General features: G+C 41.8%; 1 protein-coding gene across 1 annotated transcript; it reads left to right on the forward strand.

The window, feature by feature from the left end:
• Positions 1 to 13,920: 13,920 nt before the first annotated feature.
• On the forward strand, positions 13,921 to 113,707 carry TSPAN7 (tetraspanin 7). The gene is made up of 8 exons (XM_063126520.1): positions 13,921 to 14,067; positions 89,940 to 90,128; positions 93,490 to 93,564; positions 96,208 to 96,303; positions 97,781 to 97,936; positions 104,632 to 104,715; positions 110,351 to 110,423; positions 112,666 to 113,707. Exons 1-7 carry the CDS (start codon positions 13,987 to 13,989, stop codon positions 110,417 to 110,419), a joined length of 750 nt encoding a protein of 249 aa, XP_062982590.1. The 5' UTR covers positions 13,921 to 13,986; the 3' UTR covers positions 110,420 to 110,423; positions 112,666 to 113,707.
• The last annotated feature ends 30,472 nt before the right edge of the window (positions 113,708 to 144,179 follow it).

A 144,179-nucleotide genomic window follows, 5' to 3' on the forward strand; every position in this document is an offset into this window, starting at 1 on the left:
GAAGATGATAAATGGGAAGCAAAGATTTGGGAAGGAGGTGGTGGGAATAAGTGTTTGAACAAGGACTCAGTGTACCAGATCACAGTAAGTGCTGTTTGGAAACTATTGTTATAATCAAAGCTCTCCAGAAAGGCATCCCATATGCCAGGAGTAGGCAAATGTTTCTGGCTCATGGGCACATTTGTTGTTCTTTCTTAGGCCTGAGAGTGCAATTGCCTTTTTTAGGGGGAATCTCTCTTTTCTGCCCGTCCACCATAGGTTCTCCTTTTTTTTTTATCCCCGCCCTCTTCCTCCTCTTCCCCTTCCTCCCACCTTGGGAGTCACTCCACACCCCCTGATTGAGTAAAAGCCACTTCTCCCATTTATAAAATCTGAGAAAAAAAATTTTCTACACTGCAGAGGAGAATTGTGAGACTAATTCTAAGTTTACAAAGGAGTTGGCGAGCACTGAATGGAAGTTGTGAAAGGTATTATTGTGCCTTGCAGGCTTGTCATGAATTCATTACGTGGAATAAGCAAGAGACGAATACAGATGAGCAATAGAGAAACAATAAAATGAAAATAAGTTTTTTTAATCGAAAGAAGAGCTCCCAGAGGTTAGTGCTCAGAGATATCAAAATAAAAGTATGGTAGATGGGAATCTTGAATAGCTTGATAGTATCCCTCATTATTTTGATGTTCCTCTCAGTAAAAGTGTGATTATCATTGTTGAGTGTGTTTTAATTATAATAGTAATAACACTTTTCCTAAGTGCTTGAAGCACTTCACATTCATTATCTGAGTAATTCTCACAACAGGACAATATTCATATCCCCATGTGTAGAGTACTAATACTCACACACATTTATTTACTCTAATAAGAAGGCACCACACAAATATGTCTGTAAACATACGGAGATACATGGTGAATATGCGCAGGGCAGAATAATGGTCATGACTCCCCAGCATGTCTACCAGCGATTTATATACAGAGGTCTTTTCAAACATTATGGGTTTTCATTGGGAGACAGATGGGGCTGAATTTATTCCTAACAAATATCTGTGGATTGGTACCAGACAGCTAAATGCTTTTCATTGCTATTGTGGAAACATAATCTGTTTTTATCTACCATGTTGCCTATTGACATAATTCTGAATTGGATTCAGCAATCAAGCTCTAAGTCAGATAGACGTTTGGTGACTAGCTACCGAGCCATGTACAAAGTTATGTTATCATCATATAAAGCCCTAAATAACTTTGGACCAGGATACCTAGCAGACAGCTTTCCCTTATATATACCCAGGCAGCATTTAAGATAATCAGAAAAGACCTTGGTGGTCATTCCAAAATGAAAGGAATGTTGCCATGAAGAACCCTAATGACGGGCCTTCCCTGTAGTGGCACCCATTCTCTGGAAAACCCTCCCCTGTGTAGTTTGGGAGGCACAAAATGCGGCGTCTTTCAAATACCTCCTAAAAGTGCACGTTTTCACCCGGGCTTTCCCAATCATGCCACTCCATTTTGCTGCTCCTAAAACAATTTTTACTGCAGTTGTTTTAATATCATGTTTTTAATGTCGTGTTTTTAATATTGTATCTAAATGTATTTTAATATTGTGAACTGCTGAGGGATTTTAATATATTCCGTGATATATAAATACCACAAATAAATAAAATAAAATAAATTAACTTGCATTTCCTAAGACAGGGGATTGGGAACCTTTGATCTGCGGGCCGAATTTGTCCTGCTAGGCATCCCCATCTGGCCTGCCAAGATTTCCACTGAGGCTCCTCCCCCTCTTCAAAGTCCCCTCGCCCCATAAGACCCTAAGGGAATGAAGCTACACAGCAAGGATGGGGAACTTCTGGCCCATGGGCCAAATGTGGCCTGCAGAGGTTTCCCTACTGCCTTGTGGAGCTATCCTTCCCCCTCCCACCCCAGAAGAGTACAACCAACAAAAAGGAATGTCTAAATTGATCACAGCTGCAGTGCAGTTCCAGTTCTCTTTCTACCAAGGCTCTAGAGAAAAGCTCTTTAAATGACTTTTGGATGTTTTAAAGACTATCAGGTGTAAACCAGTATTATACCAATATGATAACTATAAGCCATTTAAGTACTAAGTTGCAATAAGGACCTGCATTTGCTCGTTTGGCAGTATATAGTTTTTAAAAGAAATAGAATACTTCATCTGGTATGAATAGCTCAGGGACACTCTCTACTTGTACGTTCATGCAATCCACACATTCCCAAAGTGCCTGTAGCCAATACCACAATACATAAAGCTTCAAGAGAATTCAAAGCCATTGTTACAATGGAAATATTGACTTTATCATGGCCCAGGATTTTATTTTACAGTGTGGCCTGTGAGGCAGATTCCCTTGACAGGTTTAATTTTCTGGCAGCCTCTAGCAATTTGTATATGAAATTTAACTTGTTTTTTTTGCCATATGCTGATAAATGCATCACAGAAGGTTCATTTGCGCTTTTGAAAATAAAGGAGAAACAGTCTTTACCAATAATTTAAAATGCAATTTTGTGTCAGGATTTTAATGACTCTTTTACAGTCTTTTCCTACCTCTCTAGACTGCTAACTGGAACTTGATAATGTATGACCACCACCTTGTATTACAGGAATCAGCAAACTATATTTGAAAAATATTTAAAAAATAAAAGAAGGTATTGGCTATTTTTGAAGCAAAGTGAAAACAAGGAAGTGCAAGGTCTGCTGTGTGGTGCAGATGCAGAAATATTAGGAGATGATAGAGAAAATGCAGAACTGCTAACTTCTACTTTCCCTCAGTCTTCTCCCACTAGGACAGGAGTGGGCAACTTGTGGACCTCCAACTTGGGCCTACAACTCCCATCAGCCCTCACCATTGGCTGTGATGGCTAAAGCTGAATGAGATTTAGTAATCCGATTCTCACATAACCCAACAACAAATTGTTGGTTACCTCTGAATTGTTTAACACCTAAACAACCCAGAATGTCTGAGTTCAGGTGTGACGCTAACAAGCTATGAATGGGTGATTGCAGATTGTTAATTGAAAGTGGAAGAGGGTAGCGCAGCAGAGGCAGCGCACTTGCTCATGCCCAGGAATTTGCAGGTTAACCACATAGCAATTATGTGAACTGGATCGCTAAGAATTGCCAGGCTATCTGAAGGAACACCTCCTCCCATATGTACCTGCCCGGACCCTAAGGTCATCCTCAGGGGTCCTTCTCCGTGAGCCCCTGCCAAAGGAAGTGAGGCAGGTGGCTACTAGGAGGAGGGCCTTCTCTGCTGTGGCACCCCGGCTGTGGAATGAGCTCCCTAAGGAGGTTCGCTTGGCACCTACATTATATGCTTTTAGACGCCAGGTGAAGACCTTTTTATTCTCCCAGCATTTTAACAGTCTATAAATAAATTTTGACTTGGTGTTTTAAATTTGTAATTTTGCATTGCTGCTGTTTTTATCTGGTTGAGCTTTTATATTGTATTTTATATTATGGTTTTATATTGTTGTTTTATACTTTGAATGTTTTTAATTTTTGTGAACTGCTCAGAGAGCTCCAGCTATTGGGCGGTATAGAAATGTAATAAATAAATAAATAAGAAAGACCAAGAGAGATTCTCAGCTATTAAGGCATATTATCCTTTAACTCCCTCATCATTGGACCAGCCTTGATCCAGCGGTAACCCTTCTGCCTGATTAAGGCTCCAATTCTATGCACACTCACCTGGGAGTTTGTTGGGCAAGGAGCTCGTGCCGAACAGCAATAGCTTTGCGAAAGGGGAAACACCAGCCACGGACTTCAGGATTGTAGCGAGAGAGCCAGAAAAAACGTGACAAAAGCAGTCAGCGATATTCCTGAATAATTGAGTGGTGGACTCGAGATCACAGCGTGATCAGCTGTGCATCATGTGACCCGGTAGGGACAACATTGATATTATTCTAGAATAAATGGCTGGTGTAGACATGGCCTCTGTCCTGTTTTGCAGAAGAACTTGGTTTGCTCTTCTCTAAGGATGTTGCTTTTGACTGGCGCCTGCAAATCTTAAGAGACCTGGACACCCCATAACTACAAAGATAATATTTACATAGTGGAATATGTTGGCATAAACATTCTTAAGCATAACTTACTGCAGTTTAGCTTCAGATTTCTCTTCATTATCATAGACTTGCAATAGCCCTGTCCAGGCTTCCCTGGGCCCTGATCAAACGCATCTACTTCTCTTCCGCTTGGCCCCTACTAAAGACCCTCCAGCTTCTCTGGCACTCAAGATTCCATCCTTCCTTCCCTCCCTCCCTCCTGAAGCAGGAACTGAGAGGAAAATGAACAATGCACCTGTCTATTTATGTTTTCCCCACTTTAGAGGCTAAACCCAAGCATGTGGGGACGAATGTAGGAACATAAGAAGCTGCCTTATAGTGAGCCAGGCCTTTGGCCCATCTAGCCCAGTATTGCTGGCACTGACCGGCAGCAGCTTCCCAGGGTTTCAGGCAGGAGTTTTTCCAGCTTTAACTGGAGAAGCTGAGGACTGAACCTGAAAAATCTTGCATGCGAAGCAGGTGTTCTGCTACTGAGCTACAGCCGCTCCCTACCACTGAGCCACAGTTCAGCATTTTATGATGGTTAAAGAGCTGGTGGTTGGTTTCACTCTCATATATTTTGTAGCTCTGCTTTCAAATTTGTTTGTAAATTGTTTTAAAATTTTGTATTGTATATCACCTGGCGGGCCTATTGGCCAAAAAGCACTCTAGAAATATTTCAACTGAAAAGTAAAATAAAAGTAAAGTAAAACTAAGGTAGTGGTTTCTGTATACTCAGTAGACTCAGCTTTCTCATGTTTTGAACTACAACTCACAACATTCTTGTCCGCTGGCAATGCTGGCTAGGGCTGATGGGAATTGCAATCCAAAATATTGTATTTATGTATTACATTTCTATACCACCCAGTTGCTGAAGCTCTCTGGGTCATTAACAAAGGAGAACTTAAAACAACAAAGTACAGTAACATACTAAAGCAATCACATCTGGAGGGCACCAAATTGAGGAAGGCTGCTCTAGGTACACAGAAGCATATGTTTGTCAATTAAATTAAAAATTAGATTGAAGTCAAGCACTCCAAAAGGCCTAACAAGGATCTGTAAGCTTCCATAATGTTCGGAATGTTGCGGTGTCCATTGGCGAGGAGGGTGTGTGGAGACTAAGGGGGCTTTGGCATGATCAAGCCCTTAACAGCTTATAGTAGGTATCCTTGAAGGGGAGGGGGATTTAGGATGAGGTGTGTGCGTGCCAATAGATTTAAAAACACCCCTACTTGCACGATACAAAAAACTTTCAGGAGGAAGGAAAGGGAACACCTTTTCCTATTCATTACCACCACCACCGCTGCCACCACGTGGCTAATAGCTATAAAATGATCGGGTTCCATGCTGGAAGCCAGCCTCTAACTTGAGTCCTCTAGCTCTATATAGCAGAGCAGGGGGAAGCTTCCAGGAGGTAGAAAGAAAAAATATATCCCTTCCCCTTTCCCCACTCCTGAAGCACCTGCACCTGAGCCCTGGATAGGACTACAAGGCTCCTGAACCAGGCTGTCAGGAGCACTCCACTTAGTAAGGGGATGAGGATACATCATACCATTCCTTTTAACTGGAAGGCTGCCTTGCTGCAAAGTGAAGCACAGGTCTCTAGCACCATCTTTATTTTACAATAAATAAAGATGGTTACATGTCTCTGAGCTTCATCAGTTGGCACAGAAAACTGTGGGTTCTAAAGATCCCACCTTTGTGTTGTACTTGTTCTTGGGCAAGTTATTTTTCCATTTAGTCTCACCAGTTTGCCTTCTAGGAAATGGGTGTTTTGTGACTAGCTACACTTCCCATGGCAGCCATTTTGTGAATGGCCCACTCCAAAGCATTCATTCTGTAAGAGTGCCCCACTACACTCTCTAAAAAGTCCAAATGTGTTCACCAACCTAAAAGGTTGGGGACCCCTGCATGGTCACCGATGCACAAGAAACAAAAGCCCTAATCACCAACTGAGGATTGCTAAAATAAACGTGTTTGCATCTCTTTTACCTGTTGTACTTCTCCGAGACATAGTCTTGTCTGGTTCTGTATATCCCCCAAATCACACATGTCTTGAATGAGAGAACTATGGAAGCAAGAGCAAACACGAGCATATGCATATTCTGATGCTGCCACTGTATGTTGCACATACCCTTCCTGAAGTAAATGGGACCCAGGCTACAGGATATGGGTCACAATATCCATCTGCAGGATCTTCCCCTGGGATAGAAGCTGTGCAAGTGTTGAGGTTTCCTCTAAGTCCACTTGGCAGTGTCCTGGAAACGATTATATCTATGTAGTGGAAAGCTCATGGTCACCTTGGAGTAAGCCCCATTGAACACAGTGGAACTTATTTCTGAATGCACGTACAAAGGATTGTGCTGCAAAACCCTAGATGGGAGATATTCCTTTGGACATACAGAATGAGATAAATTATGTGCAGAGAAACCACAAGAGGGAGGCAACGTGGTCAAGCAAACAGATTATCGGCAGAGGCCACATGGGTTCACTCCCACTAAATGTCCTTGGGCAAAGTAAATATCACACAACTGTAGTTTCCCATTCAGCAAAATAGGAAGAATGCTTTCTCTGTACCCGCTTCCAATGTGTTTCAGAGGCTTTATCTTTTGTGCTTGCAGTAAACCTGGACAAGATAAGAGTTAAAGTCAATTTTGATATTGACAGGAGTTATGCAAACAATTGATAATGACACACAGCAGGGCTTTTAGATTTGTCATTATCGAAAAGCCTCACTGCAGCACTGGGCACATTTTCTGGAGAAAAGTTGTTGCTGGGGAGGGAAGGGCTAACTCTCCCCTCCCCAACACCCCTTGTAAAATTATCCCCCAACCACTATTGCAATCAGGCTTTTAAAAAAACTCCACTGGCCCCAATGAATACTTTTTAAAAGCCTGGTTGCAATTTGGGAAGGGTGGTCTCTCAGGTGGAGAAATTCCTGATGTGGCTTGTCTTCATTTACAGTAGAAAGTTCTACAGCAGAGAAACTGTCACTTCATTATGCTATGAAATGACAAGTTAAGTGGTGATTCCCCTATTTAACTAGAAAGCCTGGTAAATGGCACAATGAGTATCATTTGAGAGCCCCATTGAAATACCATTGCTAAGAATGTCACAAATGGTAATACTAACTTTAGGAATGGCACGTTTTACTGTACCCTCGTTACTGGGTGCTCACAGATTGCTTACATAATGTCGTCTGCTTCTCTCGTGTCTTCCGCCCCTTCTGGCCTTCGTTGCGCCACAACCCACAACTCCCCCCCCCAAGTCTGGTTGCTGCTCTCTCTCTTACTGGACTGAATGGGCCTAATTACTTCCTGTTTTTAGGAAGCGACGTTGGAGTGATGACAGAGAAGAGACGGGAGCCGCGCGTTTCGACCTAGGTGTGATGGGGCTTTCAGTCTCCCCAGTTTGCCTTCCCGGAAATGAGTGCTTTGTGACTGGGTTGTTTAGGTGTTAAACAATTCAGAGGTAACCTACAATTTGTTGTTGGGTTAGGTGAGAATCAGATTACTAAATCTCATTCAGCTTTAGCCAGCACAGCCAATGGTGAGGGCTGATGGGAGTTGTAGGCCCAAGTTGGAGGTCCACAAGCTGCCCACTCCTGTCCTAGTGGGAGAAGACTGAGGGAAAGTAGAAGTTAGCAGTTCTGCATTTTCTCTATCATCTAATATTTCTGCATCTGCACCACACAGCAGACCTTGCACTTTCTTGGTTTTCCTCTTGCTTCAAAAATAGCCAATACCCTTTTATTTATTTTTAATACTTCATGCAAACCTAAACTCATTCTGATCTTTAGCCCTCCTGACACTCACCCTACAAACTTAGGAACTAGTTTGTAGTCATCTTTCGTGGTTTGCCCCTCCTTCTATTTTCTTCCTACTAAGCCCACCAGAAAGCCCCTTCTTCAGTCATCATGGTTTTGTTAGATGCCTTTCATTTTTCTTGATCACTGGAATGGTTGTCAGAAACTCCCACCCATCTTGAACTTCCTTCTCCTTGTGTATTTTTATACATAGTATCATGCCTAATATTTCCTTATACGTACTGAAATCAGCTTCTCCTAAAATCCAGGGTGCATATTTGACTATGTTCCTCTTTCACTACACTCAGCTTTCCCTAATTATGGAAACAATCATTTGAGAAACCTCCTTGGACAGGCCTGTACACTGAAGACTCCCATCCTACTAGCGATCACCTGAGAAATCTCCAAATATCACTGTTTACAGCCTTTCCCCACTCATCTAAGGGGTCCTTTTTACCTTACACTAGTGGTGTAGAAGACACTGTAGTGAAACACCTTCCCACACTGCCAGATTAATGTAAGAGGCTCCAGGCCAGGTGAGAGAAGCCAAAGCTGTGGCTCCTAACCACACTTGTGTTGGTCCATTTCCCAGGAAGGGCAATGCTGGAGAAATTAGGAGCAGCAGGAGGAGGAGAATGCCTAGGGTTTCTCAAATTATCTTTTAGGACCCACATTATAGTACCAACAATATAAGAGGGCCGAAGGCCTTGCCTACTGCCTTTCAAGAAGGAGTAGCATCACAATGCGCATCATCGGACCAGGGGGGATCGTGTTTCCTTACTGTCACTTTCCCCCCACTTCTGTCCCATGTTTCTTCCTCCTTCTTCACACAGGAGAAGAAAGAAGAAATAAACAATGACCATGTGTGGACATTTTTATTGCGCTGTTTTTTCTACACAAAGCATTTCAGAACATTTCGTTTAAAAAACATAATTGGATTTACCGGGGTCTATTTTGTGATGGAATGAAGGCCAGAAGGAGCAAGAGACACATGGGAGGTGAACGTTGTCGTCAAAAGGACCTGCGAACATATGTAAGTGGGCAGTAATGAGCGTGTGAGAAAACGCTCGTCTGATGACAATGTCTAAGTGAATTGAAAAAAGGACAAGTGTTTAACAGAGAAAGGGTTTCAGAGAGATTGGATGGTATAGAGAAAGAAGAGAGTACACCATGGAGCACTGGTTGAAAAAAATATAGAGTTAGAATTATAGCAAAAATACTGGTTTGTGGTTAACATAGCAAGACAGCTTTCTTGAGTTAATAAAAACGTAAAAGTAGCCTTCTGAAAGGTTTGAATGGTGCACCCCTGCTTCCCTTTGGCAAAGTGGAGATGAAGAGAATTCTGAGCTCAAGGGAAGGTGACTGAAATATAAACTGAATTACTAGTCAAGAACAATAGAGGTTGCACTTTCTTACCTTAAATAATGCAAGAGGAAATGTGATGGGTCTAATGAGTGAAAAAGGATAGCTTAATAGCCTGAGAGGAGCAAAGCTTTACTATACCTTCCAGGGGGTGGAAGCAGGGGGAAAGAGTGGCAGCTGTAAGTGCAGGAAAAAACACATTAAAATTTTTAACCTTCATTTTAGTAGCATAATTCCAATTTTGAACTTCTTTTAAAAATATCTTTGCTTATGAGATGAGTTTTCTCTGAATCAAAACATGCACCAGGTCTCTTTGTGAGTAGTGAACATAAAAGCTAAGGAAAAAAAAAATTTCGTAAGCGTGAGGAACCAAAAGAATGTACAAATAACAAACATGGCAGATTAATTATATTCTTTCAAGGTTCCTTAAATAAAGACTTTAAAAATGCTATTGTTTTAGACTGCACTATGTATTTACTATGGTCAGATATGGATACCACAGAAACCTGGTAAACATTTGCCATTGGTGACTATTATTCCAACAATAATGTACTAGGGTAGTATCCAATGGAGCCCTTGTGTGTCCCCGTGGCTGCCCCCACTTGCAGCGGCACACGCACAGTCTCTAATGCTGGCAGCTGTGATTTAGCGCTTCTGGGGGGAAGTGCTGCAACAAACAGAAATGTTTGTATGTGGAAGGGGTGCAACCTGCTCCTTCCAGAAATGAGTGTTTCCGCTCGTTGTTGCACTTCTCCTTGGAAGTGCTACATCGTGGCCACCAGTGGTAGGGGCTTTATGTGTGCTGTCGGCAAGACCAGCTGTGCATGTACCAGGCCAGTGGGCTTGGGTTGCCCATGCAATGGCTCTGTTGGATACTACCCCTGGAATCCACTTTGTACATTGGACAAACTAATTTTGTATCAATGTTGCTGATATCAAAGGATTACACATCCCACAGGAAGCATCCCAGGGGTCATACGATAGATTGGATCTCCCCTTCTGAAGTTGGAGACAGAGCTCTGACCTCAGAGGGGGAGATCTGATCTTGGATCCCATCTTTGGATCCTCTGACTTTGGATCTTCCTCACTTCTGTGGAAAAAATTGCTAGTCTTACCACAATATTAGAGCTCTGATGATGAGAGAGGTTAAAAGTGGGCAGATCGGGGAGATGCCATGGGTGGAGTGAGGGAGACCGTGGATAGAGTTAGCTTTTCTACATTGTGCACTCATGATTCCTCACTCAGGATAGTTTACAGATGCTTTACATGATGTAATCATTTTCCAGGACCTCTCTCATTCTTTGGAACCATGTTAATGAGTTGTTTTTAACTAATGAAGGAAGTCTGGTCTGAATGGCAGCATGAAAACCTGGTATATTTGTGCAATCCCCCTATACTACACCACCACCTAGTGGTTGTATAATGGAACAGATGGGCAGAGAAAGAAACTCATGGGAAAAAAGTATGAGTAAAGGAACCACTTTCCCTAGCATCAGCATCTTCTTCCCTGGAGAAGATGCTGATGCTAGGGAAAGTGGAAGGCAAAAGGAAGAGGGGCCGACCAAGGGCAAGATGGATGGATGATATTCTGGAGGTGACAGACTTGACCTTGGGGGAGCTAGAGGTGGCGACAGCAGACAGAAAGCTCTGGCGAAGAGTCGGAAGCGACTGAACGAATAAACAACAACAACAAAAGAACCAATCTTAATTCCACAAAGACTCGGGAAGTCTTGTAACCTTGTATGTTCTACAATCCTAGGGCATTTCCTGGTAAAGACTTTTATGAAGGAAGTAACAGGTGGTACTTGACTGCCACAATCAACACAAAGACTGTGCTGATCACTGCTCAGCCATAGAAAATAGCAAGAACAGGTAGAGAAATATATGGTAGGAACCAAGCAGTCTACCACACTATTGCATTCATCTTCCATGAGGCACTTCATACCAGTTCCAGTTTAATGATCCTGTTGACTGAAAAAGCAACTATCAGTAAAGAGCCATTGTATTCTTTAGAAATATTGTAAACATGTCTTCAGTCAATATCAGATTCAAGGTATTTGGGTAGTTCAGCACATGAAGAAAGCCAAAAGGTATTTATATCAATATGTAAACTGTATGTATTACTTATATTTTAAATTGGATTCTGCATTCTGACGTAATCCTCTGGATTATGTCATTTGAGTTTTTTTCATGCTTATTTGTCCACTATTTCATTATGAGAGAAAATTGTTGTGCTGCATTCAGATGAAAAAAATATATCTAGAAGGCTTTCCCCAGAAAGTTTCTGAAATATGTATGGATTAATGCAGAAATGTAGTATCATTTGGCATAATGTCCTTTACTCTCAGCTGAAGTAAAAAAGTTTAGGCTTCCGCTCAAGTTTAGTTGACAAGAAGGCTTGGAATCATTTAATTGATCCATATGATTAACTAGTTCATTAACCACTGATCAATAATGTTGAATTTAGCCAGGTTTTCCCTGAACCTGTACAATTTCTGGTGATTCTCATGCTATTCTAGAACACTATCACGCAGATCAGTTGAAGCAAGCAGTTTTAGGACCACAGCTCAAAAGCTTTAACAGGATCATACACATCCTAAACTTGTTATTATTATTATTATTATTATTATTATTATTATTATTATTTATTTATATAGCACCATCAATGTACATGGTGCTGTACAGAGTAAAACAGTAAATAGCAAGACCCTGCCGCATAGGCTTACAATCTAATAAAATCATAGTAAAACAATAAGGAGGGGAAGAGAATGCCAACAGGTACAGGGAAGGGTAAGCAGGCACAGGGTAGGGAAAAACTAACAGTAGAAAGTAACAGTAGAAGTCTGCACAACATCAAGTTTTAAAAGCTTTAGGAAAAAGAAAAGTTTTTAGTTGAGCTTTAAAAGCTGTGGTTGAACTTGTAGTTCTCAAATGTTCTGGAAGAGCGTTCCAGGCGTAAGGGGCAGCAGACGAAAATGGACGAAGCCGAGCAAGGGAAGTAGAGGCCCTTGGGCAGGCGAGAAACATGGCATCAGAGGAGCGAAGAGCACGAGCGGGGCAATAGTGTGAGATGAGAGAGGAGAGATAGGAAGGAGCTAGACCGTGAAAAGCTTTGAAGGTTAACAGGAGAAGTTTATATTGGATTCTGAAGTGAATTGGAAGCCAATGAAGAGATTTCAGAAGCGGAGTAACATGGTCGGAGCGGCGTGCTAAGAAGATGATCTTTGCGGCAGAGTGGTGAACAGAAACCAACGGGCTGATGTGAGAAGAAGGAAGGCCAGAGAGAAGAAGGTTGCAGTAGTCCAACCGTGAAATAACCAGTGCATGAACAAGCGTCTTGGCAGAAGAGACAGACAAAAATGATCGAATCCTGGCAATATTATACAGGAAAAATCGACAAGATTTAGCTACTGCCTCAATATGAGGAATAAAGGAGAGCGAGGAGTCGAAGATAAAGCCAAGGCTACGAGCTTCCTTGACCGGAGTAAGCGTAACATCATTGACAGTAAGAGAGAATGAGAGATGAGGAGAAGGTTTAGGAGGAAAAACAAGCAATTCAGTCTTTGCCATGTTAAGCTTCAAGCAACGATGAAGCAGCCAAGCTGAGATATCTGAAAGACATGCCGAGATACGATCGTGAACGTACGATTGTTTTCTGTATGAAGAACCATTTCCCTCACCCCATCACGTCACTCCCCAGGGGGACAGAAGGGGAGGGGCAGTTTTTAATTCAGAATGGTTTTCAAGCAGGTCCGACCCCTCACCAGGCCTCTTTTATTTTAGAAATCAAACCCCATGTGACAGCTTTACCTCACCCTGTAAAGCCCAGTCACTTCAGCGTGCGGTAGCGGCGAGGGAGAAACTTGTGCAAGCTGAGCTCCCACTCCAGAAGCCAAATGGCCATGCTGTGGTGCAGACAATATTCAAGTGGTTGCGAGGGCAAACGGAAGCCTCCGTACAATAGACGGAGATGGCTTTTTCCACAGGCTTCCCCCTCCACCCTCTCCAGCAACCACATGCCCATGTCGTGAGAATACCCACCCCCACCCCATCTCTCTCATTCACGGACAACACATGCCCGTCTCCCCGTGCCATATTAATCTGGTTTCCACTACCCCCGCTCCACTTCTCTCCCTCACATCAACGCCCTCTCCCCATGCCGTATCCTTCTGTTTTAACCTCCCTTCAGTCAGAGCTGCCTTTCTTCTCATACTGCGCCACCATGTATTTTTCACCAACACACAACACCCTCCCTGCGTGTTCCCTTGACTCCTGTCTCAGGCAGCAGCAGCAGCAGCAGCCCTCCCATGAACAGATGGAGGATGTGTGCGCGCGTGTGTGTTGGTGGGGAGAACAACCCCACTCCCTCCTCTTTATCCCGTCCTGGCCCTTCCGCGGCTGGGCAGGTGGCAGCCGCGGGGAAGGGAGGGGAGAGAAGGAAACGGCCGCTGCCGCCACCTCCGCCGCTGTGACTGCACAATGGTGCCGGGCTTCTGGTGTGGCGGCAGGAGGCGGGGCAGGCAGCGGCCCAGTCCTGTGCACGACCTCTCAGGAGCAGCCGCCACTAAAGCCCTCACAACCGCAGCAGCAATAGCGGCAGCCCAGGGGCAGGCGGCGCGGATAAGCCGCTCGGTGGAGGCGCGAACCGAGCTCTGAGCCCCCCTCCCCATATTCCTCCGTTCCCGCCTCCGCCTCCCTCGCGCGCGCGCTCCCCCCTCCCCCCGTCCCTCCTCCCCTGCCCAAAGCCAGCAGCCGGGATTTCAGTATTATGGCATCGAGGAGAATGGAGACCAAACCCGTGATAACGTGTCTGAAAACCCTGCTCATCATCTACTCCTTCGTTTTCTGGGTAAGCCCCCGCAAAGCGGCCCTGGGGAAAGAGCCCAGCGCAGGGACAAAGGGTGGAGGGGGCATGGGGGGCAATTAATCCCCCGACTCACCTCGGGAGGGCGAGGGTTGGCGTGGGCACCGGGGATGATAACGGCGCGTTGCAATGGGAGTTGCAGCGGAGAATGTTTGCTGCGCAAACGCCGGCTTGCCTGGGGATATTGCAGCTGCGAACCTCGCTTTCCTCCCTTCTCGCCTCCGGCTCCTGGTTTATCATTGACTGGCTAGTTAATGGGGGAGGGGATTTGAGGTTGGTGCCTGAGTTTGCCCCCAGCTCGTCGCCCACCCTTTTAAAAATAGCCCTCCGTCGGCGTAGCCCGGGGAAGAAAGTTGCTGGGGGCTTGGGTAGGTTTCGTTGCAGTCCCCCTCCCCTTATTTTTCCCTTTCTTTCTGCGTTAGGACATATGTCCTTTTTCTTTCTTCCATGGTCTTGCAATAGCTACGCCACTTGCAGCGTTGCAATGGCAATTCGGAATCAATTTGCCCCTCTCATTGGGGGGATTGGTTGGCACTGCCGTGCCTTTGCGGCGAGGAATCATTGTATGAATGTACCTCTGTGTGGATTTTCCAGAGCCGTTTTTGCACATTCCGCCTCACAGTGTTCCCTTTTTCTATTTTCGAGGCGTATGCACAGACGTCTTAAGAAAGCGAGATGCCTCTTAGGATTTTTTCCGGACCTTCTGAAATGACTGTTAAATCGCAACCTTCATCCCAAATAGACGAAACCGGCTGCAAAGACTTGCCCAATAAAGAGATCCGTGGTGTTTATGAATGAGGCGATTGGTGCATCATGTATCAACACAGATAATTCAGTAGTTTAAACCACAGCCCTGTTTTGAATTATCACTGCATTCTCTGCCAGTCAGTACCTTTGGGAAATGTGTTGGACAGTTCACTGATGAAGGATACTGCAAGAGTATTTTTTTTTTTAAAAAAAAAACACATTTTATTTTAATTGTATGTTAAAACAAATAGCAAAGAAGCTTGCTCTTCATGGCTCTTGCTTTGTACATGCTGCAGGCTGCTCTTCTGACCACCAAGCACTGCCCATTCCCAAAATTATATTTGAATAAACTGCATGTGCATTTAGTAAGATCAACTTTTATTGCTGGGGTGCTCATTCACAGTACCTATTGTCAATGTAGTTGTTGGCACAGGAAGGTTATGCAAATAGAAAATTAATCTCATATGTTTTAGAAAGTGGTCCTTGCTTAGTAGAACATTTTGCTTGAAACTGTCACATTGCTCTTCTGGTACTTTAGTCTCCCTCGGTTGAGACAGTATTGCTATACATAGAGATAAAACATTGAAATACATCTTTTTCATTGTACTTAATAAATACTGTTCTCGCAGTAATAAAAATAGACACTCTGATTCACAGTACAATTAAGCTGAAATAGTAGCACATTTCGAGGTAAGCGAGCTTAAGGATGTAGCCAGCTGTGCTTCTAAGTACACATGTGGAAGCAAGTGCTGCTGAAGTCAGTAGTGTTTACTTGCACAGAAATTAGTTTACAATCAAGATTTTAGATAAATGTAACACATAAAGCTTGCTTTGGTTCAGTTGGTTTAAGTATTCGGTTGCACATCTTTTGTGTTACTGAATCCTGGTTTCAAGAGACTGTGGTAGCTGACTTTCGATTGTGTATACTGCATTTGCTGGGCATAATGTCTGTTTTATTATTTTGAGCGTTGATGATCCTGGTTCTATTTTTTTCCTTCAAGCTGACGTCATACTATGCTTGCAACTGCTTCGGAAGGAAAAAAGCATCTTCCACTGCTTACTGCTAGTGTAATAATACTAATATATTATTATGGTTTGTGACCCAGATACATTAAGGAGTCATTGGATAATAGGGGCCGTGGATTTTTAAACAGCCTCCGGGGGATGATATTTTATTGCAACCTGGTTTTTTGTTCAACAGATTACAGATACAAACAGCGTATCATAGTGTGACAATGATCTGCCGATTAAAGACTCTTTGGTTATGCATAAAGACAATACAGAATAATGCCCCCACTGTGTTTATTTAGATGCCTTAATCTGCATGTCAGCCAATATACTGAAACAAGCTAGTCACTTTATACTGAGAGAAACTGATTGCGCATTATTATTTTAATAGTTCTGTGATATAAAACATGACAAGATGTAAAACATCATTCGGCCAAAGCTCTATTCAACTAATATTTCCCCCCCAGTTACAGCACTATTGTTTAACCTGGAGGAAAGCTCCTGAGGCACACACTCTGCTTTTATAACTTACTTTTGTTCATCTCATTTTTAAAGCTCTTAATTTTCTAGAGATGTTTTCTTGTGCAGTCTTTCTTGGGAGTAAGCCTCACTGAACACAGCAGGACTTACGTCCAAGTAAACATGAATAGGATTGGGTGTTATGTCTTTCTCAAGGCAATGTCCATGTCAATTCTTTCCATAGATTCCTCCGTACCCCTCCATCATTGGTACTGGTTAATCAATATTTGTGTTGCTTCCAAAAGAAAGGCCAGACAGTTTATTGGGAAGGAAATCACGCGTTTTCCTCTTTTTATGCCTTCTATTAGTTCCTCTTTAGCAAAGCTGAAGCATAGAAGTCAGGGACTTTGCATTATTTGTTACCATTTGGAAACCAACAAAAAACAAATATACGACATCATTCCTTCTTCAGTATCATTAGAAATAACTTAGCATTATCTTTGCAAGTGTTGACTTCCTGTGGATGATAAGACAACCTTGAGACTTTGTGCCCGGATGTCTTATCTAACCAGATTGTTTCATGAGATGTAATCCGAGTTTAATAAATGATGTGCACAAAATGTGGCTGAGTTATAGAATCAAGGTGGATGAGCATTTTTATAGGGGAGATACCAGCATACTTGAAGTACAATAAATTATTGTGTTGCATTGCATATGTGATGTTTTACATGCTCTTTCTCTCTCTTTTTAAAGATGTACCTTATAAAGCAATTTTAAACTATTGGATTGTAGAAGGGCCAAGGTAGATCAGAAAACTGGTCCTACGGAATTAATAATGCTCCATGTTGGTATCTGGGCTGAGGACATACTTATGAATCATAACTGTTGTTGTATGGCCTAATATATTACCGGTGTAGAGTAGTTGCCACTTCTCCATAGCTGGATCTCCTGTCTCACTGATAATGTTTGACTGATAAAAGCACATGAAATGGACCATTTCATGTAAATGCCCATGTAAACTATGGGATTCTGTCATTTAAAGTTTAAAAGTTAAACATTACTAATCTGACATAGGATCCATGGTGGAAGCAGCAAGCATACGACACACTGATAATCAGTCAATAGATATCTGAACATTTGCTTGAAGTGTTAACAAAAAAAGCCCAATAAAATAGGGTAAGTATACACCTTTTTTTTTTAAAAAAAAAAGTATGAATTTTTAAATTGTTATGATTGTCCTATTCATTAGAAACGACTTAACTCATGAAAAAGAATATATAAAGAAGACACACTTTATTGTTCTCACACAGTCCATGTGGCATTTGATCGGTCCAGTAGCTGTAAAGCTAGTTTTTGCACTGAGTAACATGTAGGTTGAGGACAGTGAGGGTGAAGGGAACTTAACTGAAGATATAATATCTTTGGAAAGGCTGAGGGAACTAGGGCCAAAGGCAATTGTTCACATTTGCTTAAATTAAATAGTTTCCTTGGTTGGATCCCGTTAATATCAATGGGACAACTTAGATATGAATTAAGTCACATTGATTGCAATGGCAACTAAGTTCAAGGAACTAAAGGCACAATATTATGCTTGTTTAGACAGAAATGCTGGTTGGGGAACGCTGGGTATTGAAAGACTTTTCCATCTAAACATGCATAGAATTGCACCCTAAGTTCTGATCCAACCCCTTACCATTCTTGATGTTTATCACTTCGTTCATAAAAATGTGTGAACTAGGCTGAAAACAGAACTGAGATACTTGTCTTTTAAAAGTTCAATTAGTATATGGTTTGAATGTCTTGAATAAACGCTCTTAGTCTTTGAGAAAAGTTATAATAAACATTGAGCAATTCTTTAAAAAAAATTATAATTAAATCTCTGGAACCAATATGTCTGTTACAATGATAAAAAGCCTAGCAAAATCCCTATTGCCCACTTTCACCTTCCCCACCACAAAAATAGTTGCACACCCATCTGACAACCTGTCTGGCTTTATCTTCAAGATAAGCATTGTGGTTAAAGTTCAAAGTGAGATTTACATAGACTGTATGCCAAGTCTCGAAACATCTGGAGATCTACCTGTCCACTTGTGCCATAGAGGATTGAAGCATAGATGCTCATGCTCTTGTATATTTGAATGTTATATGAGTTTCTTTTAAAACCATCCTTAAGAATTCTGTCAATAACAATTGGTAAATAATATTTTTAGATTATAAGCCTGTCTTGTTTTCCTGATTATGTTTAAGATGCTCAAGGACCCTTTTTAGCTCAGGAGAGGGATAGAATAGTTTAAATTAATAAATAAACATAGTTCAATTTTCCACAATCTGGTGTTATACAAATGTATTTGACTATAGCTCCCACCATCCCCAACCAGTGGTGCATGTAGGTAATTTTAGACCCTGGACTTAATGGCCTTATGGGGACACCCTTTAGATGGCCATGTGTATTGCTTCAGTTGTGAAGCACACAACTAACTTTTCCTTTCCCCCACTGTCATTATATATTTTAAATTTGTCTCTACATTTCTGATACGTTAGAACAGCAACAGCAAAAGTGCCATCTTATGCAAAAAATATTCTGAGTTTTTTGTTTTAAGCTCAATTAAATCATAGCACTATCATGACTACAGGAATAAAATGGAGTTTGCTTCTGCTGCCTTCATCACCTGCTGCTTTCTGGGTGGTCATTTGGGGGGTCCTGGGGTACAGGCCCTGACGTTTGGACTCCAAGGTCCATCCCTAGTTGCATCACTGTCCCCGATCAGCATGGCCATTGGTCATGCTGACTGGGGATGATAGAAGTTGTAGTCTAACACATCTGGAGGGAACAGTTTCTTGTCCACATAATAGCCTGACATTCCCCTCTTTAGGACTACTTTTTAAGAAGATGGAAGTTTTGCTTCAGTTGTTCAAGATATAGATAGATAGATAGATATATTGATACAGATATAAGGCCATATAAAGTCTGCTGTGTTTAAACATCCTGAATACAGGTCATAAATGGAGGGTCACTCAGAACAAACTGAGTTATCTGAATCTTCTTGAGGCAAAATGCAATCCTCTTGTCTTGTTCGCAAGTGGATCTCAAGCTTTGCAATGGGGCCTAAATCTATACGAAAATCAGCACTTGAATGTACATAAGCAGAAGACAAAGCACTCTCTATATATGCCATATGGTTATGTTGTCTGGGGAAATTGGGAATTCTAGTTGAATAGATCTGGGGGGCACCATACATAGTATCCTATAGGAGCCCCACTGGTCCCCAATCCTGGTGTGCACATTCCCACCAGCCCAATCTTAGTTACAGTCATGCTATGTCAGGGTAAGCTATATGTTACTCCAGCTGATCTGTGATTGATAATTGGTTTTGGTCCTTATATCCCCTTACTAAATTCAAGTGTGTAGAGAGAGGATGCTATTTTAATCCAGTAAACTGCAGGGGTGAACATGCGCCATTTTTCCTATGTCATTTCCCCTCCCACGACTGCTATTTGCTCTGTGGAGAAAAGATACAGGTGCCTGTATCATTACTATATTTTTCCTACAGAGGAAATAGCAAGTTGAGAGGGCAGTTTAAATTGGGAAGTTGATGTGGGGAGAATGCCCTTTCCCCATTGACAGTCAAATTAGCAGCTACTCCATGGTTTCATTTAGTTAAAAAATAGTTGAGAGGTCAGTCACATTTCCTGGTATAATATGTAACATTTTCACAAATATCCAGCGAAAATCACCTTGTGATGGCTTCATTAGCCCAGCCATTTACCTGAAGTAATTCACAATATGAAACTTAGAGGTTACAGTGACTGGAGATCAATTTTATCATGGGTTGTGGCAATCGAGTACAGAGATGCTTGGCAAGCCTTCCTCCCCAATGACTCCCCTCCAATAATTCCCAAATAGCACTTTGGAGGGCCTGTCACACATTTGTCAACTTTTCTAAAAAAAAAAAAATTCAGCCCCAGAAATTTGTGCAAATGGGACTGTAATTATTATTTTATTTTTTGACAGTCTTTTTGGGTGGGTGGGTGAAAGTGTGCACTTATGGCTGTCCAGTATGTATAGCCTTGCCTTGTCAATGCCCTTGTACATTTCAGCTATCAAAGGAAGCCAAGTGTATTAGGAAACATACAAGGAAATTGACAAGAGGAGACTGCATATAGCCTAATTTGCTCACCATTGACAGTGACAGGTCAGGAAAATGGCAAAAAATCTGGAGAAGTAACTGCACCAAAAAGAGTGCAGAGACAATATTGCCCACTTAGCAAGGTTATTCTCTGGATTTTAAGTGTTGAACTGACACTTGTCAGTGTTCTGCTTCTATACAACACTTCCCTGAGGTCAGATCTACACCAATCAGGATATAGCACTATGAAAGCAGTATGAAAGCGGTATATAAGAGGCAGGAGCCACAGCAGGCAGGATATAGCTCTATGAAAGCAGTATATGGTATGTGTCAATGGGCCCCAACAGTTGTCAGTGCACTTCAATACCACTATAAAGCAGTAGTGTGGCTCCTGCCTTTTACATACTGCTTTCATACCGCTTTCATAGTGCAATATCCTGCTTGGTGTATATCTCCAGCTACTCGAAAAAGGGAAGATATAGGCTCCTCCACCTTTTCTTGGAGTGAAAGAGAGTGGTGAAAAGGTGGAGGAACTTTCATGGACTATAGTCCCCTTCTTTAAATATAATACCTCCGGGCTGTGCAGAAAAAGTGGGTTCTCTTCTGTTTAAAAGATGCTTGAGATTTTAATATTTTTCAAAGGATCGGGATTTGAATAAGAAGAGTGAGGTGTGGCAGAACAGATAGCACATTTGGAAGGAGGAAATTCTCTGCCCTTTGGTGTGGGTGGGAGTATGGACTCTTTTATTATGTATATGTTTTGCTATTGCAATTTAAATAATGTGTTTTGTTTTTGCAAATTGCTCTTACTTACAAGCTTACTTACAAGCAAATTGCTCTTACTTACACTGGGCCCTACTCTTATGAATCTCAGAACAGTAGCAAATACTTTTGTTTAGGACTGAAGTATAAGAATCCTGCACAACAACATTTAGACATAAAATAGCTGTGATCATTTTATTTCACTACTTGCTATGGAACTGCTGACCCAGCCTCATTCAAAGAGGCACAGACTGTGTATTAGGATGGAATTTACTCTGCTCTTGTAATATTGCATGCCTTTGAATTATTGGTACCATTAATCATTTCTGTAGTTAATGTCTAATTGGGTTATTGGAATCAAAACTCCCCCCCAACCATATTTTCCTTAGACTGCTTCTGTTCACCAAGTCAGCTTTGCTTTTATACCTGTCAGCATATTGTTTTGAGAGGATTAGCTAACAGTACTACTCTGCTTTCTTTCTTAATTTAGTTTCTTTTAGGACCTCTTGACCTTGTAGAGTGAGCAGAACAATTGTTTGCTACTATTTCAAACAGGAGTCATGATGCAGAAAGTACTCTGTTGGTTTTCTGGGTTCTATGAAAACAATTGTTAAACTTAAATTTGTGAGCAATTATTTTAAAACTTTTTCTATGCTACTGTTAGTTATTTCTTACTTGATGCTCTTAATGTAGCATTCAAGAAAGATTAAAGGCAATGAACTTTTTTATAGCTCTAAGAAATAAATTGTATAGAAGTGTATACTATTTAAAATGTTAAATGCAAACTGGAAGATCTTTTGTTCATTCCTAAGAAATATTGACTATTGTATGGCAATTATAGATGTATCTGTGCATGTGCATGTGTGAAAGAGTGAGAGAAAGAGAGAGTGTCATTTCTGTAAGAATGCAACAGCTGCAGTGGTGTATTATATGATGGGGTGGAGAAGTAAAATTGGGTGTACAGCTGCATGACACGCCCCCACAGATCTTTGTAGCCTGAATGACATCAGGGAGTGGGGCCATGCCCCCCGGACATCATCTAGTCCCCAGCTGAAGTGCCAGTTAACACTGGGCTGGTAGCTCTTACTGTACCATTTGCCCTCCCAACTGAGAAGGCAAGCAGCATGGTGTTATTTCTGATCACTGATAGGAGATAACAGCAGGGACTCCTCTCTCTGCTAGCCCTGAAGGGGTGAGGCTTGGGAGAAGTGAGGAGGGCCTCAGTGGAGGCCCTGTGGGCCCGATGGGCTGGGCTGGTAGGCAAAATTGGCCCATGGGCTAGAGTTTCCCCATCTTTCTATATGAAGCAATCACATGCCTCTCAATGCCCCTTGTACCATACCTTTTTACCATGGTTGGCACTAGATTGGTGGGGCCCTTAGAATGAGAGTTTTGATTCAGCACTTTTGACAGTGGTCAAATTATATTGATTATTTCAAGGGAAGGCAACATGGGAGTGCAAGAAATGTGGGTCAATGGCCATGTTTTTGATAATGCAGAGAAAATTACTCTTGAAAGCATGGGAAGCATGCTAGGTGGTGAGAACCAAGTCAGCTCTTAGTAGTGTGGCACTAAATAGTCTTGATGTTCATATTTTGGCCTTTGCTAGACCAGGCTATATCCCGAGGTGATACCCGGGATCGTCCCTGTGCGTCCAGATGACGCACAGGGGATCCCAGTATCAGGCAGGGATCAACCTTCCCTGGCCCCGGGATATAGCCTACCCCTTCAAGCCCGCTTTTCCCCGCTGTCTCGGGCTGAGCCCTAGAATGCGAGCATGTGGCCCGTTTTCCCAGCTCCGCGTGATTACTTGCCGGGAGCCGTGCACGGGGCGCAGCAGTCCTCAGAAGCGCTGCACCCATCGGGGCTAGGGTGGGGTGGGGAGCGGGGAAATCATTTTTTAAAAAACAAAAACCCCTACCTTTAGTCGCTTGTGCGCTCGAGCACAGCCGCCCCTTTAAAACTACAAAAAAAATGGCAGGCGCAACAGCTCTCTTCTTGAGCTCACGCCTTGCATGTAAATGAGGGCAACATCCCGTGATACTCGCATTGCGGGATCTCCCCTCCTCCGTTGTGCATTTACTGGTAGGTCTAGCAAAGGCCTTTGTTTCAAGGGTGTGAAATGGCAAGTGTTGTTTGAAGGGTATGAAATGGTAGATGAAAAACCATACACTTTCCATTGTTTTGCAGTTTTTTCTCTTCATGCCTGTTTGCAGTGGTTGTTTTCTCCAGTTTGCTGCTGCCTCAGTACCATAGCTTTTTAAATGTAAAGACACTGTCCAAGTTTCCCATCTACCTCACCCAAGTAGATTGATGCTAATGTACTTTAAAAATCTTTTTTTAAAACCACCTTGTTGTATACTGATGCATATCGATACCCGACTTGAAGAACAATTGCAAAATTAAAAGACTCTTTTAAAAAGACTGTTGCTGTGTGATAATATGCATTGAATGACTTTTAAACCCTTGTTCACAGACATTCTCTCCACAAACATTTTAATAACTTTTGAGTGAAAGGTGCAAAAATACCAAAACCAGCAGAAATGGTGAAGCTTTTAAAGCAGTTATGGGGAGACTCTTTCAGCCTGATGGCTGAATTCAATTTTGGATGTGGTATGCATTCCAGTGGTGTTTGGGGCTGAAGGCAAAAGGTGCAGGGCAAAAAAATACGAGCATATTGTAATTTAAGGCTCTTAGTCGCCAGAATTAATTCTTAGGAGAGGCATTTAGATCTTCTAGAATGGGGGAAATACACAAAAGCTGTCAAACCACCAAATGATGGATGGCTTAGGGAAGGGGTGTGGAGTCAGGGTAAGGGGTATGACGTTATGGGGAATCTCCAAAAGGCCAGATTGGGATTCCAGGAGGGCCGGATTTGGCCCTGGTGTCTAAGGCTCCTAAACCCTATTTTAAAGGGATATGGAAATGTTCATGGAACTCAGTCCTGTCCTCTGGTTCAAGTCATCATGCATTCCTAGACACCAGGAATGTACCTAGAAGGTGTAGAATTTCACTGAAAGGCAAAGCTACCAGCAGAGGCTGATAATTTTTCTTGGTATGACTTGGGGCCAGTTCATATGTGTGGTGGTGCTACTGAACCTCCCTACATGATAATATTAGCTTTGTTTGTGTCCATAGCTTCATAGTGAGATCAATTGGAAGGACAAACATACACCAGTACATGTCATTGTAGTAATTCCAATGATCACAGAACCCATCTTGTCTGCCGTCGAGCTCCCCTCCATGCTCTGCTATGCCTTTTGAACTCACCAAAGCCCACAACCCACAATGGGTTGGCAGTGCTGGGTTTGGATGACACGCCAACCCATTGTATGTACAACAACCCCTTGTCATCCACGAAGGGTTGCAGTGTCATGTGAACCCAGTGAAGTTCAGTTCACATGAGACTTTTCCTCGCACCACAGTCAGCTGCCTGCAATCCCTCTTTGGCCATGTGCTTGCCTGTGTTTGCACAGGAAGATGTCTGCATGATATGGGTGGTACAGACTGCAACAATTCCCGTTATCACAGTAGCTGAGGAAAACTGTCACCTTGTTCATAGAAATCACCATTGTTGATTGTATCTGTATGCAGTCCGGTCTAATCCACACTAACAATTCCCCATTGAGATATGCATGGCCAAATATTGGCCATGGCTGCTCAGTTACATTCGGGAATGTTTGTGAATGAATGTATTGCTAAAAGGATAGAGAGCACTTTTGGACTGCAGGTGGATTTTCATATATAGTCACTTGTTAATCTTGATTCTTCCTTTTCCTTTGATCCTTTAGATGCAATGATTTTACATGGCCTAATCTTGGTCATAGCAAGCCTGATTTCAATAATTTGCATGGTTTTAGGCTACCCAACTACTAAATGCAAAGCATTTAGTTATCCATCTGTTCAAAAGTAAGTCCCATTCAGCTTAATAAAACTTATTCCTGAACTACTATGTGTATGATCACAGCCTAAGTGGTAATTTCTTTGTTCACCAACATTATTATCCTCTGATTTGGGGAGAAGTATATTGAGACAGTTCATGGATGGTTTTTCCCCACATAATTGGCAATATAGGGTACCAATTACATAGCAGGTTATGGAAGAGGATGGCTGGGCTGGAAATAAGGGACTGGAAGGGGGAGGGGCCACATGTAGCCCTCTAGATGTTTTTTGACTCCAACTCCCATCTTCCCTAATGGCTGGAGCTGGTGGGACATGGCATCCAATAACATCCGGAGTGCCATGAGTTCCCACTCTAGAGGTTAAAAGTGCAGCAATGCACCGTTCATTGTGAGTAGCTTTATAAAGAACACATCATGTGTAGGCAAGCGTGAATGAATATGCAAATATATATTTTTGTGCATCATATCTCGTGAACCACTTCCATGTGCGGTGGCCATGGGCATCTTTTGGTAAGGTCCAAGGAGTCCTGTAAAGCTATGTCCGTCAAAGAACATGAGACTATATGAGGGGCTGGATTGGGTGGATTAGTACTGTCGACCAAAATGCTCTTGCTGAATGGATGCCTCTGATGAAAACCTACCTATTAAAAATATTTATCTGAGATTCTAATGTGACCAAAGTATACTCTAGTACTTAATAACTCAAAGGGGCATGATGTTGGGATAGTAACAAAAAGAGCATGATGAGAAATAGGATTTTTATTTATTTATTTATTTATTTATAAATAAATACATTTATTTAGACAGCTACTTTATGAATTTAATGTTTAAATTCAATAAATATGTCAGAAACTATAAATTTCTGAGTTTTGTTGTTACTGAACTGTCTAAGTTGAAAGAGTTTGAAATATATAGAGCATTTATGAGGTGCCTCGCTAATCTAGATTTGCTTTAATGCAGCAGTTGGGGTTGTATACACTTGAAACCCATTAACAATATTAAAAGGCTAGTGGAAACGGAAATTAGACTTGGGTGCTCAGTTTTCTTATTACAATATTGATCATCTTTTCAGCTCAAGATCAATATGCTCTCAATCTTGAGTAGCAGACTTCGCATTTTGAAAATACAATTGCTTTGCACTATGACATATGTTTAGAAAATACTGATTAACAAATTGAACAAATATGAAAGATAACCCTTGAAAGCTAAGCATTCACAGGCTTGAGAAATGAATTCACATATGTAGACAAGAAGCCTTCTCTTGCTGAAACAGATAGCTAAATGATGCCGTTCTCTTTTGACAACATGACAGGAAATGTGCCATTTCTGTTCTGTACAGTAATTGACACACCATTTTAGCTAAATAAATGTTTAGTATCAATAATAGTTGTTTCCACTTGACTCCTGCTAACAAAGTATTTATTTTAATCTTTCTAAATGTATGTTTGCGCTGACATTCTTCTACATGAATTGTCCCTCACTGTGGGCATGTCTAGACCTATGGAGGGGAGGGGGAGGATCTCCCAATATGGTGATCACGAGCTCCTCCCCCTCAGTCCACATGTGGCACACGATGTCCCAGGAGGAGGAAGGACGTCGCACCTGATATTTTGGTTTATTTAATTATTATTGAAGATGGGCGCACGAGTGCTCCATCGAAAAGGTAAATGGTTGTGTGTGTTTTTTTAAAAAAAGATCCCGCTCTCCCCTTCCACCCCTGATGCTCCGTGCCCAGTTCCCAGCTCCTTGCATTTACTCGTGAGGCGCCGGGATGAAATCGGGACGGCTGCCCACACATACCACGGTCTCAGGATGATCCCGAGATAGCAGGAAAAGTCGGGATTAAAGCCGTCCCAGTTATCCCGGGGAAAGGGAGGGATCATCCCTCACTGCCCCTGGGATCCCCTGTGCATCATGTGGTCACACAAGGATGATCCTGGGGCAACCCCTGGATAAGCCCTCGTGTAGACATGCCCTCTGTCTCACCATCATTCGGTGTACTTTTGCCTGAACTGCCCACATCCCAAAAGACCATCCTAAACACAGTAGTATTGCAGTGCAAACAGAAACATTACAGACAAGTTCCATTGTACATCCATATCCCAGTAATTCTTTCATTCATACCACATACATATTCTAGTGTTAGGTTCACAGTCTCATACATATAGTGCCATTGTCACTTCAAAACAGTTTGGAGGGAGGTGAGGAGGGTCTTACTATGGCAGTAGAGGCAGTGAGCTTCTTAATTTTTGTCTTCTAAACAAACTTAGAAACAGCAACAGTAAGAACTTCCCACCACCATTTGAGGCCCACTCTCCTGCGAGGGCTCAAATTGTGCCACTCCCTTCTCCCTGTTTTAGGGTTTGCCAGAATGCCCCCTTTCAAATCTGGCAAATGCCAAATACAGAGGAAGGAAACTAACTTTCCTCACAAGTAACACCCTCTGTCAATCCCCACCAGATAAATATACTAGTAACAGTGGAATAACAGTAATCCTAAACCCATATAACAAAGGCATTAAATCTCTTCGTCTTAATGAGTCTGTGTTCTGCAGTTCCTGCTGGATTGCTAGTAGACTACCTAATTGTGACCATTCACTTGACTTGGGCTCTCCTTTGTGCTAATTACTGTTATTCCACTAGTAGGTAAAGATATTTTTAATCCTACAGGTGTTTGGCTTTCAAGTTGGCTTGTTTGCTGAAGTAAGTTTTAATCTGGTGGGTGCTGCTTATTTCTCATTGATGTGTTTTTAAATGATGTATTTTTATTTGTCTTTTTATTTATGTGCTTTAATGTTTTAATTATAATTTTGTATTTCACCTGTATTTGTATTATTAGCCACCTTGAGCACTATTTTAGTGGAAGGTGGGATATAAAGTAAGTAACTAACTAACTAAATAATGAATTGTCATCCTGACATGGCCCTTGTTGACTATGTTCTTGTTTGTTTCCTGCTCGACGCCTTTCTACATGTTGCTGGAGCCCTCAAGCTTACAGGGCATGTCTTTGTACTGGAACTGTAATCCTGAAAAAAGAATAGGGCTGACAAAAATGGAAATAAAAAATTGTGCATTCGCTTTATTTTCTGTTGAGTATCATATTATTGTGAATACGAACATAATTTTCCATTTTTTCTAATTTGCACAGTTTATTTGCTTCATGAAGTAGAATTTTATCTTTTATTACTTTATTGACTTTGTTCAAAATCAACTAGGCCCAACTTGGTTCAACAAGCAAACTAAGCAAATTACGCAAAATCAAAGTTGTTCAGTTGTTCCATATCGTTTAGAAAGAGACAACAGTAATTTAATTAGTCACACATACCTGAGTTTCCCATAACTTCTAAAACTACAAAGTAAAATCTTTTGAATTTGTGTTGGATCGACTCTCTGCCTGGTATGTTTACCAAACAAATTTCTAGCTTTGCTAGTATGTTTTTTTGTTTTGCAACAGCCATTATTTGCCTTAGAAAGTGATATCTGAGACCTGAATGGAATTGGAGATGGTCAAAATGCCTTAGTCTTTTACTTGCTGCTGCACATGATTCACTTGAAGTGTTGTCTGTGAAAGCCCTGAGAAATATTAGTCTCTCCCTCCCTCCTGCATCTGTTTCTTTACATAAAATCTATCTGTAACATATTCAAAGTATTTTTCAAACTGGTGCCTGATTCAACCATTTTCTCAGCAGTCTGGCTGTGGCCAAATATCACTTTTGTGCACTCCAAGGGCAATATCTAGTGCTACTGCAGCACCCCTGCTGTTTGTGTTGCAACAGCGGGATCTATTGCTAGTGCAACAGGAAGCTAAGCACTTCCTAGAGCAGCCCTGGAAATAAGCCAAAATGCTTGTTTCTGGAATGGGACAGGTCAGCGGAGCTTCATGCTGCTAGCTCCGCTGACCAGTTCCATCCTGGAAATGAGCATTTCAGCTCATTTTGAGTTGCTTTAGAAAGCACTAGCTTCCCATTGCATTACCATTGCATCCACTGGGGAATGGCAGCACTGGATACTGCCCAAGGTTCCATGTGGTTGTGAGAAAGTTTGGATCACCTCCCTCCGTAGGCCTCTAGATTACAGAGCAGTGACTGAAGAGCTGTGTCCACACATTCTGCAAAGCCCATGGGGAAGGGGGTTCAAACATTCTCATCCTCCTGGAGCACTAACTGCAAAAAGATTCTCAGCAGCAAATTCACTGCTGCCTGAACTAGGCTGATCATATGAAAAGGAGGACAGGGCTCCTGTATCTTTAACAATTGTATTGAAAAGGGAATTTCCACAGGTGTCATTTGTATATATGAAGAACCTGCTAAAATTTCCTCTTCATCACACCAGTTAAAGCTGCAGGTGCCCTGCTCTCTTTTAACTCTGGTCACTCTACTATAGCTCCTGTACGTTAACTTTTGTGATGAAGAGGGAATTTCACCAGGTTCTCCATATATACAAACAACACCTGCTGAAATTCCCTTTTGTATGCAACTGTTAACGTTACAGGAGCCCTGTCCTCCTTTTCATATGGTCACCCTACCTGAACGCTCTATCTGCTTTGTGCCTTTATTTATTCTTTCCTTTCTCTACCTGATTTTCTTCCTCTTTTCCTGAACTTGTTATTGGTTTATTGTTTCCCTGTTTCTGCTCTTGTCTGGTCTGAGGTTTGTAGTCTTGATCCTGCTCCCAGTTCCTTCTGAGACACCCTCAGAAGAAGTTTTATTGTGGTTTTAATTTTTGTGAACCGCCCAGAGAGCTTCGGCTATTGGGCGGTATAAAAATGAAATAAATAAATAAATAAATAATAAATAAATAAATAATAAATTCTGCTATATCTTGGCAAGAACCTATGTCATACTCTAGTCTGAGCTGGCTGCAATTTCTAGACAGTCGTGACTGAGCATGTAAAATCAATTCCCTTGCACACTTTGTTTAGGTCACAAGAGTAATAACCTTTGTAAAATTTCAGATATTCGGTTTGGTTTGAGTATTTTTTTAAAATTTAAATTTAAATTACTTAGTGCTGTGATATAATTTAGAGAGATACTTTGTGGCTCGGAATGGTTGTGGTGAGTGTAATGGAACCTAGTTTTGGAGAGTGGACCTGAAATATGATTTAGTTGTATAAGTATTAGAAACTCTGAAAACTTGAATGTTTCACTATTTTAACTTCCTTGCTGATTCAACATAGTGGTCTGGTTTGGTAACACTAAACTATGGTTTAACTTTATAGAATCATAGAGTTGGAGGGACCCGGAGGTCAACTAATCCAAGTTCATAATCAATGCAGGATGTACAGTGCAGGACACAACTATGGTTTCCTTCTTATAGAGCCACTCCCCCATGCCACAAGATGAAGATGGAGTCAGGGAAAAGAATGGTTGCCAAACCAGTTCTGCAGACTAAAGCCACTCCAAATGATTTGTGTGATGAAAGCACACTGCTTCTTCATGCTGAAATCACTACTGCAGTTACAATGCAATTAAGAAAAAGCTATTCTAAATCAGGTCTTCAAAATACAGAGGCAGAGATCGTGGGAATACCACATATTGGCAAGTGCTTCATGAACCCCATGAGTGAGTCAGATGTTGCAGTACTGAGAGAAGAGCCAAGTGCAGATTGTACCCAAGGTAGTTTATTATTCCTTGTCATGGCCTTGCTTATATTTTGGTGCCTTTGTATTGTTGTCTAGAAACGATCATTTAAAGATCAACAAAAATTGTGGGTAGGAACACATTTTATTTGGACAGCATTTTAGGCCTTAATGATATCAAGAACAAAATGTATGTTTCCTTTACAATAAAATATGGCTAGCATTAGATTTCTGAGTTGTCAGTGATAAATGCGTAGATACATCTTATTATTCTGATTTTCAGCATGTAACATTATCCAGTAAAATGATACTGATTGTCTGTGTGGTTTATATTGGGCTGAATAACATTAAAATGATAGTTTTGGTTAAAATTGCTGAATCTGCTGCTTTTTATCCCACTTGCTTTATCCTATAATCATAGTAATATTTGTGACACTCACTGCATGGAATAGATTAGCCAATTTATTCTTCCAATACCACAAAATAACCTTAACAACAAATGGAAAGACTGAAAGGGGAAATGTGAATCTATTTTAAAAATATGGATTAGATTTTTCCATATAAATTAACTAGTAGTTGGAGACCTAGGGCTAAGCTAGATGTCATATTAAATCTGTCTTTGCCATCAATGTGCACATTTTTAAAAGATTGGGCAACTGGGTACTTCCTCCCAGTGCAAATACCAGCTTCAGAGGAGGGATTCTCCTCAGAACTGTAGCAGGGAAGGGTTAAATTCCCTCTCCCTAGCTGGTGACCTAATAATTATTTGTTTCTTTCTCATGCATACGTACGCATACACACTGATTCATTTTCGTATTAAAAAACGCAAATTGTGATGTTTGGTCCTTAGATGAGGTGCTTTCTGGGTAGAGGTAATGGAGAGCTAATGGAAATGCATAAGCTGTTACAAAAGCAGGGCTTGAGGGAAATGAGTATGTTCTAGGCAAGTTTAAGCACTTTTATGCACCATTGATTTTAGTGGGTTAAGCACATGCTTAACTCTCCCACTGAAACCAATAAGATTATTTGGGTGGAACATTCCTAGTATTTCAGATTTCTCAGTTGCCAATAACAGCATCCATGTTTTAGGAGGTATCAGTATTAAGCAATCACTCCAAGGAAGTTTGGATTCTTAGGCTCTGGCGAACCAGGCATCTGGGATTATCTTTAACTTGGGCCCTTTCTACACCTAAGGGTTATCCTAGGAGAATGGAGGGATCATCCCTGCCTGCTCCTGGGATCCCCTGTGTGGCATTTGGATGCACAGGGACAATCCTGGGATATAGGGCTGGTGAAGACATGCCCCTGGTTGCTTAGCAGGGGCCACTGTTGTAGTTCCGTATTGCATGCTTTCTAGGCAATATCTAAGTAATGTTGATAAGTTATGCTTTAACGTGCTTTCTTATTGACATAAATTCATGATGGTTAATATATGGTTAAAGAGTTGGATTGGTCCCTACTCTTTCATTTCTTGTTTTCTTTTGGAGTGATGATTATGATCTCTGTTAACGCTTATGATCATAAGATCATGGGGATTTTAAAGATGTAATCTTATGCAGTTACCTGGGAGCAAGTCCTATTGAACACAGTGGGACTTACTATTGAATAAATACATAGGACAGTGATAAATGAGGTAATCAGCCTTCTTTTTTTGGTCTACAGAGGTCACCATTCTGGATTTTCATTCAGTAGGAGTGCTTCATATAGTGGTATAGTGTTGACAAGGCTCACAGGGACAAAGCACTAGAACTTTTTTTTATTAGCAGGGATGCTAATATTATTCTCTCTCCCCCCTGCCCCCTTTCAGAATTCCCTCTTCCCTCTGAGTTTAGCTGCAATCCTCACAGTAGTTTAGCGGAAATGAATTTTCTTAGCAACTGTATATTATTCCTTGCTGTAATGCAAAGTGTTTTGGAGTCAAGCCACCCAAAATACTTTGCATTACAACAAATGGGCAATTAAGACCCATTTACCAGCTTTGGCACAAAAATACTGGCTTGAATTAAACCAGAGTTCCTCTTTACATTTGGACTGGGAAGCTCTGGCTTATTTATTTATTTATTTATTTATTTATTACATTTCTATACCGCCCAATAGCCGGAGCTCTCTGGGCGGTTCACAAAAATTAAAACCATTCAAAGTATAAAACAACAGTATAAAACCATAATATAAAATACAATATAAAAGCTCAACCAGATAAAAACAGCAGCAATGCAAAATTACAAATTTAAAACCATGTTATTTAAAATTTATAGATTGTTAAAATGTTGGGAGAATAAAAAGGTCTTCACCTGGCGTCTAAAAGCATATAATGTAGGTGCCAAGCGAACCTCCTTAGGGAGCTCATTCCACAGCTGGGGTGCCACAGCAGAGAAGGCCCTCCTCCTGGTAGCCACTTGCCTCACTTCCTTTGGCAGGGGCTCACGGAGAAGGACCTCTGAAGATGACCTTAGGGTCCGGGCAGGTACATATGTTAATGTTGTTTAACAAAGCAAGAAAATAAACCAGGATATGATCCGGAAACATTGCTGCCTTACTCTATCTCAAAATGCCTTTCTGTTTCCCTTCCATATTGAGAGAAACACATCAGAATACTTTCAGCAATCTGTATGCATATGTAGGCTTAGTTCAGATAAGTACCGGAGAAAAGCCCTAACTTGCATGACAGAATTGGCACTGTCTATTTAAAGAAATCATTGTTTGTTGTCTTGTGCTCTGTGGGGACTCCAGTTTAGGGGGCAGGCAGATGAATAGTAGATTCATTTTAAATTCATCCAGTACCAGCTGTATCTTAGAGCTTCTTAATGCTCTTATAATGAAGACCTAGCTCTTAATTTTGTATATAAAATATGACAGGTGAAGTTATTTTAGAGCTGTCATTGGATGGCCCTGTGTGGCATACATAGGGTAGAGCTGAGAAGCATATGAGGTTGCTGTAGACCTCATGCTACTGAACCACTTTTTTTTAACTCATTAGCTTTCTATTTCCCTTGAAATACATTTCCACCCATTACATGAACCACTGAGCTTGTGAGGAAAAAAAGTTACACATAATATATTGGGCAGGAGACGTGGATGAGAATTATTTGTAATTTCACAAAACTTTGACTGTCTTTAGATAGGTTTTACAAAGCAGAATCAAAGGATTAGGCAGAGATGTGTGGTCTTGCTCACATGACTTACACAAGTCCCCAGCTGATGCTTTGATCTCCAGCGTGTCTAGACTTCAGGGGAATCACTTGCAACACTTCAGGCAGGAGCTCTCTCTATTGACTCTGTAGGGTGGACAAATTTTCAAGCTGTCCCTCATCATGTATATTATTTCTTCAAGATTTGTCCTCCTTTTAAAATGACTAATGTGATAGGGCAGTTTTTCAAGGTAAAGGCAGTTTTATGTTTTATTTTCCTTGACAACACAGTGAGAGAGAAGGACCTAGGGCTCATCTACACCAAGCAGGATATTCCATTATGAAAGCGGTTTCATCTCTCATTAGTCTGTCAGTCAGATGTATTTGCTAAAAACACTGATTGCTCCTGAGCGCCCTCTCCTGTGTAGAGTTCATATGGCTTCATGGTATACCCCAGAGCTGAGAGCGATGAAACAAAATAGGAGATGGCTTGAGGGCAGATGGGGACAAACTCCTAGTGAATGCAATCAAGCACTGGTAAGTGCCTATAGTAAGGTATATTCAGGGGCGGTGAGGGCAGCAAAAACACAATACCTTGCTGCCACTATCAATTATCAATCTGCCACCCAGCAGAGCTTTTCAGAGTTGTTTGGGGGCTATTACACGCCGGCCCCAATGCCTTGGTAGAACCATCTGAGGCCTGCTGTAATGAATTTGCTAGGCACTTCCAGAATAAAATCTTTGGCATCAGCTAGGACTTAGACTCCAGTGTTATAGCAGGTGAATGAAGCGAAGTATCCGGAGCACAGCTTTGTCGTGTTTTCTTCGATGAGTTTCAATTGGTACAGCTTGAGGATGTTGACAAGGTGCTTGGACAGGTTCATGCAACCACCTCTGTATTTGAATCTTGCCCCTCTTGGCTAATAAAAGGTAGCAGGGATAGAACCGCTGGCTGTGCCAGGAAAGTGATTAATGCCTCTCTGTGAGAGGGAGTGGTCCTGGGCTATCTGAAAGAGGTGGTAGTGAGACCACTCCTGAAGAAATCTTCCCTAGACCTGGAAAATCTTAATAACTATAGGCCGGTGGCAAATGTTCCATTCCTGGGCAAGGTCCTTGAGCGAGTAGTTGCGGACCAGTTCCAGATGCTCTTGGATGAGACTGATTATCTGGATCCATTTCAGTTGGGTTTCAGGCCTGGTTTTGGCACGGAAGCAGCCTTGGTCGCCCTGTATGATTACCTATGTCAGGAGAAAGACAGGGAGTGTGACTCTGTTGATTCTCCTTGATCTCTCAGCGGCTTTCGATATCATCGTCCATGGTATCCTTCTGGGATGACTGGCTGAATTGGGAGTGGGAGATACTGCATTGCAGCGGTTCTGCTCTTACTTGACAGGTCGGCTCCAGAAGGTGGTATTGGTGAACATTGCTTGGCCATGTGGATTCTCCAGTAGGGGGTTCCGCAGGGGTCAGTCTTGTCCCCCATGCTGTTCAGCATCTACATGAAACAGTTGGGTGCGGTCATCTGGAGTTTTGGAGTGCGTTGTCATCAGTATGCTGATGTCATGCAGCTCTATTTCTCCTTCTCATCTTCAATAGGTGAGGCTGTGGATGTGCTGAACCAGTGCCTGGTTGCGACAATGGACTAGATGAGGGCTAATAAACTGAAATTCAATCCAGACAAGACTGAGATGCTGTTAGTGGGTGGTTCTTCTGACCGGATAGTGGGTGTTCAACCTGTTCTGGATGGGATTGCAGTCCCCCTGAAAGAGCAGGTTTGTAGCTTCGGGGTTCTCCTTGAACCATCTTTGTCACTTGACGCTCAGGTGGCCTTGGTAGCATGGAGTGCCTTCTACCAGCTCCGGTTGGTGGTCTAGCTACGCCCCTATCTGGACAGGGATAACCTCGCTTCAGTTGTCTATGCTATCGTAACCTCCAAGTTAATTACTGTAATGCACTCTATATAGGGCTGCCTTTGAAGACGTTTCAGAAGCTGCAGCTTGTGCAAAATGCAACGGCCAAGTTGATAACCACAACCAGAAGGTTCGAACGTATAAGACTGACTCTGGCCCACTTGAATTGGCTGCCTGTATGTTTCCGAGCCTGATTCAAGGTGCTGGTTTTAAACTATAAAGCCTTACATGGCTTGGGACCACAATACCTACCTGTACACTATGCTCAACATCTAACTTTTTAAAATTGTTATTTTAAATGTTGTAATATTGTAATATGTTTAATATACTTTAAACTTTTGTATATCACTATTTATAGGTTTTTATATATATGTTTTAAATTTTGTGATGCCACCTTGAGGCCCAGCATTGGGCAAAAGGCAGGATAATAATAATAATAATAATAATAATAATAATAATAATAATAATAATAGGCCCTCCTCTGGGTGCCTACTCTGAAGGAAGCTCAGAGGATGGCAAGAAGGGAGAGGGCGTTTTCGTGGTGGCCCCCCAACTATGGAATGATCTCCCTGATGAGGCTTGCCTGGCACCAACATTGTTATATTTTTGGCACCAGGTCAAGAGTTTGCTCTTCTCCCAGACATTTAACAGCATATGTTGAGTTTTTTAACTGACCCCAGAATAGTTGTTTTAAATAGATATTGTCTGTCCTGGTATGTAATCAGTTTTTATGCTTTTTATGCTTTTAAAATTTGTAAATCGGTTTTTAATGTTCAATGTTTTGATCTTTGTAAACTGCCCAGAGAGCTTGGGCTATGGGGCAGTATATAAATGTAACAACAACATAATAACATTGGTTATCACAAACATGCAACGTAATAAGATTAAAATATACATTTTACGGTAATGATCTCCCCAGTACAGTGAAGCCAATTTTGTACAGTAAATATGTATCTAGTCTATTGGCCTGCAAGGGTAAATGCAGCAACACCATCTGTAATATATTTATCCCTATCACACAATAGCTGTCAGGTTCAATCCTTAGCATCTCCAGGTGACGATGAAACACGCACACACCTTCCTGTAACCCTGTAGAGCCCCTGCCAGTCAGTGTGGAGAATGCTGGGCTAGGTGGACCAGTGGTCTGGCTTAGTTTAAGGCAGCTTCCTATGTTTCTGCCAAGCAAAGCTGAGGAATCTCCTGTGCTTCAAAATGCCACTGCAGGAAAACCAACATTGGTATCTTTAACTGATGTCATTGTTGCACTTCCGTTTTACGGTGTGTGTGTGTGTAGCTGCTTGCATTTGTGTGTGTGTTTTGGTTGGGCAGCGATTGGGTTGTCATTTTTGAAACATTTAACATGATAGAGAATCAAAGTCCAGCCGTTGTCTTTAGGCACTAGCACTAGCTTAATATGTAACAGTTTATTGCATTTGAAAATTATTGTGTGTCAGGGAGATGCAGAAAAACAGCTCTGATTGGGAGGACTTACACTGCCTTCTGGATGACTTGTTCCAAAGCCAATTATAGCAACATCTTCCCTTGTCAGTCATGGGGAAAGCAGGTCACACTGCTGTTTATATAAACATTTAAAGCCCAACACATACCAGGCTATTTACTAGTATGTAGTGGGGGCTGTTTCTTAATACTGCGCTTCTAAAGGCTGTTCAGCAAGTGCTGAGGGGGTGGAGATTTTGATGTAATACCAAATTTTGTGAGCCCAAACCCTCCAATTTAATAAGACTGATCTCTACGCCACATAGTTTTGGGTTTTAGTCTTGATTTTGCCTCTGTGCTAGCCTCATATTTTTTTAGCTTCCCCCTTTGGATGATACAGTGAAAGATATGTTTTATTTTTCAGTAATGTTCCTAAGAATGTCATGAACCTAAACTTTTTATGTTTGGAGGTGAAATAAATTATAAAAGGAAAATTAGAAGTTATTGGGTATTTTTTGGATCTTGAATATGGTAAAATTCTAACTTCACCTAGTGATTTTGCTGACATCTACCCCTATCAGAACATGGTATTCCTATGGTCATGCCTGTTTTTGTGTTCCATACATTTATTCCCAAATAGTTGCAGATTTTCTCTCTCTTCGGTCCTCCAAATAACAAGGGACTGCTGGATAGTTTCCCATCAGCTTGAGCTCTCGTCTTCCCCTTTAAACCTAGATAATATTTCTATTTTTAAAATGTGTTAGCGGTCTTTGTGAAGAGAAGAAAAATCAACTGCTGAACAGCCATTGCTTTCCATGTATTATTCATAATCATTTTAAAACTCTGGCATATAAACGGCTTCTTAATATTTAAGCCGATGCTGTGATTCTCATCAAAAGGAACTCCTTCCCTTTCTTCATTTGATACTCCTGTATTTGTGTGTGAAGCAAAGGACTCTGTTAATGTTAACTTCTGAAAGAGCAAGCTCATCACTTTCCAAATGAAATGGTTGTTAAACTATATCCTGACCTTGAGATTGATTTTAGATAGAGGTAGAAAGCCTGACATCTAACAGTGGCGATTAGATAGCTTTTTTAAAGGGTCCAGTTTTGTGATTTGAACTTCATGAAGTAGTCTGTCTCAGTACAGATGGTCTTTCATTTGCAAGGGCTTTGTTTTGTTATTTCAAGGCCAGTGTGTGAATTGATTGACAAGACCAGTATGGCTTCATTTACTTGCTTATTTTAAAATGTTAGCTGCACACTCATTCTAAATTCAAATCAAGATCATGATTCTTTTTAAAAGCTTGTTATTAAATGTAATGCTGTTTAAAGAAACATTAGAATATGGTCTTCTCAAACTATGATAGTCAAACTACTGCTTTCCAAAGAATCTGAGATTATAATTTCAATCCCAAATAGAGCTAGTCCAAACTACAGAACTAAAAATACACTGCAGGTTTGTAGGGGTTAAGTTTCGTTGTGACAGATAAAGTGGTGCAACAAATGTTAAGGGAAAGAATAACTAAAGGCAGATTTCCTTTGTGATCAGTTGATTTCCAACTCCCCAAATAGCCTTGTTAGTGACCAGGTAAGGCAATTAGAAAGTACTAAGAAAAATTGTGAATGACATCAAACTAAGAGAGATTATTTATATCAAGAAGGATCATGACAATATACAAGAAGAACTAGATGATCTCTTGAACTGGAATAAAAGAAACAGAAATAGAATTTTGTCCAGAAGCATAAAACAGAATTCCATAAATGTAGAGGAAAGCATTTTTATTTTTGTATCAGCTGGGAACTTAACAGTTGGAAAGAAACAGAGAATTAAGGGAATGGCCCAATTCAGATACAATGGACAACAATGGTTTTCTGCAATGTGAATGAACTGACCCTTTCCCCTCTGTTGCTCCTTTGCAGGCCACAGGAGGAGATTGGAAGCTTTCATTCCCTATTTCAAACTAATCACATGATGTCTGAACCCAGGAAACTGTGGTTTGTTTAAACTATCATTTCAGGAAAAGCCACAATCTGAAACAATAGTTTTATCCTGGTGTGTTCTCTCTAACCATAGCTTAAGCAAACAACAGTTCCCCAAGTCCAGACATCACAGGGACCAGTGGTGTGTTTAAAATCCAAACAAAAGCTTCTGATCTCCTCCTCCTGATATGGGAGAGTGCATGAACCCGAGGCTTGCTGATGTTTGTTCATGGAGTGGAAAGTCATTAATCATGTAATGGGAAACCATGTGGACTGGGCCAATGTTAGTTTAAATATTTTTTCTTCCTTTGCTTTGGAGCATCAAGGAGTGGGGAGATGCGAGGACGATGAATGCATTTCAGTGTATGTTTCTTTTGGGGCCTCTCAGGCTAGTGGATAGTCACTTACCTAGCTGGCTGTTTTGAATAAGCATCTCTGCCAAGGCACAGTGGCCTGCTGATTTCTTCCATCTTATACTTTTCACAAATTTTAAAAATGCAGAAATTCGTTATGACAAATGATCTGCTTTACATTTTTTCTAAAGGATCTTCTTAAAGTTATTTAAAAAAATCTTCACTGGGTTATGTTGGATAGCATTTCATTGACCAAATCTGAGCTAAGATTAATAAAGAAATGTTATAATTTTAGCATGTATCCCAAGCTCTGCAGAGGAGAGACATGGGTTCTGATATGCGAAGCTTGCTCTGTACATGGCCATGGAAAGTTTCTGCAGGTGCTTTTGCACACAGTCGTAGGGTGGACAATCTGGCTCCACTGATGATGATTCAAGGCAACACTTACTTTGTCCTGCTTTTGCCTTGCAGACTCACCACCTTTTCTGATTATTCTTCCTCAAGTATGTGTATCATCGGTCATAACCTCTGAATTCTACCTGGCCTTTTGTCATACAGTAAGGATGATGGGCTTAAGTTAGTATGTGTACCTGGCTCTTAGCCTGAATATCACCTGTGTTCTGGACCCTCTAGCTAGCTGGTCTGTATGATTTATCATGTAGCCCTGCCTGCTATATACAACTTTTCCTACCTCTCTTTTTCCATACTAGGCATAGGGGCACAAGGTCCCAGGCTGCCCTGGTGGAAGCCTTTCTTTCATTGCAGGTTGTCTGGCAATTCCTAAGGGTGTCTTTGGCTTTTGTTTGCCTGGAAAATAAGAACGATATGTTAATGTTAGGTAAAAGGCACAGTGCCATGGCTTCTAGAGTCAGTGACTGCTGCAGTGCACTTTCCATTGAGCAAATGGAAAATGTGGTAAAACAGACACCAAGGAGAAAGGGATCTAAGGGGAATTAAATAATAAGCCAGCTGAGTATAAACAGGGCCACTGCACTAGGAATGGAAACTGCACAGCCTTCTTCTCCAAACGGGAGTGTCAATATTGAAAAAGTCAAATGCATTGCAGACTTCTGTATTATGGATAATTCCAATGTGTTGTTTATACAAGCTTAATAATGCACACAAAACCAAGATTTTATTTTGAAATATGAGTAGTTTTGTGTACAGTTGTGACTTGAATTACCAAAAAAAAAAAAAAAGGGAAAAAGAAGGGGATCCTAATAGTTTTTTGACTGAATATTTAATTCTTGCCATGCTTTTTACAACTTAAGCACTCATGAGATGACATTCCAGTCAATGAATTCTATTTTCTTTTCATTGTTCTGGTGGTTTTCCTATTTGTTTTAAATATTACCTAGTGAGAGATTTAGCTTCAAACGTATTTATCAGGTCTTAGTTCTTTTCGTTTCTACCATTTCATGTATATTCTGATTATGATGTATTTATTTATAGTAATTATATATATATTAAAAATAACCTTTTGGCTCCCAAGGGGGCTAATAGTATTAATAAAAACAAATTAAAATAACAAGCAATAAAAAAAACAGACAAAAGTGAAAACAAAGCAACAAACAGCACCAATAACATTAAAATCAGGAGCCTGCCAGCTTAACTACTAATAAAAACACATCACTGGAAAGTGTGCCTGAACAGGAAAGATTTACATGCTCCGAAAAGCAGAGAGTGGGCTAAATTTCTCAAAGTAAGATGTTCCACAGTGTGGGTGTCACTACAGAGAAGGGCCTGTTCCTTGTTCCTACCTACTGTACCTCAAATGGAGGTGGGACATATAGCAGGGCCTCATCTGAAGACTGAAGTGTGTAGGTCAGTTCAGGTATCCCTATCACATATTGTTTAAGGCATTAAATAGGGTTTAACCCCATGGCACGTAAGCCAATATCCACAGGGAAGAAAAGCTTTTCTCCAGCCCTACCATCTGGGACTTGCTTTCCAAGAATGACTGGAGCCACTATAAAGATGTCCCTCTAAGACACATTCCTGCTAGGCACATAAAAAAGGATACCATGGTTGATGATACTGAAAGCTCCCCAATGCCCATTAGTGTGGGACTTGCTACATTCCACTCACCACAGCACCTCAGTTTAAATAATGGTTTGGGATCTTTGGGACCAGACTAGAAGGTTTGTAACTGGTTCTCTCATCTTCCTTCCAAGGGCCCAGAGTCAGATCAGAATTCAGATAATCAATGTCCATCTAGTAATAATTCTGGAGCTGAGATGCCACAGCATGCTCCAGAAATTGCTCCTAAAATGGAAATGTAGTTGCTAGGCCAAAAGTTATTCAAGTTGGTCGGATCAAGAGAGAGTTTTATTTCAGTGGTGGGGGTACTACTGTTTCTTTCAACTTAGGCTAGACTTCCCCAACCTGATGCCCTCCAGATGTTGTAGTTAGTCTTTATTTCCATCAGCTCCAGCCAGCACTGCCAATGGACAGGAATCCTGGGAGTTGTAGTCCACAATATCTAGAAGGCACCAGGTTGGGGAAAGATGATTTAGCCTCTTCTTGCAAGAAGGTAGTAATTACTCCTTTACTATGAGAGCCAAGTATGCAAGTAGTAGGCTTTTCCTCTCCAAGAATCATGACTAATCTTTGGGCTGCAAAAGCTAAAGAGCATCCATAGAAATTTGACCAGATAGAACCTGGCCACCAAAGTTGTATAGTATGTTTTCCTCATACAGTATGATTGTATGATTTTATTATAATTATATTGTGTGTATGACCTTGAGAGGGCTGTATAGCGTTTAAAGGTGGTATCTAGAAATTTTAAATAAATATGTCACTGTCATAATCTAAAGAGCTATTTCCCCTTCAATGAAATTATCCATAGCTTCATTGACTTGTTTAGTATTAAAAGGACGCTTTGAAACATAAGATTTTAATGGAGTCAAAAGCAGTGGGACAGGGAGAGGATCCTTAATTCCAATTTATCTTACAACAGGAGAGTGGCTGTTTACAAGGCTGACAATGTTATATGTGTTGTTTTAACTTTTCCTTATAATGTGATGGATTGCTAATCAGGATGTTCAAAAGTACTGTTATAGTTAATGAAATGCCTAGTGCCTAATTTAGATCTAGTGATAAGGAAAAACTTGTGAAAGCAAGGAATTGTGTCAGATAGATATTAGGAAGCAATATCTAGCTGCTTGAAAAATAGAATATATATATTATAGAATCATAAAATGATAGGTTTGGAAGGATTCTAACAGTCAGGCCCCCTTTCCCAAAGCAGGATTCTGTACGTACTGCAGAATAAAGACAAAAGCATTTTGTAAATTAAATCTCTTTTATAAATGACAATGTATACAACAAAATGCAGCTAATTTCTCTACAGCTCTCTGTGGTTTCATTCCTCCAAGAGGTGGCCTAAACAGAGTATCTGTCGCCATTGTTCATATTTATGGATAGCTGCTTGCAGGTCAGGTCCGCTGATAAAATCCACAGCACTGGGGTTAAGTCAGCAGGTTTTGGCATTAACTTTGGCTCCCAGGATGTTCCTTATCTATGGAGCTTGACAACTGAGGTCACATGCACCCATTGCACTTCTGGTGAGGAAAAAGTGTGCTTAAAACTAGAGAAACAACTACTAGCGAGAAGAAAGGGTGCTGTTCCTTGGTAATAGAACCAGAAGGGTGCATATGAGGTCTTTGTAAGTGTGTTTGTTTCTTTACTTAATAACTCTGTTGACTATAACTGTTTTGGAATACCAGACTGGATAGGACTATTACAGTTTTCACTGTGGGCGTTGCTAGACGAGGCCTTAGCGCGCCTTGAGAGCCGGTTTCCCTGCTGTGCTTCCACATGACTCACAGGGGAATCCGGCTCCAGGCCGCACTGAAGCCTCCTCTAACGTGTGTGTGGCATTTGGAATGCTGAAACTGGAAATGTTAAACATCCCACCCCCCCACCCCCGCTACTGGTCAGCTCCTCATTGCCTCTTCCAAAAGGGCCTTGGGCTACAGTTACATGTGACATGTTTGCATATAAGGTGTAGTTTGACTCTTAGTTTGGCCCAAGTTGTGGTTTCTGCTGGGTGGCCAATTTTCTACTGTTATGATGTGGTAAACACATAGCAAGATGGGAATCAGGTGCTGAGGCTCTCCACTAAAATTCTAGTGTTGAATTTCTTCATAATATAGTCAGAGCATAGCTGTCTTTCATTGGGCCTTCTACTTGTTGAATTTCTAGGCTGAAGGTTCCTTTCTCTCTAACAATGAACGTGCTGTCTGTATGCTGCCAACAGGCTGGGTAATAATGAACAGACTGAGACACTGAGCTGGATTGAAAATGGTAATCCACATTTGTATGCGAATCAGGTAGCAAAGTTTCTGTGGAAAACCTGGTGTCAGACTATGATTTATTTATTTATTTTAAAAAAGTTTTCCTCCTACTTTATCTTCAGCGTGACTAGTCTGCTTCAGAGGACAACAAATTGTCCTATTTGTGACATAACTGCTTAATATGACATATGTATTCAGATTTGGACAGAAGAAGAGCAATGGTATACAAGCTAATAATTTAATTATTTCCATGGATATAAAACAAAAACAGGAAATTAGAATCCAGAGAGAAACACCCACACCCACCCTTAATAAATTTCTCAGGCTCTGTTGCATACTATAACCCTTTCCATAAGGATGCTTCATATATTTGCGGAAGCAGAAACTTTTAGTCCATTTGAGTATGATGGCTTTAAATTTTATTGGACTTAAAGTAAGAAGACAATTTTCCATTCAAGGTCTAATGTATATAGAATTTTTGAACTTTTAACCTTTGCTTATAATGAGTCTTTTCTCCCTGAAATATCCAGCTTTTTCTTTTATGATTTTCTGTCCAGCAGCAGCAGAATTAACGAGAAAACCAAAGTTGGCACTACTATTACTATCATCAAATGACCAGTAGAAGGGCTTTCAGAAATGGGCAGAGGTTACAGAGAATAAGAGAGAGAATTATAAGAGAATCATGATTATATCAGTTGGTCCTGCCTATTTTGATGTGCCTGGTGTCCACACATTGGATAATATAAATAATTAGTGACCTACATGCATAGATCTCAGTGCATGTCTTCTCTAATTGTGCGTTCTTCTGTATACTGCAAAAATTGGATGTCCAGATCATACAATCAGAGCCTTGTCCATCTTGGGATTTAATGCACGGGCATTGGGTGAATAGAGGAGGTGGGTCAGCCAGCACAATCACAGTCTCCTGCCATTATACATAGAAAAGGATGAATGCATAAGAGAGAGGGAGAGAGATATGTCTGGAATATTGACCGCTTTGCCTGTAAACTGTTGATAACCATCTTGTTAAAAAGCTTTTGATGAATTTTTGTTTTGCACATGGAGTGGGAATGCCTATCATGTTCTTTAAACACGTCATGCTAATGCATAGTTTGTGTTGCATGACAGATGGATCTGCATTAAGGAGCACTTATTGAGCACTGCTGATGTGGTAATATCTCTCCCTTTGAAGTTGATAAAGGGCTTCTTGAACTGATGCTAATGTGATGGGTAAGATGTTCAGGAAATACTTTAGCAGTTTGTTTTATAAGAGGAAGAATGTGAAGTCTGGCTTCTTGAAGCTTTGAGCAGGTATTTTATGTCAGCGGATTGGGTAGAGGTGGACGTCTATTCTGCTGTTGTGTGCCCAGGAGTGGAAAGTAGGGAAGTGATGGTGAACTTTCTGCTAATTAGATGTTGTGAAAATGATACAATTAGTCACACATTCTAAATGGGTGTTGGTGGCAATGGAAGCTTAGCTTCCTTTTCTTGAACCCTCAGAAAGCTGCAGTGTTCAGTCTTGGACAGATTGCAGGGTTATTCAGCTGTTATCTGTTAAAGAACTGCTCTTCATGGTGTCTGAGATCTGTGCCTGCGCAGAGCAACATCTTAGAAACTTCAAGCTTAGGGGGAAAAAGGGAACTGGCAGGCCTTGCATCCCTCAAAGGGAAGCCCCTGTACTGCACACATATTTTGAGGTCAAGCACTTTCCTGCTCAATTTTCTCTTCTGGCTGCATCATCACTGATAACACCTCTCTTAGCTACTTGAGCTTTTGTGAGCTTCAACAGTATTCTTTAGTTTGCTTAGTAATATCTATATCTATATATCTATATATATCTTCTAGTCTTCACATCTTTTATTTTCATTGGAGCTCTGTGGATTCGCTGGACTATTGGCTTTGTAAAGTGGCTCCTTCAAAAACTTCTGGGGTGGGCGGGTGGAGGAAGGCCTTTTGTGACTAAGGCAGAGCGTAAAAGTAGGATCCTATTCCTGTTCCTTGAAGTTCACCAAGCAGATTCAAAGAAAGTGTGTGTGTGTGGGGGGGGTGTCTTAGGGCATTGTTGTGCAAGTGGGCAAGCCTTAAATGTGGCATTGCTGGAGTCTATCAGTAAAATACTGCTTGGGTTGTTTTTATCCTGTGTGTCCCTCTCCCTTACAACCCAGGTACTGGGAATTCATGTATCCTGGAATTTGCTGTTGCTCTCCATTGACCATTCCTGCTTTGCTGTGTTTAATGGATTCAGCTTTTCTATCACAGTTTGCACTGGTCCTCAGTAATAATCTGAGCCTCTCATCAGATCTTCTTGTGGCACCTTTGATATTGAAGGACTTGTTACAGACCCGTCTCTGTGTTGCCTTATCCTTGTGGGACACTGGCACTATTCTCTTTGAACAATGGAATAGTGTCAATCACCTATGATGCTCTTAAGTATCACAAATTATAAAAGAACCTATTAGTACTAGAAATACCACATTGTCTTTAATTTCCTTTCTTTTGGTGCATATATATGGCATTTGATTATTATTAATCTTCTGAAAATGGTACTACTCCCTCCCTTCCCCCTAAAGAGAGGGGGGGGGGCTAAATACTGTCATGAGACTGGTAGTCAACAAGTACCACAATGGGTTTTGTTGTTGTCATATATGATGGATTATGGTTACAACAGACCTCAAGTCAGTGTGGTGTAGTGGCTAAAGTGTTGGACTGGGAGTTGAGAGATCCGGGTTCTAGTCTCCACTAAGCCATGGAAACCCACTGGGTGACTTTGGGCCAGTCACTGTAATCTTAGCCCAACCTACCTCACAGGATTGTTGTTGTGAGGATAAAATGGAGAGGAGGAAGAGGATTATGTATGCCGCCTTGGGTTCCTTGGAGAAAAAAAGGCAGAATATAAATGTAATAAATAAATAAATAAGTCAGGCATCATGACTGGCGTTGCAATCCTAAGTACACTTACTAGGGAGTGTAAGTGGAATTTACATGCATTGAACGCAATGGGACTTAGCTCTAAGTAAAAATGCTTAGGATAGTCCTGTAAGTCAAGTTAAAATCAATGGAACAACTTAGTCATGACTACTTCAAATCCCATTGTTTCAGTGGGACTTAGTCATGACTGAAGTTAGCTGGGCTAAGGCCCATATATTTTGTGTTATTACTGGAAAGACTTTTGGGTTTTCTTTAAGTGTGTGTGTGTGTGTGTTATTCTTTGGGTTTCCATCAACCCCTGCTTTTTTCCTTTAGAGCACCCCCATTTTTAAATTAAAGGATTTTACTTTAACAATAGTCTTTCCTGAATTACTTCACAGTACACAGAAACAAATGGGTTTCTTATGTGGGGGTATGGTCTGAGAGCACATGATGCCTGGCCATTGCCTGAATGGGAGACTACCTGGGAATCTTACGTACTTTGCCTTGAATTCCATGATGGAAGAAAGATGGGATATATACATGTAATAAATGCATCATAGAACTTCAATGAAGAAATGGCAGAATTCTGAAGTGCCTTTTCTTTTATAAATTCCAATCAGACACTTCTCTTTGCTTCCTGTTCTATGTTTGGAGTCAGTATTGTAATGCTTACCTTTGTCCCTCTGTAGCAAAAGCCAAGTCATTGCAATAATCTTACATAAGATCAGTTTTGTCAGGAACTCTGGTGCTATTATTAGTATGCCCTCTACTCTCTATGTGGGAGAGAAAGGAACAAAAAGATTAAAAGTGCCCTTTTTTTTTTACATGTTAGCATTTCTCACTGTGTACACGTATAGAAAACTCTAAATTTTGTATTGTGACCTTGTCCCACATTTCATCTGTTAAAATAAGGTCTATTGCAAAATGATTCAACAGAAATTCCAGATGCAGGTTACAACTCATGAACATCTGTGCGGGGCATGGGTTGAGGTGTGCATGAGTCTCTGCTTTGAAGGTTAAAATGACAGGTGACTCATAAGCACGGACCCATCTCCCTGTGTGTTTTGAGGTCTGAAGCTGCTTCTAGTGCACTATTCTAGGAGCATTCGCACAGGATATCTAGTGCCAATTTGCAAAGTCTTCCCTCCGTGCAAGGTTCATTCATTTGGAAAAGTACTTGGGGTTAGTTCACATACACATATTCATTGCTTCTTAGTTAAGCGATGATTTGTCTGATAGAGGCATTGTGGCCCCTGATGTGTGTACACTAATCTATCTGTTCAATAACATCATTATTTTATTTCCTTAAATTATTTATAGGCTACCATTCAATATAAATATTTATCAGGGCAGCTAATAAATTAAAATTTTAAAATACATACAGAGAACAATAATATCATATGGACAGCACATAAAAATGGCATAAAACCAAGACTGAGGGCCTTGCTAGAATTACCAGAAAATCCGTCTGGGAGGCGGGGTGATGGCGTGCTACAGCTAGCGTGTGCCTTTGCCCTTTTCCACATGTCACCACGCGATGGGGCAAGGGAAAGCCCCGTCGTGTGCTCCGCTGTTTCCACCCTTAAAGGGCCATGTGAGCAGGAGCGCACCACCGGAAAGGTAAGTGCTTTTTAAAAAAAATTAAGGGTTCCCCGCTCCCCCTGATTTCCCTCCCGCAATGTGTGATGCCCCCCCTGCCCACTTGCTTGCCCGTCCTCCCCCGTCCACCATGCCCTGTCCCCCGTCCTTCTTTCCCCCCATCCCCAATGCCCACTCACTCGCCCGTCCTTTCCCCCCGTCCCCGATGCCCACTCGCTCGCCTGTCCTTCTTTAACCCCATCACCGATGCCCTGTCCCCCGTCCTTCTTCCCCCATTCGCCATGCCTGTACCCGTGCCCGTCCTTCTTCCCCGACCCCGTCTGCCGTGCCCGTGCCCGTCCTTCTTCCCCCTCCCCCCGCCCGCCATGCCTGTGCACATGCCCGTCCTTCTTTCCCCCCTCTCCTGCCGGGTCCGGCCTTTCCCCTGGCCCCTATCTCCCCCACCCCGTGATTCCCCTCCGGCCCGATGGGCACAGCGCTCCTATGAGCGCTGTGCCCAGTCCGTGGCTTCTTCCGGCTACTCGCGAGTAAGCGAGCAGCCGGGAAAAGCCACGGACCCTGCTAGACCTGCCTCAGGCCGGGGCTGCGGAAAAGCCGGGCCATAAGCGAATCCACTTATCCCGGGTTAAGGGAGGTCTTAGCCCGGCCTGACCCCGGAATCCCCTGTGCGTCATCTGGATGCACAGGAGGGAGACCGGGCCTCACACCGCACTAAGACCTCGTCTAGCAACGGCCTGAGTTAAATATCACAAACCCATGAAAGGTGGGAACATTGACAGCTTTCAGGGAGCAGGTAAATTTGAAGAATTTTCAGGTGGGGTGTGGGTGTACCTTAAATATATGGTGAGATTTTTTAAAAAACAAAAATAAAAAAAGTTTGATGCCACTTCAAGGCGGCATGGAAACAACACTATGACTGGGTTAGGATAGCAAGATAACCAGTGGTGGGTTAAATAGTCAATGGTGGGTTGTTGTCAATGGTAGGTTATTGTGTCATCTGTCGGGACTTTTTCACACTACTGTTTGTTATTCAGCCAAAATAACCAACGCAAATAACCAATGCTGTGCAGAGTTGATTATTTGAACAACCATTGGTTCTCATGTGTTGGACACCGTTGACTATTTTGTCACACACAGTTGGTTATTTTCAGTGACTACATAGTCCCCTTGCAAGAATGACCAAAGAGGCAGCTGCCACTCCAGTCCAGCTGGCAGAACTTGCAATGGCTTATGGGATACCAGTGGGAGGACTGAGGGGGCGAGAGAGGACAGGGAATGTGTCAATCAAACACAGCAATACTCAACTGGATGCTGGCCTTAATCCATACCACGGTTAATTATAATCATGTTGTGTGGGGAGTAACCCCTTGATAATCAACTGTGGAGTTGATTATTATCCCACTATTGACTATTGTGTTGTCTGAACTAGAGATGTGAAAGCCCGGAACCCTCCCCCCCCCCCCAAAAAAATCGGGGGAAATGGGCTTTTCTTGGGTTTTTCCGAAGCCTTTTGTGGGAGGTTTTTTTTCTGAAAAATTGAAAAAAATGAAGGAAAATGGATTATGGGATGTTTTATTTTAGCATGATGAATAAAGCTAGACGGACCAGTGGTTTGACTTGGTATAAGACAGCTTCCTATATTCATTCCCTGCATTCAGGATGCTTGGGACAATAAAAAGAACTTCCCCTGATGTTGAAATGATATTGGGGTGGATACCAGCTAGCCTTCCTGGGGAAAGCATTCAAGAAGGTCTTCTACCTAGTTGCTACCCACCTCACATTAGATGGCAGGGGCACCCAGAGGAGGACTTCTGAAGATAACCATGGTATACACTTTGCATTGTACTGGGAAATGGACCAGGAATCAGTGGAATTGTTTATTATAGTACTTCAAAACTTGCACATTTCTCTAGAACGAAAGAAATCGGTGTGTGTGCAGCACAGGAAATGATGCCTTTATTATACCACCTTCAGTTCCCTTAACAACTTTTGTTTGCCTCAAGACTCATGTATGAGGGTGGGAACGTGGTATAATGCATGTAACCAGCACCTCATACAAAGCAAGCTATTCTTGCTTTAATGGGCTTAAAATATGTCATTTAAATCACAGTTCTGGAATTCTGTTCTTTTAATGTAATGTGCTCCCATGGGGAAGTATTTTTTTTTTTAAAAAAGAAGGATATTTAAAACCACTTTAATGAAAATAGAAATGGGAAAAAATTGACATTAAAAGAGGAAAAGTGTAAAGTACAGAAAAATAATAAACTAAAATGTGTTGGTTCCCTCAGTATAGAAACCTGCAAGCTTTAGAACACACTGAACTATTAGTATTCTACAGTGTAGTGAGGGACAAATCTATCTTTCCTTATAATAGCAATTCAGTTGGTGTATCCTGCCAGGATTTTAGGCTCCACTAAGAATCAGGAGGGAGCCAACAGCATGCTCTAGGAAACCCCAGAAAGCACTGGAAGTGACTCAAGCATGAACAACTGAAGCTAGGTTGTATTTGTGTATTTCACAAACATGCATGTTTGCTATGTACATATAGAATCTAGTATTTGGCATCTTGAGAATCATAGGTGTCAAGTCCTTATGCGCAACTTCTTTACTTCCTCCCACTCTTTGCTCAGAATGGCTTGCATCTGGTTAATTTTCATAATTATTTCTAGTCTTAAACATTGGATTTTACCCTGAAATGCAGATTCATATTGATTGGTACTGTCACATACTCATGACATAAGCTGTCACACTACAGTCAGTCATAAAGTGAAGTCACAAAAAAGTAGTAATTATTTCTGCACTGAACACAAATCAAAATGTTTTGTTATAATGGCAATGCGATTTTTCATAAACTGGAAGTGTATTGTGTATAACTGAATGGGATCAATCCTGCAAGTTGCTAAGAAGTATCATAACATATGATGCACTAAATTAGTTTGCAGATACACAGTGCCTGAAATGAGAGAGAAATGAAATGGAATGATTTCATTTCCAGTTACGTCAGATTCAAATATGGACGTTGAATAGAAGTGGAATGATTTTAGGTCCACCTGGAAAGAAGTGGGATGATATCCCACTACATATATGCAAAAATACGAGATGTATGCTTACTTTTTTTAATAAGAGCTGGATTTCTTCAAAGCTGGAAAAATTATTGTTGCTCTACTTAAGCACTTAAATATGGTGCAGTCTTGGATTCCCGTTCCCTCCAGCATTCACACGTGCTGGCAAACTGACATGGGACACTCAATCAGTAAGACTTCTTTTATTCAGGGAAATCTCATGGTGAAAAGCTTAATGGTTACACGCTTCAAAAGCTGATAGATGTTCAGAAAGGTTTAGGCTTCAAGATAATATACTGTCAAAATGCTACTCACTACAATAACAACCTGGTTTCCCAGTTGCCATCTCAACGGTTCTAAAAATGGGTTCTGAATCTGACCAAGGGATGGGGAAAGATTCCTGATACGATCCTTCAGGCAATCACAGTGGGGAATTCTTGAAAGGCTTAACAAACTATCTTAAGGGAGCTAGTCCAAACACGGCCACACGTTGGTAACTCAGGGAACATGGCTAAAACCTAAACAATAACACGGGGTGGGTAAAAATTTTAGCAACAAGAACTTCTGTGGTTGTACTTTAGCACCGGGAACGCCCTGACACCTGAGTCTGCAGAGAAAAAGTCAAATGCTCAATCCCAGCCTGCTGCTTTGCTGAGCTGACTACAAACACACAATCTACAGCAAATGCAAGTTCAAGTCTATGAAAAGCCTCACAGTACTTTTCATGGCACAGTCATAGAAATCCAAAATCCAAATAGAAGAGAACATGTGCAGAGTGCTTTAACGGAGATGGATCCAAACGGGGAGGGGTTCAGGTCACGAGTCGAAAGATGATCCTAGTAGAGGCTTCTTGCCTTTGCTCCAGCTTATAAAGGGAGGTGTAGGCCTGTTCAAAACCACTTGACAGACAGGACTCTGGCCCCTAAAGATAATCTGTGTTTATTTCAGTTGTGCATAGTTAGGCTTATTTATTATAGTAAGGGACTATGGAGCTGTGTTAAAGGCTTCAAGGAAAAAGTGCATTTTGAATAAATTGAAAATATGTTGTTTCACATATGTGTTCTGGAAAGTAGTTCCAGATGTAAGGGGCAGTGAGAGAAAAACAGTTTATTCATTTCAGGGGGCATGAGACATTTGGATGACTGGGTGTGGTAGAGCTGGAGGAGTAAAAGTCAAGGGGTCCTTTCATTTCTTCTTAATGCATGAGCATCAGTGCAGATTTAGAAGTGAGAGGATTTTGGGGCAGGGTGTGTGTGTGGACACTTGGAAATGCCCTGGCTTTGTGCTCTATTGTCCTTCGATATTGTCTTTGTTCCAGTTCTGCAGTGAACTACAGCAACCTCTGGCAAGGACATCTGAAACAAACCTATTTCAGGGGAAAACAAGTACTACATTACGCTGTAACAACTTGGCTCGGTTCTTCTTGGAAAAATGTGGAGAAGTAGTGTTCAATATCCACAGACAGAGAAGCATTCGTTGCCTCTTTGGATTTGTGCGTTGTGTATGTGAAAGGAGACAGGTTGTCTCTTTGATTTATTTGCTCTGCAGCACTTAGTAATTAAGTGGCAATTGTGAAATTGAAGCACATAAAAGTCATTTGGTTTTGGTCGCCTATTGGCGAATGTGTAGTTTAGCTGTCTGTCTTCGCACAGTACCTTCAGCAACCTCTTTGCAGGAGCTTGGTAATGAAACCCTTTCTGGAATTAACTGGATAGCACTTGATATAATTGTTTATGTGTGCTTGTGAGATGGAATACCTGAAGGAGCCACCTGCATGAGGGTAGGTCTGATTATCCCATAACAGTAAGATTAGTTTCTTTGTACCAGCCATGCTAGTAGAACTTGGACATGTAACTATTTGTGCCCTAAGGCGCAGGTTAGTGGAAAACAATGGTTTTACTTCTTCCTCCTGGCCCAACCCTTGCCTTCCCCATATCTCTTAATTAGGGATGTCCATTGTGGGGAAATCTGGCCCTTTTGGTATCCCCATGATGCCCCTGACTCAGCTCACACATGTTGGTCAGTTCTCAAATCCAGGGATTTTTGAAGGGGGGTATTTATGCAGACAGAGATTCATGCAAAAGCGTGGCCATAAATAGCACAATTTCTGCAAAAATGCATCTGTAAATGGTACGATCTGCGCAAATTATACAATTTATAGCTGCAAATTTGCACAAATTGTGCTATTTATGGCCACATCTTTGCGCAAATGGCTATTTGTGCTAATTTTAAAACATACAAAAAATCTGCCAGCTGGTCTGACTCACTACACACCAGAACAGATTTCGGGAGGGGGGGCAAGTTGATGAAAGTTCATTGAGCTCCAGCGCCCCCCCCCCCCAATGGATTCCTTCAACATTTCTAATTTTTCCACCCTGTGGCCTGCTGATTGGGAGACAAGGGTCAGATGATGTTGGGAAGTTAACCAGCTAGCTAGAGAAGGAGGCAAGAGTGGGAAGAACTTGTAGCCAGAAGCTCCCATATTTTACCTGCCTCTCAGCTGTTTCCATGGTTAGCTTAGCAAGCAGTTTGGGAGCCTGCCAATGCTAAATCTCAGCTGTTGGAAGGAAAGTGTTTCTGATTTTGCCAGTGCTGCAGAATCTTCTCACTCCCTTAAACTTAAAAAAAGTTTTGTTTTTATAGCACATTTACAAAAGGTAATTAAACCAACAACAAAAACAAAATTACAAGATTTGCAAGGTTGTCAAATTCTTGTTCACATTTGGTAGCAAAAATAGCATATCGCTGAGTATTTCTTGTTAAGTAAATGAACTATTAATATAATTCAACAGTACGCAATTAAGTTTTAGAGGTAATTTTAGAAAAGTTTTCAAAGAGTCCATTTTAATTTATTTTATTTATTATTGCATTTATATCCCACCTTTTTTCCTCTAAGGAACCCAAGGCATTGTACATAATCCTCCTCCTCTCCATTTTTATCCTTGCAACAACCCTGTGAGGTAGGTTGGGCTGAGTGTGACTGGCCCAAAGTCACCCAGTGGGTTTCTATGACCGAGTGGAGACTAGAACCCAGATCTCCCGATTCCCAGCCCAACACTCTAGCCACTACACCATACTTAACATGCATGTTAAGAATGCCAACCATTTCTTTGTGAAATTGTCAGGATGTTTAAGGGTTGACATTTTCAATTGAATGGAGATCTTATCCATAGTTAAGACGTTCCAAATTTTATTATGCCATTCCCTGGTGGAGGGGGAGTGTTTTTCCACTAAAGCTATTTGAAATTTGGCTGATGTTTGAAGGGTACAGTCCTACACATATTTAGACCAAAAAAGTCAACTCCCAGCATCCCCCAGCCAGCCATGGATTGTGTGCTGGGTTAAATACTCCCTGGAAGGTTATGCTCTTTTCCCAGGTTTCTTGCATTCCCCCAAGGCTCCCCTGCCTCTCTGTTTGAGAACCAATCTTAGGGTTCAAACAGTATGTACAAATGGGTTATCCTGCTGAGAAAATGAGTTCTATCCAATAAGGAAGTCATCCCCAAGATGATGCCCCGCACAGGTGTGTTGCACTACATCTCCCATCATTCCTAGTGAGTACAGCACTACATCTCCCATCACCCCCAGTGAGTATGGCCAATGGGAGCTGCCATGATGTCCCAAGATGCCCAACACAGTCACTTTTGAACACATTGGCCAGTTAGGTCATTGGTTCTATATATAGGAATTTATATTTGTTTGTCCATCAAAATATTTGTATCCCAAAGTGTCAAACAACCAATAATATAATAAAACAAGCAATGAAAACAAACACATAACTAGCACTGCAATACTAAACAGAAGCAGAATATAGACTAAAACTGATCAGATCAGAGAGCATTTCCATAAACTGTCATCCTAATGCTTGAATACATCCAAACAAGTCATTAACCAGACATCACGGAACAAGAAATTCCATGGTTTAAAGACTGTTAATAAGAACACCATCTTCTGGATCTTTCCCTCCACATGTCGGAGCCACCTAGAGTAGGACTTCCTCCAATGACCACAGTGTGTCGGTAAGTTTCTTCTAGGAGGAGACAATCCTTCAGATATCCAGATCCCAAAATGTTAGGCCCAGAAAGAAATTGGAAGCCATTGCCGTTGATGTAGTATTTGTGTTTTGTGTTATACAATCAAATATATCTTAGCAGTTTCCACACATTTTTCAAGGGCAGTTCTGAAAGTAACCAGAGCATGAATATCTGTGGACAGTTCAGTCTTCTCCAGGAAAGGTCATACATGGAACACATGGCTATCCAGGAACTATCAGCCTGCACAGGAACTTGAATTAGTTCCCTGAGACTACTCCTGTAATGCTTTCTCCATGGTAATGTAAAGAAGTGATTTTACTTATGGACAGAAAGAAATTTAAATCCAGCTGCCAACAAATTAGAAGACACTTTATTATTGAATGGAGAAAAATATGATTAAGAATTGAATGCATTGAATTGAATGCAAAAACATTGATAAAAAAACTCCTATACACTTAATCACTGTGCTAATCAGATATTTACCGTGGCAGATAAACTTAAGTTCCAGAAGTTACAGGTATCATTGTACACAGGACACCATGCTGTTTTCTGAATCAGCTTGCACTTCAGGCCTGGACTCCCAATTGGTAGGACCTAAACTGAAGATACCACAGGCAGAATCAGATATGCTTTTATGGAAAATCTTATTGGGAAGCAAGGCTGTCATGAAAGAGGCAGCCCCAAAGTTAAAAATAATGGATTTTTAGCCCCCACAGAATATTATCACTCATGATGTAAATTTTGAGAGAGATTGGAAAATCTAGTTGGTTAACAGTGGAGATATTAACGCTATTTTAAGGTAATCTCTCATTTAAGGTAATCTCTCAGCTTCTCTTCTCCCACCCCCATTAAACTGGATTATGTAATCAGCTTTTGTTTGGTTGAGAAAATGTTCACACCTGAGACACAAGGAAATCATAGCTACTTCAAAAAAGGGATTTTAGAAAATAATGTGTGAAGCAGAAAAGTTGCTTTGCATGACATTGGTTGTGTTTGCAGGTCAGTGCATAGTTGTGTAACTATGGTTTAGAGTTATGAGGACGACTCTTGGGGCTTGCTCAGACAACAGACTATCCCACTGTGGATTGCTCACAAATGTGATCCATGATGGGTTAGTGTGTCAGGAGAATTTCCTCCCTACGATGGCCAGAGTATGCACGCCTGCTAATCATCTTTTGCAAGATAGGTATTGGGTGTCCACGGTGTTTCTCATATCGTTTAGCGGGATTCCCATGGATTTTTCATCCCGTTTTGGCGGGGAAATATATATGGTGGTGAATGTAGAGTCCAGTGGCAAGTGCAACACCACTTCTGGCGACACCACATACATTTTCTATGGTCCATGGCAATTTCCTCCCCCATTTCCCCAACGAAGTGGCTGCTGCCTGCCTGTTCAGCATGCAGAGCATGGTGGGATGTGCAGTTACTCCCTGGGGAGGTGAGAGACCCAACTGTGGAGAGGGTGGGCAGCAGAACTATAGGGTGCAGTGTGTGGTTCTGCGATTGTGTGGTGGGTCCTCTTGTCATGGTTCTGTTACCCCTCCCCTGTCCGTGTCCTCTTCCTCCACCCTCCGTGCATGTCTGAACAGGCACTTGGCCTCACACTGTACCCCCTCCTTCCTCTGCTGCAGCCATGCGGAGGAGTTTGGAAGCTTTTGTTTCCATTTTAGAGGGATAGCAGTTTGCTGTCACCTGAAACCTGACAAACTGCGATTAGTCTTAATTATAGTTTTAGAAACAAGCTAATATCAATCCATAGTTTAAAAAGCTGGCTTCTTTTCAGTAATTATAGTTAAATTTAGTCATAGTTTAGGATTTTAATATAATATAAACTGTAGCAAAGCACATCAAATATCAGAAGCTAATAAAGTTGGTGAGATTCTTTATGTCACCCTGGGGCCTTTTGTTTTTATATTCTGAAGAAAGTTTGGTTCTTATTCCATTGTAAAAGACTTTTTAACCTTTGTGCCGAATAGCAGCCATGCCATTCAGTTACAGTCATGCCTATTTTCAGAGTCCTTCATTATACCTTAAGAGTTCCTTTCTTTCCAAAAGGAAGCCACTACTGACAGAGCTTTTGTTCCCATCTTTATCTTTGAATGTTAGCTTCTGTGCTTATGTTTTCTGTGTCATGTACTTTTCTTCAAATTAAGAATGTTGTGAGCAACATTTTGTAAATTATATAGCATAAGATAAAGATAACGCTGTTTGGTAAACATGTTAATAATCATATTTCTGACTGGAGAATGGGGGGGGGTTGATGCTTCACTGCAGATACTTTCCCTCCTTTGATCAAAAATTGTAGACGTTTGCCAGTCAGCTCAGTGAAAATGGCATTTGCAGTGAAGCCAGGAAAAATAGATGGGCTGACAGCTTTCTTTCTTAAAAGGGATTATTTGCTTTTGATATTAACAACTGCCTCTTATCCATTCCAGCCCTCTTCCTGTCTGTCTTGCCCCTGGCTGAATAAAACGTGAATGGGAGGAGAACACATAAAGCATCCACTAAAAGCACCTGTTCTTGTCGCAGCTGCAGCAGTGCAAGCGCAGGCTGTCGGTCTAGCTCGAGGGGGCTGACATTTTGTATGGTTACAGCAGCAAGCCGAGAATAAAGTCCCATTAATATTCAAGACGTCTTGGTTGCTCTGCCTTCTACAAATGAGTGTGTTCAGTCTTGTCTGAGTGATAACAGAAATAGATTGCTCTTAGGCTATTGAAAAGCTAGGCCATTAGAGGCTAAAGCTGCATCTTCTCCCTGTCCCTTGCGCTAGCATTCTTAATGAAACAGGAAAGCAGGCGTTGACAGTGATTATTTTGATATAATTATATGAAATACATTACCTATTCTGATTTACTGCCTTATGAACAAAGCTGACACTGTAATCTTATGTTCCCAGAATAATCAAAGCAAACCCAATAGTTGTGAAAACAACGTTTGTGATAATTTTCTATCTACAGACAACCGTGTAAACCAGGCTTCACTAACCTACAGCCCTCCAGATGTTTTGAACTACAACTCCCAGCATTCCAGACCATTGACTATGCTAGCTGGGCCTGATGTGAGTTGGTCCAAAATATCTGGAGAGCACCAGGTTGGAGAAAGCAGATTTATGAATACAAAATGTGTGAAGCACTTTTAATACTTGGAAGTCATATACAAATGTGAAGTATGAAGAATTAATGATTTAATGTACTAATAGATCCGTCATGCCTGTCATGTTTCCTGTCTAGGTTGTACAGAGGCTTGCCTCCAGTGATAGAACAGATTATTGTGTTGTTAGTTAGTGATTCAATCATATGAAAGCAGCTGCTGGTAAACTGGCTTAGAGGTGATTCATACATGCATATAATTGTATATGACAACACCTCATCAGTCTGTGACTCACAGCTGTACGTTGGAACTACCTTAATTGAAAAGCACTGAGTTTGAAGTAGTGACAATTGATGTAAAAAGCTCAGTGTTTAATTTGTGGCCACTGTTTCACACAGGCAGGTCATAGAGGAATGAATGTGAATATGCAGATTGATCTTGAGTTTGTGTGTTTATGTGTGTCTTTTCAGTACTATGGGCATTTTTAAAATTCAAATAACTGCCAAGGCATTGAGTGGCTGATGAGACCTTTGTGAGGTGATATAGCATAGTGCCAGCATAACAATTTGCACATATTTGGATATTAGTTTGCTGGCTTTTCCTTACTTTTCGCCTCACAGTGTACAAAGCTCTGTTGGGCTCATGGCTATCCTGTTTTTAACACAGTGCTGGGCCAGCATCTGCGTTCAGCATCGTAAGGCACCTGCCAATGTCCACACTGCAGCAGCTGTAGCCTCTTGGCCCGTTCACATGTCTCCTCAAATCAAGTGTGCACTGACTGAATCAATGAAAGGAGGAGCAGCCTCCATTTGTCTTGCCCTCTACCCTCTGAAAGTCTGTGTGAATTTGGGCCCGAAGGTAGGGATTAAGTGATTGCGCAGCGGTAACAGCATTGTGGAGGAGGTGGGCTTGCTCACAAAGGAGGTCCTCCCAGGGCATCTTGCCCATGGAACCCTCAAGATCTGGAGCTGCTGACACTGACATAGTGAGGTTTTTGTTTTGGTCATGGCAGGTAGACACAGCTTCTACTATCTGGAACTTGCTTCATTACCTATAAACAGATTAGTGGAGAAGAGGCAACAGTCCCTGGAGTAATTTAAAGAGTTCATTCCCTTGGCTTTGTGTCTGTTTAAGGAAGCTTCGGCTTGGCAGCTTTTCAAAGACTTAATTTATATGCTTTTGTTTTAAATTGTTGATTGTCTTCTATGCATAGACTGAAAATTGGTATATAGATGTAATAACTAACTAAATAAATAAAAGTGGGAGTTTTAACCTTGTGCCAGCTATTTGAGCCTCGGCACTGCCAAAAGTATGTAAAGGCAGGTCTAGGCTTCTGCATGGCTGAAGGGAAGCAAGGAAAAAAGGCTTTGTTTCCACAGTCTTGCTTTAGCATTAAAGCACCACAATAGACGTACGGTCAGACAGAATATAGATGTGCCCCAAACAAAGAACCAGATTTAGCTAGCAGGGCATGTTTATGGCTTCCAACCAAAATGGGACTATTTCTTGCTTAAGGCTACCATTGACTTCCTCTTTTTGGTGCCTGCAGTCATCCTGAAGCAGGAAAGAATTTGTGCAAAAGCCACTGTGTTTCTAAACTAGAATTGCCATAGTAGTCTGGAAAAGGGCCATGACTAAAGATCATCACTCCCTGTGGGGAAGATGCCATTCTAGTGGAATACATTGCCTTGTTAAACATTTGCTATGGAATTATGGCTTCCCAAACTCTTCTGTTTCTATTTATTTTCTCTAATAGCATCATTTGGGTTCCTTTGTAGACCAGTTTATCTTCAACTGGCAGGATCTAAACATGAAATGACTGACCATCAATAATACTTTTAGTGAAGATAAGTATTCCCTTATGAAGAGTCTGGTGTGACTTCCTCTGTGTCCATGCCTTTTGCATTTCAGCTAATCATTACGAATGATCATTAAAATTAAAACGCTTGTTATCGCTTCATTCATTCATCAAGAGCAACCAGGGCCTATCTCCATAATTACCCTGACAAGCAGATTTGTTGAAGTTGGTTTGATAGCATTGTCGATAATGTCTTGACTACATGGTTCATGATCACATCTCATTTCTTGCTTGTGGGGCTTCCCAAAGGCATCAGGCTGGTCACTGTGGGAACAAAATGCTGGACTAGTTAGGCGTTTGGTTTGATCCAGCAGGGCTCTTCTTATGTTCTTATGATATGAACAAGATTTTTGCCCATGCACACAACCCCATCACTCCTCCCTTTGCATAAATCATGATTACACTACAAAGCCTCTAATTAACCATAGTTTCCTATTTCATCTGAACCAGGAAACTGGTTACCAGTTTCTGGCCAAGCCAAGATATTAAACCAACTTCAAACCATGGCTTAATATCCATACCTTGCAACCCCTAATTTGTAGTTCATGGGAACATTTACTGAAAAGTTCGGTAGATAAATTCTTCAGATATCTATTTGATGTCAATTTGCCAAAAGTGTGTGCTCATGGGGTCACATAAAGTCATATTGCAAGTGCCTAGTTTCTTGTATTAATATTTTATTGAACATTTTTAGTACAGCAAACATAGAAAAGCAAAACAATGGCCCAAATAGCCATTTTACTCTCCTGCTCAGATCCCAACCTATTCCACCCAATCTCTGGGGAAGCCAAAGAAGAGAATATAAGAAGAAAGTGCAGAGAAAAGGGTGCTAAAGTAGAGAGTGGCGTTATTACCCTAATTTCTGTTGCTTCCAGAGAGCTCAACCCTATTCCTCATGGATCTCACTCAAAACAGGCCAGAAAGGAATTCATATTTTCCTCAACCTTATCTAGCACTTCACAATGTTTCTGTATTTCAAAGCCTTCAGGATCTGACAGTCTGAAATAAAAAACTAGACTTGCAGGCCCAAACCTGTGACTACTAATGATGACTGATGGCAAATTTCAGAAATAGATCTGTGTATGTGTACAATCTGTGGCTTTTCAGGTGTTGTAGGATTTATCATCCCTGACCATTGGCTATGTTGACTGGAACTGATGGAAGTCAGAGTGCAAAACATGTCTCCGCTTACGGCTCTTTTTCTAAACAGCTCCAAACGCTGTAACCTTTCTTCAGAAGGAATTTGCTCCAGCCCCGTGATCAGTTTGGTTTCCCTTTTCTGCACCTTTCCCAGCTCGATGCACCATTAGCTCTTCTCACAGATTCACTGAGTGCTTGGAGATGAGAGCAGGATTGTGCCTCCTGCCCCAGTTCAAATTTCTTCCAGCTTGACTTGGAGCTCTTTTATAATTGCTTGATTGCATCCCACCAAAACTAGCTTCTGTCACACACCTTCTTGTATAGCCCTCACAAAATATACAGTGGCCTGAAGTAATATGCACTCTGCTAACATGTTAGGTGATAAGGTTACTTAAAAGGGTTGGAAAGTGGAATGATCACTCTTCTCCACCAGCCACCGCCCAACACAGTCCACCAGCCTTCAGTTTCAGACTATTTCCTTGGTTATCGTGCAGTGCCAGGTGCAGCTATAAAGGAAGGTTATAAAATGCATCCAAGATGTACAGCGCTCAAAGGCCAGGACATTTTGATTAGCAGGGACAGTAACATCATCTGCCACCCCCCTCAGGTTTCTCTGTTTTCTCTGAGGTTAGCTGCAGTCCTCACAGTAGTCAGAAGTGGGGGGTAGGGAGGAATGGACTTTCCCAACAACACACATATATTAGTGTATGTGTATGAATCTATTTTGCCAATTGCCAAGCATCTCCACCCCTTTTACACCTAGCAGCTGATTGTGTTTAATACAGCTCTTTCTGCAAGGGTGCTAGATATGAGCCTGTGACCAGCACTTTGTCTATGATCCCAGTGTTGGGGGAACCAAATTACCAGTCCTCTTAAAATGGTAGCAATAGAAGTGAGATTATGAGAAGTGATAATGTGGATTTACTTGTAGACATCACATGCGTTCATTGCACAATTGGACACCGACGGAGAGTGAATATGGCTTTACTCACCACATCACTTCAGGGTAGCCATTGAGATTTCAAACAATAGCCAAGCGTTGTCTTTGTCATAAGAACACTGGATTGATTTCAGCATGACCCTCAGAAGCACTGCATTCTCTTTTAAGCCATAAGAATTCAGCCAAATTAGGGCTTGCAGCAGGGGTCCACAAATTATTGCTGGGCTTATTAGCCAAAAATTATTTCTACTAACCACTAAGAATATAGTAAATGTGCTTCTAAACTCATGCAGAGTGCCTTTCCATTTACAGCAGGTTAATGGCAGCTTGTTCTTTCCACAGAATGAAGGAGAAGAACTAATAGCATATATAACATTGTTCCCATAAGCCCAAGACTTTCTCAAAATTAAACATAGTACATTAACAAGAAGCCAACATGAGTGAATTTCCTTGTGGGCCTTCTTGTTGTGGCGGCCGCTGCCATTTTGAATGTTCAAGCTGTGACATGGGTGGGCGGGCAGAGTAGCTTGTTACATGTGAACCTGGTGAAGGTGAGTTGTTGGGGTGATTAACAAATTACTTGCAACAGTATAACAGCCCATGGATTCTGGATGGCTTGTGTACCACTCTAACAACCCATTCTCACCAGTTTGCATGTAACAGAAAGCTACGACATACCTCCACTGTGGCTTGAACATTCAAAATGGCAAGGGCTGCCTCAATGAGAAGCCCCACAAGGAAATTCACCCATGGTGGCCTCTCATTACATGCAAACCAGGTCATAGTGTTCAACCACAATTAGTTAGAGCAATTAAATTCAACCAAGTAAAAGACTAATTGAACTTACAGAAACTGTGCTGTATTGGCAAAAGATATTAAAGCCTTCTCAGGCAGTTATGCTTTTGAGGGAACAAAGTTGTCTGATCTAGTTAACGCAAAAGATACATTGCTGTAATTTTAATTTAATATAAGATTTACTGCATTGCTTACAAATACCAGCCAGTAGTTGATCTACATTGAATTTTCCATTCATATGGAGAATGTGTTCCATCTAGTGGAACTTAACTGATCATATTAAATTAAGAGTTGCTAATAAAACTATATAGTGAATAATAGAGGGATTTAACAATAAGGCAGAGAGGGTGACGATGATAAATAGAATATAGCACAAATAAATGATCTAACCAAACTCTGAGATTAAATGCTTGCATCTGTAAACTTGCATGACTTTATGCTTGATAAATTTTCTGGTAAATATGAAAATGGAATTGTTTACAAATAAAATTATATAGACTGCGGCGCACATTAAAAGATGGGTGATTATTTTAACTTAAAGATCCTTTCAGTTCAAGTGGGTCACAGTATGGAGGTAAAAATATTTTATTTCAATTTAGTTTCTGGTTTGCAAATAAAACTGTTAGGCTACAATCCTATGCCCACTTACCTGGGAGTAAGGCCCATTGAATTCAAAGGGACTTCTGAGTAGATATGTATAGGGTTGCACTATAACAAACACTAATAATTTAATAATAGGCTTGGCTGTGCTGGGAAGTCAAAATGTCTTTTTAAGTAAAATGAAATTCAGAATGAAAAGGTCTCATGCCAATATTCATCGGAGTGTCACAACATACCCAGATAGTTCAACAAATCAGTCCTAAGGTCTTTTTTTCCCCCTAACAGTGACATATTTTACACACTTGATGGAGTATATCTGAGACAATGTTTATCCAATAGATATGCAACATGGCTAAAGATTTATTTATAACATTTTGTCTCTATCTTAAAACACACACACACAACATGAACTGAAAAGGTGTAATGAAGGTTTGTCAGAGGGAAAATGTTAGGAAGCATTTCTAATGCAGATGCAGTTCTTGTTTAAACTGCCACCTGCTGGTTCTTGTTATTAGCTGCAGTAATCATAATGTCCTATGTAGCATTATGGGAGTTATTCCGCTGTCAGTAGCTGACAGGATCCTTATTTCATTTAGACCTGAATGGAGGCTTTGGATTAGAAATTCTGGGGAGGAGGGGAATGCAGCCTTCTTGCACAAATGAAATGTCAATCATCCCCTAATGAAAAAAACAATATTGTCTGTCTTTCTTTGTGAGTATTTATCCTTCTCCTGGCTTCTTTGATAGTGCGTGTTTCCTCTGGTTTTCACTCTATGCAGTTGATGCTGCAGCTCCTAGTCTAATGCTAGTCATTTTTGTTTCTTGCACTTCTGCCACTTTAGTTAATGCTGACAACAAATTGCGATAAACCCCATAAACATTATGGTGGTGACACTCCAATATGATTCTGTATGCCCCTCAGCAGAATTGTACAGCTTTACTCGGAAGATAGATTACTTCCCATTCACTTCTAAAGAGTAGAATCTGCAAGCTTGTTTTATCTTTTCTCCTGTATATTGTTCTATTTATAATTATGTTAGTCTGTTGCATCAAAAACAACGAAGAGTGTTGTGGCACCTCAAAGACTAACACGTTTATTCTGGCATAAGCTTTCATGAACTATAGCTCATTTCATTAGATGCATGGAGTATTATCAGGTATATATAAAGTACATATGTTGTTGTTGGTAAAATTGTAAATAGTGAAGGAAATTAAATGCAAAAAGTAATGACATTATTATTATTATTATTATTATTATTATTATTTATTTATATAGCACCATCAATGTACATGGTGCTGTACAGAGTAAAACAGTAAATAGCAAGACTCTGCCGCATAGGCTTACAATCTAATAAAATCATAGTAAAACAATAAGGAGGGGAAGAGAATGCCAACAGGTACAGGGAAGGGTAAGCAGGCACAGGGTAGGGAAAAACTAACAGTAGAAAGTAACAGTAGAAGTCTGCACAACATCAAGTTTTAAAAGCTTTAGGAAAAAGAAAAGTTTTGACATTGACAGTCACCTTGTTAACAGTGGCCATTTACAACACAGTTGCTGCTGCTAATACATACATGCTGGTCCAAGTAAACTAATAAACACATGTAGGGCAAGTTCTCACATGGCCACCCTGTAAATAAGCCACAGTGGGTGGGTGGCTTGGCCATTACTCCCAACAGATGATAGCCCACTCACTGGCTTACCATGGTTTGTTTCTCCCTCAGCCTCTCTCAGTCCTCTCAGCTACTGCTGGCATGTCTCCCAGGGGGCTTTGGGGCAGAAACCCTTGTTTCCTCATTCTCTACATCAGCACCCTTCCTGTAATTGGTCTGCTGGGGCTGGCGACTGTTGAGGAACCACCACCCCCGGCATTATATTGCCAAAAGGATTTAAGTTTCTGAGCCCTTATGAATGTGGGAACACATTCACAGAGGTCCTGCGCAAGAGTTCCTGTCAGTTATTGAGCCAAGTATACTGATATCCCCCTGTTGTCAATGTTCTTGTCAGTTTCATCCTCCACTTTTGGTACTTCTCTTGCTAGCATACACCTTTAAAAAAAAAAGTCTGCTTTACATCCTACTGAAGTAATAACACTTGCACCTAAAACTCCTTCTCTCCTGCAGCTGCCATGTGCTTGCGAGTGGAGAAGGAAGCATGGAATAAAGACACACAGAGTTTGGGATAAAGTTAGGCCTCTTTATTTAAACAATAAAGGATATTCAACCCCTCCTGGATCTGCATGTGAAAAGTGAGAGAATCTATATGTCCTTACCTCAGGCAACTTGCCTGGCATCATGGGAGAGCCACTCTTAAGCTTGGAGTCGGGAAAACCCAGGACCTCTCTTATACAACACTTCGAGAGTGTGGGAAGACCACCCCACATCATCCCCACTCAAAGCCATAGAACTCTTAATAGATGAGGCAGGAGATAAGGTATACCATATCCCGGCATGGGAGCCGTAAAACTCGTGAGGAGCAGGAGCTTCAGACATGCCGATCACTGAAAGGCGCCAGAGTGGTCACCATCCCTATTCTGCTATATCAAATCCCTGCACATCCCACCAACAAATCAACCTATTTACCCACCCACCTAATAAAACCTCCAGTATGAAGTAGGCAAAAACCTCCCCACCAACAATGGGAAGGAAAAATTCCTATTCAGCCCTCTCCCCAAAGGGAGGGAGGGTGGGAGCTAAAAATCCAGGGAGGCTGAGTACTGGGCGGGACCAGCCTTATAGGCTTGGCCCCGCCCCTGCCTCACATGGCCCACATGTGCCTGCATGTGAGGCCTTTATTCTCCTGCTTCCCACTGCAACTGCCAATTATCCTGTTCAAGCTGTACTGACTGAGCAGGGGTAATTGACTTTCTGCTCCCCCTCCCCTTTGTGTTTGTCACTTCCCTTCACTAGTCTCTGTTGCTAGTTCTCAGATGTACATGAGAGTTACAGAGCAGTGAGTGGGACTGCTAAATGTATGCAAACTTCAAGCCAGAACAGGGAATAAGTGGGTAAAGATACGCACATTTCAAGGCAGATGCGTAAGTTGGATCACTAAAAATTCGCGAATTTCAAAGCAGACCAATAAAACTGAGAGGAAAATTATAACAAATTCCTAGCAGCGGACATTCACTCTTGTGCACTTCTGCAGGACTGAAAATAACATAACATGTTCAGGACATTCTCTTGTGTCCTTTCTTCAAGATTTCTATGAATAAAAAAAAAATCCATCCCAAGGTGGAGTCCGTTGAGAAGGGATGGGAGAATGATGGTGACACAAGTGAGATTGCAAGGTGCAGCAGAGGTTTTCACTGCTTGTTGAGCAACACTCTAGCTGTTCCCGACAACCCATGATAAAATCACATTGCTGGGTTTGGATGTCACAACAAGCCACCCTGAGAAAAAGCCACCCTAAACAACCCTGCTACACGCCATGAGTTCTCAGGGTGGGGTGTTTGCAAAAATAACCCATGTTGAAAAAAGTGTTCCTGGTTTGGATGTCATGCTGAGTCACCTTACAACAACACACTGTTGCTTAGCATGTCATTGGAACCAGGTCGTAGTGTCATAAAAGTCGTTTATCGCAATTCAAGCCTCCGGAGTTAGAATTAAGCATGTTGATAAATTCTGACTCAGCAGTCTCTCACTCTAACATTCCTTTGATGTTTCTTTGCTCCACAATGGCCACTTTAAGGTCAGTGACAGATTGTTGTGGTGGGGAGGCTGATGTTTTCTCCCACTGGTTTTTGAATATTGTTATTTCTGATGTCAGATTTGTGTCCGTTTATTCTTTTCCTCTGCTATCTTTTGTTAGCAGTGCCCATCTGCATTTTGCTTAGTACAAACAGATTTGGGCAACAATTGCAGCAAACAGGATTGAAATGTGTGGTTGAAATATTTCTGTCTATCTCCAAGCACTACTTTCTGTCTAGAGCTCCTGTTCCTCTCATTTGTATAGAGCAATACTTCTCCTTTATCAAATATTATCTTCCACAATATTTTCAGCCCAAGTTTTAGATTGAAATGAATGAGATATAAGTTAGTCATGATGAATATAAGTCTTGTTCATTTCATTAGGTCTACTCTAAGTAGGTCGTGATTGAATACAATCCTTTGTTTTCTATCCTTTGCCATCCTTACTAGTTCCAGCCAAGTTTATTGCTATGTTCAGTCTACTGTGTGCTTACAGTTATCTGGATTGGTATCAAGTAAGTCCTATTGACTGTACTGCGACCACATTCCATATAGGAAGTGAATAAATATACTCTCTGAAGGAAGTATTGCATTTTCCTAAGCACAAAATCATTGCACTTTTGAATGCTTGGAAAATAAGAATATTATTCATAACAAAGTGCTATCATAAAGGAAGCTGTCTAGCTCCTGCACTGCAAATGGGAAACAAATGTGTGATTATTGCACAAACAAATGATAATGTAGAAAGGCCATCGTCTATCTTGTGAATATAAATAAGAAATAAGCTAAGCCTTGAAAATGTAAAACACTTGGTACACTGAGAAATGTTATAGAAACTACAGATTTACCAGCCAGCTAGGAAGGAAGATAAGCATCAGGTACAAATTCACTACCCATCAAACCACCAGTATATGAACATAAACATAAGAAGCTGCTCTATACTGAGCTATCCCAGAATGAGCGACTCTGACCAGCAGCAGTTCTCTAGGGTAGGGATGAGCAGGCCTTAGGGACATCTGCAGCCAGTGGAGGCTGGTGGTTCCAATGTCATTGGGTGGTAAATCCACTCTGGGTTTCAGTCAGAACCAGTGAGAACTCTAAAGGAGTTCTTTCTAGGGCCATGGGAACGGATTTCTAAAGGAGCTATCTAATCTTGAGTAGCTCCTTTAGAGTTCTGACTGAAAGCAGGAGTGGATTCACTTCCCCACTGACATTGGAACCACCAGCCTCCACTGCCTGCAGCCCTCAGCCTGATTTCATGTGGCCTTCAGCATAATTTCAGAAGTCCTCTGTAAGTGATTAGTAAGACCTCTGGCAAGAGGAATCTTTCCCTTCCCTATCAGTCCACTGGGAAGGAAGGACGAAGGACAAGAAAGAGAAAAAGGGTAGCCCCACCCACTTTTGTCTCAGGCCCTGCGCACTGGTGGCCCCTGGCAGATTCCCGTCTCCCCCACCTCAAGACAAAAAAAGTTTTCCCACTTCTGCTCTAGGGCAGGGGTGGGCAGCTTGTGGCCCTCCAGATGTTTTGGACTTCAAATCCCATCAACCCTCACTATTGGCTGTGCTGACTAGAACTGGTGGGAGTTGTAGGCTGAAACATTTAGAGGGCCACAAGTAGCTCTCCTTTGCTCTAGGGTCACGGGAACGGATTTCTTTTAGTCTTGCTACTTGAGAGTGTTTAGACTGGGGATGCTGGGCATTGAACTTCCTGCAGTGCTCTGTCACTGATCTACTGTCCTTGTCTATAACAAACTAAGGAAAGTAGATACTGAGGCCAATTTATAAAAATAATTGAAAGTGCTTCAGGGCACTGGTCATTTCAGTGTGACTTGGCAGAAGCATAAAAAGTCTCATATTCTGCTGAGTGGGGAATTCGTATGTTTGACTTCAGTTGAACCGTGTGCTAACAGTGTCAAAGGCCAATTAAATAGAGCCATTCAATCTTTTCTACAACCCTCTGATAACGCTGGTTGAATATTGAATTTTTTTCAGTGACAGAGGAGATCAGAAGAAGGTACTCGATAAAAAGGGGCATTTGCTATTAGTATCAACTTGGAACTCTGGCCTTGTCATAATTGACATAAGCTGCAGGACACCTTCCCAACTCTGCTGAACACCGTAAGATTTCAAGGGTGCATCAGATGCAAGCAGCATATTATCTGCACAGGGTGTGAGAGGCCCTGCTGATATGCTAAAGAAGTACAAACTTATGGGGAAAACAACATTCTATCTTAGAACTGAACCCTCTCCGTTTATACAAAATATTCTTTTTAAAAGCAAGAATATTAAATGTTTTAGAGAGAGCCTGGGGGAGAACAAAAGCTGCCACGCACGCTGACACTGCTACAGGTTTTTAATTTTTTTTATTTTAAAGTAGTTCTGGTTACATAAGTCAAATGTTACATCAATTGTATATACACATATATCTTATACATTCCATATCAATTCAGATACAAATTACAAGTTTCCACCATGCGTGCTCCCCCTAATATTGCCATCCTCCTATCCACTCCAAATGTCCTTATATAATAATGGGGTTGTTCTCCCCTCTTCTTCTTTATTCACAAAGTCAATAAACTTCTTCCAGACCCCCACATGGCAGTGCTACAGTTCATGCTAATTATGAGTTCCCCTTTTACAGTAAGGCTTTTAATAAGGCTTCCCTGAGGGCCTTAAGAATTACCTTGGAAGCAGAATTGGAAATATAATCCTGGCTGATGCTGCTACAGACCCGTTCAGTGCCATGTGTTCTCTGATATTTTGTAAACAGTGGAGCTACTATAGCTTTCTAAGGAAATATAACTACTGTTGCTATTTGCATATAATATTAAAACTCATTCCATCCCCGTCCCCGATTATAGATTGAGAAGTGGCTCTCTACTTTTGTAGCAGTCCACCATCTTGGCAACTCCCTAGAACAGAGAAGCATGGGATTCATGACCCTGTGATTCCATTGCCACGCTAATGCTGGGGCAAGAGAAAACTTGAATTGGGAGATGAGAAAGGGGTGCTTAATTTTTTGCCCACCCTCCACTTTTTCCTTGCATGTGTCACCATGCAAGGCAGTTTCATATAGTGTGTGCCACCACCAGCCAGGCCCTGAAAGCTGAAGTGGAAGCAATTAAGTTCACTTGTTACCTTCTTCTCACCTGCGCTTAGTGGCACCTGCATTCTTAAAATGTGATTTGGTTTCCTTTATTGAGGTGTCTCTGTAATTCCAGTGTAGTTTAGGATAGGGATGTTTGAATCAGCTAAATATGAGCTTGTCGTAGTTCTGCAATTTCCACCCCAAATCTCGTTCTGACTAAGACATGTATAAGATAGCGAGCCTTTTCCCCCTCACTTGGAACTTCCTACATATTTCTGTGCACTGTTTTCTAAGCCTACACGTGTTTGGTGTGCATTTTTATAAAGTATAGATTTTTTTCTCTCAAGTGCATTCGGGCACACTTTTCAAATATACGCATTTTTAATGTGCTTTCCCCAAATGTATGTATCTTTAAAACATATTTTGGGTAGCAGTGGTGGTGCATGAATTGCATGGCACGCTTGTAAATGTGCAGATTTCTGATTGCATTTGGTTCTGGGAAGTACAAATTGAATAATCATGTATAATTTTATGAAACCAACAAATTGTTTTTACATCCCTAGTATTGGGTCATTATGTTATATGGAAAGTGATAGTAGTTCCCCCTCTGAGGATCAAACTACGCATTATATTAATTATGTAACATGCAGCTGGCCCTCTCTGTTACTGCTTTCAGAGTAAGTGCGTGCAGCCCTGATATGGATTGGGACTGTTGCACACTCAACTGCTTGCTTCTGGAACTGCCTCCACCCCCAGCACATGCACACAGGGATTAAAAAAAAAGGGGGGATCCACATTGGCCTCAATGGAGGTTTTATATATGTATGTACACACACACACCCTTTTGGGAAGCGAATATCTGATGGGGAAAACTTTAAACCTCGCATTCTGCTGTGCAGTGGTCCCAATCCAGAGTGGGGCCATACTGACTTACTCTAGAGTGAGTAACACAGAAAGGGGGTCCCCTTCCTGCTATGTAATTAACATAATGAGTAGTTGACCCTAAATCTAGTTAAATGCCTTGCCCCTTTTTTCCCTCCTAATCTAGAACACTGCCATGTTTTAACCTGTGATTAGCTGCCCTCTGACAGTATTGCTTCCTGTATAAATAAAGGCACCAGCTATTCATCTGTAGATGTGGACAGTTGCCAGTATTTCTCCACTATGCCAAGAAGGAGGGGAAAGGGTGTTCCCAGTAGCACTGACAGCCCTAACATCTACAAAAGTAATGAAAGGAACACAGCTGTGGGAAAAGGAATGGGGAGGAGAAGGAGGGGGCTATTATTCCCCATTGCCAAATGTCATTGTACTTTAACACACCAGTTGTAACATCTGGGTAACTTGAAAAGGTTACTATTTTTATTTTTGGTTTCTCTTTAAAGTCTTTTCAAAGTTAAAAAAGAAATCCTATGAAGTTACATGGGAACTGAGGTTATGTGTGGTTATAGAGGTGTAGATTTAAAAGTATGGAATACACAAATTATACACAAAATAAGTGATAATCTCTTAATAGAATAATTACATATGATTTTAAATAATTCATGTTCTACACAGGCCCCTTAAAAACATCTTATGCTTCTGGCAAACTCAGACTCCACAGGCCCACAAATGTTAGTTCAGGAAAAAGATGTTTCTGATAGAGATATCCTACCAGCCTTCACTAACCAGGTGCTGCCCAGATGTGTCCTAGGCCCTTATATCTCATCACAAATACATTAATAAAATACACAAGAATGTTAATAAAAGTTCTATTTTACAAAACAAGCATTATGGTTTAAAAAAACCAATTAAGGCAGGAATCCTGTGCTCAGTTCCCTGCGAGTAAACTTCATTGCACTCAAGAGGACAGAGCCAACCGTACCATTAGGCAGTATGAGGCATTCACCTCAGGCAGCAGAATTGGGGTGTCATGAGAGGGCAGCACATCTTTAGTTATTTTATTTGTTGTTGTAGTTATTGTATTATTGTATTTTTACTATGAGGGATGAGCAAAGGAGCATGTGGGATTTTCAGCCTCATGTGCCCAAATAACTTACCTGGTTTTGGGTACAATGCACCTTGACTTGGATAGGTGAGCGCCATTTCTTGCTCTGCCTCAGGTAGCAAAATGTTTTGGGCCAGCCTACTTCTAAGGAAGACATTTGGAGGATTGCACTCCAAATGTCCCAATAAAATATAATGGGATCTGGGTAAAATATATATTTAGTTATCACATGCTCAATGAAAAATATTTGATCTTTGTTTGTTTCTCGAAGACCACAACTGAACAGGGCTGCTGCACTACACTTGGGAAGAAGAACTGCTCTGTAGTGAAACCATAAAGTAGAAATGGGCACCATTACATTAGATATTTCTCAAGATAGCATCTAGTTGATATTAGCATTTGCCAGCTGTGGTTTTTATGGCTAATCGAGCAAAGTGACCAATAGCTTTAATTTAAAATTTGCTGAATTCTGCACAATTTGCTGTTAGCAGAATGATAAATGTGTCATATTTTGACAAAAATACCACGCTTTAAAGTGGAACACTTTACGTTATCTTGGCAACATTCAACACATTAGGTGGGCAAATGAAGAACACTGCCTTTCCACTTCGCATTTATGACAGAAAAAATTAATACATCTAATTTCTCCAACAAATAAGTGTTGAAATAAGATACTGGTGGGGTGAAGGGTGAAAACAACAACAACCAGGAGGGAGGCTTATCTAGAAAGGCACTTGAACTGCTTTCAAGAAGGCAAAAGCTCTTTTCATGTAACCAAACAGTGGATACTGAACATGTGTGTGGAAAGAGGAGAAGCAGGATCATGACAGAGGACCATGCTCCTGATCTCCATGCATTTGTCAGCTTTTCTCCGCAGAACCTATGCACATCTGTGTTCAGTCCCTATCCTTTGTTTGTTCACATGAACCTGACTAGTCACCAATGAGGGAAAATAACTTTTAACATATTCAGGGCACTTCCATTGGTTCTGAGAGATGTCTGACCTGGCCATGGTGACACATGCCTTAGTTACATCCTGTTTGGATTACTGTAACGCGCTCTACGTGGGGCTGCCTTTGAAGAGTGTTTGGAAACTTCAGCCGGTTCAAAGAGCTGCAGCCAGATTGTTGACCGGGGCTGGTTACAGGGAGCATACAACACCCCTGTTACAACAGCTCCACTGGCTTCCGGTCTGTTTCCGGGCACAGTTCAAAGTGCTGGTTATGACCTATAAAGCCCTATGTGCCTTGGGTCCAGGTTATATGAAAGACCATAGTCTCCCTTATGAGCCTGCCCATGCCCTGAGTTTTTTAGGGGAAGCCCTTCTTTCTCTCTGTCCCGTCACCATCCCAGGTACACCTGGTGGGGAAACTGGAGAAGGCTCTGGAGCTCCCTTCCCAGGGAGGCTGGACTGGCTCCCGCTTTGCTACACTTTTGGAGGCAGGCAAAAATGTTTTTGTTCCGACAAGCCTTTGGGTAATAATCTGGACCTTGTCAATGGGCTGGACTTTTTTATTTGACATTTGTCTTTTAATCTTTTAAATATTATAATATTATAGATTATTTAATTATATTTTTAACTTCTGTATATTTCTATATGTTTTAATTGTATAAGTTTTAATTTTGTTAAGCCGCCTTGAGTTGGGAAACATCATCATCATCATCATCATCATCATCATCATCATCATCATCATAGTCTATACTGCCCCGTAGCCAAAGCTCACTGGGTGTTTTACAAAAGATTAATTCTTACTTTATATGACCCATGTTTAAGTCTTGGCATAAATTGTCCAGAGGTAGTCCATTTGTCTCCTCATCAAACTTCTGTAAGAGATTGCAGAAGACAAGCATCTGAGGATATGAGTAGATTATTTTTTTAAACAAAGGAGAAGTTCCATTTTTCTCCAGAATTGTCAATCCAGCAGGATTGCTTCTCATGTTTCTGTTCCTCTGACAGAATGAGTAGGGATTTTTAATATTATTTTCAGAAGCAATATCATTTTACATAATATTTTATTAAGTGGTTTTCTTTTAAAACTGTTTCTGAAGAGGTGGGAGGGAATGGCAGATGAGAATAGATCAAAGAATAAACCATAGGCATAGTTTTCTGACACTGTCTTGGAAAGTATGGCCAATATTTGCCGCAAAATAAGATACTTTAGTTCTATAAGTGTGGTTTATCCCTAACATCACTAATCTTTAAAGCTGCATCTCTCAGCATTTGAAAAATTGCAAATGTTTTCTCAATCATATTTGAGAAGCTGCCACGAGAGGGCAGAAGCTGAATGGGATCTGTAGTTCAGCTAATTCATAAGACTACTTTAAATGAAGGCTAGCACCAAATGTGTCAAAGGAGCACCCGTATATCTCGGTGAATAAATATTTTCTGTTCTCACCCTAGCTATATATAATATATAAAAGAATTACCATGTTCAGTGATAAGGTTTTAAAATATTTAAATTAAAATGTTCTGGTTCACCACAACCCATTGCTACCACTATTATTTTTGTTGTTGTCTCATATGAATTCCAGCACATAGGGAAAAAAGGTGGATTATGGTTGTTCTTCAAAAAGAGCACTGTGTAATACATTATGCCTGTTTAGGAGCAACGGTTGTTTTGGCTTGCCTGTATCATATTTTACACACCACACCTTCCTCCCATCTGAGGTTCATAGGAAATGGATTTTTATTACCTTTTTTTTTTTTTTTTTGAATAAGATTACTTGTGTGCAAGATTGAAGCAGGCAGACTGTGGTGTGGTTTACCATAATTTTGGTGATCAAATTCCATATGCCCACTCTGTGTTATTTGCCCAACAGTTCAAAGAACTGATTCTCTGTATGCACCACTTTATCTGGCTGCTTCATTCTTGCCCCCATTTAGGAATGCACACTTCTAATTATGTCTTGATCTTTTCCCACTTTATTTGTCCCAGTGTTGTACATTAGAAACATCACTGCTGCTTATGCTAGGTTAGGTTCTTTGCTTTTGCTGCTACCATATTTCTTCGATTGTAAGACTCCATCAATTGTAAGACGCACACTAATTTCAGTACCACCAACAGGGGGGAAACCCTAAGACACACCCGCGATTCTAAGATGCACCCCATTTTTAGAGATGTTTATATGGGGGGGAAAAGTGTGTCTTAGAATCGAGGAAATAGGGTATATGCTTATATAAGAGCCAGTGTAGTAGCATAGTGGATAGGATTATGGCCCCCCACATCCAAACCCCTGCTTGTCCAAAGTCAGATACTGGGTTTTGCCCAGCCCTAACCTATCTCATAGGCTTGCTGTGATAAAGTGCACTAATAAGAGTGGTAACCTTTGGGGTGGCTGGAACAGTATGTATGAATATCCCAAGTCTAGCTCTCTCTAACCGCCTCCCTTAAAAACTCCTTGCAAATGGTTTGTTTTGGTTTCCTGAAAGCCAAAGGATTTCCTAATGATTAGCTGCTGGTGGGAATGTTTTACTGAAATACATTTTTAAAAAAAAATCTGAGGAAGGCATTAATAATCCTATTCTAAACTCAATTCAAGGTCTGTAGGAAGCTTGGGGGTAGCTGGGGTGCATGTGTTAATGCCAGCAGGTAACATAATATTGGAGTCCAGCAGTGACCTGAATATGGACTCAAGAGAGTGAAGAAACAATGGTGCCAATAGAGGAGGCCCTAGGCCAAGCCCCATTGCAGAACCAGAAACCCCCAAGCCCGAGACGCAAGAGACACCCAAGCCTGGACCAATATCTGTGGACCCTGAGCCCAGCTCCTGCACTGGCCCAGCACACCCTTCTCCAAGAGCTCCACATTTCACGAAGCCAATGCCTCAATGCTGGCGCAAACTCTTGGAGAGACGGAAGAGATTAATGAGGATGGTAAATTGATAACAAACAACAAAGAAAAGGCCGAAATGTTGAATTCCTACTTTGGCTCAGTTTTCTCCCAAAAGCGGGTCTATGACCCCCCTGGCAAAAGTGAAGTGCAAGCTGAAGGGGAAGGATTGCAGTAGGAGATTGATAAACAAATGGTCAAGGAACACCTAATTTCTTTGAACGAGTTCAAATCTCCAGGGCCCAATGAACTGCATCCTAGAGTAATAAAGGAAGTGGCAGAAGAACTCTCAGAACCACTGTCTATTATCTTTGCAGAATCATGGAAGACGGGTGAAGTGCTGGACAACTGGGAGGATGGATGGGAAAACTATCTGGGCCCCAAAGTTCTTGAGTTTCCTTCCCAAAGCTTCAAAGTCTGACAGGATTTCTTCGTAGCTCCACTTGGCAGTATCATTTGTTCCCACATGGGTGAGAAGAAAAGGATGTGTGTTAGTTGGCTTTATGAGCTTTGCCAAGCCTTCAATCACGTCTTGGATCTGTTGTCCCGGGAGACTGCATACCTGGCGAGTTCATGGGTCTTGGCGACATACTTGAGTTTCAATCCCATGCAGCAGGGCGTCTCCCACAACGACTACTCATCTCTTCTTGTTGTAGACCTTGTATTGTTGCCTCTGCTCGACTGACCTGCCTCTTGCTCAGTGCTGCATGGGGTCCCCTGTAATTCTTCCTCTGCAGAATATCCTCCAGTCTCATCTTCCAGTACCTGAAAGCAGTTACATAGCTCTAGTGGTTCCACTGGTGCAGAGTGTCTTCTAGTTCTTCTGCTCCTGTCACCCTTTTCCAGGGAGTTTCCTCTTCATTGGCTTTCCTCACTTCAGCATTCCCAACTCCTGCTTCAACTTGCTATTGCTCTTCCACCTCCTGTGCTTCTCTCTGCTGTTGAAGTTCCACCATTCTGTCTAAGAACTCTTCGTCTTCTCTTGTTCCTTGGAGGGTGGACACTCATCACTCAAGTACACTCACTACTTCTTCCAATAGTGCAACCAGCTTGCAGTAGTTGCAGGTGTATTCCATGTTGATCTCAGGCAGGAACACAAACATTGCAGATCACCACCACTGGAGAATCCTTTCTGTCCATAGTCCCTTTTTGTTTCTGCCCTTCTGACTGTACTGGAATAGCCTGTGCTTTGTCCTGCCCTCGCTGAAGGTTAACTACAGAGTCCCGTACTATATGGGTGTGTCTTACAAGAACAATTTTTGTTGTTGTTAGGGTCCTCCCCTGCTGAACTTCTGTTTGGTCTCCCTGTTCACTCACTCCCTGGGATCTGGCTTCCTTATGTAGTTTGTAGTCCAGCTGGGGCAGCTCCTCTTCTCTGCTCAGCTAGGAGTCAGGAAACAGAATGAGACTCCCTGCCCACTCAGCAATCAGGCCACACCCCTTCAGGCCCAGCAGCAGCTCTCAGGACACACCCCTTGGTCCTGAAAATACAGAATACATGGGTGTGTCAGCAAATCAGATCCTTATGTTACCAGTTCATGCACATATCTATTAAAAGGTAAGATCTGAATGGAAATATCTGAGATACTGAAACAATAAATTATTCATAATTAGATTTCCTGAATTCTCCTGAATAGAATTTTCTATACAAGAGTGAGGTTATAGATCTGTGGGACTGGAGTCCTATGCGAACTTACCTGAGAGTAAGTCCAATTGACTTCAGTTGGATTTACTTTCAAACAAGAATTCATACTATGGCATTGTACCATTAGATATTACTTTAAACCCATTTTTTAAAAAAGCTTTGAATTTGATTTCATACAAAACAAGTTTATAACTATGCTAACTGATCAAGTGTAGTAGTTTTATTATAGGCAGTGTAAATAAAGCAGAGGACATTTGAAACAGAAAATTATAAGTAAAAATGACTCCGATTATGTTGTTAGAAACTGTTATGCATAATGAATATCAGTTCCTTCTCTATTCATACTCAAATAAACATCCTGAAACTTTTTTAAGTCTATGAATGTTTTTTAAGTCTATGAACTAATTACTTCAGTGACCTATTACATGCGTCTTAACCATTTATTTTAATTATCCTCAAAGTGCCCTTGACTCACCATATCAAGAGGTTTTAGAGTTTGAAAGCACAATGCCTCATCAAAAATAGAAATTAATTGACAAATGTGAACCCTGTGTGCCGTCCTGATGCATAAATATTCAGAAGAGCAACCTGTAAAATCAGAGTCAGCAGAAATGTTTGCAGTGCTGTGCTTTTCACTAAAAGATTACCTTTCTAGGCTGGGGAAAAAGTGCAGTTTAACATGGAGAAAAGATGATAAAAAGCCTTTTGCAGAGAAAATATAGTGAAGATGGCAAATTAATACTCTCCTCAACATGCATTGAAATGTGGTTGAGCCAGATCTATTCGGTGGGTGCCCAGCAGCAATCAACCACTCTATCTTATTTTAACACTAGAGTAGTCATAACCCCTGTTTGATTTATGGGCACTTTTCACACACTGATTGAGATGCTGGGCTATAGTTAGCCTTTGGCTGCCCCTTTCTGTAGCCAACATGACATGGCTGCCCCAGGCCACTAACTCTTCACTCAATTACTTGTTGTTGCTCTTATTCCACACCCTCTCTTCTGGGATCAGTTGTTCAATTATTTTGCCTACGTTTTCAGCTCTGGTCTTTCCGTTATCAGGTGCAGGGAAGCTGTGCAAAATCTTAGGCTGCAAGTCCTATACTAAGCTTCATTAAAATTCCTTTCGGCCCACTGGCATACCATTAAAGCATATGCACACTGCATAAAATTTTGTTTGAAACACATGGGCTCTGCCTGAATAAGTGGAAAATCTTTATTGGTACTTGTGAAGTCATTACTGATAATGCTGTTGTTTAACAGGAAGGTGATAGATGCTTCACTCCAGCAGACGTTGGATGAAGTCCCAAAGAAATTGGTACTATCCTATCTTTTCTGCTGTATGCTGACCCTGCTAGTCTGTCAGCAGAAGCACTGAGCTATATCCTTTTTCCTAGCACCGGATTGGCATGATTCCTGATTCCTCTGTGGATTGCAAAACACTATAGCTAGATATGCCACAGATACCCTCCATGTCTTGTTTGAGTGGAAGATGAATTTGGCTGCATTCCTACATAACGATAAGCCATGGATTATGATAACCATGCTTTGTTGGTTTAGCCATGAATTGTCTTGCAGACGAGTAAACAAACTGCAGCATGTTTTTGCTACTTCACCCCCACCCATTTTGCCAGCCTTCAGAACAGTTTCATTTACAGGTTGCTGTTGCGGAGCACTTCTGTTTCAGGTTAGACAGCAGTGCAGACAAGCCACGGTTTTGGGTTCAGACATCACGACAAGCCATGATTTAAACAAGCCAGACTTTGTAAGCCATCAACATACCATATGTTCTGTTAGTAATTTGTAGCTGGCTGGGGATGAGTTCAGACACAAAAATAACCCAGCTTTCAACAAATGACACCATGGCTTAGCACGATGTATGAACCAGGTCATTTATTTCTATGCCACCACTTTGAATTTTTCCTGATCATAAATAGTTAATACAAGCGCATAAAATATTGCTGTGTGGAGTGCAGGGTTCCAGCCAGTCAGCTGTGCCCTCTTCTAGGATATCCCATTCCTTTCTTCTCTATTTTTGGTTTCCCCCCTGCCCCAGTCAGCCTGTATTCTGTGGCCTCTGGGCATGCTCTATCCTCATTAAGCTATGTTTATTTCCTACCTCGCAATTAGGTCCCCCCCCCCAAAGTTTTGTTGTACACAAAACCCTGAGCCTGCTGACACCCCTCTTTTTTGTGTGCATGGTGCCATTTTGGCTACAGTCAGAGAAGAGTTTGCTATTAATATATAGGATTTTAATCTTTTAATTCCCATATTTTTCCTTCTGCAGTGATGCTTGTTATATAGAGAGGTGTAAAAAAATTTCCATGGTGTGGAGAAAGTGGATAGGGAGACATTTTTGTTCCTCCCAAAATATTTGAACCTGAGGTCATCCCATGAAACTGATTGATGGGAGATTCAGAACAGATAAAAGGAAGGACTTCTTCATACAGCGCATAGTTAAACTATGGAATTCAGTACCACAAGATGTAGAGATGGCCACCAATTTGGATGGCTTTAAAACGGGATTGGACAAATTCCTGGAGGAGAAGGCTATCAATGGCTGCTAGCCCTGATGGTTATGTGCTAACTCCAGTATTCGATGCAGTATGCGTATTTATACCGGTTGCTAGAGAATATGACCAGGAGGGTGCTGTTGCTCTCATTTCCTACTTTGGGTTTCCTGTTGTCACCTGGTTGGTCACCGTGTGAACAGAATCATAGAATCATAGAATAGTAGAGTTGGAAGCGGCCTATAAGGCCATCGAGTCCAACCCCCTGTTCAGTGCAGGAATGTTGGACTAGATGGACCCTTGTTGGTCTGATCTAGCACATCTCTCTTTATGTTCTTATGCTTCCAGACCATGCAGATTGAGAAATGGCAGGGGCTAACATTTCTGTTTACCTGTATAAACCGAAATGCTGTCTGAGCCACAATAGGAGGTGAAAGTATAAAGCATTGTATTAAGGAGAAATTCTGTACGAAACCCTTCTACTTTGCTCTTGAAAACTGCATTCAGTGTATCAGCGATAGAACGCCTATGTAGAGGCAAGGAGTGAATGCTGTGTTCTAAACATGTCTGGTTTATTGGTGTGATTTAGTGCTTACATAAAACAGGACTTTTTCACAAAATATATTGAGCACATCTTATCCATGATACAGATGGCTTAGCATTATTCAGACTTCAGCTACAAGGAAATTAGTCTAAATTCCTAGTTCAGTGGACCGATTTAAATATGAACACCCTGAGCAGCATGCCCCTGATATTGCCATGCTAGTACTGACTCAGAATTTTAATGCACAGGAAGCTCAGTGAAATGCCTCAAAGCCCTTGGTGGTCAGCTTGCTTCCAAATGGCCAAGTACCAGTATAATGAAGCCCACCCATTGACTGGAATTGTTCCCAACATGTTCAACTTACAAGCTAGAGAATGTAATGAGTATGGAGAACTAGCATCCCTTGTCTTTATGGGCAGCCTCTCTCCAGTAGGATCATTTTTACCCAGCAGATTGCCTGCACATCATTTGGCATTTCTCACAAGGAAAACATAATGTAGCTTTTTAAAAATGAACAAAAATGTGAACAGATGTGATCTATAGCTTGCCATCACTTATAGGTGCATTCATTGTGCTAAGGAGAATAATTACTGTTATCTTTCAGCACCTCTCATTGCAATGACCAGGATAATATGTGGATCTGTGAGAGACTATTGGGAATAGAATCTAGATACCTTTATTTCCAGCTGTGGCATTGGCCTCATCCATCAAACTTCATCCCAGAGTAGGATATTTCTCTGTGTCTCTCTGTCTCTGTCTCTGTCTCTGTCTCTGTCTCTCTCTCTCTCACACACACACACACACACACACACACACACAGAGTGTCCTAGTTCAGACAACACGCTAAACCATACTTATGGTTTAGTGTGTTGTCTGAACCAGGCCTATATTAATCTAAGACTAACCTCTTTTATATCTCCACCACACATCCAGATTTTCTGATTGCATGCTCAAAATTAAGTAACAAAGGTTATTTATCCTTTAACAGCTTGTGATAAAATGTACTTCACCCCACAAGCAGGTGTCAAGTGTAGGCATGGCCAAGTGTCTGCTGAGAGCCCACACCCCAGCAAAGGCTTGCTGACAAGAGCCTTCCAGTGTCGCTCTTCACCACTGCAACCTGCTTGTTCACCTCTCTCTCCTTCTGACATGGTGGGAGCAGTGGGTGCCACTGCCTACTTGCTCACTGACTCATTGCCTGTCAAGCAAGCAAGTGGTAGCAATGAGAAGAAATAGGAGGAGGAGCACCAGCAATGGCTACAGGCAATGATGGTGAGAAGGTATATTCACTGAGGGAGGGGGCTAATTCAGGGTGTCTTTCCCAAGCCCCCTAAAAAATCCCAGGGCCGGCATTGCCCACAAGTCTTCCCACCCCCCTCTTGATAATACTGTCTAGCAGTTTTCTAGAAGCTACCGCCAAATAAAATCCACACCACACATAATATCATTGAATGTAGGGGAAGATGTTTCGAACAATTACCAGCCTTTAACCGTGCTGGTCGTGAGCACAACAAAGTCATTAAGGCCAAAGGCTATGAAAGGGCGAAGTAATCCTGCTTGTGTTACTTTGTGGGCACACCCCTCTTTTCTATCAAATGTAATAATGTTGAGTTATATCATTTTTTATTAATGTGATGAACAAAGGAAAGAAATGCAAAGCGATATATTCTGGTTGCAGAAAGTCACTCTGCACTTGTTCAATTGCACCAAGGGCAAGACAGTGCGAAGTTGCACTTCCATTACCAATTTCAAACTCTGTTTCAAGATGCAGTCAGCTACGTGGTTTCTAAGAGTTCATCGAACGAGCATTTTGGCGCACACTCGCTACTGCCCACTTACGGATGTTTGCGCGTCCTTTAGATGACTATGTCCGCCTCCCGCTCCTTCTTCCATTGCAAAATAGACCCCTTTTAAGCCATCCTTTTTTAAAAAACCGGAATGTGCTGCCATTTCCTGCTGTGTGCAGGAAAAGTGCTGCGATAAAAACAGCCCCTGAATGCGCCGCATGGTCTTTGCTGCTTCCTCTTTCTATCCCCATGTAAAGAGATTGTCGCTATTGTGAGACAGCAGCAGGAGGCCATAGCGGTGGCAGGGAAAAGTGAAAATCCACCTGTCTGATGAGTGCAATATTGTGCCTGATTACTTGGAAGTAACTTTCATTGTGTCCAGTGGGATTTCCCTAGTAAGTGTGTTCCAGATGGCAGCACATTTATACCCTGACACATCTCCCGCATCCTATGTGGCTCCTAAATTGCCATGCAGTCAAGTGGGGAGGGGGAAGGATCTTGGTTTCTAGTCCCACCTTATAACCAACATGAAATCTCCTACATAGGTAAGCACACTACGCCGTCCTACCCCCACACTCCAGGCAAACCAGAATCCTGCATGTCATTAGTGGTATCAGTCACTAGCACTCCTCTTCCAAGTAATAATGTCTATTAATATTTTCATTACAAACTCAGCAGGAAGGAAAAGAGATTTGAGCCACTATCTTTTGCTGCATGAATGTCTGGTCCCTATCAATCATACAGCTATTAATTGCTGAGTAAATTTGAGATAAGACGTTAGGTGTTTTTAAAACACATGTGCAGACACATATCCATTATAAATGATTGGGTTTGCAGTTTTAGTAGTCCGGTCAAGCAGGCGAGATATTAATAATCAATATTGGCAAAGGGGGAAGGTCTAGAACACAAAATAAAAAGTTCTTAAAGGGTTGTTCGTTTTTTGGTAATATGCTCAGGTTTATAGTTTGAAGAGATTTTGGCAGCTGTGGAATAGCCACCAACAAGGCTTCTCTGGGGTTTGGATGGGATTGCTAAGGGGTATCCCTCAAGTGTGATGGATCACAGAGGAGGATGCAGTCCTTTAGGTATGTTGGGCCTTCCTGCACTGCATAAACCATATGTACCTGCCCAGACTCTAAGATCATTGGAATGCTGTGAGTCAGGTGGCTATTAAGGAGAGGGCCTTTTCAGTGGTAACACTACTACAGACCGGTGGCTCCAGTTTTGGTGGGGCTCTGAATCCATTTTGGATTTTAGTCAGAACTAGTTAGAATTCTAAACGAGGTGCATAACCCTATCTCCAAAATAGGTACAATACCTTGGATAGTTCCTTCAGAGTTCTGTCTGGTTCTAATCAACCCAGAATGCATTCAGAGCCCTCCCGAAATTAGAGCCACCAACCTCCATTAGGTGGCATTGCAGTTGTGGATTGTCCTCCTCAGAGATTCTTGCCTGGTGCCTGTGTTGTGGTCTTTTCGATGCCAGGCAAAGACCTTATTTCCTCAGGCTTTTTAGTTCTTCAGTTTTAAAAATTGTGTTAGTGTGTTTTAAGATCTTCCCACTGTGGCTGGCTTTTCTCTTGGCTTTTACTTTGGTTTTATTCTGTTTTAAACTTATTGTTTTTGTATTATGTGTTACTGTTTTATTGTATTCTATAATTTTAAGTTTTGTTTTGTGAATCACCCAGAGAGCTTCAGATAACAGGCAGAATAGAAATGCAATAAATAAACAAATAAAAATAATAAGAGACAAAATGGGAAAAGTGGATAGTATTTTTTAAAAACTATTTTAATGTGTTTTTATTTTATTTTATCTTGTACACTGCTCCAAAATTTTGAATGGGGAGTGGTATAAAGATATTGTAAATAAATAAATGTTTGAAATGAAACAAAGGGTAAAAAGATTGCTAACTTACTCTAAACTTTTGGAGGTAAGATACACACGGGTCATCTGGGAAATTTCAGCACACACAGCAGCTTCAAATGGTCAGAGAAGATAACGAATATGTCAAAAGAATGAAGAAGCATATTGCGTTGTTACTATGTTTTTGGTCAGGGTGGCAGGGGTGACTGACCAAACTGCTCTACCAATCAGATGAAACGTATGTAAGCAGGAAGACTTGGGGGGGGAGGGCTTTTGGGGTGTAGGAGATAGGCTAAAGAAAAGTGCTCATTAAAACAGCTGGCTTGGCTATCTCTGCCAGATTTGATATATTAGAAGGCTTCCTGTTTTGAGGATTTGGATGTCCTGAAAATTCCAAGTGGACTATGGATGCCATCTATCCTGGTCAAAGATTCTTGCATCTTTAAAGAAATAGGCACTGAAGGGCAGCTCAGCATTATAGAATTCTCTCTGCCCTTTAAAAACACATTGCAAAGTAAATAATACTGCATTCAGATAAACCATTCTTCCTAAAAGTAGGTTTCATAAGATAAAATACTTATAAGAAATCTTCCACACTTCAGCGGTGGTTTTAGAACAAACAATTTCAAGCCACCCTGAAATAGCAATTTCAGAATTTTTACTTTCACGCTACATGTCATGTCCAAATTATTAATTTCCGAATGTTCATACTCAGTGCACAATAGCAAGGTTTAGTTACCAAGCAACTCACATATTATTGAGGCAGAGGAATACTTACAAGTGGAGCAAGCAAGCTCCTACATTGGCTATACATTCAGCATATGCTGGCAACCTATCCATACAAGCAGAAATTAGGCAGTGTATCTAATAAAAAGACTCAGTTGAATGAGACGGGGCTTACAGAATAATGGAAAAGCAAGAACCAAGATAAAATAACATTACTTTTGGTACGATATTCTATTTCCCTCATATGGTGCAGGGATGGATATTCATCACTATGCTTCGTTCTGTTGAGCATGGCACATGGGTCAGTTTGGAAGCAGAACTGGGCTTGATACTTGTTCCATTCAGGCTAAGAACCAGATTGAGTAATCAGATCTGTGTCTTTTGTGCCAGGAAAATGTATTTCCTAGCATCAGATAGATAAGGAGTAGAGACAAAGAAGGCTGAAGGAAAAGCTTAGCTATTGATCCTGCCAAAATCAATGTCTGTTGACAGGGATGCCCTCTATTTTAGGTGTGAGGATCAGAAATATCCGGTTCCCACTGTCCTCCATGTCTACATCTTCCCCCCTTCATAAAAATAAACTATTTGGATCTGATAAAAAATGAAACAGAGAAGGGCTCATAACAAAATGATATCAGCTGATGGGCACTGTAGTGCAAGACATCTGGAGGGGTACTAGGTTGGGGAAAGCTGGATCACAGAACTGTTATTTGAGTAGAATTGCAAAAAGTCTGCCGTTCTTTTACTTTTGCTGAATTTGTCACAGAACTGCGGGAAACATTTTCATTGTTTTAAACTTAAGAGCTTCTGCTTGCCTCCTCACACTTGACAGGGACGTTACTTCTTTGGTTCGCCACGCAATTCAGAAATGTCTGTTTCAAATCTAATTCAATAAGGGTGCAGACCTATGCAGTTTAGACAAAAAAAAAGTCTTGCAAATCCTAGCATTCCCCAGCCAGCCATGCTGGAAGTTGCAGGACTTATTTCTGCCTAAACATGCATAGGATTGCACTCTGTACGGTTCATTAGGAACTAACAAACAAGCTAGTTATAAAAGGATGTCTTGCTCTTGTCTGCAATGTTAGCTAGCATTATTTATTTCCTTAAAATATTTCATTTGGTGCTTTTCTTTTCCCAAACCAAAGTGGCAGTCAGACCAGGCCTTTGTAAAATAGGGCAGTAATAAGTGAATGCTGAACAAAAGGAAGCTGGGAAGCAGCTGGCTGGATGTGTTTGGAAAGTTCTTGATGAATGCACAGTACACAGTACACACATTACCATTTTATTTATTCATTTACTGAAATTCATACCCACCAGACAAACCAACAATAGCCTATACTCCCCTACTCATGGGTGTGGGTGCAAGTATCTATTTTGCCTGTGCAATTTGGGTTCAAAACATGTTCATACTATTGCATCATTTTCAGATATCAAACCTGTGGAGGTAAAATTATCCACATCTGCAGGGGAGAGTAAAAGGGGCCATTCTACACACAGACACACACACACAACGTCTCCTGATGCGCTGTAATCCCTGTATTTACACTTTCCTTCCTTTTCTTTTTTAAAAGCTAATCTGTAGTCCTTGTAGAACCTGAGATACTAAATGTGCAGGCACTATTCTATCCAGCTGTTTGAAAGAAATTAGTCATGTCTCACTTTTCAGTGTTTTAGCTAATAAATTAACAGCTTATTATTTTTTTTTAATGCAATACAAACAGTAAATACTTTTCCCATTCATCCCCTCCAGCCCTGTTCTCTCCCATTTATGATCCCTTCTTCATATCTTCCTATAGTCCTTAAAGGTTTCATATATATAAGTAAAACGATTAAGCAACATTGGATAAAGAAATGGGTACATAGAACGAAAAATAAATAAAAGGGTTCAGAGTCATGCAAGTCTCTGCGGTCCTGCAGTGGTTTTGCAGTGGATCACGTTACTCTGCATGTAATTCAAGAAAATTTCCCCATATTAATTGGAATTCGTTTCCTTTTAATAATTTGATGTAATATACCTTTTTCTTGTGTGGCTACGGTCAAAAGATCTTAAATCCAATTGTGTGTATTTGAGAGGGTTTTTTTTGTTTTTGCTTTTGCTTTCCATTCTTATAGAACAATATGCTTAGCCAATAGTTTGGCCTTACTAAACCGTGCAGCATGCCTTCACCATAATCTATCCCACTAAGGCAGGGACTAAGAAATGATGCCATAGACAATGATCAGTATCCCCATTGTCTCTTGACAGACAGAAGTTCTTTATTGTGCCTTAGCAAATTGCTAAGACACTTCCTGGTTCATTTTTAAGCCATTTTTTTCTTGGACTTTCCTGGTGAAATGATTGCTGCTCCATAGAAATGTTTTTAAAAGCTAGGGTTTTAGGGTAGCCCTGATTGGGTTGTAGGCTACCCTAAAACAAAATGTAGCAAAGACAGGAGTTCATGATCTTTCCAACTTGGGTTTTATTTCATACCAAAAAAAAAGTTATCCCCCTCCCCTCACACACACACACCTGAGTTCACAAATGTTTTAAAACTGCGCTGTCAGTGCAGATAAAGTCTATCATTATTATCACCATATTGCAGGGGCGGCTGTGACTGGCAGTGCATGAGTTATGCCTGCTCTGCAAAGTAGTCCAGGGTTGTTATATCCATTTTGCTGGGGAGAAGGGGCAGTTACAGTAATGTATGGCAAACCTGCAGTGTATTCCAGTTTTGTCATCCAGTCTCATGGTGTGTTAGGATTTGTTTTTTTTTTTTTTTTTTAGGAAACTGTAGTGGTGGGGGCTGTGAAATTGATTATAACAGCAATGCCATCAGTTAAGATGTAATAGGGGAAATAAGATGTAGTGGGGGAAATGACGGTTTCTGGCATGGGTGGAAATATGGTGTCTGGACACCAGGGGCTCAACTACACCAAGCAGGATATTCCACTATGAAAGTGGCATGAAAGTGGTATAAAATCCAGGAGCTACACTACTGCTTTATAGTGATATTGAAGTGCACTGACAACTATTGGGGCCCATGACACATACCATATACCACTTTCATACTGCTTTCCATAGTGTTATGTCCTGCTTGATGTAGATGTGTCATGGGCCCCAACAGTTGTCAGTGCACTTCAAAGCAGTAGTGTAAACCCTGCAGTGCACTTCAGTACTGCTATAAAGCAGTAGTGTGGCTCCTGCCTTTTATATACTACTTAGGGTGACCATATGAAAAGAAGGACAGGGCTTCTGTATCTTTAACAGTTGCATAGAAAAGGGAATTTCAGCAGGTATTATTTGTATATATGGAAAACCTGGTGAAATTTCCTCTTCATCACAACAGTTAAAGCTGCAGGTGTCCTGCCCTCTTTTAAATCTGGTCACTCTAGTATAGCTCCTGCAGCTTTAAGTGTTGTGATGAAGAGGAAATTTCACCAGGTTCTCCATATATACAAATGACACCTGCTGAAATTCCCTTTTCTATGCAGCTGTTAAAGATACAGGAGCCCTGTCCTCCTTTTCATATGGTCACCCTAATACTACTTTCATACCACTTTCATAGTGGAATATCCTGCTTGGTGTAGATGAGCCCCAGGACTACTTATTGAGAACGACAGTAGGGTAGACCTGGTACACAAAGTTCTAAGTGGTAGACCTGATGCCCAGTCCTCAGTCACCAAATCTACCAGAAATGATAGCCCTGTTCTCTGACCAGGCAAAAATTATTGCAGATGCCTTTGGGTAAAATGCTATGTGGAAGTGGACAGGGCTATGTGGACAATGCACATATGTGAAATTGTTTAACTTACTGTGTCCACTAGATGTCAGCAAAGAACACGTATGTGCTTCCTGATTTAACTATCACTGTGCCAGGAGTAATACAGTATTTCAGTGTCATGATGTAATGGATGACATGAACAATGGCATGTGTGGGCTATAGAGCCAAATCTTCCTGAATGTGAGAGCATGGTGCCGTCTTCCCCACAGTTCTTCTAAGAAAAGGCTTGAGTCTAGAGCTGCTTATCTTGTAGGTTATGACATCCAGACCATTTTCATGTTTGAGACTTAAAACAGCATTGTTTAAAATTAGTTCCTACCATAACTGTAAAACTTGCATTGGGTGAAATGTTCCTTAGATTTTTCTTCTAAATTCTCTCCCACATTAACAGGATTTTAAACACGACGATACAAGAAACATGAGGAAGGATATGTTGAAGGAATTTGGTGTAAGGCCCCATGAGTACACCAGATACTTTTGTTCTCCAAAATGACTCTGTGGGTTGCTGGTTATTTGCTGTGGAACTTTGACTGCTTGCCACATGCCCCCAAACGGGGAAGGAACAGTTGTCCTGTCAGCTCCTGCAGAGCTAATAGGTTTTGTTTGTTTCTTTCTTCCCACAACAGCAATTCCAATATGCTTTAAGACGTGTCTGTGTTCAGTATCCTTATAACCTCTGACTGTACCTTTTCCCCTACTTCTTATTTTCTAGATAACTGGTGTTATCCTTCTTGCGGTTGGTGTCTGGGGGAAGCTGACTTTAGGCACATATATCTCTCTTATTGCTGAAAACTCCACTAATGCCCCTTATGTTCTCATTGGGACGGGTACCACGATTATTGTCTTCGGATTGTTTGGTTGCTTTGCCACATGTCGCGGTAGCCCATGGATGCTAAAACTGGTGAGTATGTCAAAGAAGTTGGTGCCAGAATGCTGGAAATTGCTAAGGCAGTGGGTTTCTTTGATAAGCTTAAGCAGATGTTAACCAGATTTCAGAGACCCGCATGCAGAGCAAGAGAGTGTATTACCTGGAAAAAGATCCTCAAGGTGATTTATATGAACAATCCCATGACATAGGGTTGAGCTACACACACACCACAAAACATGAAAGAAGCCCTTGTTAAATTGCAGGTCTCTATATGTTCAAAATATAGGAAATAGTTCCATATGCCAATAATGTGCAAAACTGGATGTGTCCTCCTGGCATTTAGTAATTTATTTTCTTACAAATAGGTTCAAATCTCATTTCACAGAAATAAGTTAGAATCAGAGAATTATGGAGGGTAAGGTGGAATTATGTCAGCTACTGTCGCTAAATATCATTCCATCATTAAGATTTCCAAAGTAATTTTGAAATTCAAATGAACTGTCAGTATAAGTGGAAGAAACAACTATGTTGAACAACCACTGTGGTGTTTTGTTTTGTTCTAGAAGACTATCAGCAGTAAATAACACTCAGATTGCAACCCTATGCACATTTACCTAGGAATAAGCCCCCGTGAACTCAGGGGGGCTTACTCCTACACTGACATATATGATTGCACTGTAAAAGTGCCTTGAGCCCCAAGCTATTGGCATGCTTGTGTAAATGAGGTTAATGCAGACTAGTAGAAAGCAGAAGAGACTTTTAAAAATCAAATATACCCTTTTGGTTTTTCATTACAGACACGGGAGAAGGAAAAAGTGTTGTTTATTTTCATGTGCGAAAATAAGATAGACAGTGGTGAGGGGAAAACTACAAGCATACTCAAATTTGTGCCCTTGGGTTGTCAGGGTTGCCTTTGCTAATCCATAAACATTTTGGTTGTGGTCCTGAGGTCCACATGGAAGAAATAAACACGTGCATCCTGGCAGATTTTTGCAGAGTTTTTCCTGGCAGCAGCTCTCAGCTAGCTTCAGCTTCAGCAAGCTGAGAATCAAACAAACCACCAGTTAGCCAGCTGGCAGAGAAAACACTGCAGAAAGCATTGAATTTGCACACATTGCTTCCATGTGGCCCTGGAGATTGCAGCCTTCCTGTGAAAGCAAGTCCCATGGATTCAACTGCAGTTCATTTCCATGCTTGGGATCATGGCCCAATTGTAATTTTAGTCCTTCCTAAATACCTGCCGTTTTGTTTTACATGACTCGGAATAAAAATAAATGTTTATTTCAGGGTTTGTTTGTTTTTTGCACATCAAGTCATGCTTGGTCTTTCTTCTTTAGCTCACTTCTATAAACAAAATATCCCACCTAAGCAATGATGCTAGTAATATCTAAACTGAACCATCCCCTTCTTAGGGTCTTCTTCCTGCCCAAGAGTCGTGCATAGGAAATATCTATTCTAGTGCAGTTGATGAGTAGTGCATGAATGAGTTCACGCAGAAGAGATATTTCAGCCGCGATCCATCTGGACACAAAATTCTCCCAGTTGTTTTGATTTAGTGCCCACTATATCCCAATTCTTTCATTTATTTTAAACTATTGATATCCTGCCTTATAGTTTTAGAGAAATTTATAAGGCAGTCCCCCCCCTGAAATGCCATAAAACATCATTTAAAATCCAATAAACATACAGAGTCAATAAAACACCAGAACATAGCCTAAAACAATAAAGACCATAAAAATTGCATAGCAGTACACTTTCAAGACAGCAACATCTCTAAGGCTCAGGGAAAGTGACAATAGTTCCTTTCTCTTTTTCATGTTTTTCTAAGATAGATATTATTATCCCCCACAACCTTTTTACATGTGGGACAGAACTTACATTTTCTACTTTGTGCAGCTTTTGAACTCCCAGGTGTGATTGTGCTGGGTGGGAGTAAAGCACTCAGCCCTCGCCTGCATAACCCTTCAACTTGCTGACATGGATTAAAATTTCGCATCATTCCAGCTTTTTAGGGCCAGCTCAGATGACCAAAATAAACACCAGCTATGGGGAAATTCTGCTTTAATTTCTGGGACTCACCTGTCTGTTGTCCAAGCTACGATTATATGATCCCCTTGTTAATTTTGGCATTGACCCTTTTCAAGAAGCGCATAACCAAACCATCTACGGAAACTTTTTCATAAAATATAGAGGCAAACAGATACACTATTAGCCAAAACTAAAATAAAGGTAGTTATTAGCTAGATGGCTTTGAACGGGGATTTGGCAGATTCATGGAGGATAAGGCTATCAGTGGCTACTAGACGTGATGGCTCCATACACTACCTGCAGGAGCAGAAGCAACACATTTCTGAATACCAGTTGCTTTGGAGCATGAGTGGGAAAGGGGCTATTACACTCCTGTCCTGCTTGTGGGGTTTTCCTTAGGTTGGCCACCGTGGGGAATAGGATGCTGGACAAAATAACCCTTTATGTCTGATCCAACAGGGATATTTGTACGTAGAGAAATTTACGAGGATAGTTTAAACTATCTTCAAGAGGAGTCCTCTTATGAGTCAATAACTGGTTAAAGAACAGAAAGGAATAAGGGACAGTTCACTCAGTGGAGAGATGTAAACTGGGGTTCCCCCAAGCTTTTGAACTTGTTCATAAATAATCTGGAATTAGGGGTGAGCAGTGAAATGGCCAAGTTTCGTGGGGACACCAAACTATTTAGTGCAGTTAAGATTGCAAAAAGCTCCAGAAGGATCTCTCTCCAAACTGGGAGAATGGGTGTTAAAATGGGAAATACAGTTCAATGAAAAGAAGTGCACAAGGATGCATGAAGGGGCTTAGAAGCTACTGTACCCCTCACAGCATCATGCAAAGAAGCTACTGTGTGCAACTTATTTCCCTGCCCTCACCCCTCCTCCCTCTGCAGTCCCCACACTCAGCAGCAGGTGGCAGCAGTACTGGCGGCCGTGATATAGTGCAAGGACCAAAACAGGCAGAAATGCTCATTTCTGGAAGGGGTGAGACCTGCCCCAGAAGTGCTACATTTCAGCACTTGCACCCAGAAGCACTACATCGCAGCCACCAGTGATATAGGCTGTGCATGCACTGGCGGCAGCGGGCCTGGGTGCACATGGGTGCCATTGGATCCAACCTTCTGGATGTCCTACAAAACCAGTTACTTTTGTAGCATTGACTTTTGTGTGGATCTAGTGTTCACTGCATTCCCGTGTAGTGCTGTAGGGAGTGTAGATGCGGAGGAAGAGGGTGCAGTGGAGAATTAGGGCTGGTATCAGAGGTGTTGTTGGTGTTATTATTCCTGTTTTATATATTTTTAAAAAATCTAGATTGGATGAAAGTCCTCTTCAGTGTGAGAAATCTGTTCTATATACTTCTCTTTCAGTATGCCATGTTCTTGTCTCTGGTCTTCCTGGCTGAGCTAGTGGCTGGCATTTCAGGATTTGTGTTTCGCCATGAGGTGAGTATAAAATATGTGTTGGTAAAGGTGGTGACTGCATGGCTGTCTGAGCAGCTTTTGCAGAAACCTCTTAGGGCACTGGGTATTAATATCTAGGTTGCCGAGTTCAGTAGTTCCATATGCATTCTGGGTGATGCAGCTGTTTTACTTGGCAGCTAGATGCGCAGTCCAAAAACCTGTTATCATTCCAAATGAAAGGATTTAGCTAAAGCCCTCCAGGCTTTTGCTGTTCAGTATTTACTTTTGAGCTAAATTTCTTTATATGTTCATCATGTAAGATCTTCTTTTACCCTGTTACGTATGCTGAAGACTGCAAAATAGCTTAAATTCTTTCCATAAGCGCTGCTCCTTCTGCCAGACAAGCATTTGATTGTATAATGCAGAGAGGATTTCCAAGAATGCAAAGCCAAACTAAATTCGTTGCTTTGCTGCCTTGTAAATCTTATTTATTTCCTGTGCTAAAAAGTAACAGCAAAGCTAGAAAGAGCAAGAGAGAGTAAAAATTGGGTTAGTGAGGCACAATGAAATAAGAAAACAATTTGGGTCTGTAATGCAAGTGTCTCTCGGCCCATTTCAAACGTATTGTGGTATATTTCTCATAAGTATGAATGAAAATTGTCTGACAGAAATATTATTCAGAGGATAGAAGGTTGAAGGGAAAAAAGGCCAGGTTCCTCCCTCCCCGCAAGGCTATTTTAGGTACGCTCAAGTGTTTGGATAAGCTCACTGGAGTTTTTGACTTTATTTTCTTTAAAAGTCAGAGACAAAGCAGAGCCTTGTGCCACATCACAACCTGCTTTGGGAAGATCCCTCAATGTTGTCTGAGCTGAGAGTGGGGATGCAGGTCAAGCAACACAGCACTTCCTTTGGAGTTGTCATGTGGTTTTCTAAATCCTAGCTAAATAGTTGTGTTGAAATTCCAGAGTTAATAAGATTTCATTTGATTTCAAATACATCCCTTTCAGAGCTATAAAATTATTTTGTTGTTGTTGGTTTTTCCCGTGGCATCTGACTGATGGAAGTTTCAACATTAAGAAGGATAGTTCACATTCTTGACAAGTTCAAATCAGAACAAATTATGGGAGATGCTACTCCTGCCTGATACATTAGCTGCCTTACATTGCCTCCTGATACAGACTGCATGATTGCTGTCATTGTGACTACTGGGGAAATGTGGTCACATCCAATAGGCAGGGCCCTTCCTACTCATGGTTGCTCCTGGGCTATTTTGGACGTGTGGGCAAACGTTCATGTTTTCTTCTGAAAATCTCAGTTAAACCCCTCTGCCACCTCAGAGTCCAAACATTTTTCGCTCTCTGATGTGTCAGAACTTTTTGAGCCTAGGGGCATTTCTGACCCCAAAGTACCTTGTGCTGCAATGAAACAGTGACTCTTGTATGGACTGGCATTTCCCTTTTCCTCCATTTTCTGCCTCAAATTTCACTGCCAGCAGGGAGGAGAAGGTCAATTTGAAGGAGAATCCCTCTTAATTTCAAAGATGTTTATTGTTTATGAAAGGGACATCTTAAATTTAGGATTTTACATTCTTTGTGCTTTTTAAAAAATGCACCAAAATTCTTCACCATAATAACTTAAATTTAGGCAGACAAAAGTTGGATTATGAAACCAGTAAAAGTGATGGCAATGGTGCAAAATTTCTCATGTTTGCTTCTTCGCAATTCTTTTTGTCTGCTTTTGCTCATCATGACAAGGGCTAAGGAACGTCGGAGGAGTCAATGTGTGGCCCTCCAGATGCTTTGGCCACAATTCCCATCAGCCCTAACCAGCAGAGCCAGTGGTGAAGGATGCTGGGAGTTGTAGGCAAAAACAACTGGAGAACCACAAGTTGCCCACCCCTGTGTTAAGGAGAAAGTGATGGAACCGCTGCACGGTGCTTTGTAGTTGCTACTAGCAGAAATCTTCTGTCTGGAAATACCCTGAAAATATTCACTTTTCTCTAGCTTCTCGGAATTTCAACAGACATTGCCCATGCATTTTCAAACTTATCTTTGAATCTATAGAAGGGCTGAGAGCTTGCTTTTTTTAAAAAAAAATCTGCCACTCTCACCAAGCTGAATTCTGCCCTTGGTGCAAATTCCACATTTGCGTTGTGTGCTGGCCTGATAACTGTGGGATGGGGATGGGGACGGTGCATTTTCAAGTAAATGGCTCTGTTCCCTGGAAAACCTAGTTAATTCAGAGAAATGAAGTTAGAAACTGCCATTAGGATCGCTGAATAGTCAGTCTGATTCCTTTGTCCCTTTCTTCCATTGCCATATTTCGTTTCTATTTTTCACCTGATGCCTATGACTTCTTGATATTTCTGTCTACATCATGAATGGAAGGTTTAACTTACAGTCCTGGGCAGTAAGTGCCAGCACAAAGAACTACTGAGTGCTCTAAGATAACTTTTGTCATTGCTGAATGTACATTTGAGGAGGAATGGCAGAAGTAAGACACTTTCTTCTTTTCCTCCCATTCCTTGTCTAAAACCATACATTCCTCTTAAAACCATTTTTCTGTTGTTAGCAGTGGGGGTGGATGGGGGGCGGGATTCATTCAGGCTGGGAACTTAAGCACTGGAATTCTTTTCTGTGTGTCAGCCCAAGATAGCTTACCATGTTGTCTAAATTTCCCCTTTAGATCAAGGACACTTTCCTTAGGACATATACTGAAGCCATTCAGAATTACAATGGAAACGACGAGAAGAGCCAGGCAGTGGATGATGTACAAGAGAGTGTAAGTTCAGGATGGCTCAGCCTAAGACCAAAGCCAATACTCTTCTTTGATTGCAATGTGAGAAATATCAGTGGCTCTAAATGTTTTCTTTGGATTCAACAGAATAAATCAGTCGTAATTACCTATGTAGCTGTTTTTCCTAATTCCATTTACCTCGTTATTTCTACCTAGCACTGACAAATCTCAGATATGTAGGATGTGGACTTCACTATGGTAATCTTTACTGGAAGCTGCTGCTAATTTTGGGCTGGGATAATCAGGTGTCTGTAGGAAGCTGTGTAGAAATGTAGTGCTTTTAAATAGTCATTTATAATTACTTGATATTTGAGGACCATTGATTCTCAGCATTAGTGTTCAAGAGTAACCATTTCCCCCAACATTTGATAATTTAACTAGCTATTAATCTGTTTTAGGGCACATGCCCCCAACCTGTGATTCCATGTCTTAATTGATAAGTGTTTTCCAAATGTTTAAGCCAGGGCTACACAACTTTTTAACCGGAAGACCAAATTCCATTTTAGAGATGCCCTCGGGGGTTATATTCCAGTGTTGGGCACGGCTAAAATATCCAAAATACTGGCATATTTTAGCTTAAACCTCTTACTGCCAGTAGCTACTCAAAAGCCAAGACGTCATGAAAGGACCAGTGGTCGGAGGAAAGGGGCTGGGGCTGTTGGAAAGGGGGGTCCACCTGGGGAAAGGAGTGTGACTACTTGGAGAACTCCAGAGGGCAGATTGAGACCTTGGGCCTGAGGTTCCCCACCCCTACTTTAAGCCTTCCTATGTTCAAGAATCTCAGAAGTTTGATGTAGGGTTTTTTAGTGGGTTTTTTTAAAAAAAATAACCATTGCTGCTCCCTAGGAGTGTAGCTCAGTTGCAGAAGAGCACATGCTTTGCATGCAGAAGGTCCAGGAATGTGTCCCAAACCCACTTTTGCTATAGGCGAAAGCTGCGCATCAAAGCCTTGCATATGCAGGAGACTCAAATTCCTTTCCTTTCTCAGTTTTCTCCTCTGCCTCCTTTGAATGCTAGACTGAAAACTCAAGTCAAGGACCTTTCCTTTTGTTTGCTGCTGTGGGACATACTATTCATATAATAGGGTGATGTTTTCAGAATTGGGTAATAGGATGATGTTTTGAGGACAGAAGGGTTGTTGTTGTTTGTTTCTCACTTTTTGAGGTAATTATTTGGTTGCGGAAGGATCCAACCTTGTCTGGCTGCTAGCACAATTTAGATTGCACTAGTGGAAGCAAAAACGTATGCAACACTTATACAACGTAGGAAACCTGATGGATTGCACCACTGATGTTGTACAAGCACTGTCATTGCACAAGCATTGGTTTTTGCTAGTGCAACGTAAATAGCGCTAGCAGCCAGACACCATTGGATCCTTACCATTCTCTGAGGTAAAGTGCACAAAATGTTCCCTGGTTTGTGTAACTGTTTTACTCCTATGGTCCTTTCTCTTTCTTTTTAGCTGAGATGCTGTGGCGTCCAGAACTACACCAACTGGCACACTAGCCCTTATTTTAATGAACATGGCATCCCCATAAGCTGTTGCATGAACACCACTGACTGTAATCCTATGGACCTGCGCAACGCGACCATTGCCCCTACTAAAATAAACCAGAAGGTATGGGCCCCTTTGGGTACTTATATATATTCTTGTGGTTGCTCTATAACAAGATGAGAAATGTGCTGAAGCGATGACAGCTAGAGAATGGGCAGCCATTTTACATTTCACCTTACTGCTTGGCAATGTTCTAGAGGTGATGTTACCAGCAGAAAAGAGATGTTTCTCATACACCTTCATTAATAGACTCTACCAGTGATTTCTGGCCTAACCTCCCATACCCAATAGATCGCATTCAGACAGAAAACTTCCTCCATAGAGATAGGCCTGACAAAGCTGAAGAATACAGCCATCGTTTCAGGTAACCTTGATACTTATGTCAGTCATGACGTCTGTCCTCATCTGTGCTTCCCACTCTGCTACATTTTTCAACTCGTCTTCTGAAAGACGTATCATGTGCTGGGATGCTAACCAACTGCCTGAATTGAGAAAATAGGGATGATTAACACATACACTAGGCTTGCTTGACTATATTTACTGCACCTGCTATAATGTTACTTGAATCGTAGCACTGCAGACAAAACACAAGAAAAATTGACCCTCGAACCAAAAGGGATTGCAAAAAAAAGAAAGAAAAAAGAAAAGCCATGGCATCTCAGTGAGTATAAGTGAAAGCAAAACTGGATGAATAAATGTGTAGAAAATTTGGTTTCATGCTTTTATATTAGGGATGTGCTCCGCTTCTTCTCGGACCGGAGAAGCAGGAGCGAATTGGCCTGATCCACCTTGTCCAGAGGAGGAGCGAACCGGGGGCCTGGAGAAGCATGGCGAAGAGAAGCAGCCATAGGCGGAGCGCTTCTCTTTTCACGGAGCGATCCGCCCGCCATTTTGGATTTTTTCGCCCATAGGATTGCATTGCGGAAAAGATTAGGGGATAACTGTTTTGTTTTTAAAGCTATCTTTATGATACATGGTGTGCTTAGAGGGTCGTGGGTGGGGGTCATTTTGAGCCTACTCTCAGCACTCTGCATGGTGCGGTTTGCTTGCTATAATTTTCAAAAAAATAGGGTAAAAAAAGCGGGAGAGGTACCTTTTTGAAGTGCTGAGAGGCAGATTCAACTCCCAGTCATGATCACCTGATGAAGCATCCTCCAATCCCAAAGTTGGGAGGAGGGGATAGGCAAAACGGGATACTTAGTAACTTGGGATACTGGGAAACTTAAAACAGTAGCCCCACCAAATGCACAAACACAACCTGAAATCATATACTAAGCAAATAAATAACAGAGAGGAAACACAGCACTGCTACCCACCCTAACCTTGGTGAACAACTGAATAGATGTGGTGCAAGGGGATGAGGTCCCCTAGGGCATGTGGACGTGCCCAGTGCACTCCTTGGAGGATCATCAGAGCCCTCCAAAGAGTAACCAGTGGAGACTAATGCCTGTCATGAGTTGAAGTGACAGGTAGCTTCTTAAACACTGGTACTTACTTAGGGCCAGTCAAAAATTGGCATATTCCCCTCCCCCTGGGCACATCCACTTTCCTCTTACTGGTAAAAGACAAACAAAGCCTTTTTTTAAAAAAATATTCTTGTTGTTTATTCAGCAACACTGCTGCTTTTAATTCCACCCCTCCTTTGTTTATTTATGTATTTATTCCATTTTATATTTACACCCCATAGCCCAAGCTCTCCTGGCTTTTCCTCTTCAGTGAAGTCAGGCAGGCTTTCATTGCGGTTCAACTCCTTATTGTTGTTGTTGTTGTTATTATTGCTATTAATATTAATTAGTACTGCTGTTATTAACGTTACTATTGTTGTTGTTGTTGTTGTTGTTTAATAATGGCTGTGATCACAGTGCAGTCAATCAACTCTGAAGCAAGGATCACAAAGCTTTACTCTTATCCTCCTAGCCTCCTAGTTATGGGATGCAAAAGAAAAGGCATCTCTCTGTGCTGCTCCCGCCTCACAGGGATGGTTTGCATTGCTGGCTTTGAAACAATCCTTGGCTCACTTCCTTGTGCCCCCAGAAATGTCTGCTGCCTGCCTGCCTTCCCCCCGGGGTGCTGCTGTGGTGGGGCATCTGCCGGGACTGACTCCCCCATACTAGATCTATGGCATATCTCTGCCTGGCTCTCGGCCTGCCTGTCCTCCTCCTCTGTGACCGCCTCGCAGGGATGGTTTGTGTGTGTCTTGCTTTGTCTCAGGGGACAAGTCCTTCCTGCGCTCACTTAGACTTTTTGAAGTTCCAAATCAATTTTTCAAGTGTGGAAGAAGATTCATATTTAGGGTTATCTACTCCCCAATTCATGGCATGTTGGGATTTCCTTTGAAATGGCCCCATTGAGCTGTCTGCAGCTTTAAATCCCTGAGATACTGGGGTGTCCGATTTTCAAAAATTCCCCCAAAATCAGGGGAGGCTTGGATTGGCTTGAGGCTTGGCATGCATGTGTATACGTGCATGAGGTGTCATGGTGCCTAACTTGAGGTTTCTAACATGAAAATTGACGGAGATATCGGAAGGGGTGTGAATTGGGGTTAGGGGTGCTGCATTAGAGGTTAAAGCCCCCCCCAAAATCAGGGGATGATGGAATTTGCTTGAAACTTGCCATGAATGTGGATGTGCCTACTTCCAAATTTTTATCTGTCAAAATATCAGAGAAAAGTCCATGTCTGAAAATGGGGTGTCCGATTTTCAAAAATTCCCCAAAAATCAGAGGAGGCTTGGATTGGCTTGAGGCTTGGCATGCATGTGTATACACGGATAAGCTATCATGGTGCCGAGTTTGAGGTTTCTAACGTTAACAGAAAAAAAGTTGTAGGCTTTTTTGGATTTCAATGCAAGCCTATGGGGGGGGAAAGTGGAGCTCCGATCCGGATCCGGAGCTTCGCAGCGAACCGGAGCGGATAATAGGCGGAGCGGACCCGATCCGGAAGTTGCGGATCTGGAAGAGAAGCGGATCGGGGGGTCCGTGCACAGCCCTATTTTATATGACTCATGGTTTATGCAACATACAAAAAACAATATCTTCCTTTCATCCAGGAAGAGAACTTTTTTCTGTTATTAGTCCTTCCTACGATTTGCAGGAGAGGCAAAAAATATTCTAAAGTCTGCCTAACCCTCATATCAGAGCATTAATGTTGATTGCATTGTATCCAGTGTTACTTGTCATTTTATCTACCTTTTCAATATTGTGAAACTGCTCTTTGGTTTAAGGTGACCTCTTGTAGTAGGTAAGTAACCCAGGCACAAGTTTGAAGAAGTGATAATGCTAAAAAGTGGTACTAGCATGAGCCAGCACAGCTACTGCTACTGTCATAGTAGGAATGGCTGTCATCCATAGACAGATTTGTCCTATGGCAGCCTATAGTGCCGTCCAGATGTTTTGTACCAACTCCCATCACCACAGTCTGCAAGGTCAGAAGTGCTGGAAGTTGTAGTCCAAAACATCTGGAAGGCACCAGGCTGGGGAAGTCTGTCTTAAAGGTTACTAGTTGCATAACATTTAGTTAAAGCATTCTCAGAGTAAGTCAGCTGGAGGGTCTCTTTGATCTCTCTTTTCCCTCCCCTAATTCCTGTCAGGTTCCACAGTGTTTGATTACTTACCAGGCAAAAGCCTCAGGTTGTCTTTGCCAGTACTTGACCTGTCCCAGCTCCCAAAGTGAGACTAAAGACCACAAGAGAGCTCTGATCCAGTAGAGGCAAGGCTGATCTCTCTCAGGGATAAAGCTGGATTCAGTGCAGATACTTATTTATTTATTTAAGCATTTTTATCCCGCCCTTCAGCCAAAAAGGCTCTCAAGGCGGCTTACAAAAATATTTCTTGACAGACATAAGATGGATAGCTGTGGTTAATGAATTACCCGCACAGATTTTGCTGTCTGTCATCTCATTTGGAAGATTTAGACATAATATTACAGAACAGTGCCAAGAAATTTAACTGGCATCAATACAAAGAGTCTCACCTTTAGAATGTCTTGCTGATGTGTTCTTTCTCTCTCTCTAAAGTATTAATAAGGGAATAGTTGTATAGTGTGAAAAAAGGTGTAAGTACATTAATTAAAACATGTTCTTAGAAGAGACATATTTTGTCAGGTAATTTTGTTGATAATTTTGCAACCACTGTGAGAATCTACAGTGCAGCTAAAGTAATTAAACAGACATGTTGGAATAGACTACAAGTAATACTGAATTATGATTATGAGTTTCAAAAATGTTCTCCAAGTGGCAAAGAGGTTGATAGTGATTATAATAGCATCGGTGTTGGCTTAATTTTGTTTACAACCATCATATACCTTATACTACTTCAACCACACAGTCCTATTAAAGTTAGTGAGACCTCAAGCCAGGGCATCTTGTTAAGTTGCCAGGTGAAATTCAGACCCCAAGGTATGATCTGGTGGAATTCTAGCACAAGTCAGCTAGAGTTGTGGTTTGGTATAAGATTCTTAACTAGGCTGACCATATGAAAAGGAGGACAGGGCTCCTGTATCTTTAACAGTTGTATTGAAAAGGGAATTTCTGCAGGTGTCATTTGTATATATGGAGAGCCTGGTGAAATTCCCTCTTCATCACAACAGTTAAAGCTGCAGGTGCCCTGCCCTCTTTTAAATCTGGTCACTCTAGTATAGCTCCTGCACCTCTAACTGTTGTGATGAAGAGGGAATTTCACCAGGTTCTCCATATATACAAATGCCACCTGCTGAAATTCCCTTTTCTATGCAACTGTTAAAGATACAGGAGTCCTGTCCTCCTTTTCATATGGTCACCCTATCTTAACCAGTACTTAATCATTCTTTGCCTTTAACTTACCTCTTCTTAAAAACAAAAAAACAACCCCAAAAACAAAACAGAGAGGGAGGGAGACAAACTGCTTCTCCATATTCGGGAACAAGCCCTTCCAGGACATGAATAACGTGGGAGGGGGGGATGATTTTTTAAAAATCTGCTAGGGGAACTATTTCCCACTGCAGTCCTTGCTCTGCTCTGCTGGAGGACAAGGCTGTTGTCTTTCCAGTAGAACTCGCCCGGAAATTAGCATATTTTCTGGATACAAAGGAGCACAACATGAGTAACGTCAGATTGTTAACTGAAGGTGGCAGAGTGCCCTTGTAAGGTACTCGTGGGAGCAAAGAGATGAGATCAGAGCTTTCCCAGGAATTTAGTTTTATTTATAAAGCATTACAAAATGACAGGTGAGATTCCAGGAAGTGGGACTGCAGAAAAGGAGCACTCAAACTGGAATCCAGGATAAGTCTGCTTGAGTTTGTCCCACCAATGGAATCACTTCATCTGGGGAGGTTCAGAAATGCAATAACAGCCATTCAGCCAGGAGCTCAAAAACTTAGTTAGGCAGAGTAAAACCCACAAAGGACGTGCCAGGAAAACTATGAGGAGCAGGCTCACTCATTACAAAGACCCACAAAAGAGTACAGCAATCCTGGAATGGAGATTCTAGATTTAAAAAAAAGAGATGATTGTCTTGTTTCTGATTAAAAATAGGCTGGGTCTGGTTTAGGCTTTAGATAGAGTTAAATTAATCCTTGTAAAGGACATTGAAATCTCAGGGTTCATCATAGCCAATTTGTAGGTGATTCACTATTGCTTGATTATATTACAAAGAAGACTAAGCCACATAACCACCTCAAAGTGAACACATTTTCAGGAGGTCCCACTCCAGGGTACAGGTTTTGTGGATACTTCCTCATCCATTTCAAGAGAGGGATTCAGCAGGAAACACTTTGTCCTAGTTTTCTAGATGCTTACTAGCTCACCTTCCCAAAGAGAATGTAGCTTTTTGAGACAATGTGCTTGTGAGGTGACACACAAAATGGTGGCAGCTACGCTCCTTTGCTCCTTGAGCCACGTGGCCATCAGATCACCCGTCGGTTACTATAACCATCCAGCAGCATAACCATTGGCAATATTTTTAGATGAGGCACAAGGCACATGGTTCCCTAGAACCATGGAGGCGAGACATAAGATACTTAAATAATCATGCTATATATATTTTTTAAACCCCCCACTGAATTAGGTGCGGAGTCAGGCATAGAAAACAAAAGAACACAAACTAAAGTTTCACTTAGCTATGGATGAAAAGTGTTATTTAAAGCACAAAACTTGATTACTGTGGTAAAGGGTGATAAGGTCTTCGTCAAGATCCTGAAATCAAAATCAAAAATTGCATCCGACCTCAGTCTTGAGTCAGATGCATTTTTTCTTGAGTTGGCAGTCGTGTGAAGCATAGATGGCTGCATTCAACTACACAAGACAAAGACTTGTGTCAAACAAATACTATACCCCCCCCTTAAGAACTGGTGACCATTCATTAAAAATACTGTTCCTGAACTTCTTAGCTTAAACCGGAGACATGATTATATACCATATTCTAAATAATCTACTATGGATTTGTGTGTGTGTTTGCGTCCTGTGTATTTCTTCTACAACATAACATATTTTTATTTAGACATACTTATACGTCTTTTCTAGACTCCAATTCTTTCTGCTTTCTCAACGTTTACATTTTAATGTTAAAATGTTGCTTTGAATAAAATTACGTCATTTTAGCCATACCCCAAAGTGTAATGTTTTATCAAGATATAAACAATATCAAATTCACTCATCCCTGTTTCAATCTCTTGTTCATTAATATTCTTTGTGGTGTTGAAATTAATGTCTAACTGTCCTAATCCTTTAAAATTGGAGCAAGTGGATGTCTCTTCAGAGAGTAATGATCTGCCTTTGTTTTTTCAGGGCTGTTATGATCTGGTGACCAGTTTTATGGAGACAAATATGGGGATCATAGCTGGAGTGGCGTTTGGAATTGCATTCTCACAGGTATACAGTTTTAGTGCTTTGAAGGCAAGGTGTGTTTGCTTATTTCTTCAGCTTCGGGGAAGGATTAGGTTAAGGGACAGACCTCAGACTGCTCATTAGTTCTTAGGTCATCTGTTCATTGATTTTTCTTTTTCCAACTTAAATGGAGTTTCTCCTTGGGAATATCAGTTACAGCCCAACTAATGACTGCCTCAAGGAAAAAAAAGAGTACTCTTCCATTGGGTCAAATAAAGGTTAACCTAATAAAGTACTTGCTTAAATGGAGCGTAAACAACTCACATGCCAAATAGTTGATCCATGGTTTGCATAGGTTTTTCACAGCCCTAAGCTGTCTTTTGCTTAAAGGAAATCTCCAATTCCAAGAGCCACCATCTTTAAAACGAAAGCATATGCCTGCTTTGTCCCATTTGAGGGTTCATACTTAGGGCCATCAATGGTTAAATTATTGTAATTTTCAGTGAGACCCAAAATATTACAAAGTGTTATAAATAAAAAACATGTTTCATGTAAATGCTGCATCTAAACATTAAGGACAGTACAATATGCTAATTATGCTCTCTCTTTTTTAGAATTTGTGAATGAGGTCTTTCCTCTCTCCTTATTAATTTATTTTCTCTAGCTGTAAAGAGAGAGGGATTAACTTCAGCTTGTTGCTATGATGCTTCACTAGATGGACTTTTTTGGGGGTGTTGTTGTTTCAACGGGGTAGTTCTTATTTTATTCTTGTCCTGGTCCTTGACAGTTCACAAAAGGGAAGCAAAGATACATCTTCTGCAAAAGAATTGTTGGTGTTTCTGGGCAAGACTGGTCTTGCATGATAGGTTGCAGAAAATGAATATTTATTTATAATATTTGCATCCCACCTTTCTTTCATCATGGAAATCAAGGCAGGGTACGTGGGACTTCCAGGTGGTCTCTCATCCAAACACTGACCATAGCCTGACCTGCTTAGCTTCAGCAACATGGCTGCATCCCATGGTCTTGGATCATGCCCTGCAGAGATGACTTTGCTGCATCCCTGAGACATAATCATTCTAATACCCTGGCAAAAGTTTGTTGGCCATAGCAGTGTGTTGTCTATCCAGCTTTTGTGAAAGCATGATCTATGTTCCTCCAGAAAAAGAATTTACAATCATACATTACACAAGCATTTTTTTTAAAAAACAAAAAAACACCTGAGACAACACAGATTTTTATGGTATTGTGCATATAGGAAGAAATTCTCTCCCTCACCCCTGGCCCTTTCTCCATATGTGACAGTAAAATGTAACTATGTATAATACTGTGGATATAAGGGGAAACAGGGGCACCCTTTCCTTGCTTAATCCATTTCTTTGCTCCAAATAAGAACAACCGCATTTTCATAGTAATCAATAACACAGGGACACATCAAACAGCATTACGCCTTTAACTTTAGAGGCAGTTAATCTGCCATTAAAGAAACCATCTCTGTTTTTTGCTCCTCCACAGTAGAGTGTTTTCTGCCGCTCTTTGCATAATTACTTAGAAAATGTTCAGCTTGTGGAAAATACAAGCCTTCTGAAATGGAAAAGAAGTGGATGTACACACATGAAAGCATCCTATTCCTGTGGCAGAGATCGTTTAAGCCCAGTGTTCAGAAAAGCTGCCTCAGGCCTGAGAGAATCTGCACCTTTAAATTCACAGGCTTTCTTGTAAAACCATTTGAGAGATTTTTGTTGTGTTTCTAATCAGGTGTCAACCCTGTTATCTGAATTAAGTACAGATTAGCAAACATTCTTCATCGAAATGGAGGGCTAAACCACACTGCATGGAGCGAAATCTAAATTGTCAAAGGCCACCTGGGTTTCAGAAAAGTCGAGTAGATGGACATTTTCCTATTCCAGAATTGTCCTTGTACTTTTGCAAAAGAGGAATGCATGGGATCCCAGATTTTAGCTAGTGGTTTAAAAGGCTGCTAATGTGACTCTTGAAAGATAAAATTGCTGGTTACTCATTAAACAGGAACAAATTATAGTACAGTTTACAGCAATGTTGGTCTGGTTTTATTGGGGAATGCAGAGCTTTGGCACTTATTTGTAAATGTATTGGAAATCAATTTTACAATATACAATACCCATTCATTTTCTTACAGTGGAAGTCTGGCATATTTTGCAGGCACCTTTTTATTGTTTTGTATTTTGTTGTTTTTTATTGGCAATTTAACTGTCAGAGTAAATTTAAGTATTTGTACATTGACTGTGTGAGGCACAGCTCAACAACAGAAATGACTGTTTAGATCTGGTATTACAGCTTGTGCTGTGGACTGGAAGCTTGGCCTCGGCCTCAGCTATCTTGAATGCAGGCAGGTATAGTTTCTGGCGTGAGAATCTTCTTAAAAATATTAATTTTCACGCACACATAATCATCCATCAAAGAAAGACTTGCCTTTCTAGAAATACTCTAAAACAGCCTTCCTCAACCTGGGGCACTCCAGCTGTTTTGTATTACAACTCCCATCAGCATGGTTGGCTGGGGCTGATGTGAGTTGTCGTGCAACTTATCTAGGGGTACCAGGTTGGGGAAGGCTGCTCTGAAACATACCCCTTACTGGCTAAATGAGACTGAGAAGTATTTCTGTAATTATTTTTCCAGTGTTTGTTGTAGTTAAAAATTGCTTTACAATTCTGATGTCGCTTATTTTCATGTGAGATATATTAAGGTAAGAGAGGCACTAACTAGCTTAGGGTTACCCAGTGAGCTTTGTTCCTAAGCAGGGATTTGAACCAGGGTTTCAGCATCCAAAGCACCTTGTTGGCACTCAAGGCGAGAGGAGCAGATCTTTCTGTAGGGGCAGGGAGGGTGGGGGGATCCAACATCAGATCTCGCCCTTCGAGACTGGAGCTCTGCCTCTGAGGGATTTCCAGTCTGCCCTATGATCACTGTGAGGTTATGCCAGAAACTACAGGATTGCACTGCACATGGTAGTGTTACGAAAAGAGGATTGCCTAAGCCAGTGAAGGCATTAAAAAACTCAGAGGAGATCAAGAGAAGCCACAAATATTAAGAAATAATAGACAGTGGTGCTTAAATCTGAGGGTCCAATCTAAATACTTTTAATTGTTGTAAAAGCTTGAATGATCCTTTAAAAAAGCACTTTGGGAATGTAGCTCAGGATCTGTTATACAGTCAGTGGAGCTCTTGGAAAATGAGAATGACATAAAGTAATATCCTATAAGGAAGTCTAAGAAACCTTCAGCACCCTTTTGAGTGTTAAAAGCTGCAGAACATGACGGTTTCTCAGTGCAATTTTGCTACTTTTTGAACTGATTTAATAATTCCTAAGGTGATTTATTATGTATGCATCCTGATATAATAGGTTGCAGAGTCTCTTCAGCCTTACTCTTTTGCTAAAGAGAAGAAAACAGCTAAATATGTATATGTTGAAGCATAGCAGGTTCCTAAAACTATCTCCTTGCCTAAATGCCTGAAAATCTTCATGTGGCCACTGACTGTGCTATAAACTGGAGAGCCAAAGGTTTCACTTGGAACTATAGGAGACAGTTATGGCAAGAATGGAAAGCAAATCATGGTGGTGGGGAAATCTACCATCTAACTTTGCACATCGCAGCTGATGTCTCCTGTTTTATAGGCCACAGCTAGACCTAAGGTTTATCCTGTGATCATCCAGGGTTCGCCCCTGCCTGAGCACTGGATCCTCTGTGTGTCACCTAGATGAACAGGTTTGACCCCTGGATGATCCAGGGTTAAACCTTAGGTCTAGCTATGGCCTTAGTTACGTCATAGTGCAGAATTCATAACAACTTGGGGTGCTCCCAGACAGATGGCTACAAGTCAAAATACATTCTGTAGCTAGAGTATTGCATCTTTTCCTCCTTAACAGATTTTTATGGAAAGAAAATAAAGAGACACAAGACGTGAGGTGGAAATTAGAGAGTTACAAGTGGCAAACAACGACGTTTGGACTGCTCATAAAATTTCATGAATGAGAAAGGCTGATTGCAGGATAAAAGTCTGGTCTGGAAGCAGCTTTGAACTAAAGGAGCTTCTGAATTTAACTTTAGTATTGCCTCATATCTATCCTTAGTAAAATCTGCATTTGTGAAATGTGGGCTGGAAGGATTAATGTTTTAATAGAGATCATTTAAAACAATGTCCTGATTGTGCAGAAAACTTAACTATTTTGGAGAAAGCAATGAGAAAATGATCAGAAAGTGGTTTTATAGCATTTGGAAAGAAGGCAACCGATGTACTGCCAGCCCACTTACAGTGTGGATTGAGGAATCCCCAAAAGGAGCAGTGTAAGCGTTTTTGGATATGCTAGACCAGAGGAATGCAGCTCACAGTGGGAACTGCAAAAAGCAGTATTTTGTGGCAGTCAAAAGTTGAAGTTTGGAAGTCTTCCAAACTTCAAGTGCCAGATTGGACAGGTGGATGGTAGGATGAAACACAGCACTGAACCACTTTGGAGGATTAATCTGATGGAGAGTAACTGGCAGCAAAGTGTAAGGTCTAGTGTAAACAGCACTGGTTTCATTACTAGGATGTTTTGGTCTATTTTCTTGAACACTTCTACATTGTACTATAATCCATAGTCATGATACAGAAATGTGCCAAGTCAGTTTCATGGTCTCATAATATGGGATACCCCAAGGACTGAATGAAATGAAATGAAATAGCGGCAACATATAAGTGGCAGTGAACAGCTTTGGCTGTTTTAAACAATTGTCGCCGGTCTCTTCTGCCAGTGGCACTTGTTTGTAATGTCCGGCAAAGGATCTTGCATATGAAAGTTGTGCAGGCTGTATTCACACTTACAACCTGCACAACCTCCCTATGCAAAATCCTTTTTTAAAAAAACACTACAAAGTTTCATAAGCTGCTTCCAGTTGGTCACACTTGACTTGAAACATCTGAAATTGCTCTGTATGCGATTATCTGCTTTTGCCACACTGACGCAGCAGGACGTAGAAGCATCCTCCGAGCAGGTTGCTATCGCTAAAGCCAGGTACTGTGCAAGGTCAGGAAACCTGGAGTTCACGGTGCAGCTGTTAGCACAGGGATCGCTCCATAGACCATACTGGTATGGAGGCTGTGGCCTTGGTTGTGCATTGAGGCACAACTGGAATACAATGACCCATGTCACAGTGGAGTTTTTGTGGATTACTTGCATGTTGGCAGATAACCAACATTTAACTGACCTAAGTCATGTCCCAAGATGTCTGTAACATGTAGAGCTAAAAAAACACCCACTGTATCTGCAGCCTTTTTTCATCCTGTAAAATGATCATGAGGATCAATAGCCATTTTGGCTGAATGCATAAGTTCTGTTTTGTTGATTGCATAAGTTCACACAAAGCAAGGAAGGAAGACTTGGATTACCTAAAGCATATTCAATGCACATGGGGTTGCCTTAAGGAAAAAAAAAAGAGAGAGAGAGAGATCACAGGAACAATTACAGCTGCTCTTTCTCAGTTGCATTAATTCTGCGCTCTTGTTATGGCCATAGACTTCAAACTATAATATTTGTGTTTTTAGATATTTCAAGGGTGTTTTTTTTAAAAAAAAAAATCAGAAAGCCTCTCCACTGTAGAGTCAGTGGATTTTATAATGATACTTGACTACATGCATGATATTTTCTCTTTCTCTGTTTCAGTTGATTGGAATGCTTTTGGCATGCTGTCTGTCCCGATTTATTACTGCCAATCAGTATGAGATGGTGTAACAAGGTGGGTCTGTATATTGCTGTGTGCAGAATGCTCTTCACAAACTAATTCAAATGCCTTGCCTCCCTGCTTGTATGAAAGACATTACAGGTTTAATAGTCAGCTGCTTGAATTCAGTCCATGATATTTGTAGCAGGACTGAAACACTAATCTCTGATAAAAATGGAGGCGCAAGTCAGAGGGATCCCTTTGTGAAAAGTTGTTCTGTGCTGAGTGGCATTATTTAAAAACAAAAAAACAAAAACACTAAGTACATTTCTTCATTCAGACAATACATTTAATAAGATTTTCAAAATCATTTTTTGTTTTACATAGTCAAGCAAAAGTAGCCTCTTAAAATACCATTTGTGTTGACATTCCGTGATTTATTTAAATTGGTTGATTAATTTGGTGAAAGCAAGGTAGCAAAGCAACCAAGCTCTCTGTAAACTGCAAGGGATAATTGTCCTGAGAGTTGGAGTTGGCTGTCATCCATATGTTGATGTCTCATTTCCATTTTAAGTCCAGAGAGACTGTGGAGGTCCTAAACCAGTCCCTGAAATCAGAGATGGACTGGATATGGGTAACACAGTGGCGTGGGGGCCCCCTCAAAGGCGGTTGCCCTGGGCGCAAAATTCTTAGGGGCGCAAAAAAAAAATTTAAAAAAAGAAAGAAAGTAGTAATAATAAATTTAAAAAAATTAAAATATGTGTAGATCCAACTGTTTAGACGGGGCAAATAAATGTTGCCACATAACATTTTACAGCATTTTTCTTGTTGCGCACAGGTCAGGAAGGCCTTGCAGGCTGCATTTCCTCCCATACGGGCCTGTCTAGCATTCGCGTTGCCGCTCTGGCTACCTTCTAAGCCATCCAGAAGGAGGACAGAGCAGCGACGCGTGTGCTAGAGAGGCCCGTTTGGGTGGAAATGCAGCCTGCAAGGTGATCGGTTATCATGTCAAGGTCATCATATCAGCCATGATCCTAAATAAAAAAAAATCAGGTGCACAATGCATGAAGAGGGGGAAGGTAGAGCAGGAGCTATGATCGGCTAAATAAATCGCCTTCAGCGCCACATTGTCTTGTATAAGGAAGTCAATCCTGATGAGCAGATTGCTAACTGGACAGCTTTAGATTTGTTTTGGTGGGTGTACAAGAGGAAGCTGCAAGAGAGTTTGACAAACTTTGTTGTGACATTAAGAATCTTTCTCTGTTTCAACTGCCAGTTGAGAAAGAAGTTTCTCAAAACTTAAATTAATCAAAACGTATCAGAGATCTACAATGACCCAAGAAAGACTGAGTAACCTAGCAATACTGTCAACTGAGAGAGATTTCAATGTAGATTTCAATACTGTTATTGAAAAATTTGCACATATTAAAACCAGACGATTTTAAATAAATGTAAGTACCGGTATACTAGTATTAAATTAATTTTACTTTAAATAGATCAGTATTTTCTTAAAATATAATACATGTGCTTGGGTGGGTGGGTGGGTGGGGGTAAGGGGTTCAGTACTGGACTGGTGGAAGGGACTCAGGGAGTGCTAAACGTCCACGGATTAGGGGCGCAATACTTGCCTTGCCCCGGGTGCTGGCAACCCACACTACGCCACTGGGGTAACATGCTGAAACATAATCCGCACAAGTACAGTAGGGCTGATGATCCAGCTGTAAGGGTTTGCCCTGCCATGCTCCAGGTTTACAGCGTTAGGATGCTCTTGGACATCGGTTGCCTGGTCCACAGTTGCATAGGGGTCCAGTGCATTCATGTAGCTTCTTCATGAGCAGAGATGTCCTGATTAATTTGTTACATGTCCACAGTGGGGATGTGTGTGTGACAGAAAAATGAATGTTGAAGCTCCTGTTCATGTGTTCCTTAGGTCTAAACTCTACTGGTTATAATGAAGCTAGATACTATGCTCCTAGTTGTTAAGGACCCTGTTATGGCTTAACGTGCCATGTGAACCATTCCTAAACATGGTGGCTACATAATCATGTTTTAAACATGGTCACTAACCATTTGCTGCAAAAGGGTTAGCGGCTTAACTATGGCTTAGCGTGTTGTAAGAACAGGCTCTATATTTCCCTCCTATAGGGTTGGTTGGATTCAAAGGTTCCTTTTCTCCTTTAACAGGGGTCCTCCTCTATTGGATCCAACCAACAGAATCTTTATTATAAAAAGATAATTCTTATGACTGCTAGCAACTAAAATAATGCATTGTTCTCCCCTTCCCCTTTCTTTACTTTTACAGGAATATGAAATACAGCACCTGTTTTCAATCAGGAACTGGATAATTCTTGGAAGACTTCTAAAGAATGTTAGAGCACACATACACAACTACATGTACACACACATACACACATAAAACCACCACCTTCTAAACTCTGTACCATGCGTAGTGTACCATTCCGTGAAGTACTGTTGTGCCACAAAAGTAGCCTGAACCATTCAGCATCCAGTACTGTACACTCCATCCTGAAGGCTCTGCATATGATGGCACTATATGTATGTTCTTGATCAGACTGTAGTTGCATTGTAAAGTTAACAGAGGTAATTCATTAACAGCAATGACTGGGCTCTGCATGTAGTGACTGGAGGGCATAACTAGCCTTTCACCATGGTTAATAAATGTCGCACACATCCATATTAAACCTGTATACAAAAATATACCTTATTTTGGTTTATCCGATTTTTAATTTCTTGGTTTTGTTTACTGCTTTACTAAGGTTTTTTGAACCTACTCCCCACTCCCTACAACAGCCCCAAACAAGAAGAAATCAGTTACATAAATGTGGAAATACTTGAAAAAAAAGAAGTCCAAAATCTGCTCAAGGGAAATGGTTTTTTTGCTGTTCCGCTGCATCTTTGATTCTTAACCAATGTTGTATGCCTAGTGCGTTTGCCAATAGGCCTTTGTCTAGTGCATTTTGCCTCTGAATCTGAACCTGTGTAATACTGTTACTAAGCTGTGTTGTTTGCTTACTGTGAAGCCAGTAATTTTGCTTCCTTTTTAATAGATAATTATGGATTAATCAAATTGTGCTGTAATGCAACTTTCTTCTTCCCCTCCCTCCATTTTCCTCTCCTTTTGCATTGAAGTTGGCACCAAATACATTGTCAAATCAATCAAACTTTTAAAAAAAGAAAAAAAAAGAATGTGTGGAATATTTTTGGGGGGTGGGGAGCAAAAGTTTAAGACCTTTTTAAAAAAAATAGGAATTTTTTAATAAGGCCTCTGTCTAGCATGCCAAGAAGAATGCATTGATATTGTGAGTATTTGTGATATACATATTAATAAATGGAACCATTACAGATTTCTACTGGCTGCTTTATTTTTCGATTCCATCACTAACACAGTCTTCTTTTTTCTGTGGCGGTGTTATAAAAGCCTGTATCTTTCAAACATCTCTGATTCCATAGTGCTGTTTCTGATCCTGATGGAGCATCATCTGAACAGGGCTTAAGTTTCAGGGCTTGGAAGTGTTCGTATGAACAAATGAAGTTGCTTTATTCTGAATCCAACCTTTAGTCCATCTGGCCCAATACTGTCTCTAATTGGCATCAGCTATCTGGGGGTGTAGGCAAGGAAGTCTTCCCCAACCTTATTATCTGATGTTCTTTTAACTAGAGTAGAGCAGGGCTGGGCACTGTGTGGCCATCCGGATCTTTTGGCCTACAATTCCAATTATCCCTAGCCTGTGGTGAGGCATGATGGGAGCTGTAGGCCAAAACATCTGGAGAGCCACAAGTTGCCCATCCCTCAACTAGAGGCACCATGGATTGAAGTAGGACCTCATCGTGCATGCAAAACATGTGCTCTACCTCTGACTTATGGCCCTTGTTCAGTAGATGCCTTTAATGCACTTCTCCTTGCAAAGCACAAAAAAACTGGAGTGAGTCTTCACTGATGCCCCTCTTCTTGCTTTCCTGCATTACAGAGGGTGACAAAATTAGCCTGCCAGATCATAACAAAAAAATATTAGTGAGAAGAAATCTGTAATTAAGCCTCCCCTTCCCACAGGAACAGAAACTGTCACTGGGACAATTCAGAGATAATATTCGAAGGGCAATTAAGAGGCTATTCATTACTAATTCCTCTCCCCACAAGCCACCATCAACTAGAAGTAATAAACCTGTATACTACCTGTACACATGAAAATTTTCAGCACAGGTGCAGTAAGTAGCTTTCCCACCCCCTGCAATGGTGCAAAAGTTATCACAGATCAGGCATGATAAAACACGCAGCAACAACTTTTTTAAAAAACCCAACTTTTATGGGCCTAACTTTCCCATAAAAGTGATTGAACAAAATATTGCAATTCCAGAGGAAACCTTAAACTCAGTACTAAGTCAATTCACGTGCCTGAAGATGTCACGACTCCAGGTTTGATCTATACTGTGTACAGATGGCATCATTGCTCTCTATTTCTCATATATAGATTTAGGTATTCATAAGCAGATGCATCTTCAGGTGATATGCAGGTGTAAGGTATTACCGGTTTGGCTTTGTAAATACGTTTACAACCTGAATTTAGACCTAGGCGTTAAAATAGGCATGGAAATGATGCAAACTATGAAATAAAAGAGGAAGCTGTTGTTTTTAGTCTTATCTGGGAGAATAAAGAACATCTGGCCACATCCCTGATAAAAGAGGCATCTTTGTGTGAGATTGATGATTGCACCCGCCTAACAGCATGGGAGCTTTGATAAACATTAGCACCAGGGTTCGGTGCAGAACAAGGGCCTGCCTGCCTCCTGCCGTTCCCCCAGCACAGCAGTACCAGACTCTCTAATGATGATTGAGTAAACAATTTAGGTCAGGTTCTGAGAGGTCTCCAAGGCAATTCTGCAGGCTCATTACTCTGCCTGCCTTGAGGATCAGACTCAGAATCCCAGTCACCCAATCAGCGGAGGCAAGGGCGCCCTAAGGATGCTGAGCTCGAGGTGCCCCAGATCTCTGGCAGCACATCTTCCAAGTGAGCAGCACGGATGTTGACTGGGATAAACCCTTTCTCAGCCAGATTTAGCTCTGTTTTGTCTAAAGAAACTGGATGGAAACGTGCACCATTCTCTGGCTTGTAAGGAAGTGGAAGCAGCAGCTAGTCAATGCTACAGTGGAAAATGGAGAGCAGCAATAACTAGGGGATTATCTTTATGATGATTAAATGTTTACACCAGATAAAATTTGCTCCTTGGGCTGAGGCTACTTCTGAATCGGTTCATCTTGCTAAGATAGCTCCAGCTCCTTCACTTTGTCTATTGTCAAGACAGTTCCAAAAGGAACTAGGAAAAAAAAGGTGCTGGAAACCCAGCTCACAATGGATCCATACTTTCAGGGTTGCCATGTTTTTCTAGTTTTGCTCCAGTGCCTTTAAGAGCAGCCTGATGTGAAGAAATGAAGAGGATGGAGCATTTTCCTCGTAGCTGGTATCTTCGGGTAGTTGCCATGGCAATGTACTCATCACTGACACCTGCCTTGCCTCTCTCATTAATTCTCTCCTGCCCTCCCCCCCAGCCTGATGCTTCAAGCAATGTTAGGTGGCTGTGTCTAGTTTCCATTTACATGTACCAAATCCCAGGAGCCAATGGTGGCTCTTGTTAGCAGAACTCAGGCTACAGGTCACTGACCTGAGGCTAAAGGGTTAACAAACACCTACAGGGTGGGAGGGGATTGCCACAATGCTTGTCTTGCTACTTCCTGTCTCCTCCCTTCCTTCCTTCCTTCCTTCTTCTTTCTGCTGTTTTTACCCACCTGCATGGTGTGCTGACCACGATGGGGGAACCAAGCCATCCCATCATAGGATATGTTAAATGTTGCTAAGTAAAGTTTTCTTTTAAACCACCTGGAGTGTTTCTATTGTCTGTACGCGTGGCTACTCACAGGGAGCTGATTCGGTCGACAACATCTCTAGACCCTGTTTTGTGCATGTTTTAACTCACAAGAGTTTGGTGCAGGCTAGCAAGCTTCTGATGATTTCAAGAGACGCAGGAGATGCACTTAATGATCTCTGAGTTCCCTTTCAACTCTTTGATTCTATGATCGGGTAGAAGCATGCGCAACTCAGAAGGGCAGTTGTTGCATGGCAAATTGTTACACTCACAAACATACCTTTGGAATCACTTAGGAGAAAACAGTGAGTGAATAGAACAGGGTCGAAGTGCTTGTACCTCTTCCTCCCAGTGCTGTTTTGCAGCAGGCCATTGGGGTTTCATTATGCACATTCATGATGCCATCCAGTTACCCTTCAAGTTCCCAAGAGACACCAGGCCATTGCTCCTGAAAAACAGCCAGCTTCAATGGTGGCTGGTGGCTTCAATGTCAGTGGAGCAATGAATTCGCTCTGGGGTTCAGTCAGAACTCTAAAGGAGCTATCCAAGGTGTGGATAGCACAGCACAGCAAAATCCAAAGTGTTTCCCCATATTTTTAAAGGGAGAAAATAGACAAAATTATGAGCACATTCAGATGGGGGAAAATTGCATTTCCTTCCTGTGGCTCTGCTTCCTGCTTCTCTTCTGCATTTAAAATGACCTGAAATTACAAGAGGAAGAAAGCAGCCAACTTGTAGCTTATACAGTTCAATGGGACAGCACCCTCTAGTGGGCATTTTATAGCACAACTTCACCAGCACACGGCAGGATCCTGACAAATACCAATATATCTCAGAAGAATTGGGTTTTCTGAGGTTGATTTTTTATTGCTAAAATTAGGAAATGGAGTGGGAGTCACACAGGAAGCTAACAGTGTCATCAAAATGACCTATGAACATCCGTGAGTGGCCAATAATGAGCATGCTGTAAAATGCTCATTTAAAGTAGCCCAAAGTGGAGTTGGTGGAGAATTGGAAAGTGTCTTTTCTACATAACAATACCAATCCACCTTTTTAAGATCAGTTGCAGCAGTGGCCTTCTCCAACCTGCCCCCCTCTAGAGGTGCTGGACTACAACTCCCAGCATCTTACACACCCGGAGGGTGCCAGGTTAGGGAAGGCTAATTAGTTCCGCCATGGGTTTTGGACAGGATTTTGAGGGCTTGCAAAAGAGCTCCTGTTGGGCTGTCCAGCACAGGGCCGATCCCTTTAGTGTTCATTCCAGCAGGAGAGTTCTATTTTTTACCCTAAAAAGGGTAAAACAGGACAACAACATTTGTAAATCTTCTTTGCCTGGTCTCCTGGCGGCAGTTCTTCCATGCCATACAGGAAGCAGGCAAAATAGCTCTTAACTTCTTTGAATTCGCAGTGCCTCAACAGTAGCAGCAGCAAAGGTTGCTATTTTGAAAGCCAGAATTAGCCCTGTGTTACAACAAGCCTCCTTCTTTTCTAAGTACATGATTTAACCTACTGGTTATGATGTCCTGTTGCTAAAATGACAACACGAAGGGATTTCTCTTTCTAGGTTTGACTAAGATTGTTATGAGAAGGTACGACAAAGAATGGCAATCCAAACTCACCTTACAAGACCAATTCGTTGTTGTTGATGTTGTTGTTGTTGTTATTTTAAAAAATACTGGCAATTAGCACAGATTTTTAAAACAAGTAATTAGCCCTCCTGCCCTTAAAATTAATGAATGAGTTTAATTACACTCCTCAAGGGATAGTCTGCCCCATAATAATCCATTGCAGATTAATGTGATTCTAAAAACTGCTTGGTTTGAAAATGCAGACTGCAAAAGGAATGCAGGTGGCCAATCTTACAGAGATGAAGATGGGAAGAAACACTTTCATAACAAGGGGCCATTAATAATATTGGATGGGCTAAGGGCAAGAAAATGTGGAGCACTCTTTCCTGCTGTGCATGTTCAACACTGCTAAGCATAATGCAAGCAAGCAAGTAAACCCAAATTCTACTACAGAGAAAATGAAGTCAGTTTTGACTGAAATCCACAGAGTTACTTTCTGTTCATCTCAGCCATGACTGATGCTATGAAACATTGTTTAATACATGTACCTTAGATTTTTGCTTGAACCTCTCACCATATCAACACCCACATTTGGTAGAGTTCATTAAAGGGTTATTGATGAGGAAGCAGTGAGTTATATATAATCATTAAATACTGATTAGTATCACTAAACTAACCAAGCACATAACACAATTAAGTAATCGGTAAGGGGGGAAAGATCAGGGTGGAGGGGAATGATTAAAAATTTGCTGCCCAGGTACTGGCCCTTCCCACCCCCACCACTAGTGTCTGGACACCTCCCCCCCCCCACCACCATAAAATTCCATAAACGAGGCAGGACAGTTGCATGATCTGGGAGCATTCTACCAGTTATTTTAAAGGAAGCAGGAGGAGCAAGCTGATCAATTGAAATTAAAGCCAGGGCTTTGGGAGAAATGGGGGAGGAGATTTGCTCCCAGAGAGGAGGGAGAGAGAGAGAAACGGACATAACAATTGTCAATTTCAACCATAGCTTGGCTTCTTATTCATTTGACTTGGAAGTGACAGGGGGACGGGTGGAGGCTGAATTAAGCAAGTTCAAGACCACTTGTTAGTCACCCATTGTTCTTTCAAGCAGAGGGATTGCAACTCCCCCACCATCACCACTCTCCATGCACACACCTACCTCTCTCTTGCCGGACTAAATGGGCCTCGTTACTTCCTGTTTTCAGGAAGTGATGTCGGAGCGATGATGGAGAAGTGACGGGAGCCATGCGTTTCTTCCTAGATGTGATGGAGCAAGGCATGCATGACTGTGGCCAGGCCACAACTCAGCAGCAAAGGCATTTCTGGACAACTTCGCACATTTGTCTTGCAGGAGCAGAGCTGCAAACCTGCTCCTTCGGAGGGGTGCAGCAGAATTCCTGCATGCATCCACACTGGGCAGCTGCAATTCTACCTGGCCCCAATGCTAATACCAACACCCAAATAGGAATTTGGGGAGGGGCAAAGATTATTGGTGAAGATAAGAATAGGAGTAGGAGGGGGTCAAAGAGCTTCAAATAAAGCTATTGCGGTCCATGGCATGCAATCCCTGGCATGCCATGCTGGTTGGGAATAATGGGGGTTGTAGTCCAATTGAACTGGAGGGCCTCAGGTTGGGAAAGGCTGTACTAGTAGGCAAAGAGAGAAGAGAACTGGGACCTGAAGAGCTCATTGATACAATAAAATAAGCCAGAGAGATGTATGCACTACGCAAATGGGGGAGCGCACAAGTGAAGAGGTGGGAGGTTTGGTATCATTGCAGTAATATGTTTGTCAGGGTTTAAAATCTCTCTTTCACCCTCTGGAAAGTTCTAGCTCAATAGAACTGATTTCTTCGCGGAGACTGTTCAAGGCACCAGGCTGTGTCGGAAGCTGCTCAGGAGAGTGACAGTCTGAGAAAAAAGGGGAATATCAGCAGGATGCTGAGAGGGATGAAATGGATAAAATCATCCCATTCTCTGCATTTTCTCTTGGTTCAGTTTCTATGGTTTAAAACAATTGAATCCAGAGTGAAGTTATTTATAATTACGCTATCAACCAACTGTAGGTTCAGATGAACAGCTGAGGTTCCATAATGTGTATATAAAAGGCACACCATTTTATTTAATTTTGTTAAATGACAGAAGTTTGGATTGTCCTCTGGAAAGTATATTTATTGATTCATAAATTATATCCCACCTTTATTACTCCAAGGAACCGCTCAAGCGACCTACATCAATAAAATGATTGTTAAAACAACAACAACAACAGCAATCTAAATGGAGCAACAAGAAAGCAATCTCAACTGTAAGCCACCTTGGATATCTTTTCAAATAGACAAGTGGGACGTAAGTATTGTAAATAAATAAAATCAAGGTTATTGCTCACTTATACAATGGTTAGATCTGGCCTCTATGGAGATATTAGCATGGATGAAGATCTACAGGAGAGTTGCAGAACCTAAAATGGTTTGGGGGCCAAATTGTCCCTGCTTGGCCCTCTGTGGGCCAGAAGATGTCAGTGGGAGTAGGAAGCCTGCGCAGGGAAGTCCCTGCTGTTATCTCCAATCTGACATTGGAGATAATGATAGGCATTCCTCCCTGGCAGAATCCTCTAGGGGGCAAGCATTGAAGGCTACATCCTGCCCTCTGGAGGAACCCATAGAGGCTCCGTAGGCCAGCGTAGGCCCACAGGTCGAGGGTTCTGGCACTCCTGGTCTATGGGTGCTGAGGTAAAAGATCATTCCCCAGTTCCTAGTGTGTCATTTTAGGAGAGGAATGGACTCTTGATCTATCCCCAACAGTCTTTTGTGTCAGCCTCAGCTGGACCAGGAGTGGCAAGAATAACACTTATGTGGGATTGTGGCTCACCTGCTTTGCATGCAGAAGATCCTTTGTTCAATCCCTGGCAGCTCCAGTTAGGACTGGAAAAAATTCTGCCTGTAACCCTGGCAAGCTGCTGCCAGACAGTGCTGACAATACTGGGCTAGATGGACCAAGGGTCTGACACAGCATAAGGCAGCTTCCTATGTTCGTATTTATTACATTTTTCTTCCACTAATCAGCGCAGGGCAGCTCATATGCCCCTTGACCCCATATCTTATTCTCACAGCAACTCTGAAAGATGTTAGGGTGAGAGATGGTGACTGGTTCAAGGTCACTCAGCAAACGTCATGGGTGAGTGGAGAATTGTACCCAGAGCTCTCCCCAATACTCTATCAATTACACTGCATTTCCTCTAAAGTCTGAGGTTTTCCCCCAAAGTGATCATTTCCTCATCTTCAATGCTTGGGGACAGTAGCATTACACACATATAACAGACATTTGGTGAAGTCAAATTATGCATGGAAAATTCAGAAGCTTTGGATTTATGATAAGGGTCGATCATGAAAAATACTTTATCTGAACTACACAACTCTGGTCATGTCTGTTTGTTTGTTTGTTTGTTGCATTTATATCCCACCTTTTTTCCTCCAAGGAACCCAAGGCAATGTACATAATCCTCCTCCTCCACTCCATGTTATCCTCACAACAACAACCCAATGAGTTAGGTTGGGCTGAGAGTCTGTGACTGGCCCGAAGTCACCCAGTGAGCTTCCATGGCTGAGTGGGGACTAGAACCTGGTTCTCCCGACTCCCAGTCCAACACCTTAGCCCCTACACCACACTGGCTCCGCTCATGTTGCATATTCCCTAGATAGCATATCAGCTAATATGCAACATGAGCAGAGCCAGTGTGATGTAGTGGCTGAAATGTTGGACTGGGAATCAGGAGATCTGGGTTCTAGTCCCCACCCAGCCATGGAAGCTCACTGGGTGACTTTGGGGCAGTCACAGACTCTCAGCCCAACCTACCTCACAGGGTTGTTGTTGTAAGGATAAAATGGAGTGGAGGAGGAGGATTATGTAGTTGACTAATGGAGGAATAAATTAGAGAGAACTTAATGAACTGGTCAGCAAAGCCCTGGAAACAATAACCACACAACACAACAATGGTAGTTGGTACCTTCCCTGTTTGGAATGGATTGAGTGGTTGCAAATCTTCGTTCTGGCTTTCCCCCCATCTTCCTCAGCATATAGAGAGACTTAAAACTAGTCTTCTGCAAACTTAAACGCTCTCCCTCAGCTCTAGCCAGTGGAAGAAAACAGACAGGTTAAGGAAGATTTTTGAGCCTGAGGACTGTGAACTTAAGAGCAAAGCAGCAGCAAAGTCAGATAGCTTGTGGGTGTCTGAAAGTCACATATTGATTTGGCTTCAGGTCTCGCTAGACATTGTGAAATTCCATTTCTGGTATAAGCAGCTGTCTGTAGTAAACTTGATTGATGTAAATCCAATATACCAGGGCTCAGCAATCCGGGGCCCTGCAGATATTTGGACTACAGCTATCATCCTCCCAGACCATATACCATGCTGGCTGGGGTTTATAGGATGTGTAGTCCAAAACATCTACCAAAGCAATATACTATCAATGATGGAACTGTAGATTTTGAAGTGTGGGAGCTCATCATGGCAGCCACGCCCCCAAGAAGGATCCAGAGACATCCTTCCTAGGAGATAGATAGACAGACAGACAGACAGACACAGACAGACACACACACACACACATGCACACACAGAGAGACATGTTTACTGAATTAACTACATTTCTATGCTACCCAATAGCTGGAGCTTTCAGGGAGGTTCACAACAGTTTAAAACATGAAATACACAATGGTAAAATGCAATATAAAAGTTTAAAACTACATTATAAAATTCAAATAGAAGCTAGCAGCAGTTCAAAATTTTAAAGTAAAATACCAGATATAAAACAGAAACTGAAAAATGAACATGCCTGGCTTATATTGATGTGGTGTTATAATGGCTTATATTGATCCCCCCGGTTATATTAAGTGTGTGTGTGTGTGTGTGTGTGTGTGTGTGTGTGTGTGTAAATTGTGTGTGTGTAAATTGCTTTGAGACTGCTTTTTTGTAGTGGGAAGTGACAGCTACATTTAATAAATAATAGCAATATATTTATATCCTGCTTTTCTGTTATTTACACTTGAAGGAACTAACACTCTGGTTGAAAACTCCATCATCCAAAACAAATAAACAAACAAACCATGAATCACATATCATTATTCTGTTTACAGGGCATGACTGCAATTCCATGCTGGGAGTGAGCGCCATTGTGCTCAGTGGTGTTTACTTCTGACAGCAGAGCTTCAAAACACATTGAACATTTAACACAAGATCTTCAGCTGACTGAAATGCAAAGTTGAGCTATTAATTAGAAATGCAAACAATCTTTCAGAGGGACATTTTAGCATGTTAGCATGAAGTAGGAACTATGTCAAAGAAAGGGAAAGACATATCCATTCTCTGCTTGTTTATTCCTCTCATTCTCTGACTTGCTCTCAGCATGTCACAACCACCAGCAAAACTGGAAAGTCTTCTTATCATTCCCTTGCCAGAGCAAGGACACTCCATCAATTACTCTGACAGATAATGCCTACTCTGTCCTACTCTGTCATCAGTCCTACTCTGGAAAAAAATGGCACTCCTCTGCATTTTCCCTGCAGCAAACCACTGTATTCTATTCTATATTGAAAACATTATTGAAAATATAAAGAAATAGAACTGCAATCCTTTGGAGGTAAATGACAAAACTCCAATGGGTATCCATGGTTCTGAATTATGTGCCCAGCTTCAGCCATTTAGGATGGGCTTCCAAAAAGGACAGATACAACATTAATGCTATTGATGAGTTTGTTTTGTTCTTCCGAAGAAAGAAGACTGTGTTCCATATTGACTTGGCTCCTCCTAAAATTCTTCACTCTCACTTTGATCACTAGTTTCTTGCACAAGCAAGGCAGGGCAGTGAAGTAGAGTTGTCCATGGGTGAGGCAATGGCCTAGATTGAAGTGCAAGATTTTTGGTGGTTGCAGGCAGAGGTGCATTGCAGCCAGAGATAAGTACTGGGACTTTTTGATGAGAAGGGATGCTGACAATTCCACTACCCAGAATTCCCAGTTGCTTCTGAGCTTAGTTGCAACCTTCACAATAACTGGGAGGAAATGAACTTTCCCAGCAACAAGATATTGACTGGGTTCACATGTTCATGGGTAGGGGTGGAAATAAGCTGTGGTGGCTTATTTCCACCCCCGACTAGGGGAAATGAGCCACTGTGGCTTATTGCCCCTGAACATGGCTGACACATGCAGCAGGGGAAATAAGCCACCAGCACATTGCTAGGTAGTCCTGCAGGAATCAGTGCCAGCTCCAGGTTTTTGGGTGTTGATGAGCAAGACCCCCTCAATGGCCCTCCTCCCTCACTGAGGTCTACCTTAAAACCACCATGATCATCAACTGCTATTGCTCCTTCTCTTCTTTCTGATTACTAATATTGCTTGTTTCACAAACAGATGGCCAGTGAACTAGGAGGCAGTGGCACCTACTGCTCCCCATTCTCAACTCCACCATTGACTAGACAACAGCAAAAGGCAGGTGAGCGAGCAGGTTGCAAAAGTGAAGAGGAGCATGTCCAGGGGAGCTCTTGTCAGTGGGCCCCTGAAGAGGTGTGGACCCTTGGCCGGTGCCCAATCATGCCTACCCTTGACGCTGGCCCTGTCTGGCATGATACCTGCCAAAGGAGCATCCTGCATTTTGTCCTCTATCGGCTTGCTCTGGCAAGACCAACCATGCATTTTTGGAAGGGGTTTTCCCTCCCCCAGTCCCTGCCCAGATATTCTCCCCAAAACCGCCAACACAGCCCTAGCTGAGAATAGCATCGCTGTGCATCACAATATCACGTCTGCTCACCAACAAAATGGATCAATCTAATTTCAGGCTTACGAACGCTGACTGTTCCTTTCAGCACTGCGTTAGAGCACCACCCTCTTTAGCCTACTTAATGCATGGCAGCATGCTGGATGGTGTTATACTGACAGCTGACAACTCTCCTGCCTACTCAGCTAGGTCTCTGCTGGATGCAGGTGTTGCTAATCTGATAACGTTGTTGCTGGTTTTGTTGTGGGATCGAATTTTTCCTTCTTTTTTTTTTTGTCTATGCAAAGTGACAAGTATTAGCAGGTACCGTGCTGTCTGGCATTCCCTTTCAGGTTTCACAGCTGTACTCGCACCTTCTCCTCCCAAGTTTATCTAACATGTTCTTCTCCTTTTGTGATACGTTGGCAGCTCAACCACCTCGAAGGATGTGCCGTAGCATTCAGTGGTGATGATTGGCATGTCTAATCACTCTGTCTCCGAGTCAGCACTGACACTGATGAGTGATGGGTGATTGCCTGAAACTGATGAGAAATTGGCTCCTGTTGGGTGGTCTGCCAAAATCGGTGACAGAAAGCAAGCTATGTCGAATGGCAGACTTCGTAGGTTCATTCTCTTCTGCAGCCATTTTGTGTGTGTCAATTTTTTAAAACCTGTATGCATTTCAATGCCAGGGTGCAAGGTTAAACAGAATGCTCCCTGCAGCTGGAAGCAGAGATGATGGGTTTGATTCAGGATTTGCCTTCTGGGAGAGGAAGGGACCTTCCATAAAAGGAAGCGTCCTGCTCATGAGAAGTCCTTCTGCCTGATTTTTAGGGACCAACCTCCACCCCATCCTACCCCACAGCTCACCCCATTCAGCAGGATCTGCTGACTCTCTGTGTAGCATTTTCAAGAGCTGTAGGGGCTGCCATGGGGAAGGGGGGGAGTCCACTTCTGTCAACATAATTGAACCTGGCTACATCTGGATCCAATCCCTAGTCCACACATGAAGCAGAATAGGTGACAGTAATAAAATCCTGAGGTTGCTGGATAGGCTGTACATTTCAGACCACTGTTGGCAGATCCCTCACTGGATAAAACCCCTTTTTACATAGGCAAGTATTGCAAACTGGCCATTGAAGGGCAGGGCAAAAGTTTCAGACATATTCAAAAAAATGACACACACACCCTGCAGTCTGAACTGGTACAACCCATTTTACTACCATTTCCAGGGCTCTACCACCTTATTTCCACATTCTGCTGCAGGTGTACAGTAGGCCACTTGTGCCAACCTTACTCTTACTAGTAAGACAACATGTAAAAATGACAAAATAACAAATAAAATGTGCCTCTATGAACAGTTGCAAAACATTGCAGATGTTTTCATCTGCGTTATGATGTAACAGGCATTTTACAAAGGCACAAAGCATATCAATATATTTAGGTCCAGAATCAAGGGTAGGCATAGTTGGTCACCTGCTGAGGGCCCACAAGAGTTCCATGGAGTCAGTGGCCATTGTGGCTCAAAATATCCAAAGGGGACCATGTAGCCCACCCCGACTTAGGAAAAGAGACACTCATAACAACTAAGCATGTTTAACATCATGCATTTCTCAATGAAACCCGTTTCAAAGGTGTGTCAGAACCAGCTTGCACAACAGGAAGACTGCAGAAATTAGATGAGATCCACATCATTAAGGCCCATTACCACATGTTTTGATCTTGGCTATGAATTAGTCCCATGCCAATGCCTCGTATAAATGGGGTGGGGGTGGGGAATGGGAATAGTGATGTCAGAGAAATCCGCAGCAGATTCAAATGAGTTTGCATTTCTATGAATCCAACCTGGGGATTCCTGAGCAGAGCAGCTTTTTCCGAGTCAGTACTATACCCACAAGATGGAGATCTAGGTTCAATTCCATAGTGAAGGTCACTAAGTGTCACTAGGCGAATTGCCTTCTCTCAGCCTAACCTACCTCACAAGGCTGTTGTGGGAATGAATGAATGAACGAATAAATGAATAAATAAATAAATAAACAGGGGGACACAGCTAAGATCTCCTGAGCTTTTGGAGGAAACATAGGATAAAAAGTAATAGTCAAATTAAACCGATAGGCACCACATACCCTGGAAAGTCAGGCTGCAGTGAAAATGATGTCACATCAATCTACCTTAAGTCTCTGAAGCTTGCATTGAAGAGCCCAATGTCCAGAACTAAGCTAGGCTATATCATTTATTAAAAAGGAAACATACATATTCCACTGCCTTGGTCAATAAAGGGTTACCAGAACACAATCTGTTTTGAGGTTTGGCAAAGGAGGTGATTAATTAGCCCTAGCCTATTTCCTGTGCGTGTTTTATACAGGAAACTGTGACCTGGTTGTTCTTGCATTTATATCTTCTCAGTAAACTCATCTATAAAGGAAGATGCCTAACACTGGGGGGTCGTGGGTGGGGGAACCATCTTTCTTTCCCAATTCACATTTTTGTGAACCCAAAGTATTTAGTAATTCTCAAAACATTCTCACTGTGTGGATAATCATCATCATGAAAAGCATGCTGCTGAAATACCGTATAGGGAAACTAATTAGTAAGTGCTACAGTGCGCCTTATGCATGTTTACCAGCACAGGGAGCACTCAGGACTTACAAGCTAGTGGCAGATGAGTAATGAATGGAGGCTCGACCTTCTTCCAACAGGTAATGACCCAACAAAATCAGAATCTGTAACGATAAAAAAAAGCAACAAAGCCAAGGTTTTCATGTTTCCCCTCCACTTTTCTCTGCCTTTGTAGATACACATTCAGCTCCAAAACACAATGAGTGTGAAATAATGCTCTTTCTTTCTCTTTCTTTCTTTCTTTCTTTCTTTCTGAAAGGTAACTGATGGTGATCTAAAAACAAAAGACACGCAGAGGCCCTGCAATGCTACTTTAATAGTGCAGCATTATACTTCAAGAGCATTTTGATGGTGCTGTTCAGCTTCTGGTCATAACATTTATAATCCAAGGGCCTGAGGAGGTAGAAATTTTTGGATTATATTCTATACTATATTCAGTGAAATCAGTGTGCTCCTGTATCATGTCCAAAAAATATTATTATTATTATTATTATTATTATTATTATTATTATTATTATTATTAATTTTTTTAGGATGTTTTTAGGATGTTTTAATAATGTGTACTATGTTTTTAATCAATTTTATATATTTATACTTATTGTTTTCCCCCGCCTTGATCCAAATGGAGAGGCAGGTAAGAAATTATTATTATTATTATTATTATTATTATTATTATTGTTATTATTTTGAGAAGGGGAAACTTGAAGAGATGATGCCCCCTCTTCAGATGATTACACTAACCTTGTAAAATAAGATTGGTTCAAGATCACATTCTTTCCTCTGTTTCCTAGCCTGAATTTTCTAGTATATGAAAATATTGTATTTCCAAATCCTTAAATTTTCTAAATAGTTATATATACTTCCCTCTAATAATGAACTCAGGTGGCTTAGTGTCAATCATTTTGGAAGAGAAATGGGAAGTGGCTTTTATATATTCAGAAGACTCCCTAGATATGTAGAAATACATACGTTTGTGAATTAAAATAAAATGACATTTAAAAAACAAACAAACCTAAACTGCCTGGCAGGAACTTGTGAGCTTAAAGCACAGTTGCAGAACCCTGTGGAGGTGGCAGGTGGAGGGGCTTGCCTCCCTCTGGGCCTGCTGTGGGCCAGAAGATGCCAGTGGATGTGCCACTCCCACTGATGCCATCACCCCCTCCTCGCTCATTTTGGCTTCTTCCATGCTGGGAGAGGCATGGAGTCCTGTGCTTCTATCAGTGTGGAGAAAGGGACTTAGGTGGCATTGGCAAGTGTAGCTGCCTTTCAAGTCTCTGGTCTTGTGCAGTGCATGCTGTCTCCATAGGGACTTGTCTGGTACTAGGCAGACCAGCTGCTCTACCCACCACAACCATGGGGAGAAGTCTACTGGCATTCAAGCATACACGAGTAGAGCTCCTCTTCAGACCTCAACAGGGGGAGGTTGGGAATTGTCCGAGTAGAGCCCCCAAAGCACAGGGATGTTGGGTGGCGAGGCCAGGGGGTTGCCCGTCCTCTCCCTCTACTCATGTTTAGCTTTCACAAGTTCAGGTGAACGCCTGAACAGGCCTCATATGAGTCTACCAGTGAAGTCTATGGCTGAGAGCAGTTTGAGGCATAGAATGTCTGTGGGGGAGATGGAGAGGGAAAACGAAGAGCAGGAAAAGAGAGGGAATTGACCCATTCAAGCCCTTGACAATTTATAGTAAGTCTCCAGCTGACAGTGGTGTGTTTCTTTAAGATACGTTTCTAGAGTACGGCTGGGTAATAAATCTCCGAAACCATGGGTAGAGAGGAGGAGAGGCATTGAACAGGATTCTCAGTGGACAGGCAGTGCAGTTTCAGTGCCCGTTATAGCCCTTTGGCCTCTTTATGGCTAGTAAAGGCAAAATAAGGAATCCCATATAGATTACATATTCAAGCATGCCTAATTTGCATGAATAATTTGGCACATGGTTAAGCTTAGGCACAACATTTGAGTCACTTCTGTGTAGAATTTTGGTGACTTTTTATTGTATGTTTTTAGCAGAGGGCCCCATTTACTTTTCTATAGATCTGTAGAAAGTTTGTGCAGGTCGTGATGCTTTGGCAGTGCTGCTGTTGTTGGGCCTCATCCTAAGGAGTTATCTTAGGATGGTGCAGTTGCTCATAGAATTGGCAAGCTTACCAACACTGGAAATTACTCATTGCAATGACACTGCTACTACATATACCATTAGATGACTCGTGATTTGCTAGCCCACCTCACACGGTTGAATCCTCAGTTCCTTTCGAAGTGTAGCCCTGCATTAAAGCGCTTTCTGCAAAGCCAACACATTTGATTGGAGGCAATGCTTGGACACATTTAAGGGGAGAGTCTCCTTCCTGGTTATGGAGATGTAAGGCAGGGCCAGCCCTTCTATGAGTTGAAATGAACCTCTTGGCTCAGATGGTGGATTGGGAGACGTGGCAATTTGTGCCACTGCCATCAGCCACCTGCAGGATGCCCTCAACCCCCTCCCCCAATCTGTGTTTTGCTTCTATAGAATACCACCACAATCCAAACCCAATATACACACAAGAGCTGTATTTTCTCAAAGTGTATTAACATACACCATTACAAACATATATATCCATATAGTATGGAGTACCACCAGTAGAATTCAGTTCTGACTACATGTATGTTACTCAGTATACTGATTTCTATGTTTGCGTATTTGCGATGGTGATTCTGTTTCAATAGGATGACCATATGAAAAGGAGGACCGGGCTCCTGTATCTTTAACAGTTGTATTGAAAAGGGAATTTCAGCAGGTGTCATTTGTATATATGGAGAACCTGGTGAAATTCTCTCTTCATCACGAGTGCAGGAGCTATGCTAGAGTGACCAGATTTAAAAGAGAGCAGGGCACCTGCAGCTTTAACTGTTGCAATGAAGAAGGAATTTCACCAGGTTCTCCATATATACAAATGACACCTGCTGACATTCCCTTTTCAGTTCAACTGTTAAAGATACAGGAGCCCTGTCCTCCTGTTCATATGGTCACCCTAGCTTCAAGCAGAGCCACACACAATTTTTGGTGCTGACTGATTGTTTCAAGCTCTGTAACCCTGCTCTGCTGAGGTTGCGGAGATGGGAGCTAGCCAGCAAAAGGGTCTGTCCTGGGCTTGAGTCTTTCTCAAAGGCAAAGTCTGAAGATGAATCAAAGGGGAAACTAGGTACTAAGGGAATACCAGACAGACGTCTGGGAACTGGAGAACAATCATTGTTCCAGTAACCATTTGCCCAGAACTGAAGGATTGAAAACTTGAGCTCTCAAAGCCCTGCCCAGAGTTCAGCTGCAGATTATCAGACATGCCTTGGAAAATTCTTACTCATGAGGAGAGCCTTACACACAAGTAGCCCATGAGCAGCCCTTACCTTAATGCTGTGTTTTCCCTGAAATGAACCTGTGCTTTGGGATACCTGTTGTTCCTTTCAAATCTCCACTTCTGCCCTGAAAACAGTCCACCGAGATGCCTACTCAGAAGTAATTCCCATTGACTTCCACTGCTCAACACAGAGCTGGGAGGAGTGGGGAAAGCTAATAGGGATGTGCTCCGCTTCTAATCGGACCGGCGAATTAGAAGCGGAGCGGGGGGCTTCGCCTGCCCTTAAGGTGGAGGCGAAGAGGATTGGGGGGCCGGCGGAGCGTGGCGAAGAGGATCAAGGTGAAGGCGGATCCTTCGCCTCGATCCGGAGCTCCGCCGGAAAGGTAAGTGGGGTTTACCGGGCGCTGTCACTGTCACCCATGCGGCGACAGCGGCAGGGCCCGGTAACCCCCCCACCCTCCTCTCCCTTACCTGCCTCCGTCTGCGGTCCCTCGGCATCTTCAATTGAGCCTGCGGTTCAACCAGGAAGTCTGGTCAACTTCCTGGTTGAACCGCAGGCTCAATTGAAGACGCCGACGGACCGTGGACGGAGGCAGGTAAGGCCCCCCTCCTCCTTGGTCCCTTACTGGGCTCTGCCGCCGTCGCCGCACGGGCGGCGATGGCGGCAGGGCCCGGTAAACCTCCCGCCCTCCTCTCCCAGCCTTACCTGGCGCCACTCCCCTTCACTGCAGAGCTCCGATTCGGAGCCGGAGCTCCGCGGCGAAGAGGAGCGGAGTATGGGTGGAGCGGCGCGGAGTGGAGCGGGCCGATCCGAAATTTTCGGATTGGCCCGCGGGGCGGAGTGGGGGGTCCGTGCACACCCCTAAAAGCTAACATTTTGAATCTGCACCTATCCAGAGGTATGGAGCTTCGCAAAAGTTAATGAGTTTAAAAGGTGCTCCCCACATCCCAAAAGATGAGCCTGTGGCCATAGCTAGACCTACGGTTTATCCCTGGATCATCCAGGGGTCAAACCTGTTCATCTAGGTGACACACAGGGGATCCAGTGCTCAGGCAGGGGCGAACCCTGGATGATCCCAGGATAAACCTTAGGTCTAGCTTTGGCCTGTGCTATTGGATGACATCAGTTCATTTGAAATCTGCACTTCTGCTCTGAGAACAGCCCACTAAACATATTTACTCAGAAATAGCTCCCATTGACTTCCAATGAGGTTCCAACTTTTTGCTATTACAGAACTGCAGAGGTGATGGGGCTGAGTGGGTGGAATAAAAAGTGGGCCAGGAGGCTGCTGAATCCTCCTCCTCCTTCAAGACAAGGACCTCTGTGGAGCGGGGGGGTGGAGGGGAGGGCGCTGCAGGAGAGAGGGGTACCACAGATCTTCCCTCAGCTATCCGCTCTTGGCCCCCATGGCCTGGCTGCTCCTCCTGCTGAGCAAGTTCCTCAGGCTGCCAGGAGAGAGGGAGGTGGACACACGGACACACACACACACACTCCTCCGGCTTGATCAAGCATTGACTTTCACTGCACTTGAGTGGGGCTGAGAGGGGGTGGGGCTTTGGGTGAACTTTTTTTTTTTTAAAGGAAGCTTGTTGATGCTGCCACCACCACCAGGGCTTGCCACAGTTAAGTGATTCTTGGTTTTTGAGGGTGGTTTTTTTTTTTTGTATACCCCACTGATTGGCTGCATGTGCCATGAGAAGAGCAAATCTGATTTCATGAAAACGCAGTTTTAAATAGAATCTTGTAGATGGGGCCTACATGTTGATGAGGAATGAGAGTCGCAGGCTGCTTTTAGGAAATGTCCGAGGAGCTAAATACATGCTTTCAATGAGCCATAAATTATGCTTGTATTCACAGATGATTTCGTCCTTCCTCATAACTAAGAGGTGGAACCACTGGCAAGTCAGAGTATTGAGCCATTAGAACACATCAAATATTTATTGAGTCTTCCTTGTATGCACATGGATGTAAGCTGGGGGGGGGGCACTTCCTGTAATTTTAGCTATACAATAAAACTCTTTGCTTCCCATTAAAATCTTCATCAGTAAAAACGAATACTAGATAGCAGTAGGGAATTAAAAGCTTTCAAGATACAGTGTGGTGGTTAATTGAATGCAGCATTTAATACTAACTTGTAATATCAACCTTCTTCGCTAGATGGCAAAAGGGTGCCATTTTTCACCTCAGTTCTGCATTACATTTTGGGTGTTTCGTTTATATTCAGATTTCTTATTCACGGGCCAATAAACCACATTATTGTGAAGTCTTACTTATGTCAAAAAAATCTTCCTCTTATGTGTTCTCCTTTCAAGCCCTGTAATATTTATCACTTCACCTTGATATTTACCTATCTCAGGAACACAGCCATGCCCTCAAACATTAATGTACACCATTTAGTACTTGAAATGCTTTAAGAAGGGATTGGTTTGAGCTCTTAGGCTAAAATCCAACAGTAAACCTTAATTGGCCAGACTTTCCATATTATAGTCTTCAAAATACTGAAAAAACGGTCCCACAAATTTACCATAACTATTTTCCTCCGTTCCTCCTTTCTTTGTGCCAGAGATTATGTGCAGGAAGAAAGGAGATAAAGAACCACTTGAAACCAAGTTTTAAAAACTACCAAGTTCCAAATTTAAAATCACATGTATAACATTGTTCCTGATGGTCATTTTTTCAACAGAAAAAGCTGTTGTTGAAGGGATTGGAAATGTGGAGGGGTGGTGGTTACCTCCGTTAATCCTTTCCTGCCTCCTGTCTCCCTGTTCCAAATCACACATCACCCACTAGCTCCCTCCCTCTTGGTTTTAAATAGGTGTAAAATATATATTGTATGTGTGTCCTGATGGATCAGATCAATAGTTTCGGTGAGTCACTTGACTTTGGTTTGATCCTAGATCACCCCTCCCCAACTTGGTGCCCTCCAGATGTGTTGGACTGCAATACCCATCATTCCCAGTCAGCATTCTGAGTGTTATGCAAGAGGGAGAAAAACTACTCCCTATCCACTGTTCCCCAGACCCCTCTATTATGTCGCCTGCATTTCCATTGAACCACACTTGCCATTTTAATGCCCGTTTTCCTATTTGGAGAGATCCTTTTTGTATCAATAGGTAGAACTAAGTGAGACACACAGGAAGTTAGATGGAAGAGGAAGTCAGGGACACAGACTTTGATTGAAGGAATACTCGCCCAATCAGGAGGTGACACAGCAGTCAGTGACTCAGCACTCTCAGGAGTCAGTCAGGGCTGGAGAGAAGTTAGTTAGAAGCTATGTTTGTTTGAGGCAATAAAAGTTTTATTTTTATATAATACTGCATTCCTCATTTGCAACAAACCTATCTTTGAAACACTTTTAGAGCTCTTCAAGATCCCTGTTGGTTTTTACCACCCTGAAGAATTTGGATGTCATCAGCAAACATGGCAATCTCACTGCTAACTTCAAATCATTGACAAACTAGTTTTAAAGTCCCAGTCCCAGTACAGATCCTTTAGAGGATTCTTATATCCTTCCTTTGCCAGCACTGCCCATTTATCCCCACTCTCTACTTCCTATTCTTTAGTCAGTTGCCAATCCATAAGAAGACCTCTCCTCTTAACCTACGACTGCCAAGTTTGTTCAGGAGCCTTTGGTGGTTTCGATATAGGGCCCAGGGCATGGTCTGAAGGTACGTGAGGCAGCCACTTTGCTGAAGCTAAGCAGGTCTGGGCTTGGCCAGGGCCTGGCTAGAAGACTATCTGGGAATGATGGAAGAAAAGTGGGGTATAAATGTAATTAATATATAAATGAAATAAAAAATGTGTAAATAAATATGCCCACTATAAAACCAGCATTCTACCTCATATGTCTTGGCTTGAAGGCTTCTGGTATTAGCATAGAAACACCTATAAACCATATATGTCTCCAAATGTTTCTGCCATGTGTGTTTCCCCCTACAGTGCTTTGGCCTCTTTGACTGGCTCTTACATGTTCACGCTCTGCACACTCTCACTACCAGGGCTACATTTGGATGATCAGGAACATTTCTACCTTCATTCTGTATGGTGGATTAATCCCAAACCAGACACTCCCAAGCAACTGTTGGTGTTCCCCAAAGGATCAGTTTAAAAGCTGCTTTGCCAGTAGTCTGGTCCCATTTTGGTTCAACTGGAGCCCATCCCTTTTGTACAGCCCTCGCTTATCCCTAAATCTTCCCCAGTAACTAATAAATTCAACCCCCTCCTCATCACACCATAATCTCATTCAGCACTGAGACTTCTTTAGCTCTTATGTATCAAGCTTAGGCCGGTAAATGGAATGGGCAGCAGAGATCCTGGATTTAAACCCCCCACCCCGCCCCCCCAAGATAGCTTCCAGGACCATACACACCACATCTTCCCATATCATTGGTGGTGACATGCACCACGACCACTGATTCCTCCCCAGGACTATCTACCAGTCTAGGCAAAGTGTGACATCTGCTACCCTCATACTGGGAGACAAATCATCATGTGGTTACACACTGCCATGAGCCAGAGGCATATTCTTATCACAAGAGGAAATCAGTTCATTCTCCAAGGAATAGATCCCTTCTAAAGGATCATTCCTTTTTCCTCAGTATGACACTGTCCTTCTGTACAACGCTCCCATGACAGCAACAAGAGGAGATTTGGGTTTTGTGTGTGTGCATTTTTTAAGACTGGAAATAGCCCCAAAAGATTGAAACAAAAACACCACCACCCTTTCTTGAGCCAAACCTGGGATTTGGTGGTTCCTCATTTGCCACAGCTACTTCCCTTCTCAAACTAAGCAGGGTTGGATAAAAAGCAAGCATCGGCAAACTTTAAATCCTAATTCAAAGGTGATAGACAACCTGATCAAGTGATATCCAGTCAACACAGAAGTCTCCAAGTTCCTCTTCAAAAGACACTTGATCAGGAGTAAAGCCCAAGATATTCTTGTTGCTTCCATAGACCAACAGTTCCTCCTTGGAAGTGTCTGATGTCATAAGTATGTAGGTGGAAGATATACTATGCTTCAACTCTGCAGCTTAAATAATTTGAGCTCACTCTGTATAAACCAACTTATGATCCCGATGAAAAAACAGCCATGGGCCATGAAACAAGTGGGAATGGATAATCAATTTTTATTGCTGATAATATGAGTAGAACCAGTAGCTTTCGGTGAGTTATTACAGTCTTTGTCTGCTAAGAATGGATGGATGTGTGTATAGGTGTTTAATCCCTCTTCAGCTGTTACATATCAGCCCAGACTAATAGGAAAAGGAGAGCAAAGTTAGCTCACAGTACAGCTTGTCGTTTAAGTGGCCTATAGTTAAGCCACAGCCTCATGCTTTTGCTAGTTCTTAACTTACATCTTCACTGATTTCCAGAGCAAAATTAAAACAGTTTCAGAAACAAACTGACCCGTTTCAATACATCATAAGGCCCACCTTGTGTCAAATCATTATGATCCCATCATGGTAATGCTACACCCCACCCACCCCTTGCACATTTATACCTCATAGGACACAAAATAACATTTGTTGCGGTATCTTGGATAATGTGGAATAAAAAGCAGGAAAGATCATGATGAAAGTGGTATATGGAATGTGTAATCTTCCCCCCCAAGTTATCAATGCATTTGAATACCTCTATAAAGCAGTAGTGTAGATATAACTTTAGTCTCTGCTTGTTTACTTGACCACAGTGACTGAGAGATGGTTTAGTGCTTCTATATTAACACTTCAACATGGGGAAGGAAGATCTAAACAGTTTGAGAGGGTTTTGGGTGTTAGCATAATCATTTTCCCTCTCAAAAGCTTCTTTCCACATACATTGCAGGACATGCCAGGGTCCCTTTCTCCACTCTCCTTTCTTTCCTGATGCAGGATTTGTACTACCCAGCACATATTTCCTCTTCTGTTTAGCTCTTCCTCACCCACATCTGTTGCTATATTATCTCCCATGTCTCCCCCAGCCAGTGCTGCTCCTTTGCAAAACAAACACACATGTATAGCAAGCAACTCTCTACATATTTACTAAGGAGGACGTCCCACTGCATTTATTTTAAATAAATAAAATAAATAAATAATTCAATGGTATTTACCCTAGTAAGTCTGCTTAGGTTTGCACCTTGAATTCTTCTCGCTTCCCCACCTCACTTTCCAAATTGTTCCAGCAGAGGGGCCTAACCCTTTTAACAAGTATTTCTTGCGCTCTTCAAGGAAGGCTTGTGTCACTGTGAGCGGCTGTGTAATTCAAGAACTCTGAAACAAAAACACAATTCACTGGAAAACCATGGCTCTGTGTCTGGACAGCTTTGGAAAATTAATTTAAACTGACTTGGCGAAACCCACAAGGGAAATCAGTGGCACAGTTGAAAATAGAAATCTGCAGTGAAGGCTGGTGGCTCTGATTTTGGAGGGGCTGTGAATCCATTCTGGGTTTTAGTCAGAACCAGACAGAACTCTAAAGGATCTATCTAAGGTGCTGAACCCATTTTGCAGATAGGATTCAGTACTTTGGATAACTGTTTTAGACTTCTGGTTGGTTCTGACTAAAACCTAGAACCTCCATCTCTGTTTTAGACTTTTAAAATGTAATACATATTTTAAATGTTGAAATGTTTTAATATTGAAACTTGTTTAATTATATTTTAACTTTTGTGTATTTTTACTTATAGCTTTTACCTGTATATGTTTTAATTTTGTAAAGCTGCCTTGAGGCCCAGCATTGGGCAAAAGGCAGGATACTGATGATGATGATGGTAATAGAATGGATTCATGGCCCCACCAAAATGGAGCCACCAGCCACCACTGGAACTCAGTCTTCCACCTTTGATGCTACAGGTTACTGACCCTCCTTTATAGTGCTGTACCATACAGCAGGGGCTCCTTTTGCTAACTCCACTAGGGCTGGAGTGCAGACACAGTGGCTGCTGGGTAGACCCCATGAATCTTCTTAACTTGGTTCTTTTCTGCTAGACATTTATTTTTATTCAGTGCTTTTCTGAGTGATTTAATGGTCCTGGGTTAATGCCACTCAGCATCACGGAGGTACTGAACCATAGGGCTTCTGGAGTTGCTCGCATGAATACTCATTTTTTATTTAAAACTACACGGGAAAAGAGTGCAGCTTCCTGGACCACCATACTTTACCATTTCACATTTTTCAGTGTTTAACCATTCCCATTCTTTTTCCAACTAAATGCACAAATCTTCCTCACAGAGAGGATTATGGGCTTTCCCTCGCTCAGAGCCTCTGTAGCCCTGTATTACTGTCATGTGTGGTTTTTTCTAAAGGCCTTAACGGTGAAGTCCCACCCCATGCATCAGAGAGCAGCACATCAGGAAACAGGAATAGAACGGAACAGAATACAATAGAATCTCCTTGGTTTGACGGGAGAATGCTCATTGAGGCGAGTAACTCTCCAAATCAGTTTGGCTGGTGGTCGTAGGAGAGTTTTAAGCTTATGTCGTGCCCAGTATTCAATGGTAAATTATTATTGGCCAACTAATGAACGTAAGAAAATAAGAAGAGCCCTGCTAGATCAGACCAAAGGCCTATATAGTCCAGCATTCTGCTCACACAGTGGCCAACCAGATACCCCTGGGAAGCCCACAAGTAGGACATGGGGTGGCCATGTGTCCTCTTTTAGAGAAGACAGTTGGGTTTGTTTTTTGAAGAGCTGCCGGTGGACCGCCCTGTCTTTGAAGGGCTGTGCGGTCCAGTTCTGGTTTAAAGACAAAGAAGCATTAGAACTGATGCCCATCTGCAGTGAGCACCTGGACAGCAGGTGAGACAGGCAGGCACACAGGTCACTTGGTCACCGTCTCCCACACTATGGCGAGAGGAACTGTGCTTCTATTTAAATTATAATAACAATTTCTAAATGTGCATCTATACATATAAATTAGCATATGCAAATCAGCGCCCCCTTTTGTCCTCTTTTTTATTATGCATTTTCTCTTCTCACAATTAAGAAGTGGCTGCACTAGCGCAATAGCACCCATGTTCCCCAGCAACTGGTATACAGAGGTAGACTGCCTCCAATACTGGACATCGTATATAGCCATTATGACTAGCAACCATTGATAACATTGTCCTTAAGAACAGCGAGTCTTTCCAATAGGAAAATGTACATGGGCCATGGCCTTCACAGCATAGGCCAAACCAGCTATAAACCATGCAAGAAGATACAACGTGAAAGGGAAGTTGTAGCATTTGAGCCTTTTTAACACAAGGCTTTTATTGTGCACTCGGGACTGCTCACTCTCGGTAGTTCGCAAGTGCTTTACATCTCGTTGTCATCCTCCAGGGCCTCTCTTGTAGTTTGTAACCATTTCCTGGTGTGTGTGTGTTTTAGACTTATTTTTAAAGACAGAAGTTGCCTCTATCTCCTGCTGTGTGCAGGAGAAGCAGCGCGATCAAAACGGCCCACTGAATGGGCCACGAGCATGTTGTTTGCTTCCTCTTTCAGAAGAGGAAGTAATGAGGGCCAAACATGCAGGCAGAGTAGCAATGGTAAGGAAACACGATTCCCCCCTGTGTGATGACACTCTCATTTGGCCCTCTTTTGAAAGAGGAAGTAAACAACGTTTACTGCACACAGCAGGAGATAGAGGCAACGTCCTTTTTTAAAAGTAAGTCAGATTTACTTTTTGTCACGCAAAGAAGGCTAAAAGGGGTGGGAGGTGTGCAGGAGGCACATGACGGCATGAGAGGGACCCATGAAAATCTGTGCGTGCCCAGTAACGAGCGTGCAAGAAAACACTTGTCCGATGGAGCTCTGAGATTCTCATGTAATTGCACAATTCCGTTATACCACCCCACCATCTAGTGGTTGTGTAATTAAACATATAGAAAGTCAGAGAAAGAATCCTCCCTATAAAACACACACCCATGTAAAAGAGCCAATCTTACTGTATTTCTATTTAAATTGCAATCTTTATGTCTAAATTTGCATCTGTACATATGCAGTAGCATATGCAAATATTATGCAATCGCTTTTTCAGTGAGTTTTTCCTCTTTTTTGATGATTCATCAGTGGCCACCCTAGTCCCACCCCTGAGTGCCCCCCCCCTCACACACTCCTTTTCCTCCCTCTGGTCACGTTTGGAGAGGTCAGATGGGCAAGCAGCAAGAGCAGGGAGGGAGAGCTGCAGGGCCAATGGACTCCATATGCTGGCCGTGGTCTTCAGCAGGTGCAGAAGGAGGCCAAGCCCTAGTGTTGGCCCCGGCTGCACTGCTGTCCCGCCATTCATTCACGGCCTACAGAGAACAGTTAAATAAAAGAGATTTTCGCCCACAATACCAAAAGGCTCCAGCCACAGCCTTTCCTCTCTAGGAAACATCTCCTGGAAAAGCTGCACTGAATTTCTCAATGCTCAAGAGATGGAAGAATAAAACTCGACTGTTTAAATCACCGGCTTAGAAGACTAGACATTATAGTCTGGTATTCACCGCTGCAGCTGAATCTACTTGAACAGGAAGAAAAACATCATCTGAAGTATTACATTTTTGGACCAATGATCAGAAGCATTCACTTGAAACAGTCTGCCTGGAATAATTCTTTGAACGTGTTGTTTCAGAATGTTTTCTTGCAATCTGGCTACTTCTACTGCTGTAAGTGTGTGCCCGCGCATGCGCATGTGCAAAGTGCTGGTTTGTTTGCCACTTCCAAAGCCATGTTGGTTAGAGCAAGAGGGGTGGGGAGCAGATTTATCCTTTCTTGGGGTTCCGTGTGGTTCTTTATTTTTTCTTATTTCACTCCACATTGGATCTGGGAGGAGTGGGGGAGGGAATTAGTTATGCCAGTTCCAAGCTGGCATGGGGGGGGGATCTTGGGGCCCCTCCAGTGAACAGAGGCTTTGGATCCAGCAAGACCAAGGCTACCTGTGGTCCACCCTGCCCAGTCCCCCAGAACACCCTGTTTCTGTCCCTTCCCCTTAGTGGGAACTTTGCTGGTTCTAGAGTTACATCCATGGGGAATTATGTCTGTGAGTGAACTTAAAATAATAATTTGAAGACTGTGTGCACATGTACAAACTCTCCTACAATTTTAAAACAAAACGATTTCACACAATAGCAAGCAGGGCCATCACTCAGTTAAAAAAAATTCAATTAATCACACAAATTTAAACTGACTAATCAATTACATTGGGATACATTTGCATATGACTTAAAGCCATAATTATTAGTTGATTTACAGGGTGATCCTAGGCATGCCTGCTCAGAAAAAAATGTCTCTGAGTTCAAGGGGATTTATTCCCAGGTAAATGTGTCAAGACTTGCAGCCTTGTAAGATTGCATGTGAACACATTGCGGGGTTTATGTCCAAGTAAATGTGCACAGGATTATGATGTAATGTAATCAATGATATGATGCAGCCGCCATACACCCACCCCGGGGCTTTCCCGCAAAGCTGTGAAGAAAAATAGTTGGGGACTTACTCTGACTTTTTTCTCCAGAGCAAGCCAAATACGGTCCATCCACCATCTGTGCTTGCTCTGGAGTTGCACTGGAGTCATGGCTGGGTGAATGGCGACCCGTGATTGGTCGCTGTCTGCCCACGCAGGGGCAGGGGGTGGGCCTGGGCTCCAGAAACCCTGTGCTTTTGCTGCAGCGGTGGGATTGGCTACTGCTACCCTGAAGTAGCAATCTGCCGCCATATAGGCAGCCCCTACACATGTCTACTCAAAAGTCAGTCTCATTGAGCTCAACCACGCTTACTCCCCAGTAAGTGGGTATACAACTGCAACCCAAGTAATCCAAAATGGCTGGGCAAGCGATGTTTCTAGGGGTTTGGTCAACTTACCCTGACGAACTCCATCTTTTCTAAGGCCCGCAGCACAGCCGATTTCCTTGTGTGTCCAATCAGCCAGGAGGCGCGGCACATCTCTTTCATCGATTTGGCTTTCTCCAAAACGGTTCAGTCTTTTAACTGCCTGTGTTCCTTCTTGGAATCCCCCCTCACATTTGAAATCTTAAACATGTTGCCGGGCAGACATTACTTTACTGTTGACATGCCAACCTTCCTGCTTTACTCATTTCTGATTGGCTCCCCCCTCCCTGCAAGCCCTTCCTTTTACAGCCACTTGTTAGGATTCATTCACTGGTCCTTGTCATCAGGAGAGTGGACACCCAGGGCCAACTCTAGGCTTTTGAGGGCACTTGGACAAGACACCATCAGTGGGCTCCTTCCTCAGCGAATCTACCTTCTCATTGTCATGGTCACCCGCTGATGTTGTGACTTGCCCCTTTTCTCATAATTGCTACCATTTGCTTCTTTGACAGGAAGAGAGCCAAGGGGTTGTGGCATGTACTGCTCCTCCTTCTCACCGCCACCGTTGTCTGGGATGGAGTGAAAAGCAGGTGAACAAGCAGATTGCAATGATGAAAAGAAGAAGCCATTCCAGGAGGTTGCCATCAGTAGGCCTCTACTGGCATGTGGGGCCTCGGCTGGTGCCCAACTATGCCTACCCTTGACATGGGCCTTGTGGACAGCTTTTGCCAAGAGTAATAATTTTCTCTGTAACTGTGGGGAGGCAAATGAATTAAACATCCCGGCAGAGAAGAAAAGCAGTTTGAGGAGGAGGACTTCTAGAAGACAAATGCAGATGGGGTCGGGGGAAGGTTTAAATAACATCACCTTGGAATCTTGGAATTGTTGTAGATCACAAGCTGAATATAAGCCAACAGTGCGATATGGCTGCAAGAAAGGCAAATGCTATTTTGGGCTGCATTAATAGAAGTATAGCTTCCAAATCACATGAGGTACTAGTTCCTCTCTATTCGGCCCTGGTTAGGCCTCATCTAGAGTATTGCGTCCAGTTCTGGGCTCCACAATTCAAGAAGGATGCAGACAAGCTGGAGCGTGTTCAGAGGAGGGCAACCAGGATGATCGGGGGTCTGGAAACAAAGCCCTATGAAGAGAGACTGAAACATCTGGGCATGTTTAGCCTGGAGAAGAGAAGATTGAGGGGAAACATGATAGCACTCTTCAAATACTTAAAAGGTTGTCACACAGAGGAGGGTCAGGATCTCTTCTCGATCCTCCCAGAGTGCAGGACCCGGAAGAACGGGCTCAAGTTAAAGTAAGCCAGATTCCGGCTGGACATCAGAAAAAACTTCCTGACTGTTAGAGCAGTACGACAATGGAATCAGTTACCTAGGGAGGTTGTGGGCTCTCCCATACTAGAGGCATTCAAGAGGCAGCTGGACAACCATCTGTCAGGGATGCTTTAGGGTGGATTCCTGCATTAAGCAGAGGGTTGGACTCGATGGCCTTGTAGGCCCCTTCCAACTCTGCTATTCTATGATTCTATTGCTCTTTTTACTTCCAAACACAGCCTTCCAAGGCTGTTTTTCATTTAAAAAAACAAACAAACAAAAAACATTGGGGTGGGTGGGGGAAAGAGACGATGAGCTCCATTGCATCTTGTTTGACCCTCAAAGATTGGAGTATGTATGTGTGGGGTATGCAATGTGAAAAATGACTAGTTGACTCACTCTGGTAAATAAAGTTAGTTTTTCTTTGCTGTGACATTGGGCTTCTTTAAATGAGTGTTTTATAGCACACTTGTGACTGGCCACACACGGATGTTAGCAGGACATTTTGATGGCACCATGACCTTCCTGCGTGTCTCCCGCTCCATTTCTCGGTTTTAGTGATAAAAAATAAGCCTCAGAAAACCCTTCTCTTCTGAGATATGTCAGGATTTGTCAGGATTTCCTGTCATGTGCAGCTGAAGTTGTTCTATAAAATGTCCACTAGAGGGCATGGTTCCATTGAATAGCATTGAACTGTACAAGCCACATGGTCACTGCTCTCTTTCCTGTGTAATTCCAGCTCATTTCAAATGCGGAAGAGAAGCAGGAAGCACAGCCATGGTAAGGAAACTGACCCCCCCCCCCTTCTTCATTGATTCAAACATTTGGTAGGTTAGGTGGATTTATGTTCAAAGAAAAGCAGAGCGTAGCTAGCAATTGTTTCCACAAACATTTGAGGAACAAAAGACCGCAACAGCTGGGAGGCGAAACATTTTCCCCTGGGCAGTTGTCATTTTTGGATGGCTATAGTCAAGATGGTTATAAAGGTTTTATATAGTGCAGGTATATTTCAATATTTGTCACACCCACACATATTATTTCCTTGCCCATTTGAAAAAGTTTTGGAAGGAGCAGCTAGGCTCTTGGGTCTGTTCTTTTTTCATGATATACTCTTATTTGCCTGCATCAGGTTCACCAAACAACTGGAGCTTTCGTTGTGTCGGTAAACTAGAAAGGTTGAAGCTTAAATAATACAGCATATGTTTTCTATTTGCCATGCAAAGCTATTTCCCCATCTGATATATTTCTCCACCTGAACGAAATTATTTTTATTACAGGTTTATTTTCAATTTCCTCAACATCTCCATATCCGGGGTGGGTGAGGGGCACACTTTAAACTGCTAACGATGTTGGTCAAAGAAATCAGCTCTGAAATACAAATTTACAGCAAACCCAGGTTCTCCCCATGCATACAAATGAAAAATGCTGCTGTAATAATTTTTAAACTAGCAAATGCAAGGTAATCCTGGAGAGTGTGGTCTTCAATCTCCTCCAGATATTACTGAATGCTGTGACTCTAGGATAAATCCAGTGACAGCTATAAAACATAGCAGCAGAACCCATGCATACATTTGGATGTAGCATCATGCA

The sequence above is a fragment of the Elgaria multicarinata genome, chromosome 5 (assembly GCF_023053635.1).
Source record: "Elgaria multicarinata webbii isolate HBS135686 ecotype San Diego chromosome 5, rElgMul1.1.pri, whole genome shotgun sequence".
In the NCBI taxonomy this organism is placed as follows: domain Eukaryota; kingdom Metazoa; phylum Chordata; class Lepidosauria; order Squamata; family Anguidae; genus Elgaria; species Elgaria multicarinata.

Excerpts from the sequence above, each read along its gene's own strand:
- TSPAN7 (XM_063126520.1), top strand. The coding sequence starts at position 13,987 with ATGGCATCGAGGAGAATGGAGACCAAACCCGTGATAACGTGTCTGAAA. Across the intron at positions 93,565-96,207 it reads GATTTGTGTTTCGCCATGAG|ATCAAGGACACTTTCCTTAG; the intron begins GTGAGTATAAAA and ends TTTCCCCTTTAG. Across the intron at positions 96,304-97,780 it reads TGGATGATGTACAAGAGAGT|CTGAGATGCTGTGGCGTCCA; the intron begins GTAAGTTCAGGA and ends CTTTCTTTTTAG.